At 43.4% G+C, this 141,531-nt stretch overlaps 13 protein-coding genes and 1 pseudogene across 21 annotated transcripts; 9 read left to right on the forward strand and 5 right to left on the reverse strand.

Annotated features, from left to right (window-relative positions):
• On the forward strand, positions 17,713-21,152 carry LOC110437360 (serine/arginine repetitive matrix protein 1-like). Of its 2 annotated transcripts, none has more exons than XM_021465800.1 (3): positions 17,713-18,259; positions 20,319-20,470; positions 20,863-21,152. In XM_021465800.1, the coding sequence occupies exons 1-3, from the start codon at positions 17,771-17,773 to the stop codon at positions 20,939-20,941; spliced, it is 720 nt and encodes a 239-aa protein (XP_021321475.1). In that variant the 5' UTR covers positions 17,713-17,770; the 3' UTR covers positions 20,942-21,152. The 2 variants fall into 2 exon arrangements, with proteins under 2 accessions (XP_021321475.1, XP_021321474.1); XM_021465799.1 differs by having other exon boundaries at positions 20,319-20,444.
• LOC8077857 (histone-lysine N-methyltransferase ASHR3) lies at positions 22,915-26,607 on the forward strand. The gene is made up of 8 exons (XM_021464272.1): positions 22,915-22,937; positions 23,323-23,440; positions 23,588-23,687; positions 23,992-24,085; positions 24,342-24,420; positions 25,252-25,423; positions 25,584-25,664; positions 26,205-26,607. Exons 4-8 carry the CDS (start codon positions 23,999-24,001, stop codon positions 26,272-26,274), a joined length of 489 nt encoding a protein of 162 aa, XP_021319947.1. The 5' UTR covers positions 22,915-22,937; positions 23,323-23,440; positions 23,588-23,687; positions 23,992-23,998; the 3' UTR covers positions 26,275-26,607.
• On the reverse strand, positions 26,883-33,239 carry LOC8077858 (probable LRR receptor-like serine/threonine-protein kinase At2g23950). The gene is made up of 11 exons (XM_002445528.2): positions 33,125-33,239; positions 32,881-33,013; positions 32,642-32,713; positions 32,401-32,544; positions 32,201-32,272; positions 32,020-32,079; positions 31,724-31,836; positions 31,239-31,412; positions 30,729-31,100; positions 28,520-28,914; positions 26,883-27,842 (listed from the first exon to the last, which is right to left on the reverse strand). The coding sequence occupies exons 1-11, from the start codon at positions 33,237-33,239 to the stop codon at positions 27,459-27,461; spliced, it is 2,034 nt and encodes a 677-aa protein (XP_002445573.1). The 3' UTR covers positions 26,883-27,458.
• Positions 37,395-40,744, forward strand: LOC8080615 (30S ribosomal protein S17). Its single transcript, XM_002444386.2, has 2 exons — positions 37,395-37,756; positions 40,175-40,744. Exons 1-2 carry the CDS (start codon positions 37,595-37,597, stop codon positions 40,325-40,327), a joined length of 315 nt encoding a protein of 104 aa, XP_002444431.1. The 5' UTR covers positions 37,395-37,594; the 3' UTR covers positions 40,328-40,744.
• Positions 41,173-41,946, reverse strand: LOC8077859 (glycine-rich cell wall structural protein 2). Its single transcript, XM_002445529.2, has one exon. It carries the CDS (start codon positions 41,944-41,946, stop codon positions 41,173-41,175), a length of 774 nt encoding a protein of 257 aa, XP_002445574.1.
• LOC8080616 (dirigent protein 10) lies at positions 46,651-47,256 on the reverse strand. Its single transcript, XM_002445530.2, has one exon. The coding sequence runs from the start codon at positions 47,254-47,256 to the stop codon at positions 46,651-46,653; it is 606 nt and encodes a 201-aa protein (XP_002445575.1).
• LOC8080617 lies at positions 53,642-55,493 on the forward strand (annotated as a pseudogene).
• LOC8077861 (tetraspanin-8) lies at positions 58,526-59,740 on the forward strand. Its single transcript, XM_002444389.2, has one exon. It carries the CDS (start codon positions 58,616-58,618, stop codon positions 59,516-59,518), a length of 903 nt encoding a protein of 300 aa, XP_002444434.1. The 5' UTR covers positions 58,526-58,615; the 3' UTR covers positions 59,519-59,740.
• Positions 60,577-70,299, reverse strand: LOC8077862 (uncharacterized protein At4g14342). Of its 5 annotated transcripts, none has more exons than XM_021465327.1 (6): positions 70,095-70,259; positions 69,859-69,878; positions 68,491-68,556; positions 62,707-62,792; positions 62,503-62,626; positions 60,577-60,883 (listed from the first exon to the last, which is right to left on the reverse strand). In XM_021465327.1, exons 3-6 carry the CDS (start codon positions 68,494-68,496, stop codon positions 60,836-60,838), a joined length of 264 nt encoding a protein of 87 aa, XP_021321002.1. In that variant the 5' UTR covers positions 68,497-68,556; positions 69,859-69,878; positions 70,095-70,259; the 3' UTR covers positions 60,577-60,835. The 5 variants fall into 5 exon arrangements, with proteins under 5 accessions (XP_021321002.1, XP_021320999.1, XP_021321001.1 ...); XM_021465324.1 differs by having other exon boundaries at positions 69,823-69,878; XM_021465326.1 differs by having other exon boundaries at positions 69,859-69,906.
• On the reverse strand, positions 88,453-93,681 carry LOC8080618 (peptidyl-prolyl cis-trans isomerase FKBP19, chloroplastic). The gene is made up of 12 exons (XM_021465701.1): positions 93,644-93,681; positions 93,237-93,453; positions 92,958-93,003; positions 91,952-92,062; positions 90,519-90,604; positions 90,376-90,426; positions 90,145-90,225; positions 89,702-89,746; positions 89,233-89,288; positions 89,056-89,131; positions 88,879-88,981; positions 88,453-88,774 (listed from the first exon to the last, which is right to left on the reverse strand). The coding sequence occupies exons 1-11, from the start codon at positions 93,679-93,681 to the stop codon at positions 88,886-88,888; spliced, it is 903 nt and encodes a 300-aa protein (XP_021321376.1). The 3' UTR covers positions 88,453-88,774; positions 88,879-88,885.
• On the forward strand, positions 93,531-95,879 carry LOC8080619 (myc-associated zinc finger protein). Its single transcript, XM_021464905.1, has 2 exons — positions 93,531-93,983; positions 95,551-95,879. Exons 1-2 carry the CDS (start codon positions 93,740-93,742, stop codon positions 95,667-95,669), a joined length of 363 nt encoding a protein of 120 aa, XP_021320580.1. The 5' UTR covers positions 93,531-93,739; the 3' UTR covers positions 95,670-95,879.
• Positions 101,042-104,639, forward strand: LOC110436986. Of its 2 annotated transcripts, none has more exons than XR_002454978.1 (3): positions 101,042-101,563; positions 101,645-101,817; positions 103,273-103,942. XR_002454978.1 is itself a non-coding variant. In XM_021464904.1 (3 exons), exons 1-3 carry the CDS (start codon positions 101,779-101,781, stop codon positions 104,049-104,051), a joined length of 498 nt encoding a protein of 165 aa, XP_021320579.1. In that variant the 5' UTR covers positions 101,042-101,778; the 3' UTR covers positions 104,052-104,639. The 2 variants fall into 2 exon arrangements, 1 of the variants encoding a protein (XP_021320579.1); XM_021464904.1 differs by adding an exon at positions 103,944-104,639 and having other exon boundaries at positions 101,042-101,817; positions 103,273-103,623.
• LOC8080620 (RING-H2 finger protein ATL13) lies at positions 118,014-120,407 on the forward strand. The gene has a single exon (XM_002444391.2). The coding sequence runs from the start codon at positions 118,567-118,569 to the stop codon at positions 120,067-120,069; it is 1,503 nt and encodes a 500-aa protein (XP_002444436.1). The 5' UTR covers positions 118,014-118,566; the 3' UTR covers positions 120,070-120,407.
• Positions 134,379-139,761, forward strand: LOC8077865 (eukaryotic translation initiation factor 3 subunit C). 3 transcript variants are annotated; one of them, XM_021464385.1, is made up of 4 exons: positions 134,379-134,534; positions 135,915-135,988; positions 136,096-137,868; positions 138,653-139,761. In XM_021464385.1, the coding sequence occupies exons 2-4, from the start codon at positions 135,959-135,961 to the stop codon at positions 139,535-139,537; spliced, it is 2,688 nt and encodes an 895-aa protein (XP_021320060.1). In that variant the 5' UTR covers positions 134,379-134,534; positions 135,915-135,958; the 3' UTR covers positions 139,538-139,761. The 3 variants fall into 3 exon arrangements, with proteins under 3 accessions (XP_021320060.1, XP_021320059.1, XP_021320062.1); XM_021464384.1 differs by having other exon boundaries at positions 134,379-134,521; XM_021464387.1 differs by having other exon boundaries at positions 134,398-134,484.

The following is a 141,531-nucleotide window of genomic DNA, read 5'->3' on the forward strand; positions in this document are numbered from 1 at the left end:
GGAGAGCTTCCCTGTATGCGGACGATGCGGCCATCTTCTTAAACCCTACAAAGGATGACATTGCTGCAACTCAAGTGGTTCTCCAAGCTTTTGGCAACATCTCCGGACTCCACATTAATATGGACAAGAGCTCCGTCCACCCGATCAGATGTGAAGACATAGACCTTGATCATGTCCTTGGGTCTTTCACCGGGATCAGAGGCACCTTCCCTTGTCGCTACCTCGGACTTCAGCTACACACGCGTGCACTGTGGAAGGTTCACATACAGCCACTCATCGAACGAATTGGGCAGAGACTTCCCGGATGGAAAGGGAAGTGGCTCAACAGAGCTGGACGCCTTACCTTAGTCCAGTCCGTCCTCTCGGCTATGCCTACCTATCACCTAACGGTATTCCTGTTACCTGTTTGGGCCCGCAAAAGCATAGACAAGATCAGAAGAGGAGAACGCCAACGGGAGACATTGTCTCGTCAACTAGCCAACAGTAACTAGACCTAAGGACCTCGAGGGGCTCAAGGTACCGGACCTCGAGAAATTCAGCAGGGCACTGCGGCTGAGATGGCTATGGCAAGAATGGGTGGACACCTCCAAGCCGTGGGTGGGAATGGCGGTCCCCTGCAACGATCTTGATCGGGCTCTGTTCATGGCATCGACTAGAGTTACCATTGGGGATGGCCGAAAGGCACGATTCTAGCACGATAGCTGGCTTGATGGCGAGGCCCCAAAATTCCTAGCACCCAACCTTTTTGAGGTCATCAGGTTCAAGAACAGGAACGTGCACTTTGAGCTCCGGAACAACGTCTAGATCGCTGCACTGAGGGGGCGAATCCACCTACCAGCAGGTGGAAGAATTCATCTCGCTATGGATCAGGATACAACAGGTTCACCTAATGCCGGGCACTCCCGACACCATCATCTGGAGATGGACAGCTAGTGGTGTTTATTCCACCAGATCAGCATATAGGATCCAATTTTCTGGGTTCTATAGAGCTTTCAGAGGAGACCTCATATGGAAAGCGCACACAGAGAACAAATGCAAGGTTTTTGCATGGATCATGGCACGGGAAAAATCTCTCACGGCAGATAATCTACAGAAGAAGGGTTGGCCCCACCAAGAGCGTTGCACCTTGTGCAATGGATCCCTGAAAAAATGCCTTCACCTCGCCCTGCTATGCCCATTCTCTAGACTAGTGTGGGAGCAGATTCTTCGGTGGGAGAACTTTGATACCGGCCAAGTACTACCGACAACTGAACCAGCCTATCTCCTCACTTGGTGGGAGAAAGCACAATCTAGGATAGACAAAAATGACAGGAGGCGCTTCAATGGACTAGTCATCTACACCATCTGGAACGTCTAGAAAGAAAGGAACAGGAGAATTTTCTCCAACTCGCCTGAGACGGCGCTGCAGGTGGCTGCGAGAACAAAAGAAGGAGGAGGGCCCAAATTTGGAGCGTATAATCGTTTTTAGTGTTATTGTATTTTGTTTCTCAATCCCCCAGATCAAGGTTGGGTGGAGGGGGAACTGCTGTACATAAACTCCTTTTTCAATCTTAATTGAGAGGCAGAGCTTTTAAAAAAAAATTATCTCTTGGATAGATTGGCTGGTGGCTTATTTCCTTCTTGCAGTGTTGTGCTGGCCTGCCGTCTGCCACCTCTTCGTCGATGGCTTAGAGTGCGAGGTTTGCAACGCCGGGATCCCACCATGGGGCGGCGCGTGAGCTCACCCGTCAGCGTCAAGGCAAACTGAACCAGTCTCCGCCCATCGTGTCCCGCTCGTGAAAAAAATTGTTCCAGTTTGTCGGTGATGGGTTCGACTGCAGAAATTTTCCTCCGGCGGCAAACTGAACCTGGTTTCAGGCTTTCAGCAGGCGTAGTTTTGGTGGGGGTTCAGTAGTTCTTGTGCATCTGATTCTAGCTGTCATTTTGCTGTGTTTGGAAGTTTTAGTTGATTTGTTGATGATCGTCCAGGTTTTCGGCGTGGAAGATGAATCGGCATGGATCAAAGGGCCTGGATTGTAACTCTGAATGCTGATGTTCTTTTATCTCTGTTAATCTGAATAAAGTTGGCTAATCCCGTGTGATCACTGATTAGTGTTTAGTTTGTTTGAAGTTGCCTGATGCTAAGCTTGTAGTTCCAGTTTGCTGAAGATGATGCATATATGATACTCCTATATCTTTTGCTTGTTTTGTTCTGTTTGTGCTGAAGCAATGGTTTCGTAAGAAACCAAGGTAATGAAACTATGAAGTTCAGTTCACTCCAAGCATCCTGTGTAAACCGATGTATGGGAGGAATGGGGATATTAGATTTGGAGACTCAGAACCTTTGTTTACTTAGTAAATGGTTATTCAAGCTTTTCAATGAGGAGGGTCTATGTCGAAGACAGGTGTATCACAGTTAGAAAAACGTCCAGGGGATTCCCACTTTTGGTATGGGCTAATGAGTGTAAAAGATTTGTTGCTACAGTTTGGTAAGTTTAAAGTTAACAATGGGCAACAAACCAGATTTTTGGAGGACATGTGGATTGATCAACAACCATTAATGTGCTGATTTTCAGAACTGTACAGAATTGTAAGGGAAAGAGGGGTATCAGTAGCAAGTGTTTTAAATTCAACACCACTGAATATCTCTTTTAGGAGAGGATTAGCAGGGGAACGACTAAATGAGTGGCTAAAGCTAGTCTCTTTAGTTATTCCAGTAAGCCTAAATAATGACAAGGACAGCTTCATTTGGCAAATAAAAAAGAATGGAGTTTTCTCTACGCAGTCATTATATAGGGAGATAATGAAAAGAGAGAAGATTTCAGGAAATGAAGTGTTCTGGAAAGCAAAGTTACCCCTGAAAATTAAAATTTTCCTTTGGTACTTAAAGAAAGGGGTGATTTAAACAAAGGATAATTTAATTAAGAGAAGATGGAAAGGAGATGCTAGGTGTAGCTTTTGTGGGTTAGATGAAAATATCCAACATCTTTTCTTTGATTATCGGATAGCTAGGTCAGTTTGGAATACGTTGTTCATCACCTTTAACTTTCAACCACCAAAGAGCATTACTCACATGTTCAGATCTTGGTTACGGAGATTCGCTCCTAGACTTAGAAATCAAATAATAGTGGGGGTTGCTGCCATTTATTGGGTATTATGGTCGAATAGAAACGATGCAGTATTCCAAAATCAAACTACTAATTCTTGCTTGCAGGTACTTTTTAGGGGGACTTTTTGGATCAGACAATGGTCCATGTTGTCTAAAGAGGAAGAGGGAAGAAATATGAAGGAGGGCTGCAGGCGTCTAGAAGGCCTGGCGCTGCAAGTTTTTGGTTCTAATTGGTGGAGGAACCAAAAAAGGATAGAAAAGTAAAGTCCATGTGTGATAACTTTTGGTGATTAGAGGTGCTTGATTTTGGTTTCTATCCTGCTATCTGGTGCCATGGGGTGGCTGTTAGTAGTAGAACCGCTGGGAGATTGCTGAGGTGCTTACTGGGTTCTATCTTGTGGTACGGAACATGGTACTTTCATGTGGTTTTGTAGCTTTGTAGCTGCTGTGAGTTTTTTTTGACGTATTTCAGGTGATCAAGGGTTAGTATTCCCCTTGCTGTGTTGGGGAGATCTTGTTTAGTTGGTTTAGTGGTCGTGTTGGTCCGATTATCAGATGTGGGGCTTAACTCCCTTTCTTGTAATGTCAAGTTTTAAGCATTCATTTGTGAATGTGAAGGCTGGAATTCTTTATTCCGTTATCTAAAAAAAAGTTTGGGTAGGATTGTTTTGGAGTACTCTGTTTTTTTATAAAAGAAGATCGAATTGATCAATTTAATTTCTGATGAGTTCTCTTTAGTGTTTACCGACTGCAGATTTGCTACTGGTAGTAGTTTCCACACTGATGGTAACTTGGTAGTAGTTTCGGTTAGGTTTACATAGTTCTCGTGCATCTGATGGTAACTTTATCTTCTGGCTGAGTTTGACACTGCTGTTGACTGACTTTTAAGATGACATGCTGGGGGTTCACATACTTTAAATGGCCTGAATCTAGAACAGTGAATGTTGATAGTTTCATCTGCTGATCTGAAGAGACACCTTGACTGTTCATTTAAGGTATGGGCTGATGCGATAAAAGTAGTTAGTAATCTTGCAATATGTCTGATTACAGTCATTACAGACCAGATTGCGCCAGCAGATTGCTAGTCTGTATTGCTAGCTATTTTCCCTTGCTTTGTTTTGCTTTATTTTTTGTGTTGAACCATATTATTTTTAAAAAAGCACTTTGCACCAAATGGTCTCGAAACTTTTTAGCGAATGCAGTGGTTATGCTGGATACATGTGGCTCTGAACTAGAATAGCATAAATCATCTTTGGCAGTGGTTATGATTTATGAATGCTGCTCGTCTCTCCCTGTTTGCTAGTTGCTAGCCGTCTCCTCAACAGCCCAACACACTTAAAAGACTTAAGAAATAGATGCAGTGTATCCAGATGTTGGTTGCTCAGAGAACAGAAATTCGGGCAAGTTGATTGCTCAGTTTAACACTACTTCATCAGTACTTTTCAGTGAAGTAATAATAATTTTCTCTCGTAACAAAGCAGCATAAGCAACAACACCAGCCAAATCTTTCTGCGTTCCAGCAAGCATCAGCTTTTAGATAGTCTGACCATCAGGACTCTAGTGCGTGGCTGAGGGCATCCCTTGGTCAGTAATTTTGACTCCGTTTGAGAGAGCTCTGCTCCCAGATCTGCTCCATAATTCTCTGATGGAGTGATTTAATTTGTATTCCTAGGAGAGAGCAGAGTGGGAAGATGATGAGAATTCATTCTCTACGGATCCCCACCAGAATATAACAGGGAGTAGGTGAAGTAGTTTTTTGGCTCCCAACTCCTAGTGTAAATGAACAAGTAATTATCTGTAGATCCCCACCTGAATCGGTTGGTATTTTAAGCGATTGTCTAGTTGGGACTGATTCTCTTCGAACAAGCTAAAGCTCAAGCATCCCCTTGCAACGGTCATTATTAAAAGTTAGTAGAATTTATAAGGTCCAAAGTATAATTTACTTCAAGCTAATTAAATGCTTTAGGGATCCTTCCATCCCGAAATAAACCACTTTATTCTAAATCAAGTCATTCTAAATTTGACTAAATTTATAGAAAAAAACAAGAATATTCTATGATATCAAATGGGCATAATTAAATTCAATCTAAATTATATTAAGTTAATCCTTTGACGTAGTACATGCTAATATTTTTCTTTTTAAACTCAATCAAATTTAAAATACCTTGACTTAAGACAAAGCAAAAAATCTCTTGGGATGGAGGTGGTAGAACATTTTTCTATATATTTTCTCCCCTGTTCAAAAATATTAATAATTTTATTAGAATATTTAAAAAGCATTCATTTTCTAAGTTTGATTTGTGTCAGGAAAGGCAAGTGCATTTCCATATCAGATATAATGCAAGTGCATTCATTTTCTCAATCAAATAAAGCTTATTGTAGCATTGCCATTGCCTTCTCCTGTTCACCCTCCTAAACAAAAATTCACTCAAAACAAAAAGTTCCTTGCTCTTCTTCTTTCCTCTCCCTCCTCCTCCCTCCTTCGCCCTCACATTCTAAATTTGGCAACCATGGTCGAGAAGGAGGACGGCCATGGCGGTGGCGATCACTAGGTGTTTGTTGGTGTGTTCTATTGACTCCTCAAGTTTGATGACTGCCTAGATCTGGAGGGAGAGATGTGTACCCCTCCCCTCCCCTTCCTCACGTTCCCTATCATTGCAGATACAACTTGATATAGACTCGTAGTACTTCATAACCCCACAGGCCACATGGTAGGGAGATCAATCCTCTCTGATCCATAGTTTTTCTAGCAAAGAGGCAACCACAATATGCCAACAGAATCCCGCCCTCCCCTCCTAAAATTACAAACCCTAAATCCTTAATCGAATGGAGTTGCCACGAGGCCTACATGCTTGCACATTAGCACTGTAGGAGAGGCGGTAGGTGCAGGAGCAGAGTGTGGCGGGCATAGCAAGGCAAGCCTGTGTTGGCATACAAGAGAGAGGAAATAAATAGAGGAGAAAACATATGAGGTATTTGGTTCCGTATGTGTAACACAATCAGATTACGAAGGGGGTCTGATGGCAATACAACTATTTGGTTCATCCAAGTCCATTGTGAGATACCCCATAAGAAAATGACAGACCATTCGTGATCGATATCGCCCCTCCACGAGTCCAACCATATTACACCGCTACTACCATAATTTGTTTCATAAATCATGAAATCAAGATACCCCATGCATTCCTCCTGTAACATCTTTCCTTTACCATCTACATTACCTGACAATGAACCATAGTGTGCACTCTCTTTATTCAACTCAGAAAGTTACAAGTATAGGAAACTTACATGACTTTATATAGACCTCATGCCATATCTAGAAGCTATTAGCTGACTCAAACATGTAGCTAGTAACAATAGTGTTTTAGCACATATACAAATAATGATGAGCTACATGTTAGTTATCATCCTAGTAAAAGAGATTACCTTTGCAACTTGAAGTAAAAATCAACTTTGCTCCTTCTTTGTCGACTTACAAAGTTCACTCATGTTACTATTATAAGCTTAACCCTAATCATCGACACACTTCATTAAAATATATTCATAATATCACCATTCAACGAGGCCGAAGCGCTAGTAGGAGAAGTCTTGTCGGGGGCTACACCTATTTTATGAATGTGGGATTTATGCTCCCATTTTACACTCTTGGTGTATCAAAAATTCTTTACGTCCTTTCTTAATCTTGCATGGGGCTAGTTTTGTGTTAACCTCTGATACTTCCAAGATTATATTTTTGTGTCTACTGTGGTTTTGCTTAGAAATCTTGGCTCTGTTTGTTTAGTTACGCTATAGTAGTGCTATTTCTTTCTTTCTTTCTTACATAATAAGGAGATACTTTTAAGGCAACTAAATTCAAGAAGTGGCTAGAAGGCCTTAAACTGGTTAATGAACTTTATTTTTATGCTTTTCGTGCATGTTTTGGTGAACATTAATAAATTAGGACCTACTTTGTTTTTAGCAGTACAAAGAAGCTATTGAGAAAAAAAGGTGGGAAGTCTGTAGCTAGGTTTTTTGACAAGGTGAAGTGTACTCATCTCATCGTTTATAGCAGGAGAATCTATTATGTGAGTATGTTATCTTTAATGTGTCGTATTTGTTATTTTGTTTGTCTAACTTTGTGTGTTAGAATAACAAAATTCTTTGTGTGAAATTCTTTGTATGTGACCATGTTTGGCTAGGAAACATGACACAAAATGAATCATAGGTTGATGATTCTATATCGTATGGTGGCTGTTTGATCCTAAAATGGTTAGTTTGACTATTGAATAGTATGATATACATGGCTTATTAGTTTGTGATTCATTCTACATTTTTATAGGTATTGTATTGGTCAGTGAAGGAGTTGGCTCGCATTACAGGCTATTTCCAACTGCATATCTCTATTAGTGGATATTGGATAGGAGCAATGAAATTCATGTACATATAAACTCCTCTTGTAACTTTTTCTCATAGCATTTGATTTATTTTGATCACTTGTACATATATACATTTTTTATTGAATGACCGTATATACATTTTTACTTCTATTATTTAGAGAATGATTCACTTTGTGGGAGCATCATTTCATGACAAGTGGACCAAAAAGGGAACTCATCTTATTTGCTATGAATTTGAAGATAACACTTTTTATTCTTTAACTTTCTAGTTTGTGGTTATGCTAAAAGAATTATTGACTTGTTGCTCTCTGTCTTTAACTTGCTAGGTAGGATTACAACCTTGCTATGTTGTTAACATAAATGGCTTGAAGACTGGTATGAACAATTAACTACTTTTTCTTATAAACTAACTTTCTACGTTGTGGTTTATGCTAATAGAATTGTTCGCTTGTTGCTCTTTGTCTTTTGTCTTTAACTTGACAGGATGGGATTACAACCTTGCTAAAAGATGTAAGCCCAGTGTTAACACAAGTCACTTGAAGACTGGTATGAATATTTAATTACTTTTTATAAACTAATTGAATTATATAATAATTAATTTAGACGAAACATGCCATTTTTTCCTCTATAGTTTAAAGGAATGAAAAATTGTTCCATTGCTAATTACACCATAAAGTAAGTTACCATTATGCATTATTTTCTTTTATTAGCTCTTGCCTGCTTATTTTGCAATCATTTACAACCTTACACATGATTATTTTCTTTTATTTACTTTCTAAGTAATCTGATTTTATCTTTTTTTATGAGTTTAGATGTTACTCTTAGCTCTATTAGAATCAAACTCTATATAAATAGTCAATAGTTGGTCTTTTGTGAATTATATGAGGTAGATGTGGTACTAGATCGGACTAATTAAGAGATGTAGACATAATTTTAAAAAGTATGCACACATCTATTCTATGGAAAATAGGGAACCTCCAAAATAGGACAGAGTGAGAAAATTATATTGATTCAGCACATAGAAACATTGTCTTCTGATTGTGGGGCTTCACATTTTCTGGTTGTTAGATTTCAAAAGCTCCACAAGTGGAGAGGACTATATATAGAGCCTCATGGGTAGATGGGCCTATAGCATAAGGGCCTTCATACACTTAACACCCCTCATTCAAAGTCAAGGTGGAAGTGAAGGATTTGAAGCATTGAGTTTGATCAAGCGAAGTTGATGCTACTCTCAAGTTTGTGATTTAGTGAAAAAGTCAGCCAATTGCAACTCTGAAGGCACATACTGGAGAGAAATTATTTTTAATGACAATAAGACTGAGTAAAGAAGGTATCCACACCAATATACTTTGTAAGTTCATGCTTCACAGAATCATTAGCAATTTGCATGGCTTCTATATTATCACAGAGAAGAGGTGTGGCAACATCATAAGAATTGTCTAAATCAACAAACAACCATTGAATCCATACCATCTCTGTAGTAGCAAGGGCTTGAAGTTCAGCCTACTTGCTTCTTAGACTTCCATGCAGTAGGACAAGAGCCAAGAAGAATGCAATATCCAGTGATGGAACATCGATCTGTTGGGTCACTCGCCTAAGTGGTGTCTGAGTAAGCATGAAGCTAAAGTGGACTATCATGTGCATAGAATTAACTTTGAGATGATGTCTCTTGTAAGTATCATAGCACATAAAGTAAATGTCCAAAATGAACAGATGTAGGAACACAAACAAACAGACTCAAATATGGACTGTGTGAGCAATATTAGGCTTGGTGACTGTGAGATAAACAAGGTTGTCCATAATATGTCGATATCAAGAGAGATCCTCAAGAGCTACCCCATCAGTGTGATGAAGCTGCAAGTGAAGATCCATAGGTGTAGCAGTCTCTTGATTATCAATTATGCCTAAATGAGCAATAAGATCTTGTATGTACTTAGACTGAGATAGATGGTATCCTTTGGTAGATTGCTTGACCTCAATGCCAAAGAAATAACTGAGAGTACCAAATCAGACATCTAAAATTCAGGACTAAGTTGTTGCTTGACATGAGAAATGTGATCCTCATCATAACCCGCAATCAACACATCATCAACTATAGAAGAAGCAAAGTACAACCACACGGTGACAAATGAACAAATAAAGCCGGATCATGATCATTGGGTAAAAAACCAACAGCCTATATCACAGTTGCAAAATGCTCATGCCAAGCACGAGGAGCCTATTTAAGGCCATATAAAGCACGACCAAAATGGCAAACATATCCTAGAGGAGCAACAACACCTCGGGGTGGTTGCATAAAAACTTATTTAGTCAAATGACCATGAAGGAAAGTATTCTTGACATCCATTTGAGATATAAACCAAGAAGAAGCCACTGCAATTAATGTCTCATAATTTGCACACCTTGAGTGTGTTGAAAACCTCTGGCAACAAGAGGAACCTTACTCTCTCTATAGAGCCATTTGACTTGGTCTTAACTTTGAATACCCACTTAGATGTAATAGGTACCGTGTGCGATTGAAATGGTATAAGATCTCAAGTGCCTTGATGATTAAGGGCAGCAAGTTCCTTAGACATAGCTAACTGCCATTCTGGATTACGAGAAGCTTCATGATAAGTGGATGGCTCATCAATAATAACAAGCACATGGGGAAACCTATACTTCTCTTCAGGACAAATAGTACTATGGTATCAAAGATTATATCATGTAGCAACCTATAACTCATCGGAATCCATATGTGACTCATCAATATTATTGTTAGAAGCATCAACAATGAGCTCATCAGGGTTGACCAAGGTGGGAGAACTAGATGGAAGAACAGTAGGGTCTTTAGGACAATGATGGAAAACATGTGCGATAGGTGGTTTGGAAAAAGAGTGAGGTGTGTTGGTGGAGGCGGTGGAGATGGAGAGGATGGCACATTTAAAGGATCAAGATTATAATGGTTAGGGAAGGTGAAGAAGGCACAAGAGTAGTGGTGGATAGCAGAGACACAAATGATGAAACAACATCATCGCTGACGGAAATAGGGGGAAGGGACATAAAAGATATGGACTCTATAGGAGAATATGATGGCTTTGTAGAGGAGTTATAAAAGAAAGGATGATCCTCAACAAAAGCAGCATCATGAGAGATACGCATGCGATAGGAAGAAGGATTATAACAATGATAGCCCTTATGCTCAAGACTATATTCCAGGAAAAACACATTCAACTGACTGAGCAGTCAACTTAGTTCGCTTAGGAGGTGCAAGCAAAACATAGCATAGGCATCCAAAAACACGAAGATGATCATAACTAGCACAGCTACACGTTTCATTTTGTGCAGCGTTTCACATAAGGGCTCTGGGTCGGCTGCAGCCAGCCAGCCGACCAAACAATTGCCATGGTTATTGATTAACCATGGCAATTGTAAGCTAACCGCCATGGTAAATGAAGTCCAGCCTTCTAGCCCACACCAGCCCGCTATCATCATTGATATATAAACAAAATCATCAGAAACACTCTAACCCTAGGTCCCTCACTCCCTCCCTATCTCGTTGCTCCAGGTCCCTCCAGACTCGGTGCACCTCCACTCTGGTGTGCCCATCCTTCCTCTCCATGGAGTAGCATGATGGCAGCACACCCCTCCTCCCCTCTCCTTCTGGCCATAGCGTGAGCTAGCTTGGCCCCTCCTAGCAGCGGCGCGAGGCGGCCCGAACTCCTCGTCCCCACCCTCCACGACATGGATATGGCATGGATAGGCTCGGGTGCCTCCTCCTCTGACGGCGGCCGCACGGCCACCTCCTCTTCCTCCTCCATCATGGTCGCTGCCCCTCCTCTCACAATAATGGATCCGATAGTGGCTCCCTCTTCTCCCTCCCTAGCAGCGCGGGTTAGGCGGCGTTGCATGTGGGGAGTCCAAATCCAATGATGGCATGGCGAGGAGGAGCAGCAAGCACAAGGATGTGGAGCACCTCCAGTAGCGGCGGATGGCGTGCAGGGCCGATGGCGTGAGGCCTAGCTAGCAATGGCGGCGGTGGCCCGTGGATGGGCTCGGTGGGCCCATGGATGGGCTTATCCATGGGGTTTCTTTTTTGTTTCTTCTGTGCGATTAACCATGACGGGCGATATAAGACAACCACCACAGTTAATATGTATTTACCACGGTTGTCTTATGTCGCCAGACATAGTTAAATGATTAACCAAGGCAGTTGGGAGAGAACCGCCTCGGTTAAGCCACGATTAACTGTCGATCTTATGGCCAAGGTGAATGCAAAAACCGCCATGGTAAATACAAAAAGCCTGCCACGGTTAAGTTTTCCTGTAGTAGTGTAGGAGTTCCAAAAGGTACTTCACCAGGACACTTGACATACAATTTAGACGTGTTAATAAGATAAACAGATGTGGAAATAGTCTGTCCCTAGAGTTGTGAAGGAACAAAGGAGGCAATCAAAAGTGTGCGAGTTGTTTCTATGAGATGACGATGCTTTCAGCAAGGCCAGTTTCAATGAGGGTTTTATGAGCATTAAATAAGCTGATACGACATAGTATTAATGAAGAGAAATAAGATAAAAGTTTTATGGGATGAAATGAGTGCACGAGGATGAAATCTGTCTGAGGAGTCTTGGAAATAATGTCATGAACCCACTAAGACTTACCTAAACAGTAAAATCAATTAGTATAGAATAATTATTCACTTGAAGTTTGGGAATAATGCATATCACAGTTGTGGACAAAGAATATATGTAAACTAGGAGCATACCCCACGCATTGCTGCGGAAATTACGGATTAGTGGATTATGTAGTACGCTGACATGGACATTATATTATCATGTGTGCTATTAGATTTTAATTATATATGTGGTAGTGCATTGCATGTTGAGATAAATAGTTATTGAGATTTTACTTAGTGGATTTTAACTGAATATGGTAGTACAGTGCTTAGGTGGATAGCTTGCATGCTTAGAGAAATAGTAATTGGGGTTTAGGATTATAAGAGTTATAGATTCCAATGGTTGAAGTGATCAATGCTAGGACATATTTCTGATCCTATCTACAAATGACACTACCAGAATGAAACACAGATCATGCCACTTTTTTGGAAGAACTGATGTCGCATCTCAAGCTGACTTAACACTTATGATACACATATTATATCCAAACTCATGGGTCTGAATTTACGATAAAAAATCAGGCACTATGTGTCTATTAATAATACTTAAATAACTAAAGAACCAGACATATAATTAGATATATAAATCTGTCTTTAACTGGATATCTAGGTGTGTTGAAAACTTCTGTAAGAGCTGACTACATGCTAAGAATCCTTTGGATATTGATTATCGAAGCACTGACATTATTTCAAGTGAATGTCTAACTCTTCAGCTAGAAACTAGACATTTTCATATGGGAAAATTGGTTGTGTGAACCAAACATGGTTGCAACTTGCAACACAGGATACTTTATGGTCTGGTCCATTATATATTGTAGTACACGATTTTCAATCGACAACCTACATATGAACAACTTGACACTACCAATTGTTTCTATTTACCTTTTTTAGATAATACTACTATTCAGTTCCAGGATCAAGAAAGAATTGAAGACTTGTTCAGACCCTCTATTCAAATTGTGCTGTCATTTTGTGCTATAACCAGAGTAATAAGCTTTAGTGACCTATTAAACATGAAAGTCAGACTAAACATATTATACCTTATGTGCAGTGACAGAAATCATCTCACTGTTTATTGAGCAAATAGATTAGAATTGCATCATCCACATTGATAATGATATAAGGGCTTTGCTATGGTACCTCCCTTACCTCGTAGGAGGTAAGATCTAAAAGAATCACAGCCCTTGATTTTTCAAAAATAAATGAAAGAATTTAATTAGTTAATAGTCACAAAATAGAAAAGGAATCCTCAAAATCTCAGGCACATCCCCACGTGGACTATCTTCCTTGTTTGGTACCGCATGTAGCAGATCATCTCTTTTTTTGGTGCCCCATGCAATTACCAATTTTCTAAGAAAAAATATGGACAGTCATTTTCATCAAAATATTTTACATGTCACTAAAATTAAATTGGATCCATCTGTCACGTTGTAAAACTTATAAATTTGTATGTCTACCACGAAATAGCCCTACAATATTCCAAAATAAAAAATTATAATAGGATAAATACAAAGAACTATATGTATTAGTTGTAACTACCTACAAGACATCGAGTTATATAAAATAAAACAAAATAAAAACAAAATACGGTTGCACAGCGCCCACCACTATATTTATGTGTGGCGACGTTCATGTCATAAAACACTTCAGAACGTGTAAGAGAAGTTAGATCTTGCTTGCATATTAGATATCATAAAAGATATTTTTCTTATAAACCTATTACCTCCTCAGAGATACGTAATATATGATAACTGTTATTCAGATCCGACGGTCCACAATTATTTGTATATACTATAGTAAAGCTTATGATATAATCAGTGGCGGAGCCAGCCGAAGAAATGAGGTATGCCAGACCGCTATCTACATATAGCGAACTTCACCGATATGTCGGTCTAACTATGTATGTATACCGTATATATGTTGGTTTATCACGTAGCAATTATATTCTAATATTTATTTCAGCAAACAAATGGTATAGAAGAAGTTGGAACATGGTTACCTTTCATCTACACATAGTCTTGATAATTAACCATCCATATATCAGATGATAAAAAAAAACAAAAACCTGCAAATCAGCACCGGCCACCAGCAAGCAGCACTGCAGTAGATCGGCACCACGGCAAGCGGATTGCTGGAGCGTGGGGCAGCAGCCAATGGGGCCGTGGGGTAGAGCGTCGGCCGGACGCCGGTGCCTGGAGCCCGGAGGCCCCGGAGCACAGGTGCGGCCACGGAGGCGGACTGCGGCGCGGAGGCGAAGTGGCAAACCGAGCCGAGCGAGAGCAGCGATGGGATGGGGAGCGGCGCTGTATGTCGTCCTCTGCCCGTCTGTCGTATGCTGCTTGCCCTACTAAGCCTTTTTGCTCTGGGCTGTGGTGCTGCACGATGGGTGGGTGTGGGCCATTGGGCCTTGTTCGCCAGATGACCCAGCAACGAGTGTTGAACTACCTCTACGCTACGACTCTACTTCGCTCGATTCCTCTTGGCGTCGCCGTCGCTCTCAGACCTAGCCATGCGCCGCGCTGCCGGAGATGCTGAGATGGGGTCGTAGATGTGGCGCTCGCCGGAGGGGAGGTAGGGCGGACGCCCAACCTCGCCATATAGGTGGCTCCGCCTCTGGATATAATGATATATTGTAAGCGAAGCACACAACAATTGTTTTTAGTTCTTTAAGTTCGACATCTCTGCATATTCGTGAACTGCCACATAAAGAAATAGGTCAACAACTTTTTATTGCCATAAACACTGGCGGATACAGATACACTAAGTATATATATATATATATATATATATATATATATATATATATATAATATTAGCATTTCTATATTTAGCAAATAAAATTTTTCTCTTATTTTTTAGTCTATCCTTGTATTTCTTTTTCCACATAGGTTCTATGTTAGCTCGATTGCCAAAATTATTCTATTTTGTTGTTTCTACAAATGAAAACCTAATTATTTATCTCCAGACCACATACATATTGACTCATACCACCAAATATTAGTACAAATCATATCTTATTTCTAAACTCATTTCCAAGACAAATCGGAATATGCACATGACAACATGTATAACAAACTATTCTTTTCGTGTGAGTGAACAATGCATGAGTGGGAGGCAATTTCATAATCCTTATTCCTAAATCTCTAACTCTAGCTGACCATGCATGATGTAGTGGCGGCATTGTTGGTTCCTAGTGTCTTAAGCTCCTAGCAGCGCGGGGCGTGCAGCGCGGGCGCGGCCTCTGTCTCTATGCTACGCCTACATGGCGACCAGTGAGGATGCACGTCGCTTATGAGGTTAGAGACAAAAACTGAGTAGCAACCTACCAAACATCAACAAGGGAATACGCAAGATTTAAATCCTGGCTCCGCCACTGGCCATAAAGTATGACTTACATCCAGGGTGATTGGATAGACAATTATGCATTGCATACAACCAAACCAAATAGTCCATTCCTACATCCAGAAGGCTAGAGGAGAAAATGACGAAAGATGCTTTGACACTAGATAAGAGTTGGTGTGCGACCAATAGTTTGTAGCTCTCCCTTGCGACTGTACTTGACACCGAACATGGTGATATGGAGCATGGAACCAACACAGTCACCAAAAATATCCTCATACTCTAGTCCCTCACCCAACACACACTCCACAATGCAAAAATGTGGAACCACCCATGTACGTGAGAGTAGGCCCAGGGACCCCTGCCGAGACTCACCACCGACCCGCTCTCCTCTCCTAAGGGCATGTTTGGTTCTTGCTAAATTTTAGCCAGCTAAAATTATTTGAGCTATTTTTGGTGACTAGTAGAACTAAATTATTTTAGCTCATTTTTAGTTAATATATGTGAAAATTTAAGTACTATTCGCTTGGCTGATAAGCCATGGCTGAAAAAACTGTTCGCTGATTTGTTATGAGAAAAAAATATTGTTGAATAGCTGGCAAATTCGGACTATAATCTCAAGCGAACAAACTGTTAGTTACTAAGGCTTTGTTTAGTTTCTTACAAATTTTGCAAAATTTTTCACATTCCCCATCACATCGAATCTTGCAGCGCATGTATGAAGCATTAAATATAGATTAAAAATAACTAATTGCATAGTTTACCTGTAATTTGCGAGACGAATCTTTTAAATCTGATTAGTCCATGACTGGATAATATTTGGCAAATACGAACAAAAATACTACAGTGTCTATTTAAAAAGGGTCTGTCTACGGATAACTCAGGTGATGTACATCATCTTGTCACCCGAGTGACACAACACGTTAAATCACTTGATTCCAACAAACAAAACAAATCAGGTGATTCAATTATCGCCATCACTCAATTCCTATAACCACAAAATCAAAATCCAACGGACCAAATAAAAATAGATTAAAACCAGAGCAAAAAATAAAAAAGACAGATTTATCAGATAATTTCTATGAAAGGAAAATTAGAAGAAGATCAAAGCAAAAATAAATAGAGAAAAAAGACAGATTTACCAGATAATTTCTATGAAAGTCAAATTAAAAGAAGACCAGAGAAAAAAGAAAATAGAGAAAAAAAGACAGACAAAATTAGCATATTATACAAATTAGAAGAGAAATCAAAGCTAAAAAACATAGAAGTGTTCGAATAATCCAAATAACCATTCTCGTTTACAAATAACCAATTTACACCAGTTAAACACAAAACTTACATCCAAATCAGAAGAGTAAAATATGCTGCTGTAAGATGTAATCTGCAACTAGGAGCACAAGGAACTGGTTGCAGTCAACGAGATCTGAGCCGTAGCCGCCATACTCCCTGACGTGGTCACCGCCGGCGACATGAAGGAGAGGAGGAGGTGGTTACCTGACACTGCCAGACGGCACTGGTCCTCCTCCGATGGGATGGCAAGGCGCTAGGTGCGCGACATGGTGACGCCGTGACAGCGGGGCAGCAGGGGCGCATGCGCGGCGTGGTGGCGTAGGGACGACGGGGCAGTAGCGGCAGGCATATGGCGTCCGCGGCGAGGCAGCAGTGCGGTGGGGAAAGAAGTTGCCGTCCACTTGGAAGAGCCAACAAAGTCGTGAGGAACCACGGCAGCCTAGGGCCCGCCACCGGTTTGTTGCTGCCTTGCCGCAGTTCATTTGTATCATCAAAACGTCATCGGATGGATAAGAAAATCGAGTGACGGGAGGCTTAGAAACACCCGAGCAAGCAATAGATTTAGCGTTTAAAAAATGTAACTAAACAAGACTTAAAGTTACTAAAATTTAGCTAGCTATAAAGTTTAGTAATGAGAACCAAACGGGCCTTTAGCCTCAGCAATGCTTGCGCGGTAGGGCTCATCCCCTCTACCCCTAGATGTAATTTCGAATTCGGAAATTAAACCGTCCAAGTTGGGTGCGAAACCCTGAATGTCTTGTTTCCTTAAGAGAAGGCCGATGCCTTATTTGGGCCTTTCCAGTTGTAGCCCATCGCTGCACACCCTAAATGGACCCGAAATAAGCCCAATAAACAAAGGAAACCGACCAACCCTGCAACGGCATTTCCCTTCCCTCTTCTTCTTCCCGCCTCTCTCTCTCTCTCCTCGACGCTCCCCTCCGCAACTGCCTGCTCGAAGTTTCCAATCGCGCGCGCCGCGCACGGAACCCTAAGCCCTAACCGCCCCATCGCCGTCGCAAAGGAAATGGGGGCACCTCAGGCCGCCCTGGCCTCCACCTCCGCCGCGCCCCCGGCGGCGCGGCGCGGTTCCACTCGCCTGATCGACCCCCCACGTCGGGACGACGATCAGGATCAGCTCCCGTGTTCCGAGACCGCCTCGACGTCATCGCAGCCCCAACGCCGCTCCACAAGCCTGATCAGGATCTGGCGGCGGGTCTCTCAACCGACCCCACCCTCGCGCGCGTCTACGCCACCGCCAGCGGCCGAGGCGGACGCGCCTTCTTCATCCGGCGCGGTAACTCCGCGCCGCTCGGTCCGAGTCCAACTCCGTGTCCGCGGCCTCCCCTCGGCGTCGTCTCCCTCCACTCCGAGGAGGCGTCGCAGGTCCCCTACGGCTCTCCCACCCACGTCGATTGGCGCGAAAGCGGAGGATTGGGGTAAGGAGAAGGCGGCGTCGGGTGCCCCCGAGGAGGAGTGCGTCCTTCCTTTTCTCCGGAAAGGCGCCCCCAGGAAGGTGCGTACATGGCTGAACGAGTCTCTCTGTTCCGTATTTGCCTTTCTATATTGTTTGTATGCAAGGTGAATTATATTTTGGCCTCTTATGGTGTTATTGCGTCCAAATTGGCCCTGAAACAAACGCTCTAATCGACTCCTTACTGGTCTGTTGCTTTGATTTGGTCACGGAATCCTGCATTTTGGTTTCGGGTAAACTGGGGTGTTTAACACTTGAACTGTTGATATCATCAGGTTTGCTCGCCCAATTCTACATTCAAGCGTTGGGACTGGACGTTTTTCTTGACTTGTAGTCACAATATATTCGCGCTTGATACTTTCTTGCTAAGATATGAAATGAAATATCTTAGGTGACACCTCGTTTGATTTTATATGAATCAAGCAGCGCCTCCTGCTTTCGTCCATACTTGTACTAGCAATTGCTTTGCTAGTATCCCCATTTCACCATTTGCAGGATCGTATTTTCTTGTTCTTTGTTTATTAGGTTTTAGTGTTTTACACGTCCTAGAAATCCTAGAATATATAGTAGTAGTGGTAAAATATATGAAACACTTCATGGAACGCAACTATTCAGTAATATACCTCCATTTCACTTTGGATCTATGCGATCCTTTTTAAATTCAGAGAATGTTGCTTCTTCTGTTCTGTTCTTTCATGGTAGATCAAAAACTGACTGTTCTTGATGAAACTAGATCCTGGCAAACATTTTGTACCATACAGTGTGAATGTGTTGCCGTGTAATGGGTGTGCATTTGCAGCTACATACTAGTTGATTTCATTTAAGCATTTTACTTGTGTACTGAACTGTTTTGACAAGGATAAACCAAAAAATGTTGCGGGTGCATTATATGCATTAGATTTCTTAATGTTTCAGGAATCAAAAGTTTTGGATCTCAATGATGTTGAATTTTTAGCAATCGTAGCATTACTTTACAGTACTGAATAATTTGGATTATCCATGAAGCATGATGTTTTCTTTTCGTGACAGATCGACCAATATTTACTGAAACTGTTCTTGTTCCTGGCATCGATGTAGAGATGGTTGCCTTGTGACATAGACAATTACCAACATGGTTCATCCAGGAATTTGACAATTGCATTATTAGGTGTTTGTCTATCTATATAGAAAGGCATGAACAATGGGGATGATGGCCTGATGGAAGGAAAATTTGGATCCAGTATGTTAAAGTTCAGAGGATTCTGGACAAAGGGCATCGAGTGCCATCTTTAAGTTCCACAATAGAGGAAGAAAATCCATGAATTCGGATAATGAAGATATAGTGGACTTGGAGAGTTAACTAAATGGTCCGACAGTATTAAATCAGCAGAGTAAGGACTAAACCTCCATAGGAGCACCACCGCATGACAATAGGAACTGGGAGTAGAATCCAATCCACCCTTTTAGCACAGCTGTACTATAAGGCAGCCAACTGCATTTCCTTGTAAGCTCGTTTGATTAAGATTGAGGGGACCACTATCGATGAAAGGATAAGGGAAAACACAAAGATAGTGTTAGAATTCAAGTGTTTCCCACAGGAGGAGAGCAGAGAATTTTATTGGAAATAAGATACATGGAATTATTGGTTAACTTTTGTATATTCAGAGTACACCCAGTCACACACATATAATGAGGAAATTAATCTGGTTTCTACACAGGTATGAGTGTTGGTCTATAGACTATGGACAACCTGAATAAACTGGGTTGCATTGAACATGGCAGATTTTTCTTGGTTTTCCTAAGGATATATACAACTTTGAAATGTTCTCTGGGCAATAATGATATGAAAGTTTGCTGAGTGTCTGATTATCCAAATGCGATAGAATTGGCAGGAGGCCGTCAGATAGCATTAGTGGTAATAATGGAAGAGTGATAGAAAGAAGTTTGGTCAGTGAATGATGAAAAGATGTCAAGAGTAATAAACTTGAAAGGCTTCTGGAGAAAAAATGTCTTACTGCTCTGGTGCCCTATGTATCAGATCTAATCTTGATTGGTAGAAACCATGCTGTGATGTTCTACTCATTTACTGTAAAAATTTAATATAAAAGTCTTTCCGATTTAGGTTGAGTGCCTGATTTGCTCAAAGAGTATTCTGCCTGATGAAAGGATGCAATGTTCAGTTAATCACTGTGATGTAACTTTGCACAAGGCTTGTTCAGAAGAAACTGATGGATGCTGCCCTCGGCACGTGAGTTGTCTGAAACCAAGCTTTAGGTCTAATATTTCCTTTCATTTCATTCATAGCCTTTCAGTTTTCTCTTTTTTTTATTTTACTGAGTGTAGTCAGGATATATAACTGAGTTGTGCTTTCTTCTGGTCAAACAGCAACATGATTTGTTGACCTTATGCTGACTTTAAAAGTAGTAGTGTTGGTAGGTGCTGTGATGGAAGACACTTGCTACAGTTATCTTTCCTTTTTAAAATTCAGTGGTCTTGTCCAAAAAAGAGATTGTAAGGCAAACTACATTTCTGGGGATTCCTATTTTTTTTCTCGAACAGGCAGGACCTTTTGTGCATTCAATTGTTTTTTTCTTTGTTCTTATATAAGTGCTAGATAATTTTTCATGTAACTAACAATGGTGTATCTTCTCTTTTTAACTGCATAGATTTGTTTTTGCTGCAAAAGGAGGACATCTAGACACCGCATACAACGCACAATGCCTGTTTGTACTGAATGTTTACTAAAGAACAGGATGGTTGATTCTGAAGATCTTTCAAGGAAAATGATTTGTTGGAGTATTTGGCCATCAACAAGTGAGGTTGATGCCATGCTGCATACACATTATTTTCTGCTTTGTTTTCAGTTACCCATATATATGTGTTGTTAGCATCTTCAATCCCTGTGAAATGAAAATATAATATTGAATGGTCCATAAGGAAATTATCGAGACCTTTAGTCATTATCAGTTCAGCTATTGCGTTAAAAGAAATTATCAGTTCAGTTACTCCTATTTGATGCATGGGAACTACATCTTAGCTCTGTGCAATACCAATAAGATTTGTCAACCAGAAACCTATTAACCCTATCTGGCAGCTGAACCATAATTTCAAAAGAGAAGATACGTGTTACTAGAGTAGCAGAACATGGGATAGGCAATTTTGCACTTTGCTTAATATTTTATTATTAGAGGGTTCATAAACATAAAATCACTTGTATACTATTAAAATATTCGATGATGAAAGTTATTGGCTGTTGACATGATATGTCTTTAACCCGTCCATGTAGTTATGTAGGTACTTGTACTAGCAAAACCATCAAATAGATCGGAACTTTCAAACCTGACTGATAGTTCATACCACCACCACCCATCTTCTAACCAAGTCATTTCCCTTTTTTTTATCTTTCAAAAAAAAATCCTATTTTCATCAATAGGAAGGAGAGTTAAAAGGCAGAGCTTCTGCCATTGCATTAAAAAAAACACCAGTTTAATCCTATGCTTAGGCCTTTGGTCCATAATCTCCATGGACATGAGACAGCTTCACACTGTCTGCAACTGCCCTGCGGCCCCCATCCATGAGTTCTCTTCCTTCATTGCACTAATCTGCTGGCAAATCTGGAAAGCCAGAAACGCAAGGATCTCCAGCAATGAAGCACATTCAGTTGATCGTGTCCTCCGTGATTGCAATCTGCAGCTGAACTCTGGCAGTTCAGACTACCAAGGGAAAAAAGAGCAACAGTTACCCAGTGGTGTTCCATTCTTGAAATGGCTAGGCGTTCAACAGGCTAGACATATTAATCCTATGCTTTGTAAAACCTCTTGCAGCAACTTTTTAGTTGCAATTCATGTAATATGCTGACATATTATGCGAGCCGTTTGGGATAAAATAAAATTTAAATCAGGTGGGGAACGCCTCCCCTAAACCCTCATGATATGTCTTTAACCTGTCCATGTAGTTATGTAGGTACTTGTACTAGCAAAACCATCAAATAGATCGGAACTTTCAAACCTGACTGATAGTTCATACCACCACCACCCATCTTCTAACCAAGTCATTTCCCTTTTTTTTATCTTTCAAAAAAAATCCTATTTTCATCAATAGGAAGGAGAGTTGAAAGGCAGAGCTTCTGCCATTGCATTAAAAAAACACCAGTTTAATCCTATGCTTAGGCCTTTGGTCCATAATCTCCATGGACATGAGACAGCTTCACACTGTCTCCAACTGCCCTGCGGCCCCCATCCATGAGTTCCCTTCCTTCATTGCACTAATCTGCTGGCAAATCTGGAAAGCCAGAAACGCAAGGATCTCCAGCAATGAAGCACATTCAGTTGATCGTGTCCTCCGTGATTGCAATCTGCAGCTGAACTCTGGCAGTTCAGACTACCAAGGGAAAAAAGAGCAACAGTTACCCAGTGGTGTTCCATTCTTGAAATGGCTAGGCGTTCAACAGGCTAGACATATTAATCCTATGCTTTGTAAAACCTCTTGCAGCAACTTTTTAGTTGCAATTCATGTAATATGCTGACATATTATGCGAGCCGTTTGGGCTAAAATAAAATACTAGCACTTTCAAAGTACTCAATATATTGGAACCTTCTTTGTGTATTATCAGGGTTGAACGCATGTTTGTTAGACCTTTGTTTTGCAGTAAGCTTTGACACTATTATTTTGTTGGTAGTTTTGCTGATGTTATGCTGATATATGCTTCTTACAGGATGCTGGCCCTACAGATGACATAAAGGTGATCAATATCTAGTATCATTTGTTACATTGTTATTGAACATATTAGAACCTTTCCAGTTTTTCCAAGTTATAATAATAACTTCTTTGCAAGTTGGTCGCTCAGATGAGATTGGATTGATGCACAGTCAATCAGTCATTGTGTTAGATTCTTCTGTTTTTATTTTCTTCACTGTCAATATAATTCTTATAAGAAAACTTCAAAAATGAATTTACTATGGAGATTGCAGTTGTCTCTTGGACTTTTGATATTGGATATTTACTGTTTAGCAATCTGGCGGTAAATCATAAGGAAAACAAGACAACATTTGGAGTCTCTTTTCATGTTTTGCAGGTCATGATTTATTTTAAATTGTTTGACTTACTGAAATTGATCATATGTACAGGAAGCCTTCCAGCGCTTACCTCTCCCATACATTGACCAAGAGTTCAGTATTGACCCTATTAATAAACAGGATCTGGAAACTGAAAGCGAACCACCTCCATATGTACATATTAAGGACAGTATCCTTTGTTAGCTCTAAATTTAATATTTGCGACTATATATGTATCTCATGTTTGTTAATTATATAAGTTGTAACCTTAACACAACAGCAATTGCCATTTCCCTAATGAACGAAGATGCAATTGACGTTTCCTTAATGAACTAAGATGTTTATATTGTCAAGAAGAAAAGTGACGGTGATGCAATTGAAGGTGGATGCATCAGCTGTGACCACGACTCAACCTGTGAAAGTAGTTGTTCCTGCAGGTACTTCTTGTGCTCACACTCGTCCCATTTCTTGTGCTCAAGATTGTCTGTTATTTTCCATTTTTTTTATCTGTAGTGTCAAGTTTTTATAGTCTAAATCTGTTTCGTAAATAAAACACATATCATTAGGGCTTGAATGGATTTCTACACTCCAACTGCTGCACTTCTTGTGCCTGCTGAGTATTTGTAATTTGTAGTCTACAGACTGTTGTGTTATCTTGTACGTGTTCATTGGATATAAATGCACATATAATATTTTCTATGACATGCTGAATTTTTATACAGAAATTTAAGACTTGTGCAGATCTTCAATGTCCAGCTGCTCTTTGGATTGTCCTTGCTCAGTTAAGTGCTCCAACAAACCATTTCGCAGAGAGAAAAAGATAGAGATCATTAAGGTAAGGCCTTGGTGAGCCAAGCCCTTTGAGAACAATTGTCTTCCTTCTCTATCAATGAGAATGAGCACAGTCTCGTGCTTGTTCGTTCAAAAAAAAAAGTAACACGAGTGTCCCTTTATTTAACTACTGTTCTTGCTTAACACGAGACTCATTTCTCCAACAATAAAGATCTTTTTTCTGTTTTCCTTATTTTGCCCAATTTTTTTTTTGTTTGGCACATCTAATTATTTGGACTACCATTGGTCTAACTCTGTAGACACAACAATGTGGATGGGGCGCTATTGCGCTGGAAACCATTGGGAAAGATGATTTTGTGATAGAGTTTGTTGGAGAAGGTACCAGGGCTGTTTTTCTTTTGTTAAATATATGATGCAGTTTATTCAGTGCTCTACTTATTTGCTGTTCCATTTGCTCGCACGGACTTAACAGTAGCACTATTTATATGAAATTTTCTTTCACGTGAGACATGTCAATTTGAATATATGGGAAGTGTAGGCGGTTGTTTAAACTGAATACTGTTTCTTCTTAAGAGGAGTACATTGTAAAGTACACACAAAAAATTGTGTTCATCATTTTAGTTAACCACCAACCATGATGAAGTTCAGCTTTGCCTTAAGTTGTGGTTACGGAAGCTAGTATATGTAGTATCCAATGAATTCTTTCCCTGATGTGGTTTTTTGCATGGCTATCTTTCAAACTTATGAATGGCCTTTTAGGATAAACTGTATTGAGGTTCCTTTTAGAATACCCAGTTTTTCTTTTATGCGGCTCTTGCAATTTCTTTGCTATTGAGTTTCTCCTGGCCCCTGGGATTTCTAATGATACAATGCTTATTATTGAAATATTTTCTTTAATGTTCTACTCCATGCCTTCCAAATTATAAATTCGTATGGAGGTAGTAAAACATTGAAAATTTCCTCATTTCCTAAGCATGATGCTATTAGAATGAAGAGCTTTTCATATGTTAGAACTTAGAATTAAAAGCTAGGTCTTATCCACAAATGCATAATTGAAGTGGTATGCTTTAACAAGCTGGTTTATATGAAAAATGATTGTATTAATGACAAGGCTAGATTTGTGCTGAAATCATATTCCATTTAAAATTGCACTGTTTATTCTAAAGTGCAAATCATTTTTCATATTTTACCTTTAACATCTCCCTTCAGTTATAGATGATGCAATGTGTGAAGATAGGCTTCTGGATATGAGACAGCGCAGAGATCAGAATTTCTACATGTGTAAAGTCAGCAAGGACTTTGTAATTGATGCAACTTTCAAAGGAAATGCTTGTCGCTTTTTTAACCACAGCTGCCAACCTAACTGTCGGCTGGAGAAATGGTAAGAACGTACTTTCCTATTTTAATATGCTATGGTGGCTTTGTGTTATACTGATTCAATATTTTTTTCGGATTCTTTTTTAGTTAAATAAATTGGTAGGAAGTACTATCTTTTTCTTTAAAATGTACAGCTTGATTCAAGTTTTTTTTGTTCCTGCCAGGCAAGTTGACGGCAAGACAAGATTAGGTGTCTTTGCTTCACAGGCTATTAAAGTAGGAATGCCCTTGACTTACAACTACAGGTACTTCAAACTTACTCTCAATAAACCTCAGTGTTGCCCTTTTTTCTTGCAGCACCAAAACTGAGTAGTATAGTAACTAGTTTTTTTCTTCTCACACAGGGGATTTCGTGCCCCTTATATTATTCGTCATGCTATTGCTCAAATTGACAATTCACAATGAAACTGGAACCTCAGTCAACAAATGTGTAATGATTACTTAAGACAATGGAAATAGACTGTATAGCTATTAATTTCAAATATGTACAGGTATCATAAGAGGGAGAATCCACTGTCAGTAGTAGTTTACCTGGAACAGATATGCCTAGAGGATCGTTACTGCTGATGTAGTTAAGGATCGTTACTTGGAAGCCTGTGATCATATTCCGGAACCTTGTCCATCTGCTGATGTAGTTAAGGATCGTTACTGCTACTCTACGGCATTTCTTGCCTTCCAATTATACCGACTTGTTATCAGTAACTTGATTGAAGGCTGCTCCTACAATTGTTCCCACTTCCAGCGGTATATTGCTTTTATGTATAATCGTTTTCGTGTTTTTGTAGATTCAGCACTGCTTTCGGTCCACAGAAAGACTGTTTCTGCGGGGCTCCTAACTGCCAACGGAAATTGTGATACGTAAAGATTGAACAAGGAAGATTTACACATGCAGAAGTACTACATGACAGGAAGGACTAAAACATTGGGAAATAACAAGAAATGTACTATATAGTGAGGATTTGTTGAGCAGAAACTTTCATAAGCTTGTAGAAAGAAAAAAAAACAGTCACGAGTGCGGCATTTATCTAACATGATGTATCATGGAACAGTAGTGTAGTGTTTGTTAGTTACCACTACCATTGTTTACTGATGTATTTACGATTTAGTCGGTGTTATGTACTGTTATTTCGCCTGTACAGGTTTTACTCTGTAAATGCTAAATACACAGTGTATTCACAGTATTATGTACTTTTCTTAGGTACCGAGGAATACACAGCTGTGTTTTTCCTCAAAAAAAAACTATGTAGTACTTACAAGTAAATAGTGAGCCACATGTTGTAGGATCCAGAGTAACTGGCATTCACTGGGTTTGTGACTGTAACCTGGACATTTCGTGGAAACTTTATAGTATTGGTAAACTCTGTTTTCAAATGGTTTCTTTTTGTTGGATGCTACTTGCAACCGAACTCTGATAATACTTCAATCGTTCTGTGTTTTTGTTTGAAACAGCCCACTATTGTTAGTTTTGATCCGTACTGCAGCCATCCTTGTTTCATCAGTCTTTTACAAAGTCACCAAAGGGAAATCGAGCAGCTCGTCACCTTTACAGGTCACAAAAGCAGTCAAAATGACTGCATGCCTCGCTACTTGCAACACATCCCCTACATACATGCTTGCGCTAGCTTTAAAAGGTTGCCCTAGATCAGTGGACCGGAATACCAAAGGACTGCAATGCCAATGCTGCATGTGCTTGTGTCACTGGATCAGCAGGGAGAACTGGCTACAGCAGCAGCAGCAAAAGAAAAAGAAGCCTGTGAAAAGAAGCAAAAGAGAAGCCACCCCTTTTTCTTTACATCTTTTTTTCAAGGGAAAAGGACGGCTCCATCAGAAACTACACAGCTGTGGTCTGAACTCTAAACCCCTAAAGCACCTAGCAATACCTTTAATTCCAGACGGACTCGCAACAAATCTAACACAATCCTCTCTCCCTACCTGTAATTTTTAACAAGCACTACTCCGGTCCTCTGAATTTTGGTTCTGATGCTATCATTATCAAGGAAGTGGTTCTTCCCGTCCGGCAAGGGCTGGGCTGCTTGCTGCTACCTTGGTCCTGACAGCTCCATCTCCTCCACCATGTCGATGGACCTTGCTTCGTCGCTGCTGAGGCTGCTCTCGTTGTCGTGGAAGTCGTTGAAGAACACGGAGCCGTTGGAGTCGTTGCGGTGGTCGTAGCCGAGCGCGTCGACGTGGCACGGCGGCCCCGTCCCCGCGGCCGGCCGGTTCGTGGCCTCCCATTTCTCGGCGAGGCCGTCGCCCTCCAGCATCCGGACCACCTCGGACATCTTGGGCCGGTGCGACGGCTGGAACTGCGTGCAGAGGAGCGCCACTTGCACCACCTCGGCCACCTCGATCCTGTCGTAGTGCGGGCCCAGGTCGTGGTCCACCAGCAGGTCAAGCATCTTCTCTTGGTGCACCTTCCTCACCTTTTGTTTGGGCAATCATCAAATAAAAGAGTTAAGCAAATACTTTACGGGTAAGAAAGAATGTACTTTATCAGCAATCTTCAGTTGTACAGCAGCATCTGGAATCCATGTTTTGATGCACAATTAATTACAGGAATAGTGGCAGCTGGAAGGTTAATGGTGATCGATCAGCATTCAGGGCGTATCAGATGTAGCAGCTGATCAGGACCTCTGAGTACGCATGGTTTATTGCTAGTGTGTCAAGCTTGGTACTTGCCATTTCTTCCTAGTACATGCTACAGCAGAGGAGGGTACATACACGCAGGGCAGGGGGACCAAAGTTAAGACTCAGTAAGAGTCTGGTTCAGTTATTGCAATTCAGGTCGAGCTGAAACGACATCCTGTGGCCGCATCAGATTTTCAGATCAGATGCCGTCGTCCGATCCTTAGTAGGAGTACATGCTAATGAATGAATGCACATGACCATGTCCTGGTCCTACTAGATGCTTGATGAATGAATCTTTCCTAACAGATTGACAACAAGCTTCTATCGAAAACGACATGTTATAGAACTATAGGTTCAAAAGCTTATCTATCAAGTTCACGAATGAGCAGCCAGCAGGTTGTTTTGTTTTCGCATTCAACACAGAAAAAAACAGCAGACGCGCGCGGCTCCAAGGAGATGATAGTACACGTACCCAATCCAGCATGACGACGCCCTTCTGGCTGTGCAGCGCGCCGGAGGCCTTGCCGAGCTCGAGCGCGCGCTGGCCCGTGACGAGCTCCAGCAGCAGGATCCCGAAGCCGAACACGTCCGTCTTCTCCGACGACTGCCCCGTGGAGAGGTACTCGGGCGCGATGTGCCCGACGGTGCCGCGCACCGCCGTGGTGACGTGCGAGTCGCCGTGGTCCAGCAGCTTGGCCAGCCCGAAGTCCCCGACGACGGCCTCGTGGTGCTCGTCCAGCAGCACGTTGGCGGCCTTCACGTCCCGGTGGATGATCTTCGGGTCGCACTGCTCGTGCAGGTACAGCAGCCCCCGCGCGGCGCCCACCGCGATCCGCTTCCGCGTCGCCCAGTCCAGCGCCGGCTTCCCTGCACGGTGTATCAGTTGCACATGCATGGTTACGGCAAACAGCCCGTATGACAAACGGTCAAACGCACACCATGCGTCGTGTAAGTACTGTACGTATCCCGCCCGTGGAACGGCACCGCGTATCCTGCCCTGGGATCTACTACTTGGCAGCAGCAGCAGACAGCACTGGGCGCTGCCTGTAGTAGCGTGTGCGTACGTGGGTACTGCTAGTAGTAGTACTACGTGCTTAGTGGGGCTGAAGCTACTCGTGATTAGCCTCTGCTGCGTGCCTGATAGGTAGCTGAACAATGATGCCCCAAGTGGTTCCGGATTGTTTGGCGTGGGACACGCGAGCGGCATGCCGGAACAGTGACCAGACGGCGCGGGCACACGGGGCTCGTAGTTCGAGCGACGCACATAGTATAGGTACAGTAGCTCGTCTAGCTAGATCCCCTGCCGGAACAAAAGAAGGAACCGACATGCCCTGTGCCCCTGTGATGCGGTGTTCCAGAGCGCGCGACGCCCCCACGCGGCCACCACGCCTCTCTCCACTCTCCTGGAGCCCTGTGGTCCTGGAGACCTGTGGGACGGGACCACCACCACGCCTCCGGCATGGCCGAGGGCGAGGACCGATCCTTCCCCGAGGAACGGAACGAAGGAGCATTCTCTAGCCTAACACTGGTCCATCATATCATCGAGCATCTATCGGGCAGGTAGGCCAGCTCCCAGTTTAGGACAGACACACACGCGTGCGCGCGAGCAAATTACTCTACAACTCAAGAAAACGCTCGTTCCTAGTAATAATGCCAGCCGCCGCCGCCGGCGCGCGCAGGTTGGCGAGCGGCCATGCCATGCCAGGCAGGCTCGTGGGAGCGAGCGAGGGCGGCCAACAAATTACAGCGCCCCGGCCGGCCTCGGCGGGGCGGCGTTCCGGACGCGCCGGGTCGCACGCAGAGCCCGAGGCGGCGGCCACTGGCAGCCGCGGTGGCCGGCGCGCCTCGGCTGGCCGTCCGGCTGCCGCAGTCCCGGCCGTCCGACCTGTCGCGCGCCGGGGTATTTGCGGGCGGGCGGGCGGGCGTGACGCCAGCCGTGGCAGCTGCTACGGCGATAAATACTACTCCTACACGCTGCTGCCGGCAGGCCTCTGCCTCGTACCGTCTCGTGGCTCGCGTCGTGGTGGCGGTAGTACTAGCGTAGTACTGCTTGCCTAGCCGGAGCAGCGGCTGCTAGCCTGCTACCGGGTACGCGCAGATACGCTTCCGGCTTGTGCTTCGTGTCGCGCCGCGCGGTGGCGGGCGCGGGCGGGGGTGGGGGCGCGCCTCACTGCCGCGCTGCACGCCAGGGATGGCGAGCAGCGATGGCATGTCCATGTCCCCGGCCGACCCGGCTCAGGGATGCGGACAAAACGCGAGTGCGGTGGTGTCTGGCCTGTGGTCTCCGCTGCCCCGCCCCGCTCCGGCCTGCCTGCGCTCCATGCACGCATGGTCCCCGCGCGCGCGCGCGGCCGCAGCGCCAAGTACTACAAGGGACGCGACCACGCCTGACTGCTGGGTACTGTGCGCAGTGCGCCTCCCTCCATGGCCATGGCTCCTGCGTGCACTTCCGCGCGCCCGCGGGGCCCGCAGGGGAACCGCCGCCCTGGTGGAGCCTGGGTCCCACTCCCACCGCGTACTATGTAGAGTAATCTCCTTTGATGCCGGCCCGGCACTGGCCGAGAGACGTGTACGTACTAGGGTTGTGGCGATCGCGACAGCGATACGTGAACAGCGGGTGACAACGGGACTGATCGAGGAGTGTCATGACATGAGGAGGAGGAACGTAAAACGTACTGTACCTCGCAGCCGCGACGCGACGCTGCCGTTGGGCATGTAAGGGTAGACGAGGAGGCGCTCGCCGGAGGCGGCGCAGAAGCCGACGAGGCGGAGCAGGTGGCGGTGCACGGCGAGGCTGATCATCTCCACCTCCGTGCGGAACTGGGCCTCGCCGGACGCGCTGGGGTCCTTGAGACGCTTCACGGCCACCGTGGTGCCGTCGGGGAGGCGGCCGCGGTACACGTTGCCGAACCCGCCTTTGCCCAGGATGTTCTTGGCGCTGAACCCGTCCGTGGCCGCCTGCAGCTCACGCAGCCCGAACTGGCGCACGTTCCCCAGCCGCGCCACCACGCCGCCCCCGCCGCCGCCGTCCTCCAGGTCGTAGCCGCCACGCTCTGCAACAGTCCAATAATCGTGGTCGTTTATTCCGATCCAGGAGGAATGTTAGGTTGCTGTCAGGGACGTTGTTGGTGGTGACGGGGACGTGGCGCTGCTGCCGGCTGCCGGCTAGCTGACGATCGATGCGTACGTACCGTGGATGCCGAGAACGGAGGAGGGACCCCCCGTGTGCCGGCGCTTTCGGCGCCAGAGGAAGCAGGACACGGCGAAGAGCACAAGGGAGGAGGCGCCCAGGCTTGTCCCGACGCCGATGGGCAGCCGCGCAGCGCCAGCCTTTGACCTGCCCGCCGCTGCCGCCCCTGTCGTCCCTGCACGCACACAAGCCAAACGCTGATCCCCAGGCGCGAGCAGATAATCCATGATCATTCACAGGCCAGACCGCGCCACCAGCTAGCTACAACTACTCCCGTGGCGCGCACGCCGCAAGCGACGGCGCCGGCAGCCCCCATTCCGGCAGCACCGTGTCCCCTCGACCGCTACACGGCGAGGCAAGAGCACAGAAGCAGCGGCAGCGGCAGCGACGCATGCATGGCACGCCACGCACCCCGAGAAAAAGCGCTAAAAGCATGGAGACTTGTAGGCGCTAAAAGCATGGAGAACAGGAAGGAAGAGTGCTCACTGCTGCCACCCGGAGTGGAATCCAGCGGGAAGGGGACGGTGGCCGGCGGCAGCGCGGCGGCGCACTCCCCTGCGCCGGCGTTGCTCCCGCATATCATCGGGTTGCCCACGATGCTGCACACAGCCACGAACATTAAACAATCAATTAACACCCCTTGCATTAGATTCGATGCTACTACTACTACTACCATCATCATTCAGCTCGAGCTCTTTTTTAAAAAAAGCAAAAGTGACAATGTGCATTAGGATAAGAAGACGACGATCATCGTGTGGCCGGGCAGTAATAAGCACACTTACTTGAAAGTCCTTGTCGGGAAGAGCGGAACGGGTCCAGTGAGGTTGTTGTAGGACAAGTCCCTGGGAACAGCCGCATCCAGTCACGGATTGAATGAATTCGATTTAAAGCCCAAAAGGAACCAAATCAAAGCAGCAGCAAACAGAAAGAAAACAGTGGTGTAGAATCGAGGGAGGAACGTACAGGAAGGAGAGCTGCGGGATCTTGGCCAGCGACGCGGGGAACGGACCGGACAAGCTGTTGTTGTTTAGCCTCCTGCGGCAAGAGCAGATCAGCAGACACGACAGAGCATGAGCAGCAGGAGATGACAGACGACTACTCCTACTTGATCATCATGCATGGGGGTTTTGGTTTGCTGAATCGTGAGACGAGACGAGACTCACAGGTATCGGAGGGTGGTGATGCGGCCAAGCGTGTCGGGCACGCGGCCGGAGAAGCGGTTGTTGGAGAGGTCCAGCGTCTGCAGCCGCGGCAGCGCGCCCAGCTCCGGCGGCAGCCGCCCCGTGATGTTGTTGTTCTGCAGAAGCCTGAAAAAAACGAGCCGCGAAACGGGCAGCGTCGTCGTCAACATCGGCAGCCACAACGGACGGAAAAAAATTCGAGGCTCTTGGCCGGATTGCTTACACTTGCTCGAGATGGGTGAGGTTGGCGATCCTCCCGGACAGAGTCCCCGACAAGCCCTGGCTCGGCACTCCCCTGAAAACGCGAAATCAATGCGCCCGGCCGCGCGTGTGGTGCGGTTAGTCGTCATTAGTGGAGCTCGCCGGCCGGCCAGGCCATTACCACTTTACTAGTTTCTCCGTACGGCTCGTCACGAGACGAGGACGAGGAAGAGATGCGAGCTTGCACGAGAGAGAGCTTACAGGCCGATGACGAGGTTCTGTGCGGAGCAGGTGATCATGGCCCAGCTGCAGGGGTCGACGGAGTCCTGGTCCCAGCTCCTGAGCACGCCGTGCGGGTCGACCAGCCCCTGCCTGATGGCGATCAGCGCCTGCACTGCACGCACAGCTCGCAACGCGACGCAATGCTCGAATCAAAAACCAGAAGGGCAATGAATCAAATCAAATGTTGTTGGTGCACCATGGCCAGCCGGCCGCACGGCGTTACCTTCGGGGTTGAGGGGCTCTGAGGCGAGGGCGACGAGCGGCGCGGAGGAGATGAAGAGGAGGACGACAGCGGCGGCGGCGGGGAGGCAGAGGAGCTGGCCGCTGGTGGAAGCCATCGGAAGAGCTGGCTCGGGCAAGGGGATGTCGGAATGATGGGTGCGAGTCTGCGAGAGGAGGGCGCCCGGTGGGGAGGAGGAGAAAGAAAAGCGAGAGCTGGGCGGGCAGGGCCGGCAGGCGGCAGGGCATAGAGTGGAGCGGAGCGGGGGTGCCTTTGGCTTTGCTTTTTCTCGTGTCATGCAAAGCAAGACGGCAGGAAGGAAATGGGGATGGGGGCGATGCGATGGATGGGATGCCGATGCCGGGGGGTGGTGGTCTACTGCTCTGGTCTGCATGCCCACTCGGCCAATTGCCATGGCATCTTTGGGTGACAGTGACAGTGACAGAGAAATGATCATGGATGCCGTGGAACCTGACGGGTGGGGCCGGAATTGGGGCCCGCTGATGAGTCAGTGGGACCCGGTGTGCAGTGGGTGCGCGATTTTGAGCAAAGCCCGGGTTTCTTTTCTCGGTGCTGCATGGAGCTTCCCAATCCTAGCTGGAACTTGGTAGTAGAGCCTGGTGGACTGGTGGGGTTGATGATGGCAGTTTAGCCCATGCTGATCGCTGTCAAAGTTGGATATCCGTTCAGGTTCAGTCAAGCTAATTAATCTCAATATAACAGAAAAGCTTAGATCCGATTGTCGGATTATATATACTATTAATATCTACTGTACTCCTGCCAAGCAGGTCTCCGGGAGCCGTGCAGAGAATATCATTGTCTCTCAAAGTCTCAAGTACAGTCTGATCTCCAAGTCCAACTAAACAAACCAAGCTGCTGCTACCTAATTCCTATTAGTACTCCAGTGAGAAAAATGCCAAGAGTCGAGTACTGATTGAAGAGTTTGGATCTTAGCTGGGAGCAACTACGCCAGGTGCCCGTAGAAGACATGAACTGAAGAACTATCATATCATCAACGAGTGAGTATAATTCAGAAGCTGTCACTGAAGAGTTCCAGGTTCCGTCCAATCAAAACATGCAAGAAACTGCCGTGATTCCCACAAGACAACGACAACTGCTAGGCCATTTTACTATGAGCTGATTTCTTCTTCTTCCTGGTGGCGGCGGAGTTGTGGTAGAGGGAGGCCAACTGCAAGTCTGCTACTGCAACTGCCTTCCTTATCGGAGGGGAGAGGGGACAACGGAATTCGGAATCGGCATGGTGTTGATTGCTTCGCGCCGGGCGTCAGAGAACAAGGACAGGGTCCTCGGCAAGAGAAGGCACTGGACACTGCCATGTGGCCCTGCGAAGATATCCTGGGCCCGCATGCAAGCAATAGTGTGGTTCCCTCGGTCGCGTGGCGTGAAGGAACGGGTCAAAAGGTGCCCTGGTAACTCGTAAACCTGACTGCCTCTGAGTGGCCGCGTTCCTGCACTGCAGCTCGGTAAAAATGACGACGGAATGCCGCCGGTGCAGCGCAGTGCATCTTCATCTTGCCGCCGCAGACATGAGACATGGCAAAACCCTCGGTGCTGGTTGGTGCTAGGCGAATAGGCGATGCAGTCTGGCTCCTCGGCCGGCGGTGCCATGGGAACGCATTTCGTTGATCAGAGATCAGAGCGCCTCAGCACACGATGTATACGTACGCGACGGTTGATTTCTGGCTCCTCCTGACAAAGCCAACAACAAAAGATGACGAGGGGCAGAAAAAGAGATTGAGAGAGAAAGAACGGGGAAAAAGAAGCGAGGGAAAGCAAAGGCGCGCTAAAGATGGGGATAGTACATAGATAGAAAAGACAATTTTTTAAAAAAAAAAACAAAAAAACTACACAAAAGATAAAAGGAGACAAGTAGGACACTGAGCCGTGATGTGGCGAAAAGAAGAGGTTGAAGGCAAGCACAGCCGAGTGCAGAGTGCAGACTGCTGGGCAGGGCAGGCACCCGCTCTGCTCTGCTCTCTGCCGCGGCCCGCGGGTGGTGCCTGCTGCTGCTCAGTGTGGCTCGCTCAGACTCGCTACGGTCGCCATGGCAGTTGGCAAGCTCGCGTCCGCGTCTCCCCGGTCGCGCACTCATTGCCGCCCACCTCTTTTTCGGGCAAGCCTGAGGGCGGGGGCACCGGCGCGGCACGGGCGCTGCCGGCTCCGGACGGGAAAAAAGGGGGCGAATCATGGCCGGCCATCCGCCCGCCCGGGGGATGGAATCATGCTGTGTGTTCGACGTGAGGCGGCGCGTACTTGGCGTGCCATGATCCCTCGCGTGTTGCATGGATTGCCTTCCATGCAGACGAGACGATCCCTTGGGGTCGGGCCGGCCGCGCGCGGCGGTGGGCAAGTATCTTGTTTGGGCGGCGCCGGCGTGTTCGAGTTCGACGGGCGTGAGACGTGTTCGGCAACTGCGTGCGTCGGCGGCCGGGCGGAGGAGACCGCTGCCCGTATCTCCAAAGACCCGGCCGTCTAGGTCTAGCCGTACATGGTCTTGGCCGTGTCTCCAATATTTCGCCGGATCTGACAAGTGGGAAAAAAACGCTTGCATTTGCCATTTAGCTGTAAGCTTGCATGCAACAAGTGAAAGTAGTAACCTCTGAATGTTACGGACAATATCTGCCTCCTCCGGTTAAGCATTTATATATCTTGACCATCAATATTTTTAAAAAAAATTATATTCTCGATGGAATATATAATCAGTAGTTTGTAAACCTATAAGAATTTTTGAAAATGGATAGTAATGTTTGTCTTAGAACAAACACACGTAAAAAGGAACCGATAGAATTGGGCCAATGTTGCCGCCAACGGCCTCATATCTAGCCATATCTTAGCACCCATTTCACCTCAAAAACCTTTGAAATAGAATCTCCATTCCCTATCCTACCTCACAATATTCTTAGATCTAAAAATAGTAGTTGGGGATTCATTCCGACGAACATCTTTGACAGCAGGAGCAAGAGTGATTGCCATCACTACCACCCTAACTCATAACTAGAACCTACAAAATGGATTCTTCATTTCCACCTCTACTTCTTAATATTCTTAGATATGAAGATAATGGTTGAGGATTCAATTCTAGTGAACCTCAGGCGGTGCTCGGTGCGACAGAGTGTCAAAAAAAAAATCACCACCCATGATAGGTGTGATAGGGAGATCCCATGGCCCAAGTACCTTTTACATGGATGCCTCCATTTTTCATACTGCGAATAGATTGGGAGTTTGTATATAGAGCTATTGGAAGAGGTTTTTTTATCTTGCCCTAAAAAATTAAGATTAGTAGTGACTTCACCAAACTGCTGGAGATGCCCTATGTGTGGTTGCTTTGCCCTATGCAAGAGAGAAGAAAAAAGGAGTGATTGTTGAGAATGAAAGAAAGGGACGATTTATAGCACGGGTCAGGGCACTTCATTAGGCCATGGATAGAGAGACTGATAGAGTGGCATGGAAGGCATAACTTTTTTGAATGGTAGTATTAAGGGAATTTCAATTTTTTATTATTCAAGAAACTATATTTTTTTAATGGCACATAAGGAATTGGTTTGAGCTCAACGATAGGTGGCCAACTTTCTAGAAAGGGTGATGTGAATATACTAGGTAAAACAGGAGTGCTATATCTCATTGCAATTTATATCTTTTTCATTCCTTTTTTATATATGTCTTCATCTGAGTTTTTTTATATAAAAGGTAATAAAATTTATTTTTTTCATGCATTATAAGTTAATCTCCAGACTCTTGTCAGCCACAAATATGTAACACACCAACAAATCCCCATCCGTTGGGTGGCAAGTCATGTTTGGATCCATGAAGCTAACAATTAGTTACTAATAATTAGCTCTTTAATCTAAATAGGATGAACTAATAGTCTAACTAATTATTAGCTAATATCCTACTAACATATCTCTTAGGCCAAACTAACTACAGTAGCTAATAGTTACCTGACTAATATTATATATGAGCTATTAGCTTATAGATATGACCTAACGTGGTGGACCTCATCTTCTTATCTCTTTTTGATCGGGCTACCTCACATTGTTTTGCGATAGTTTTACAAATGTCCATCTATTTTAATTTAATTATCTAAAACTTCTAATATATTTGATTTGATTTCGATAATATAGTCTAAAAAATCTATTTGCCTCTCTGTGCAAAAGAGCTTGAAGTGGCCCGAGCGAGGTTGCGCGATTCGTTCATTCAGGTTTGTTCTACTTTTAAGTGGGCCGGCCTGCTAAACACTCTGCCCGTCGCTACAGCCTAGTGCTGGCCAACTAAGGGCCCACCTGAAAAACCCTTGCGCCGCTGAGCTGAGTCCCCCTTCCTTTCTCCCGTCGCCGCCGGGGCAGCGCCGCCGCCTCCGCCTCCGCCTTCAGTTTAGCCTCCAAGCAGGGGCGACGCGCGGGGTATTCGGTCCGTCTTCGAGGGGAGAGAGTCACTTGCACCGGGGGAGCGGAGATGAAGCCGGTCGTGGGGATCGTGGTGTCGAACAAGATGCAGAAGTCGGTGGTGGTTGCGGTCGACCGCCTCTTCCACAACAAGATGTACAACCGCTACGTCAAGCGCACCTCCAAGTTCATGGCGCACGACGAGGACGACTCCTGCAACATTGGCGACCGGGTCGGTAATTCTTGCTTCATCGTTTCGTCTCCACCTCTTCCTCCGTTCTGATGCTGTAACTGGCTGTGAAAATTGGCGATGCTTTACTTCTGTAAGACTGGTGTCAATTGTTATTAGATCCTCCTACTTGGGAGCTATTAGGAGCTACTGGGCGGCTGGGGTTTTTGGATAGTGAACTATTTTTTTTAGAGTTCCATAGGGACATCCCTGGTCCGTTAGCATTGCATTTAGGAATCAGACCAAGTGTTAAAGAGCGTTTACAGACCTGCTAGCACTAATTTCAGGCACCCACGTATAAGTTTAAGCAGATTTTACAGACAACGGTACAAGCAAATACTGAAAAAGACACCGCTGAAGCCATTTCCGGCTTCTTGCACCTCGATTTCAGAATGATGGTGGCTGCAGATCAGCGATCCACTTCATGTCGATCTCCTTCTGTCCATGAATTAGGCACTAGTAAGACAAACCCTCTCCAGCCTTGTCGCCAACCTCTCGATCCTTGATAGTGAGCTCTGGCCTTGTAGTTCAACTAATTTGTCACGCAAAAGTTACATTTTCACACCCCTTTGCAAATCTATGGATAAATACATCATAAGGTGGAAATGGAAACAAATTTAACGTTCCTGATGGTGTTCTGTTTCGGATGGCTGAATAGTGGCATTTCAGTTGTTAGGTACCCTTAGGCCTAGATTGGTTGGAAACCACATGGTATCATATCTAGGTTGGTGTTAAAAGAGCTGAATTAGGTCCACTTAGGCCTTGTTTAGTTCACCCTGAAAACCAAAAAGTTTTCAAGATTCTCCGTCACATCGAATCTTATGGCACATGCATGAAACATTAAATATAGACGAAAACAAAAACTAATTACACAGTTTAGCTGTAAATCACGAAACGAATCTTTTGATCCTAGTTAGTCCATGATTGGATAATATTTGTCACAAACAAACGAAAGTGCTACAGTACTGAAAACTTTTCACTTTTCGGAACTAAACAAGGCCTTAGATGTTAGATGCATGTGGTTGCTATTTTTACTGTGTGTCAGTGTTCAGTGATCTCTGTACTGCAGGCTTGACGTTTTGAATGAGGTCTGACAGGAGACATCAACTCTATGGTCACTGGGGATGACACCTGATTTTGTAGGTTTAATTAGTGTTCTCATAAGTGCTAGACATACAACGACTGGTGCCTAATCACTGCTTAGGTTGGCAGTGGGCTACATGGTGGTTTGGTTCTAGGCTGGTGGCACCGGGGATGACACCTGGTTTTGTAGGTTTAATTAGTGATCTCATAAGTGCTAGACATACACCGACTGGTGCCTAATCACTGCTTAGGTGGGCTACATGGTGGTTTGGTGCTGGGCTGGTTGCACACCCGCTGAGCGAGCCATCCAAGGTAGAGGTCATCCCCTCAAGCTGGCTCTTACTGCAGAAAGGAAAACCTAATATAAACAATACGGCCAAGCAGAAAGCGTACAGCGCTGGTGGATATTGAGTTCACGGCTTATTTTCGACCCTCAAACTTGGATGTGTGAAACAATTTCCATGTTTTTCATTGACTGTTCCGAATGTCTGACAATTTTATGTGAGTAATGCTGTAAGTGTTAATACCTGATCTGTACTTTTAATTTCCTCATTGCAAATGCTTTAATATTACTAATATTTTTTTTAACCTTTTATTCTCTACATTTACTATTCTTACTTGGTTTTATGTCTATCTTACAACTTTCTTGTGATTAAATGCTTTGTCGTTATTGTTGTTCAACTTTCTTTAATAATGAGAAGTATTAGTGTCATAACAATCAGTTCAAATGCCTTTTGATTTATGCACTATCTGCAAACCAAATTGACCTTAAAGCTTCTGGGTAACTGACACTCCTGTCTGATGATTATTCTCAGTGGATGTTTGGTTAAGAAATTTTTAATCGTTTTACCATGTTTGCCATGAAACTAATGATCTCCATGCACTAGCACAGAAGCTGCGAAACATAAATATTGGTCATTGAGAACGTGGATATCCAGATTTTTACAAAAAAAATTGGTTAATTCTCATTTTTGTTGAAACTCAAAATCCTGGTTTTGTGGAAACCAGAGTTTTATGTATATGCATGTTGGTTGGAGTTTCCAAACAAAGCTTTTGTGGTTGTTAGGCTAAATCCAGTTTTAGAAATCCGGTTTTCACTAAAATGACTGCTATTCTATGCATTATGAGGATTGGGAATTTTTAGAAGGAAATTATTTTGCTCCTTGTTCATTAATATGTCAATGAGATTAACTATTTGCATTGCATCTACGACTTCTAGTCTCTTTATCTGCTTATTGGGGACTCCTTTGTACTATGGCATCTCCTTTGTACTATTCACAATAAATTAGTTTTCCTCCCAAAGAACCCTTTTATGATGGCTGGATAATACTCTTTCAGGTTAGGCTGGATCCTTCTAGGCCCTTGAGCAGACATAAGCACTGGGTTGTTGCTGAAATTCTTCGCAGAGCTAAGGTGTATGTTCCACCAGCTGCAACAGCGCCCAGTGAACATGATAGCAAATCTCAACAAGCTGGTGTTGCTACCAAATGAGAAATCCATCTGAAGTTACTCAGAGCATGATGCAGTTATGGCTTGTTTTTTTTTTTCTTCTTCTGTATGTTTGTTTCCAATGTGGATGCCATGTTTAGCCATGGAAGAAAAAATAGCACGCAGTCACCATGTTTGCTTAATTTAGTTTGTTCTTCTGTGGTGACCTTCGTTGAATGGTAGCCATTGAGGATAGTTACCAGATTCAACAAGACCAATGGATTCATATTGTATTGGTTCACTTTAGATACCCACCATTGCATTTGCATGTATGGTTGGCAGTTGTCTTTGTAATTCCCCTCTGACACTGAAATGAGCAGGCGGAAAGCACAGAAGAGTACAATGCAAAATACATGTCAAATTGACTGTTTGACTCGTTATTGTAAAATAATGGAACTTTCAGGGTTCCATACTTATATCTGATCGAATTTACCACTGCTGATAATAAGCTATGCAAACTGGTTGTCTTTGCCGTGCTCATATTCGTACTGTCAGGTCGGTGAACAGTTTTCTGTGTCGTTAGCTGCATACTCGTGTAGATTCATGGAGATTCTGAACACAGCATAATGAACACATCCCATGTAAAAATTACATAAACATTAAGTGTACATGCCGAATTATGCATTAATATAAATGTTTACATCAATAGGTTCTTATACACTGTAATAATCACCTTATTCATCGTCCTTCGCATCTCCATTTATTTTAGTACAAGTACACACATACACACATAATGGATTACTCACGGACACAAATAATGGTAAACGCTAGCGCAAACACACAACTACAGAACAACTAGCATGAGCAGTTGAGCACCGCGTCCTCCAGCTCCAAGGTCGATTCACGGCTCACTTGCCGTGCCCACTGCCAGCGTAGGAGCCGGCTCGAGACCCAGCATACGAGCCAGCGCCAGAGCCACCACCATACGGGCCAGCGCCAGACCCAGCGTAGGATCCAGCCTCAGAGCCAGCGTACGAGCCAGCACCAGAGCCCCCCCAGTGAGGGCCAGCGCCGGACCCTGCGTACGAGCCGGCGTCGGAGCCCGCGTAGGAACCAGATCCTCCGCCGTTAGAGCCAGCGTAGGAGCCGGCGTTGGAGCCCGCGTACGAGCCCGCGCCTCCGCCGTTAGAGCCAGCGTAGGAGCCGGCGTTGGAGCCCGCGTACGAACCCGAGCCTCCGCCGTTCGAGCCAGCGTAGGAGCCGGCGTTGGAGCCCGCGTACGAACCTGAGCCTCCACCGTTCGAGCCGGCGTACGAGCCCGCGTGAGAGCCAGCGTACGACCCTGCGCCGCCGCCGGACCCCGCGTTCGAGCCTGAGTTTGAGCCGGACCAGGATCCCGATCCCGAGCCAGAGCCTGACCCTGAGCCGGAGCCGGAGTAAGACCCAGATCCTGACCCGGAGCCAGAGCCGCCGCCGCCGCCACCACCAATGCCGATGCCGATCCCTGTGCCGATGCCCAGGCCGCCGCCAACGCCAACCCCTAGGCCACCGCCGCCGCCGCCGCCGAGGTTGACGCCCAGGTCCTTCCGCCGCGCGATGTCGCGGCTCTCAGCTGCGAGAAAGAACGCGGCCACCACCGCCGCGCCGAGGACGACGACGGCCGCCTTGTTCGTGTACGCCATTGTTGTCGTTTCGTGCTAGCACTGCACTGCACGCTGCGAGATCAAATTGAACGACGGAGGAGAGACGAGTCAAGTACACGCTTTGGGTGTGCAGTCGTGCATGCAATGCAACTCTGAGCGATGGATGTGGCGGGGGGTTGCTACGGGCCGGTATTTATAGGGACGCAGGAGCGCGACACGACTACGCGCGGTGGCGGTGGTGGTGCGGGTAGGTAGTGCGTGGGTTTGGAATGGTGGCGGCGTGGCGCGAGCTCGTGGCGCTGGCCGGCCGACGCCTCTTTCTCATCTCAGCCGCTGGTGCTAGTGGAGCTCCGATGAGGTCTCTCTCTGTGCCAGTAAACCCATCGCCTTTGGAGATTTGATTCATGGGAACCTTCGAGAAAGCCAACCAAACTAGCTCGTGCCAAAATAAAGGACTATAGGAGTACTATGTCCGTGCAGGGTCTGCATGATCACTGATCAGGATATCTGGCTTTAGCTCATTAGTCGCTGGGTGCGGGCTTGATTGATTCACTGGATACTGCAAGACTGCTGGCAGCAATTGGGCTCGTGCTAGTGCTCGTCATTTTCATGAGTCAACCTCGGATTGGAGTTGGCACTTGGCAGGAGCAGTGCCTTAAGTCGTGCGCATTTGATCTTTCCATATGGATAGAACCGAAGAAATGAGCACGCTTGGCTGGACTCCAGCTTGTTTGGTGATGGCGCCATACACGTATTGTGATGAACATAAGCTTGGTTATAACGAAGACTGCCAGAACAAAGTGGGATGTAGATCGTTTTAACCAGAAATTTATTTTTCTTCTTTAATCATAGGATTTTTTAAAAAAGGTCTGCAGCTCCATTTTCTGACGATGTTGTGTTCAAGGATATTCCCACGTGCACAATTAATTGATTTTTTTATGTTTCGTTTTTATCCAATCTTTTATGTTGTTTTTTAAGGGAAATCTTTTATGTTGTTGAGAACTCGAACATTTTTCTTTCATACATGTCCTATTTTTCATCCAAGCATGTTCTCACAAAGGCAATTACCATATGTTTTCTACGTTATGTAACATTTCAACATTTTTTTCTCTATTTTTAGTTGGTTTTTGCTAATTTTTTTCTTCATTTTTTACTCTCTAAATGCCCTGGCTTTCTTTATTCTTACATTAAAGTTTACATTAACTTGATATACTAGTTCCTAGTCTTGTTTGTTTATATATTTTTACTTCATCTTTTGTTTTCTTACAGTACACATTCTGATTTGATAAATGTGCAATTCCATAGTTAGTTTTCACTAGCAATCACTCGATTTTTTTCGATTCCCTTTTAATAGAAAATTTATTTGGAGAAACTAACAATCTATTACTATAAGATAAAACCAATAGTCAAGTATACTTTTGAAATCGTTTTTCAAATGTTAATATGCTCTGAAAAAAAAAAACCCAAGGCCAAGGGAGTGGAAATATGACATTAGTGAACGTGAGCGTCTTCTTATTCTTTTGGTTGTTGGTGCACTAGTTCGAGCTGGTTGTCTGCATCTTTGTAATGTGCGCTTCAGTTGACAAATAAATATCCCTGATTCGTCCACTTGTATCTGTATTTTGATTAATGAGCAAGTCCTCTGTGTGCTTTCTCTTAATTAATAAGATGAAAAAGGCCATATTTGATGTTTGCGGTTCATATTCATGCTTGATTCATCGTCCAAGATGAAGGCTAACTGCTAAATTTTGAGATTTTCCTTTAATTAATTAATAGCAGATGGTCCTCTGTTCTTCGTCCTCTTCGGTATCTACTCAGGTATGCAACATCTCCCTAACTTGCTTTTCCACTTCATCTTTAATTGCAGGAGAAAAACGGTATGGCCGAGAGTAGACTGGAGCGGCACCGGGTATCAACGGAATAGAATGGTCACAATTCCGAGAAGGAGGTAACGGAGTTGGCTGCTCAAACATTTTAGCATAATGTTGTACCAACTGCTGAATCTCTGGAGGCCAGGTAGATTGATCGTCCATTGGGGATGTATCAGAGGCCGACATGTGTAAAACTGCACCAGACGGTAAATCAGACAAGATGCCTACAAGCTGAACTGAGTTTCCTTTATGAGTAAACTGAATCCACTTTTGCCCCCAATGGACCTCCATGGGACTGTTGTCCTCTAACCAGTCCAAGCCAAGTATCATATCATACGCAGACAATGGAAGAACCTTCAGATTGGAGATAAACTGGCAACTCTGTATTGACCGGGAAGCATCAGGAATATGGGTGGAGCATGTGAGGATTTGACCATTGGCAACTTGAACTTGCAATGGACAAGAGAGTTTCTGGACTGACGAAAAACGAGCGGCCAACTCTGTGCTGATGAAAGTATGGGAACTACCAGAATCCAACAATATGCGAATCTGATGATCACCCAACTGACCCCAAAAACACATCGTGCGAGGAGCAGTGACACCCGACACAGCAGCAACTGACACAGAGAGGAATACCTGATCAGTGATCTGTTCTTCCGGTGGATCCTCTGGCTCATGGACGTCGTCGAGTTGAAAAACATCTAGAAGTTCTTGCACCACATGCAGTTGTACAGTAGGAGGGCATTGGTGGTCGCGGGACCATTTACCGCCGCAACGCATACACAGTCCTTGAGCATGCCGGGTGGCACGCAAAGCAGACCACCGGTCTTCAGGAGATGGACCGCGCGCACCTTCCACGGCTGGCCTGAGCTCCGAGGTTGGCAATGCCAGACGAGGAGGAGGCGGAGGCAGCGGGAGAGCCTTTGGTGCAAACGGCCGAGCGGTCATCGGGGTGTCCCAACGCCGGCCATCCCTCTTCTTCATGGGGTCGGCGACCTCCTCCTGCAATTTAGCGAGAAGGCAAGCAGTATCCAGATCTTTGGGACGGTGCATCGAAACAACAGCACGAATGGGATCCTTAAGGCCATCAACAAAACGCATAGCATAATAGAGTGGCTCCCTAGTGCCCCCGTAAGCATTAAGCTGATCAACCAGAGCAGTGTATTGGTTAATGTAGTCCTGGAGTGGGCCAGTTTGGCGGAGTTGGAAAAAATGTCTAAGCAACAATTCGTGTTGTTCCTGCCCAAAACGCTCCAGAATTAGGGATGAAAAGGTATGCCATGAACAGGTTTGCAACTGATGCTCTACAGATGATGACCAACGAGCAGCATCTCCGGTAAAATGCATTTTGGCTACCCGAACCCACATATGAGTTTCAGTTCCATATAGCTCAAAGTAATCCTGACACTGACTAAGCCAATACTTAGGATGAGAGCCATCAAATTTGGGAAAATCGAACTTAGGCAACTTAGGACCGTAATACCCAGTGTTACCCACACCTAAGTGACTGCTGTGAAAGCCTGGCTCTACTGCAGGTTGCAGAACTGAAACAGGGGATGAAGGAGGGGGAAAACAGGCATACCCTTGACCGGGGAATGAACCAGGGTAGAAACTACCCCGAATCCACTCTCCCGGTGATGGTTGTCGACGCGGTGCCCGTTGGGCGATGTTGCTGGAGCGCCGTGATGCGGACGCTCGACAGCAGATGGAACGGCGTCCGGCGCGGCTGCGAAGACGCCAGGAGAGGTAGCCGGCTGCTCCAGGACGGCACGTTCCCAGTGGCGCGAGATCTTAGAGACCTCGAGCTTGGTCTTGGACACTTGAAGCCGGATGTCGTCCACAGCGCCATCGATCGATGGACGCCACTCCTCGATGGAGGCGGTGGCGCGCTCCAACGACTCCATGCGGGACGCCTGCGACTTCTCCAGATCCGCGATCTGGCGGGCGAGGCGGGCATCCTGATCCGCGAACCGCGAATCCCACTTCGCATCTTGTTCGTTGAATCGCTTGGTGAGTTCATCCAGGATGAGGCGAGTCTCCGGATTCATCACACCGAGACGTCGTTGACGGCGAGTAAAGTGACTGTGGGCTAGAGGTGGGGGAGGATCCAGATCGAGAGCACCCACAAGTCGATTCAAAGCGGGGATTGGAATTACAGCGTTCCAAATCGCTACCAGCAGCTCACTGCTAGCGATCGAGCCAACCAGATCCATTGCCAAATCAACCGATGGAGTATGTGCGCACGAACAGAATCGACCCAAAATCGGTGTCTCTGATACCAATTGTTAGCAGTAGGCAAAGGAGGGAGAAATTGGGGAGGGAATTGGACGAAAAGCACAGCAGGAGATCGAGGAAGAACACGATAGGAAGAGTGCTTAGCAAGTATGAGAGTTTGGTTTACAATTTTCTAATATCCCCTACCAACTCGCTGTCTTGCCTCATATAGCCAGTACATGGGCTGCTGCCCCGCCGTGCACACAGGCACGCTCACATCCACTCGCTACCCGCTACGCGCATATTGGGCCTCCGAATGCGAGAGCCTGCTCTTGGCCCATGAAGCACTTCACTAGTATCGGGACGGATGCTGACACACACCTCACAACTATGTCAAGTGTTATAAGTAGGAAAAAAAAACTCATTCAGTTTAACATCTCACAGAAATATATGCTCAGTTATTCATTTACATAAATATATGTTACACAGAAGTATATGGGCATGGTTGCTCTGGCACCTTATTCAATTCTCATACACATCTACGACTCATTACACGATGACACACATGACATACAGTAGCAAAGCTAACTTGTCAACACCATATATAGTGCAGGACTGTCTCTGTCTTGCTGCGCTGCAACCGCAAGTAAGCTCGAGCTCACTTGCCATGTCCACTGCCAGCGTAGGAGCCGGCATGGGACCCTGCACCGGAGCCGGCGCCGCCGCCGGACCCTGCATACGAGCCGGCGTCAGAGCCCGCGTACGAGCCTGCTCCTCCGGCGTCCGAGCCAGCTCTCGAGCCCGCGTAGGATCCTGCGCCGCCGGGCCCGGCGTTCGTGCCGGACCCTGACTCAGCGTAGGAGCCGGCCGATGAGCCTGCGGCGCCAGACCTCGCGTCCGAGCCCGAGCTTGACCCAGACCATGACCCGGACCCTGATCCCGACCCGGCGCCGGAGCCGGACTCAGAACCTGAACCAGAGCCGCCACCGCCGACGCCGATGATCCCTGAACCGACACCCAGCCCGCCGCCCGTGCCAGCCCCCAGGCCACCACCCGTGCCAACCCCTAGTCCGCCGCCTGTACCACTACCAACCCCGACGCCGCCACCCGTGCCGACACCGAGGCTGCCTCCACCGCCGCCGCCGAGGCCGACGCCCAGGTCTTTCCGGGCAATGTGGCGGCTCTCACTCTCAGCGGCGGCGACAAGGAACGACGCGATCACCGCGACGCTGAGCACGGCGGTGGCCTTCTTCGCGTACGCCATTAATTGCTCCGTTTCCGCGCGCGCGAGCCGGTGAGATGGAACTTTTCTTCTTCTCTCGGTTTGCCGCCGCGGCGCTGGCGCCGCCGAGTTTCTCTTGTGTTGTGTGTGTCCACCTGCTGCGTGCTCAAGCAACTCTGAACTCTCTTGGCGAATGCGATGGATGAGCAGATGGCGAGGCTGCGAGGCAGCTATTTATAGCGCTCGGGGGCAGACGACATGGCGGCAGCGCGGTGCGGGGTGAGTGGGTTTGGATCGGTGGCGCGAGCTCGTGGCGTTGGCAGGCTGGAGCCGCTAGCTGCGGTAGATAGTGGAGAGAATGCGACGCCACCGCCGTGCGGATTGCCTGATCGTCCGCGCGCCGCTCGACACGCGCGGCGTTCGAGCTCCTGAACGAGGTCGTCTTGGACTCTTGCATTGGTTCACGCGGATGAATGATACAATATCTCGTCAGCAACTCAACAATGGTCTCGTGCTAGCTAGCTAGTGCTTGTCATTTTCATTGGAGGGCTTGGAGCCTTCGACGGTGCCTTCAGTCGTGCCTGGTGCCCGTGGCCTCCACCCTCTGGCTAATGATGCGACTTGGCCGGGCTCCTCCATGTCCATGTGTGCTTGTAGGCGACGGCGCGGTACATGTATTGTGATGATTAATTGTTTTAGGGTACACTACATTTTTATAAAAGTAAAGTCCATCAACGGTCTTTAAACTTGTTTGGATGTGTCATCTCGGTCCTTAAACTCGCAAAATGACCGTTTAGGTACCTAAACTTGTTCGGTTGTGTCATCCTGGTCCCTAAACTTAAAAATCTCCCATATAGGTCCTCAAACTTGTTCAGTTGTGTCATCCCGGTCCCTAAACTTGTTTTTAAGTCTTATCTGGGTCAAAACAGGACGAATCTAAAAACTCTATATTGAAAAATTGTGGCAGAACCTCCTGAATTAAGTGGCCCACATACACCCATCGTTGTCTCAAAGACTTCCGATCGGCGTGTACGAGTTCCAAATGACTCAAGAAGTCTGTCGGGTGTCCTCGGGAAACCCGAACCATCCACGTTACATTCTTTCCAGGAATTCCCTCATCAAGCATCACAGTATTACAACATTTCATAGATAAGAGAAATCAGAGTAAAAGCGGAAAGGTTACATAACATAGATTGAAACTTAAGTTCAACGGTTACAAACCATAAGTATTTAGTACATAAAAGGTTCGGAACTTATATTACATAAACCATAGATCACACAACAAGTTTTACTTGCCCAAGGTCACACAACAGATTCCTCATCATCACTCTCCTCCACAAGAGTAAAGTAACAATGACCATCAAAAGGATTATCAAAAGGTTCACCTGCAACAGGGGTTAATAAACCCTGAGTACAAAAGTACTCAACAAGACTTAACCGACTATAAAAGAGGTGAAGACTCAGGTATGCAGGCTATAGGGATTCAAGGTAAAGCTTTAACAAGATCAAAGCATTTCTTTTGCATAAAAGCTTACTAAGAGTAAAACCTACTTTCAAGTTTTAACCCAAGATCATCATTTATGACTAACCAAAACTATTATCAAATTTGCATAAGCAAACCATATCTTTCTTATACCAAAGATTCACTTATTACTACGATGATGGTGTGAGGATTGAGGCTCCATATCCGAGGAAACACGGCGATTCGAATCGATTAAACCCAGCTGGGGATTCAGTACCACACGACATATGTAGAACTTAATCTTGCATATGTCAACCTGTTTCTATAGATCCTCCCATACAAGAACGGGTCCAGCGTCACCCGAGAGTACAGTACACCACCATCCTACAGCCAATCTAGATGTTTCCCGGTCATCTCAGATCCGTAAGGTGGGTACACGCTACTCTCGCCATCTCTCCACTCCCAGTACGCGGTTAGCCGTTCTCAAGTATCGGAATAGCTATAGGTAAGGCTTACCAGCGCATGTGGGCTGTACTCAAAGGTCTCAATCACAACAGGCCAACAACGGAACGGTCCTTAATCGACACAGTTGGAGACACTACTTTAAGACTCCATTCTTAAAGCAAGTCCACCGACCGGTCTCAAGTTGAAACATTATTGACCATAAAAGTATTCCATAACAACCCTTCAAACTTTCTCATTTGAAAACCTATCTAATAAGCAAGACTAAGCATACTAAGCATTTTCATAAAGCAAGTATCAAGGTTAATATGGAAATCATCAAGGTAGATAATGCAGCAAATAGGATTCACTCAACTCCTATTCACCTAATGCATCATATTAACTCAAGTGCTATAAATAACTTTATGAAAATACAAGGATAGGGTTTAATGTCCGGGGCTTGCCTTGACCGGAAGGGAAGTTCGACAACTCAGCAAAACCCGAAGGATCCACAAACTCGGAAGCAACCCACTGAGGATCAGATTCTTCCGGAGCGTATTCTATACGTAAAAGTGCATATGCATGATTATGATACACTCATGGCATGATAAAGACAGGTTACATGTTCTTAGATGATAACAACAAAATATGATTATCTCGAGTACAATTTACCTTCATGGTAAAGAAACAAACTAATCTCGCTATCAAAGCATGGATTATTACTAAACCAATTTTATCATCTTTATTAAACAAGATTGTGAAGCTATCATACCACAAAGGTCATTTTTATGAAATAAACCATAACCAGGGAGCATATCATGCTAAGCAACCATGGTTATCAAACAATCCAAAATATCACCCAAATCCTAAAGGGATTAATTATTTCTATTTCTTTTATAAGCATTTTAAATAGCTTTATTATTAAACAGATCATACTTTATCAAAAAAAACTGAAATTATTCCTGAAGCTAGATAACAGTAACACAAGTTTACATATTAAATTTCATGATTTTTGGATATACCCATAAATTATTAAAATTCATGGAAGGTTGATCTATTAATAAACAAAGGCAATTTATATTTACATGAAAGTTACCAGAAAATAAAATCTAACATTTTTCCTGTTCTTTTTATATTCTCTGGAACTTACACAAAAATTTTTATGAATTTTGGATCAACACATAATTTATAGCATAAATTCAAACATCAATCATTTTTAAACAAAAAAGAAAAAGAAAAGCAACAATGTGCCTCTGCGGCCCAGGAGCTCGGCCCAAGCTCGCGCGAAACTTGGCCCAGCCGGCCTTCCCCCGCGCGCGCTGACAGATTTGCAGAAAAGCCCTCGGCTTCCTTAGAAACCAACCCGCAGTCCAGACTACTATTCACATGAGTCTACGACTTCACAAACAAACCCCTCCCCTTTCTCATCTTTACAACAGCAAGGTCCCCGATGCACCCGGCCGTCCAGAGCGCGACACCACGCGGCGGCGCGGCTTACGCTGGCCAACTCCGGCCACCCCGAACCAAATGGAGGCGAGCACAAGCACCAGCAAGCAACCCGCAACCGAAAGAGCCAGAAAACCCTAACTCTACTGTTCTAGCGAATTCTGGCCACGAGCGGCGGCGGACATGGCCGCGGCGGTGCTTACGCCGGTGGCTCTAGACTGGTAGAGAAAGAATGGAGAGGTCAGGAAGCATCGGTTTCTCACCCTGGGTGTGCTGACGCAGAAAGAGGGAGCGGAGAACAACCGGGTGATACTCGTCCACGCGATCAGTGACTCCGGCGGCGAGCTCCGACGAAGAATAAGATGTTCCGGCGACAGCTGTGAAGCAACGGAGAAAAGAGCGAGCCGATGAGCATCACGGGGTCATGCCGAAGCAAAGACAAAAGAAAGAGAAAGCAGAGAGTTGCCCGGATGGGCTGACCACGGTGAGCTTGACCACGGTGGCGCTCTCTCACCGGCGGAGAGGAAAACGAAGAGCTCCGGTGATCTGGTGCGAACGAGGAAAGAAGGGTGGGTTCTGGAGATGCGCAAGGAAGTAACGAAGATATGCCCACGGTGAATTTGGATATGGATCAACCGTGGCGGTGAATTTTGGATTGGAGTGGAAAGCTGTCCGTCGGTGCTCCGGTGGCAATCGGCGTCGGTGAGCGCGAAAGGAAGGGACACGTCGCGCTCCACTTCGCCAGCAGCTGCTTCACCTTGCCACGGACGCGAGCACGTGCTTGGACGAGGTGAAACGGTGGCTCACGCGCTGGCAAACGCCGATCAACGCTCGGCTGTCCACCGCCATGAACAGGGCTAGAACTTATCCCCTCCTTCCCCATTTACCCCTTTCTGTCCTTTTGCGAAAATCAACCAAAAGTTGAACTGAAGTCAAATTTTCACCAAAAAGAAACTGGTGTAAAATTTTGTGAGTTACAAAACATCTTTTGGTGGCCAGAGCTAAATCTGAGTGGAAAGTAGCTAATTTGGCCAAACAGTTTTGAAACTTAAAGTCAATCCAAAGAAACCCAAATTTTTGAATTGGGGCAAAATAGAATTTCCAAAATTACTTTTGATTTTGCATAACAACTTGAAAAACTCCCAACATGAAAGTTGTTCAACTTTTTAAGCTCTACAACTTTCATGTTGACCACTTTTCAAAATTCCAAATAGATTTTGAATTGGGGATTCAAATTGGAAAAGGGGACACTTTCTGGAAAACTGTATTTTCAAAATTACTTTGAATTTTGTACTGAAACTTCAAAAACTCAAAACACCAAAATTGTACATCTTGACAAGACCTACAACTTTTCTTTTGAACTTAACTTCAAATTTTGCTTAGTTTTGGAATTGCACAAAAAGGGGCAAATCTAGGGTTTTTAAAACTAGGGTTTCCCACCTAAGCTTCTCGGAAAACTTCCACCCAAGGTTTTTAAAACTCCAACACAAGCATCCATACACAAAATAAGCACACTTTAAATTCCTAAACACATTCATCCAAATTAAACTTATTTTAAGTTAATTCATCAGGGTTCACTTAACAATTAAGCTATGCAATGCTCATGATGACATGTCATGTTTTAGTTCGCTTAACACCAGAGTGTTACAAAAATAATTCATAACTTTTTCATATGAACTCAAATGAAGATAAACTTTATATCAAAATTGTAGGCAGCAACATGATCTACAACTTTGCAGTTGAAAAGTTTTTAAATTAAAATCGTTTAGGTTCCCAAAATATTCATTTATTGCTCGTAGTCATGCTTATTGTTTATTTAAAATAAATAAGATCCAAAAAAACTTTAAATATAGCATTAACGACAGATAGTAATTTTTAAAAAGAAAGCTAGTACCAATTTTATATTTTTTTCTAATTTAAAATAAATCAATCATAATTCTTTAGACATCAAACTAGAATTTTATTATTTTAAAAATAGAAAATCACCTTTAGAACAATCGAGAGGACTTTCTTTCAAGAGTCGGATGACGTTTGTTGCCCTGGTTTCATGGTGCAAGGTTTCGACTGTCAGAGGTTAAAAAATATACATTGTTCATTATTTTACCATATTATTGGCTCATGAAACATAGAACAATAAAAAAATAAAGATAAAAACTAAACTACTTAATTAAAGTAAAACAACAAAAAGAACAAAAATCTAGAGATCGAGAAACTAAAAAGAATATCACGTGATACTGTTTTGGACGACCTAAAGAAGATTGTAGAACATAACATAACATTGGAATACCACATGTATAATAAAGCTATATACATCAAAATCTCATGAATACAGATTTTACAAAAAATAAAAAAATAAAGAAAACATTATCTAAATTTTCAAAACACATCATGGAGCATCACGTTTATATAAACATTACATGTGTATCAAGGAATTAGGAAAAAATAACTCTTGAGTAAACTAATAAAATAAAGAATGGGAATATAAGAAAATGAAGAGAAGAATAAAATACTATAAAAAATTAAATTTAAAAAAAAGAAAGAAAAGAAACGAAGTAAGAAAATAAACAGATGTGTAACATGACAGAAAGAAAAAATAATTGCAAAAAGAAAAAAAATAAATATATAAAATAAAATATAAAAAGGAAAAAAATGTATAACCAAAATAAAAGAAGAATAAACAACCATAGAAAGACAAAAGGAAAAAAATATGATAAATAAAGGGGAAAAAAAGAGAAACTCACATACCATGCTGGAGCTGGAATGCTTTCTGCCTCGAAACGATTTTACGCTCACACATCGTGGGCCACGGGTGGGCCGCGCTTGCGAAGGCCTGCATCACTCGTTCTCGTTTGCGGTATTGTTTCTGGACCTCGCACGCGAGTCCGCCCCGATGATTTTCGTGCACCCCCTACGCCGTCACTGTCAGCCGATCCACATGCTCCAGCCTCCCGTGTCGCCCAATCCCGCCGGCCCGAGTGATCCAGGCCGTCAGTCCACCCGCGTCCCCATCTGACGGATCCCTTCTCACTCTCCTCGCCTGCTCGGTCCTCGCACACCCACACTCTCCTGCAGACAACCGAAAAACCAGAAGGGGAGTGGGGGGGAGGGTGGGAAATCTGGGAATAGTACTCCGCCGGTCCGCCCTACTCGCGGTCGCGGGCTCGTCTTGCTCGCCTCCGTCGCCGCGCCCTGCGTCGTCAGCATGGCCATCGAGGAAGCCGCCAAGCCGTCCCCGATCCCGCCCTACCCCGAGGTGAGACCCCGCTGTCCAGTCGGCGTCCGTGTCTTCCTGCTCGCTCTCTCTCTCTCTCTCTCTCTCTCTCTCGTTCCTGTGCTATTTTTGGCGGGGATTCGTTTTGGTTCTGGTGCTCGGATGTACTAGCTGGATTCGGGATGCTACCGTGCTCGACGCGCGTTTCTATTCGACCAAAAATAAAATAAAATAAAAAATAAAATGGTTGTTGCGATGCAAAATGGAGTGAGCTCACGGGGCGGGGTGGCGTGTTTGTTGCGCGTTCCTGCTGCAGATGATCCTGGAGGCGATCGAGGGTCTAGGCGATAAGAACGGGTCGAACAAGTCGTCCATCTCCAAATACATCCAGGGCAAGTACGGCGAGCTGCCCCCCGCGCACGCGTGCCTGCTGACCGCGCACCTGGCGCGCATGAAGGAGTCCGGCGAGGTCATCTTGCTCAAGAACCACTACTTCCGCGCGGACGCCCCCGGCGCGCCGCCAAAGCGCGGGCGTGGGACCCGCTGGAGGCCGCCGTGAAGCAGGCCAACGCGGGGATGCCCAAGGCCCGCGGCCACCTGCCCAAGAAGGCCAAGATCGAGGACGGCGTGTCCCTGGCTCACGCACCCGCCCCCGCTCCCGTCGGCGACGGCTCCACCCCCGTCAAGCGCGGCCGCGGCAGGCCCCCCAAGGTAGGCCCCGTAGTGCCCAGCGAGACGGCCGACGCCGCTGGTGCTTGTGGTGGGTTAGGGTGCCCCGCCGTGAGGGGGACGGGTTGGTTGGTTGGTTAGGGCGTAGCAACTCGTCGTACTACCACTGCGCTGCTGCCATGTTAATGTTGGTAGGCTTGTGTGATCTAATTTATCTCTACTCCGTGTCTTTATTTGTGCATTTCAGAAACCTGAGTACCCAACAGAGATATTCTATGGTGTGGAAATTCCAGAGTGTTGGAAATTCCAGCACAGCAAACCTGAGTATCTAACAGAGATGTTCCATGGTGTGGCAGTAGATGGATCCTGCTCATGTATCCCTGTACAAGCTCAGTTTGTTGAAGATGCAGATGGGGATGAGGAAGGTGAAGATGCATATGGAGATGGCTTTGACAACAATCCAATGAGCACCGGTACCCGCAAGAGGGGGAGCAGCACTACAGACACAACGACAAGTGTAGCCAAGAAAAGCAAGGCACTTTTGCTCAACAAGGCTATACAAGAGTTACAATCTGATATAAAAGAGTTACAATATGATATAAAAGAGTTACAATTTGGTATAAAAGATGCAAATCAAAACTTGCATTTTAGAAGCAACAAGGCCATCAAAGAAAAGCAAGAAAAGGAAGAGGTGGATCAACAAATAGACAGATGCTTGAGAATGGCTATGGAGTGTGGGGCGACTGAACAATCAGAAGAGTACTTCATGGCTACTACGTTGTTTGAGAAAGAGTACAACCGAAAAATCTTTTGTAAATTCAACACAGCTGAAGGAAGGTTTATGTGGTTGAAGAGATGGTGCCAGCGCAGCCGTGGGTGAAGTTGTTAAGTGATTGGATGTAGTAGCTTAAGTGAATGTTAGTTGAACCTTTGAATTTGTTTATATGTGATGAACCTATCGAGTTCGAGTGTTTGTTGAACCTCTAAATGTTTGCTGAACCTTTGAATTTGTTAATGTGTGATGAACCTACGGAGTGTTTGTTGTCTAAATTTCTGTGTGATGAACCTTTATCTTGCTGATTCTGTTTTCATATGTTTGCTCAGGTGAATGCTGATGCCGCTGCAATAGATGCTGCTGCTGTTGCAATAGAAGAGTATTACTTGAGGTGTCAGAAGAGGAGGCAAAGAATTGCTATTATTGCTGGTGTGGTTGGTATGTATCACTTTGACACGTACATGAACCAATCAGAGTACAGAGTGCCTACAGAATCTAGATATGAATGGGTCATGAAAACACTAGGAAATAGGACTTGTTGCTACAACATGTTTATGATGAACAGAAATGTGTTCGATAAGCTTCATATTTGCTTGTGGAGTCATATGGATTGAAGTCCACTCGTAGGATGTCATCAGTGGAGGCTTTAGCGCCATTTTTTATGGATATGTGGATCCCATCAGTCTATTAGACAAGCTGAAAATCTGTTTGTGAGATCAACCGAGACATGTAGTAAGAAGTTTGAGAAAGTACTGGCTAGTGTGTCCAAGCCTGCAGCTGATATCATTAGGCCAGTAGATCCTGAATTTAGGACTGTGCATCAAACGTTACAATCTCCTCGTTTTTCTCTGTACTTTGATAATTGCATTGGAGCAATAGATGGGATACATGTACCTGTCGTGGTGCCAACTAACAAGGCAGTACAACATACGAGAAGACATGAATACACCACTCAAAATATGATGGCCATATGTGACTTCGATATGAGATTTACTTTTGTTGTGGCGGGATGGTCTGGCTCTATTCATGGTATGAGGGTGTGCAAGTATGCACTCGACAAGTATGGCAACAAGTTTCCACATCCACCTCAAGGTATTGGTGTGTTCTATGGTCTCTTCTTTCACATAGTTGCAATCCTTTTCATGTAACTATCAAAAAAAAAAAATGAATGTGCATGGAAGTTTTTCTTGTCGACTTGGGGTACCCAAACCAACCACGTTAACTTGCACCTTATAAGGGTACAAAGTATCATCTCCCGGAGTTTTGATAAGGCCCAATGCCAAGATGTAAAAAGGGCATCTTTAATTATGCGCACTCTTCACTTCGAAATGTTGAGTGGTCTTTTGGAGTTTGAAGATGAAGTGGAGGATTTTGTCAAATTTACCGAGTTATCCAATACCAAAGCAAAACCAAAATAATCACATGCATGACACTTCACAATTTCATTAGAGAGAGTGTTCTGGCAGATGAGGACTTTGACTTGTGTGATCACGACGAAAACTATGTTCCATTGTTGGAAGCATCTTCTTCTCAAGGAAATAGAGCTAATATACGTCATGGGGACGAAGATGAATTAGTTTCAAAATTGGATAGTCGATGGTTTGTTTAGTAGGTCATAGTTGTGAAAGGTGAAATGGTTTGTGATAATGAAGATTTGAGTAATGTAGGACCCTTATTTGTGAGTGTGAACATTCTTATAAAGGAGCAGTGCAGGCAGGGCAGTGTGGCCAGCACCGTGCCAAAGCTCTCGGCGCTATGTGCAATTAATAGGGATGTTTTGGTTTTTTTTTTTTGAAACGGAACTGGCAGAAAAGCTGCACGTTGCATGTTGTATTAAAAGGAAGGGAACCTAGGCTTTGTTTAGTTCCGAAAAGTGAAAAAATTTCGGTACTGTAGCACTTTCGTTTGTTTGTGACAAATATTATCTAATTATGGACTAACTAGGATCAAAAGATTCGTCTCGTGATTTACAGCTAAACTGTGTAATTAGTTTTTGTTTTCGTCTATATTTAATGTTTCATGCATGTGCCACAAGATTCGATGTGACGAGAAATCTTGAAAACTTTTTGGTTTTTAGAGTGAACTAAACAAGACCCTAGAAAGGCATTATACAAGAAAAAAATAATAATAATATACAAGATGTACAAGTGGAGTCAAAGCTTGTTCATTACATTTAATGGCTATTAGTCTTTGGATCTAAACAGACATATGTCAGATCCACTCAACGTGACACTGCACCTGAACCAGAGCCCAAAGGTTGAAAGTACCACTTGTACTTATAGTTGTATGGCTACGGTCCAATACAAGAGTGTAGAGGAAAAATGGACAGGTACATCCGTACAGTAACATGTAAATTCAACAACCCTGACGCATCAGCTGATGACATCCGCCGTATCCTTTTTGAGTTTTGAGGATTCAGTCCACTCATGCACCGTAATTTTCAGATGTATAAATGCAATCCACATTGAATGCTTGCCAAATTGGCCAATGGTCATATAGCATGCCTCTGTTAACACAGCTGCTGTCGCCTGCTGTAAAATTCCGTTACAGGGAGCTACAGGCACCTGGCGATTGGCCTGTGCTGTGCAGAAAGGAGAAGCAATGAAGCGTGCATACACGGCTGTGCAGACTACGGCCTTGTTTAGTTCCGAAAAAATTTCGGATTTCGCTACTGTAGCATTTTTGTTTTTATTTGACAAATATTGTCCAATCATAAACTAGGATCAAAAGATTCGTCTCGCAATTTACAGATAAACTGTGTAATTAGTTTTTGTTTTCGTCTATATTTAATACTTCATGTATGTGCCGTAAGATTTGATGTGACGGGAAATCTTGAAAACTTTTTGGATTTCGGGGTGAACTAAACAAGGCCTACAGAGAGTTGACACGGCCACGGGTTGCCTCTGCAGCTCCCGCCTCTCGTCCGCTGACCGAGCCGAGACCACCTGACATCCTCCAGCCTCCAGCCTCCAGCAGTGACGCGTGACGAACAGTCAACTCGCACATCCTTCTCCAATTTATGAAGGACCGTACTGAGGTGTGCAAAGAACCAGTCAGGTGGAGGACTAGTCAGACGCTAGTGGAGCAACCAGCAAGCAGGCCACACAGAAGTGTCAAGTGCCCCTTGCTTCCAACGAGCTGGTTGGCACAGCCGTCCGGATTGCGCGTGCCCCTGCGCCATGCAACGCCAAACGGACCACACGGTTTCCGCAGTTCCCAACGAAGGAGTAAAACCTCAGGAACTTTCGCAAAAACCCGTGCGCCGGCGAAATCAGCTCACGGCACCACACCACCCTACAAATACCCCCCCGCCGCCCCGCACACCCAGGCCACGAGGTCCCCTTCCCCGCACGGGCACGGCAACACTGCACCAGCTCCACCCACCAGCGCGCAGTCCATGGCGATCCGGATGAGCAACAACGTGATCCGCGCGCTGACCCTGGTGACGCTGCTGCTCTCGGTGCCCATCATCGTCACGGGCGTCTGGCTGCGGTCGCGCGCCGACGGCACCGAGTGCGACCACTTCCTCCTGTCCACGCCGGCCATCGCGCTGGGGACGGTGCTCATGGCCGTCTCCCTCTTGGGCCTCGCCGGCGCCTGCTGCCGCGCCACCTGGCTGCTCTGGCTCTACCTCCTCGCCATGCTGGCCCTCATCGTCGCGCTGCTCTGCTTCACCGTCTTCGCCTTCGTCGTCACCAGCACGGGCGGCGCTGGGGAGGCCGTGTCCGGCGCCGGGTTCAGGGAGTACCGCCTCGGCGACTACTCCACCTGGCTGCGGCGCCACGTCGAGGGCCGCAAGAACTGGGCCAGGATCCGGAGCTGCCTCGCCGACGCGCACGTCTGCAGGCGCTTCCTGGAGGCGGAGGAGGAGGAGGAGGAGAGCAAGGACGCGAACGCGGCGGGTGGTCTGGCGCGGCTCGGCGGCCTCTCCCCGGTCGAGTCCGGGTGCTGCAAGCCGCCCGCGAGCTGCAACTTCACGTACGCCGGCGGCGGCACGGAGTGGACGACCAAGACGAAGGCGGCGGCAGGGGCAGGATCCGCGCCCGCCGCCGGCGCCGACCCGGACTGCGGCAAGTGGAGCAACGACGAGGACGACCTCTGCTACGGGTGCCAGTCGTGCAAGGCCGGCGTGGTGGACGCGCTCAGGCGGGACTGGAAGCGGGCCGCCATTGTTAACGTCGTCATCCTCGCCTTCGTCGTCGTCGTTTTTTCCGTCGGTTGTTGTGCCTTCAGGAACAGTCGCCGGGACAACTACGCCTACCACAGCGGCCGCGGATGGAAACGAAGCGGTGACGCTTAATCTAACTTCTAATAGTCTGTAGAGATGATTGATTTGCTAGCTGCTGGCTGCTGATGTAGGTTCCCTAGGATCTGCGTTCAGTTTACCATTAGCTTAATAGCTTGTACATTAGTCTAGTTGTCTGTATGAAACAGATATTCAGTTGTACACTCTGGGATTTCTTAATTCCATTTCCAAATCCCATTTCCTCTTTGTTCATGCACACATTTTACCTTTTTTGCAGATTGCAGTATACTGCTGCCTGTTCCAATTGCATTTTTACCTTCCTTGCAGTATAGTGCCGCCTGTTCCAACATAGATCAAGGCCTGGTTTAGATCCGATTTTTTTTCTTGATTTCATTACTCTAGTACTTTTATTTGTATTTAGTAATTAGTGTCTAATCATTGACTAACTAGGATCAAAAGATTCATCTCACGATATACAAACAAATTGTGTAATTAGTTAAAATTTTTTATATATTTTATGTTCCATGTATGTGCCATAACATTTGATGTGATAAAAAATCCTGAAAGGTTTTTAAATTTTGGGGTGACCTAAACAAAGCCCAAGTATGCATTTTTAACTTCGGCCTTGTTTAGTTCTAAAAAAATTTCGGATTTCGCTACTGTAGCAATTTCGTTTTTATTTGACAAATATTGTCCAATCATGAACTAACTAGGATCAAAAGATTTGTCTCGCGATTTACAGACAAACTGTGTAATTAGTTTGTGTTTTCGTCTATATTTAATGCTTCATGCATGTGCCGCAAGATTCGATGTGACGGAGAATCTTGAAAACTTTTTAGATTTCGGGGTGAACAAGCCTTCCTTGCAGTATAGTGCCGCCTGTTCCAGTATAGTGCCGCCTGTTCCAACATCCATCAACTACAGAATCCTTTTACCGAAGCTATTGCCAATTTATCTTCCACACGTGACCTTTCGACCATATGCTAGAAATTGCCAGTGAGATTGGCAGCCTTTTCCATGTAAGAACAGCCCTCCGATTTCTTGTTAACCCCGCGTAGCCAGATTGTAACCAGATTGCAGCTGAACAAATTGCAATAAACACTTTAGTCATCGATCTCTTCAACTAGATTTTCTTTCACGAAGATAGAACGCACCACAGAGACATGACAAAGGGGCGGAACCAGCATTTCGTTAACATTAGTACACTGATAGAATGCATACAAGTTCCGAATATTTATGTATCATAATAGAGACCAAAGTCAAAGGCATACGAGATATAACACAAGTCGCACATAGTACCACGGTGGCTAATCTTAGTATGGTCCTTCAAAAGCAACACCATTGGAAACACTGAAGCTATGCGCCAGTCCCTCAATCTTCGTCTCTCTCAGGAGGGAGGCCACAAGGAAGCAGCATTTTCTGTATAAAGAATCAGTCGATCGATAAATTTGTATTGTGTTATATCATTAATGTAAGTGTATGCTAGAAAATGGTCAAATATGCATATGAAGCCCGTGAACTATGGATATGGAGAAATATCAATAATCTTCTGGTGCACACGTATGGGGCATGAGAACAATGAAGCCTGTGAACTGAAAACCATGGCAATATTCAGATTCCGTTAAAACTTATGGCTTGAAAAAAAAGGACAGCAATCGACTGAATTTGATGGAAGGTTAGATGCCAAGTTCACACTCATGTATGGGGTTCGATATCATCATGCATACTCCAGTTCTGTTATCAGATACAGTGTCACATGCTACTGTTGATTTCACGCCTACTAAACCACATTAGCTGTGCCTCTATTTATTTTCTCAATACATATTCACTTGCAATAGAGATTGTGCAAAAGGGTTGTGGACTCATTTGCTTCAATGGATACAAATCTAGTAGGGTGTGGGTAGTTGATTTAGAACCTCTCCTAGCTACAGCGCACATATCTTATGAAAACCAAATAATTTGATTTGAGTGCATCATTAACAAGTTCCGTAAATATAGTCAATTGTATCTTGTATGTACTATGTAACTAATGGAGCATCTTTCTAATTAAGAGATATCTGTTCTATTCACTAAGGGTTCTTTGACAAGCATCGAGTATACATCGGATTCTATCAAAAAGGTGATTCAAAATGTCTATTTCATAGCACAGAAGATTGCCACTAATTATGCACCATTTACATAATTATAAGCTATGCCCATTAAATTGTAAGATTTGTCAATTTACTAAATACACCAGCTGCATAATTACTTTCAGCCTTCAGGCTATAGGTAAATGATTGGCATATAGAAGGACAGCTGAACTATTTAATTCTATTTTATAAAGACAGTGCAAGTCTACGCACTTACGGAAATATATGATGACCAAGTTATTACTCCCACCATCCCAAAATATAAGGCATATTTTGTTTCATTAGTACAAGCCTTTGACCAAGAATTAGTCTCACTACGTAACATTTGTGACACAAAATTGATGCTGTAGAATTCATATTCAGAAAATCAGAAGTACTTGCATATGATTATGATTTTGCATCAGATAAATGGCATATTATAGAGTAACTGTTACTCATAGCCTTGTCCTCACCAAACAAAATATGTTTTACATTTTTGGATAGATAAAACTTTATAACAATAGCCTACTAGGCACTCTTCCTTGTATGTAGACAGTTCAATTCTGTTTTCTACCCAATCATCTTACTTTCTTGCAAGGAGAAAGAAAGGTCCTAATTTTTTGGGTAGCATCATATTGTTTCTGATAGACTCATATTGGTTTTTTCAGTATATATTTATAGAAGCCTTAACAAGAATAATTGTTAAGCCAGAAAAGAACTGTTAGCACTTAGGCATTTCCAATGGAACACAGTGATTGCACTTAGATACTCGTACATGGCTATAATGGAAAAAGCAGCAATGATGCTTAAGTACAGAAACCCTCATCTTCTACTAAGCCATAATTTTACTACAATATTTATGTGCCAGGATTGTTCTATAAATTTCAGCTATAACTTAGAAGAAGAGTGGAGGCCAGTTGGCTTACATACCTGCATGAAATTGTAACGTTCTCTTCCAATCGATTCATTCTCAGCAATGGCAAAATATGCTAGCATTGGATAGTGCCCAATATAAGAGGCATAGCTGTCTCTCTGGATGTTTACAGCCCATTCACTGTAAATGAGGAAAACATTAAGTGGTAATGTCTTATAATTTAGTAACATCTTTTGTTACTAAGAGAATAGGGTACTTACAATCTGGACAAATCAGCATGCCCTGTACCAACATATTTGGCTTGAAGATGCTCAAGCTGAGAGTTTATGTTGAATCTGTCGCTAGCCTTTCAAATGGTAAATTGTGTTAGAAATATTGTAATCAAAATGACTGAAAACCTAGCTATTGAATGAACACTGAAGACTAAAATCCAGTTGAACCAAAGTGAGCATATAAAGAGAAAAGGATAGAAAACATCAGAAGCCCCACAAGACCAGGTAACACCCACCAAACTTCTTAAAATCTGTCAGGCAGAGGAACGCACTACAATATCTGAAATTCAACGTGTGTACGTGAGTGAACTTTGACAAATACTCCCTCCGTACAGGATTTAGAAGTCGTTTAGGACAGCGACACAGTCTTCAAAACACAACTTTGATCTCTTATTTTTATAAAAATATTTCACATTTGCAAACTCAATAATTTAGAAGTTATTGATGATTTATATTCCCATTGTTTGACCCAAACGTTGTCCAAAACGACTTCTAAATCCTATACGGAGGTAGTATAAACAATAAATTCATGCTCTTCCGGAAGGTATATCCGGTCCCTATTGAACCATGGTTATGTGAAATGACACATCTCTACAACTAAAACATAGCAAACACAATCGTTCGCACCACTTCCCCTCGCTCCCGCACCAGAACTCACTCCGCACTCCCCTCGCTCCCACACCAGAAAGGAGGACCAATCCACCGCCACCGCCACCACCTCGCACCACCACCGCCCCACACCTCCCGTCGCGCCGCCGAGCAACGGCACGCATCCACCTCATCCGCTCTGCCTCTCCAGCCCTACCTCCCGCACCGCCTCACCTCTCATCGCCGCCTCGCCTCCCTCGTCGTTCTTGGCCGCTGGGCTTCTTCACCATGCCGGCTACGCGCGTGAGGACGGAGAAGGAGCCGCATCTTCAACGTCGCCGGCTACGCGCGTGAGGACAGAGGAGCCACATCTTCTCTGTCACCAGCTACGCGCGTGAGGACGGAGGAGGAGCCGCATCTTCTCCGTCGCCGGCTACGCGCGTGAGGACGAAGGAGCCACAACGTGTGGATCCAGGGGCAGCGGCGTGAGATCTACTTTTTTTAGCTCCTCCATCTCTCGCAGCTTTGTCTCAGCAAAACCCTCACCAATCCCCCAAACCCCAACAACCTTCGCAACAATGGCGACGCCGCCTGTCCAGCCCGTGCCACCCGTGGTGGCGGTGGCGGCTCTGAACGCGGACGTGTTCCGCCTGGGGTTCGTCGGCGCAGCAACCTGGCCAAGAGCATCGCCCGCGGCGTGGCGGCGGCGGGCGTCCTCCCAGCCTCCGCCATCCGCACCGCACCCCACCGCCGCCCCGAGCGCAGCGAGGCCTTCGCGTCCTTTGGCGCATGCATGCTTGCTCCAAACCAATGCTCAACTATTTCCCCTCGTCATCTTCCTTTTGCCCCATTTGCTCTCCGGTCCTCCTCTTGATTGCTCTTGTAACATCACTGTGGAAACTCATCTCTTACGTGAAATTTAACCCCCCCCCCCCCTCTTCCCGTTCGTGTGCTAGGCTGTCGACGACGGTGATGTGATCGTCATCTCTGTGAAGCCTCAGATGGGTAAGTGCCGTCTTCTACTTTTTTTTAGATTTTGCTTCGAGGGTCCAAGGGAGTCAATTGTCCAATCTTATTAATTTCATGCTCCATGAACAATCAGTTGCCTTGTCTGATCTGTTGTCGTGGTATTTGTTTGCCCTTCTGCCCATTGTTTTGATATCATGCACACATCGAATTGCAGTGAAGCAAGTTCTACTTGAGCTGGGACCACGCCTGTCAGAAGAAAAGATTTTGGTGTCCATTGTTGCCGGCATCGAGATGCAAGATCTGCAGGTTAGCGTGCTTTCAAAAATTTTACCATCTCTGTCAATATGATTTATGTGGATGTGGTACAACTAAAAGAGTCCGATAGAGAATGCATGGGTCTCATGCCTATGTAATATCCTACAGGCTCAAAGCACTTGCTATTCTTTTTGCAATCGAGCTATTAACAACTGAGTTATGCCTCTGGAATTAATCTACATGTGGTTTGGCTGGCATAGTGCCTCTAGAATTAATCTACATGTTTGCTTATGAGAGAACATAACCTTAGATGTACAGCATGTTGGAACGTCAAAATACCAACCTTTTGTGTATGCATACTTATTTCAGTATAACATTTAGTGATCCTTTTGTTGTGTTACTAAGCTTATGCTGTATATAATCTTCTAAGCAGTGTCTAATTTTATACAAACTTTTGTTGTTTTAGATGTAGGGGCTTCACAGATACTTTACTGATGTCATTACCATGTCTGATGCCTCGTACCTCTGTAACAAACTAATAGCCACCAATTTTTATAGGACTAACATGTCTTTGTTTTCTTTGTTGGTCATATCTTTGAAACAGGTAGGAGCGCTGATGCCTTATCAAGTATTTGCTCCTGATTTTCCTGCTATATCTAAATACCCCCTTTTAAGATTCCAACACAGTAACTGTTTCTATGGATAGTGTATCTGTTTGTGGGAGAAATCAATTAGTAATTCGATTTGTCATATACAAATTGTGTGACAGGATTATAAAATAATTTGAAGGAGCAGTTGTTGTAGGGTTATGGTTAGAGAAATTTGACTCATTTTCAAATATTGTTGGAAAACAATTAGTATCCTGGTTTACTGTGTGGGTCGAGGGAAATGAACAACCAAGAAATTTTAGTCAATGCCTCTTTTGTTGTGTTTGGGATTTCAGTGATTAAAGTCAAATATAGAACTTGAATAACTAGATAAGCATCCTGACTACCAAATCAGTTGTTGTCAAAACTCATATTACATGATAGTTCACATATATGCTTGACAATTTGTACAGATGCCGTTCAGAACGCAATTTTATTCACTTAATGCTAATGTCTGAAGTTCGAAATGGGATACAGTGCATGTTTGATGAAAACTGTAGGACATCCTACTAGCTATAACTTACCTAATTATGTTTTTTTTTTTGCAGGTTCAAGCTGCTAATGTAGATCTCCTATGGTTGGGCTTAATAGTTAACTTTTGCAAAGACATCAAAAGCGAAGGCAAATAAACTCATGAATGGCTAATCCCTGGAAACCTGATTTTCAAATATTGTTGGTTACTTTTTAGATGCAAAGATTCTATATTGTATAAACCAATGGTTACTTACTGTATGGTGTTTTTTTTTTCTCTTTTTTTCACTGGTACACACTGGACACTGCTATCCGCCTGCTTATATGAATACTCATGTCTAATAACTATTCTTGTTGTTTTGACTGCTAGTAATCATATGAACACTTAATCTCTACACATACAGGTTAGTGCTAAAGTGTTAGCTATGAAAACTCATTTTGTTGGTATAGCAGCTTGATCAATTTTTCGGAATGATAGGAAATAATCTAAGCTACTGTAGTTTTTAATCCAAACCAATATACTTTATAATGCATGCACTGAAAGAGAACTGCAACTATATATATGCATCAGGCAATGCAGTTAATTTCTCCAGATAATCCATCTGGAAGGAACTATAAGATATTTTTCTGAAGGCAATTCTGTACCTTAGTACATGTGTCTTTCTATTGTTCTCTTATCTAGCTACTGACTTTCAGCAAAGTACATGGGTAAGCTGAGTCTATTTTGTTGAACCATGGTATCCTGGTTTTGCAGTCTCCATATGAATTTTGGCAAGCTCTCAAACCATTGTGTGGTTCCTTCTACGCACACTAAGTCTCACGAATTGATTGATCATTTAACCACAATCATATGGTTTCGATATCCCCTGCATAATATGTTTTTGATATTTCCTAGCCGTGGCGATCTATTGTCCTATGTGCAGATATTATGATGCACTTAACTACCTGATTTACAGTGAAAGTTTATTATAATCCTGTACATAATAAAGAATTGATCTGCAGTTATTTTTCTGTTGAAAAAGGAGCATTGTTTTCTCTGCTCAGTGTTTTGTGTCAAACTTAAAACATTGCTCTCCTGTACAAATTAATTGTTTCAATCCCACTTTAACAGGTCATATGTGTCAAAGTAATACTGAAGGGTGATCTCAGAAATCAGATCATGGAAATAGATGTCGGTTTTGATAGTGTGCGGACAGTGAATTTGTGGCATATTACATGCAGAGTGATGATCTTAACAATCAGTTTGTGACAGTATTTAAATGTCATGATAATGCATAGAATTTGTGGCCCCTCTGGTTTCTTGTCTTTGTTGTCATTCATAGACTTTATTATTAAGTGCCTGCAGAACAATATATACAAATGCCTTCAAAAAAACAACCTATATACCTACATACTGTCAAGAAGACCAATCTGGTCTGAAGCTTCAGACACAAATAGAATGATAGTGCACATGTGCCTTGTCTCAATTTATCATTTTTAGATTACAATTTTATATACCTTGCTAGCATAGGTATTTAAAGAGTAACCTAATTCATCTATTGTTGTAGTTGCAGGTCTGTGCTACCTAGAGTACACGCTATAGAACCCTGGCCAGTGGCACATCCTCTCGGCCATTGAGATGGTGTTCAACGGATGGTATAACCGCCTCTACACGGTGACTTGTCATGTGAGCCACACTCAATCGTGTACTGTTTGGTCTATAATCAACCAACATGACTTTGATTTAATCTTCAGGAGTCCTTTTTTGCAAAAGTGGAGGCCATATTGAACATTTATTACTGTTTAGCTTCTATATGCACCAAGAATATTTGAAAACAAGTACGATTTATAATGGCCTATGGACAATAGAATATTATTTCAACTGTTTGAGCTTCATGAAGATTGATAATCGACTACAAACGGAATGTTGCTAATATCATGCTCAAATAATTATTTTTTTATAATAGTACTGTAACGTCCCGCCTCCACAAGGCCGGACCCGCTTACATCTGGCAACTTTTCTAGGTATAGTCGGTCCCCACAGACCAACACCAATCTTTTCTGCACAGTTTGTCCTCACTCGTGCACACCCAGGAAGAACTTCCCGGTCGGTCACCCATCCCTAAAATTCTCCAGGCCAAGCACGCTTAACTTTAGAGTTATTTGGAGATGGGCTTCCGGAAAAGAAGTTGCAACTTGTTGGTATGAGTCTTCTATTAATCCTATTAAGCCCTAGGCCGGGTGTTACAAGTACAACACACATTGATATCCTGCATAGGCCTGTCAGCAAACCTATTCATACATATGTTATCGTGGTTTTATGATTTCTCATTGCAACACACGGGCATTTGCCTAGTACAACTACAGTCCTGCACAACACTTATTGGGGGAAAAATAAATATGCACCCAATAAGAGTATATATTATAAAAAACTGACATCCCAAAGCATTATTGTAAGCTCAATAAATAACAAGCAGCATGTAGAACAAGCACTAGTTGCTAATGCTTTGATTATGGTAAAAAGGAATAGCAATTCCACGACCAAACACTGAACCACACGCCCAATCCGCCCTACGCGGCTACGCTAAATTTATCAAACAAAAAAGGCATTGAGTTCATTCTATTCAGGCCTCTATCTACGAGTTTGTAATTTCAAAACAGGACAGGAAAAGCATGGCAGAACAGTTCTCCACTTTTAGCCAAATGAAAATTTACCCCTAAAAACATATGAAAATTTCTAGGACCACAGCATAATAATACAGATCACAATCCTTTGTTTTAAGGTGTCCTAACTGCGGAAGAAACCAAACGTTATATCAGTCGCGCGCAACCAATCAAGAAAGATAATCCAGGGACTACCAACCTGCATGATGGTGTCTTCTGGTCGGGCACCTCAAGTGAATGGGCAACTCCGGATTCAGAGGCGCGCCTAGAAGAAGTGGAGTCAGTAAAGACATACCCAATAATTTTGCAATAAAATAAAATAAAATAAAATAAAATAGCATGCAAAATACATGTACATACACTTGTTATTAGATCAGATCCCAAAACAAAAAAAAAAGTTAAAATTAGGGTTTGGGTGCTCCAGTTTCGCACAGCTCAAAATGGGGGGTGGTTCAACCTTGGATCGAACCGCAACTGACCCACCAATCCATTTGTTGTCAACAGGAGCACCGGCCACACCATTTAAATAAGTTGCTGACCCGCGGTGCACCATTGGATATCGTGGTTCAACCCATCCCATATGTAAATAGGGACCCAATCGTGTGCGGGACGAACAGTCCCCATTTTTACCGTGCCCGGCCGCGCATGGAAACCACCCCTTTTGACCTGCTCTGCAACCAGACGCGCAAGCTGAGGAACAGGGATGTAGCTGTAGATGCCGTGCGGTGTAGTGCTGCGCTCCGATGCAGAATCTTACGGAGTCGTGGCCATGAGCGGATGAGGCCTTGTTTAGATCCAACTTTTTTTTGGATTTTGACACTGTAGCACTTTCATTTGTATTTGATAAATATTGTTAAATTATAGACTAGCTAGGTTTAAAAGATTCGTCTCGCGATTTACAGATAAACTGTGCCATTAATAATTTTTTTAATCTATATTTAATGCTCCATGTATGTGATGGAATATTCGATATGACAAAGCAGTTGATCAAATAAGTATATGTAGTCAGGGACAAATATGTATTAGTACTTTTCCTGGTATAAGAAACTGGTGCAGTACTTGGAATCTGTACTAAGTGTCAACACTGGCTATTTTACTAAGTGTGGTACTGGGAAACAATACCAAGTGTCAATAACAGTACGCATGATCGCTTCTTCCACCGCGTGTTCTGTTTAGAATCACCAGATGTTTTTATATGAGACCCCTAATTCCTTAAGCATCATAACCCAATTGTGTGATGACCTAAAAATTTGAGCCCTTTTAGAATAACTTGAACTACCTATGAAATATTAATGACTGACACAATCAAACTAGTGATGTTATACTAGCCCACAGTGTTAAATACAACACATTTCACCCACAATATAATAATATAACCAAAGTCTTAGTTACAAACTGCAAAGCATTATGCCCTTTTATTTTTTTCGAGCAATAACTGATGAAATAAAATGAATATTCTAGGCATCTATATAGAATGTGTTTCAATCATGCATTCCTGGCCTCCCACTTTGCATTTTATAGCATATATTACCTATCTTTTAGTATGCAAAAGAGCAAGATGGCCAACCTTCTCCGAAATTTACAAATCTGAAAAACAGAACAAAATTTCACATAACTGGTAATGGGGGAGGGGGATGGGAGTGGGATGTCACGGGCAGGCAGGAATTGCAGACGTGGTTCACATGCCGCCGCCACCACCGCCGCCGGACGGATGGGAGGCAAGGAGCGGATCGAAAATAGCTCTTGTCAGGACAGAGGGGTGCAGTAAGGATGAAAATGAAAACGGACGGAAAATAGCTCTACCTGGCGAGGCTCCGAGGGCTGGCACGGAGGAGAGGACGGCCGCTGGACCTGGACGGGAAACGAGGGGAACACCGGGCGACGAACTGCCTGCGCGGCTGCGCCCCCCGCGGCTGCTGCGAGACTGGACAGGAGGAGGACGGGTCACGGCCTCACGGGAGTCGGGAGGGTCGGAGGGACTTGATTCGGTGCGTGTGCGATGTGCAGTGTTGGGCCAAATTGGGCCTCCATGGTATCCCGAGATAACTAACATGAAGCAGAATAAAAATGGAACATCCGGTTCAAAAACTGAATAGAAATTAGTCTACGTAACCCTTAAAACTAAGTTATACATGAATATAAACTTTTATTATAGTTCAAGCATACAATAATAAGTCATTATACAAATTTTACCACAATTGGACCATAGGATCTACATATATGAATTATTCAAAATAATTACAGAAAACATAGATTTAAAGCTACAGCAAAAACTTTATATTAAAGTATACTATATTATATATTCACTATGTAGATCTACTCATAAGGGGTCCAATAAAATTGATTTTTTTATTTTTTGATTTTTCTATGATTTATTATAATTTTTCAAAGATTCAACTAACATAAATAAAAAAGAAAAAGACAAAACCACCCTCTAAAACCACTCGAGGGAGTTATTTGACCGGTTTTCAAAATTTAAGGGTAGAATACCCGGTTTTATAGATTGGGGTATGTAGTATTCCATCCTAGATAGTTTGGAGGTTACGTAGACTTTTTCCAAAACAGAATCGCGTAAGGAAAAAGTCCATGTTACCTCTCTCTCAACTTCCGTGAAAGTCCGCTTTTTCTCTTGAAATACAAAATTAGGAAAAACATCTTCCTCAGCTATTAAAACTTACCTCTCTGACCCTATTATAAGTAGTTTTGAAGTTAGTTTTGTTTTTGTTTTTTATTTATTTTGTTTGAATCTTAAAAAATCATAGTAAATTATAGAACATATAAATTTGTTAGACTTCACATAAGTAGATATACGCAGTGAATATATAATATAGTATGCTTTAGTACAAAGTTTTTGTTGTGGCTTTTGATCTATGTTTTTTTTAACTAATTGGAATAATTCATAGCTGCAATTTCTAAGGTCCAGTTATGATAAAAATTTTATGGTAGGCTAATTATTATATAATTGAATTGTAGTAAAACTTTCATACACATTGGATCATGTATAACTTAGTTATAGATTTATTTATATTTAACAAGCATAAATCTAAATAAAAATATATAAGTAAGTTATACATGATCCAATGAGTATGAAATTTTTATTTTAAGTATGCAATAATTAGCCTACCACAAAAAATTCACTATAATTGGACAAAAGAAATTACAGTTATGAATTATTCTATTTAAATATAAAAAAACATAGGTATAAAGCTACATCAAAAACTTTGTACTAAAGCATACTATATTATATGTTCACTATATAAATCTACTCATGTGGAGTCTAATAAAATTGGATTTTTTTATTTTTTGATTTTCATTGATTTTCTATAATTTTTTAAAAAAAATCCAGCTAAAATAAATAAAAGAAAGAAAAAGACAAAACTGCCTTCAAATCTGCTTATAACAGGGTTAGAGAGGTAAGATGAACGGTTTTAAAAGTTGAGTGAGGTGTTTTATCTGGTTTTGGAGTTTAGAGAAAAAAGGTAGACTTTCGCAAAAGTTGAGAAGGTAATGTAGACTTTTTTCTTCTATAAATACGGACAAACAAACATATGATCTTCCTCATACTAGGCTACATAATAATTACGAAAGTTAACATCGAGTGACAGAGGCCATATCCACTATGGAGTTTCTTCATCGAGGAAGGGGGTCTCATCATCCCTCGTACCAACTAAATAATATCTCATGCATTGCTACGAGTTTTATAGTATTGTATAAAAGGACAATTCATAGAGTGAGAAATAGTGACATCCTAAAAGAAAATATGCATATGTTTATTTGAAGCCCCCTTTGGATTGCAGAAACTTTCCTCGTACGATATTAGATTAGATTAGATGGCATATAAAGTGGTCCACGACGGTAAACGACTAAAATTACTACCAGGAGCAGCAGAGTTTTGATGAGGTTATACCTAGAGATGATAGAAAACACTAGCGGCCAAGCTAGAGGAAATTGAAAGGAGGTGCACATATTTTGTGGGTACATATACTTTTATTGTGGAGCGTACATATATGATGAAAATTTAGTGATTATAACTGATTTTTAAAATTTTGGAGGGGGGGTGCATCTATACCCCAGGTACACTGCAGCTTCGCCCCTGCAGAACACCATTCGTCCATGCATAATTACTTTTATATTCATCTTTCCTCAAACAAAAATGGAGAGATATTTCATCAAGCAAATAACATGCATATGACTATACGATTAAGAAGTACTGCCTATCTCTACAACTAAAAATTATGGAAAAGACTCATCTACCACATCTATAGTGAAGCCACAACTACCTTTTTAGTGTACCATGATAGACTATCCCATCAACCCAGGTCCCACTCACTCATGCATGCAAAATTATTTTAGCGAATTAAAAAAAGTCATAACTCTTAAACCGAGTATATAAATTAGATTTTGATTCCACCATTAAATTTCTTATAACAAACCCTTTAAAACAAGATCACACATGGATATATTTAGATAAAATTTTATTAATAAATATTTATCTCTACAACTAAAAATTATGGAGAGAACCCATCCACAACTCTCATCCATTTGGTGGTCTTTTTTACTACGCGATGACACGCTATCCCATCAACCTAGGCCCCACTCATCTATGCATTCAAAATTGTTTTAGCGAATTAAAAAAGTCATAATTCATAAACCAAATATATAAATTAAATTCCTATTGCACCATTAAATTTCTTATAACAAATCCTTCAAAACAAGATCACACATGGATATGTTTAGATAAAATTTTATTAATCTCTATCTCTACAACTAAAAATTATATAGAAGACCCATCTACCACATCCATGGTGAAGCCACAACTCCCCTTTTACTACGTCATGATAGACTATTCCATCCACCCAGGCCCCACTCATCCATGCATGCAAAATTGTTTTAGCGAATTAAAAAAGTCAGAACTCTTAAACCGAAGATATAAATTAAATTTTGATTGCACCATTAAATTTCTTATAACAAATTCTTTAAAACAAGATCACACATGGATATATTTATATAAAATTTTATTAATGAATATTTATCTCTACAACTAAATTATGGAGAGGACCCGTCCACAACTTTCATCCCTTTGGTGGTCTTTTTTACTGCGCGATTACACGCTATCCAATCAACCTAGGCCCAACTCACCTATGCATGCAAAATTATTTTAGCGAATTAAAAAGTCATAACTCATAAACCAAAGATATAAATTAAATTCCGATTGCACCATTAAATTTCTTATAATAAATTCTTCAAAACAAGATCACACATGGATATATTTAGATAAAATTTTATTAATGAATATTTATCTTATAAAGATAAAATATTTTCTTTTATTAAGTAGAGACAATATTCTAGGTTCAACAGACAACGTTCTGTCTTTATAAAAAATGTTATCGATTTAGAAGAATAGTATTTTGGTTTTAAGTTTATGAAACTGATATTACAATATACATAAAAATACATAAATACATGGCATAGATAAAAATAATAATAAAATCTAGAGTAAAAAGCATAAGAAAAAAATAAAAACACAAAATGGAGGAAAATTTCAAATAATGTCAAAGGGTTACTTTTCAAATATTGTAAATATATTTATAGCACATTAACATCACTAAATACATCATAGAACATCATTAAATATATTATAGAACATCACATCATTAAATATATCATAGAACATCGCACCATAAGAAACATCATAGAACATCACATGTATACTACGTAAACATAACATAACACAACACAGAACACTAAATATATACTACATAAAAATCGCATACATATAGAAAATAAAAAATAAAAAATAAAATTACTAAGAAGAAAAATATAAAAACAAACATGATTAACAAATGATGAAAAATGCACAGAGCAAATAAAATAAAATGAATATTTTAAATAAGGATAAAAAAAGATTAAAAAGAATTAAAATATAAAATAAGAATGAAGAAACATAGAAAACCCAAATAGAAAAAAGAAAAACAAATAGAAGCAAAGAAGAACAATAAAACTAAAACTAAAAGAAAAAGAAAATAAAAGATAAAATTAAAACAAGAAAAGAATATGGAAATGACAGGAAATAAAATATAATAAAATCGAAAAATGAAAACTGAAAAGAAATAAAAAAAGAATATAGATAAAAAAATAACAATGAAGAAACATAGAGTACGTGAATTTTAAAATCCGTAACAACTACGGGGCATTAACTTAGTGTACCAATTATATTTATATACTTGAAATCAGAGGCAGGGAGAGAATCAAGGTAGCTCTCCAATTCAGCGACGATGATGACAGCATGCAGGATGAGCTGCCGCGCTGGTGCTTAGCTATCTGTAGCGGGCAGGCCACGATGAAGAATTCGACCAGGAGTCCAGAACTGCAGGAATCTGCAATGTAACGTGTGCATGCCCGGAAAGAGGTGTTCACCGGTCTCCACCGTCTGCATTAGCACATTTCACGCAAAGCGAGGTACTTGTTAGGGTGCAAATACACCCCCAAATTTTATAAAAACAGTGATTTTGTCTGGATTTTCACCATAATATCAAAATTCTATGCACTTACAAAACAATTACACCATTTATGATTTGTTCTAACTTCGCCACGGTCATACAACCAGGATTTTATATTGACAAATTGGAAGAAGAGCGGATGAACATGGTAGAAACTGAGAAGTCATTAGTTGGAGACTTGCTTATTGCTTGACCCTTCACTGACCTAATCAAATACTACTATTAGGAATACGTTTATATTATTAATAAGTGCCCTGTTGCTGCCCAGCAGGTAACCGATGAAACTCGAACTTGATGAGTGAACGTCAACGACGGCTGGCTGGGGAGACCCTTTGGCTTGCAGCTGCACTTGCGTGACTTGAAGGTTAGTGAGTTGCGGGACCTACTTGACAACATGGCTTCACGAAATCGCAAAAAAATTTGCTAGTAGATTTATCCTATTTAAGTATTTACTAGCAAATATGCCCATGCGTTGCAACGGAGGAAAAACATCAAATGACCCTAGAAAGTGATGACATAATGTTACATATCTATTTATATTTATCCTTTTTATAAAATTTAAAGTCCATAATTTATTTTATTGATAACAATAACATTTATGGTATTAGATAGTTAATATTTACAATAATATGTAGCTTGAAGACATATTTATTTAATAATAAAAATAGAAATTAGTTAAACCTTATCTCACTCTAATATTACCTCTTAATATACCTCATTATTATATTAAAACATGAGAAGTTTGATGCTAGCATTATTTTTTTATTTAGATTATGATTGCTATTGAATATGAATCAAGTATCACGTTAAATAGGCTACCATAAAATTTTTATAATAATTGAAGCAAGATAACTACAATTCCAACAAAAAAATGTACTAAAAAGCATAGGCAAACATTTCCAACAAAAAAGTGTACTAAAATTTGTGATATTTTTTGTTTACTGCATGGATCTACATATGTGGAGCTGAATAAAATTTGTTTTATAATTTTTAGATTTTTCTATGAATTACTACGCATTTATAAATTTTCAGCCATTTTTTTATTTAGATTAGGATTGCTATGAAATATGAATCAAGCATCACATTAAATAGGCTACCATAAAATTTTTATAATAATTGGAGCAAGATAAGTATAATTTTAATTTTACACTAAAAAACACAGGCAAGTATTTCCAACAAAAAAAATATACTAAAATTTGTGATATTTTTTGTTTACTATATGGATCTACATATGTGGAGCTAAACAAAATTTATTTTAGAATTTTTAGAATTTTCTTTGAATTACTACGTATTTATCAATTTTTAGCCGATTTAAAGAATAAAAGAAAAGTAAATTGGAGATTTTACATTGGGAACCCTAGGAAAATTTTTATCCTTTTTTTCTTCCATCATACCGATTCCGGGCTGATTGGCCGATGTCGACGAAAGCTAGTCGGCAGTCTACCTTGGGGTATACCCACGGTAGTAGTTTATCGGTAGACGGTGCGCAAACTACGAACTCGATGGTGACGCAAGACACGGACAAGCTTTTTATCCAGGTTCGGCCGCCGAGTTGGCGTAACACCTACGTCCTGCGTCTGGTTGTATTGATTTGTGCTGAGAGTATGATGTGATGTGTATAGTCTGTCCTCTAGGGGACCCCTGCCCCTCCTTATATATCCTGAAGGGACAGAGTTACAAGCAAAGTATCCTATTTGGTACAAAATCTTGTAGCATTGCGGTGCACGCCGACCAGTCGTGCGCCGCACGTCTTCATCTTGTGGGCCGAGCCACCTCTGATGGTGCGGCCCATATAGGCCCATGAGGGTATAGGGGTTTATACCCCCACAGCTAGTCCCCGAGCACCATGTATTATGATGTAACACGCCGTCTTGAGCTTCTTCGATCAGTGTGGCTTGACGTCTTCAATAAGCAGGAAAGTCGCCCAAACAGTTGCAACGGTATTTTGACCAACTCAAAAGACAGTTGATCAACATTGACATCGAAGAAGCAGGTTGTTCGAAGAATGCATGGTGCTCTTAATCAAAAAAGATTTCTTTCCTGATGAAGTGTGCCCACTTTACTTTTCTGAAAAGTATAGTCTTTCAAAAAGCAAGCATATTCACCGCAAGGTGAAGTGTGCCCACTTAGTCCCCGAGCCTGGTAGTAGGTGACGTAGGCACGTGGTGCCAGGGTCAAAATAAAAATCCTCAAAGAAATTCTGTAACTGAGATGCATCGCCAGATGCATCGTACCGATGTAGTCCCCGAGCTTGCTGGAAGGCGAAGTATGAGCCTTGTAGCAAGGTCTAAAAAGTTGAATTTACCAGTCCGTCTGCAATTGAATAGACTAATCGACCAGTCCCCGGGTGTATAATAGTATGACGACCAGTCCCCAAGCACCAAGTGCGCTCCTTAGAATTCTGCGTTGCTATACTGTACGACCAGTCCCCGAGCATCGAGTGCTCGGTGGTCGGTGCAGTCTTTGAAGTTGCGAGCTAATAGACTGGGCGACCAGTCCTCGAGCGTCGAGTGCTTGGTGGTCGGTGCAGTCCCCAAGTTCATAAATTGGTGAGCTGGTCGACCAGTCCCCGAGCGTATAGTGCTCGGTGGTCGGTACAGTCCCCGAGCACGGCGTAGGGACCGGTGGACAAGTCCCCGAGCGTGGTTGGGAACGTAAACGTGCTCGGTGGTCGGCACAGTCTTCGAGCACAGCATAGAGAGTAGTCGACAAGTCCCCGAGCGTGGTTGGGAACGTAAACGTGCTCGGTGGTCGGAGCAGTCCCCGGGCACAGCGTAGGGAATAGTCGACGAGTCTCCGAGCGTAGCTTGTTGACTGGGCCAAACCCCTGAAAAATAAATATAAAGAATTGGTAGTACATGATGTATAAATAACCTTTAGATAAAAAATCAGTACTAAGATAAGTTTTAGATTTTTTGTTATAAAATTAGCACGAGTAGTTAATTCATCCTAGGGCTTGTACCAGCTCTGGTCTAGCCAACAATCAGCATGAGGTGCGGAACCTAGGCACGCGTAGGATTGTCAGCCACGTCAGAGAGCTACTGCCGACCACCCGGAACGCAGAGGGCGGATCTCGTGCACGTGTAGGGAGGAGTCGGAGACAGTACCGGCTCTGGAAAGCTCGTGTAGGAGAAAAAACTAGTCGGCTAAAAAAGTTGTTTTGAAGAATAATAATCTTAAAAATATTATGCCAAAAATAAATAAAATATTAGAATTGTACTTATCTTTGGATGAAAGTCTGGTCGGTGACGACAAAATTGTTTGGCCCTCGAGCTTTTGGACTTGTTATCGTGACGGTGGTCGCGGTTGTCGTAGCGCCGTTCTTCGCGGCGATTATTATTGCGACTCGTGGTCAGAGCAAGTAGGCAAAACAACTTGGTTGATAGGCTGAGCAGGTCGGTGTCGTCGATCTGCCTCCCTTTGTAGCAGAGAAGCGGCGACGCGTTGTCGGCGTGGTCGGAGACGTTGCTGGTGTGGTCGAAGCCGTAGCCAGCGTGGTTGGAGCTCCAGCCGACGTCGGTGAAGAAGTGATCGACACAGATTGGATCTACGCCTCCTTCGCGGTCGTGGTGGTGAAGCTGTTGAAGCTGACGGTGAACGTGAAGCCGCCCACCATGGCCGCGAAGTCGGGGATGATGGCCATCTTGTTCGTCGGAAAAGTTGCACGCACACCCCCTACCTGGCGCGCCACTGTCGACGAAAGCTAGTCGGCAGTCTACCTTGGGGTATACCCACGGTAGTAGTTTATCGGTAGACGGTGCGCAAACTACGAACTCGATGGTGACGCAAGACACGGACAAGCTTTTTATCCAGGTTCGGCCGCCGAGTTGGCGTAACACCTACGTCCTGCGTCTGGTTGTATTGATTTGTGCTGAGAGAATATGATGTGATGTGTATAGTCTGTCCTCTAGGGGACCCCTGCCCCTCCTTATATATCCTGAAGGGACAGAGTTACAAGCAAAGTATCCTATTTGGTACAAAATCTTGTAGCATTGCGGTGCACGCCGACCAGTCGTGCGCCGCACGTCTTTATCTTGTGGGCCGAGCCACCTCTGATGGTGCGGCCCATATAGGCCCATGAGGGTATAGGGGTTTATACCCCCACAGCCGACCGACGGCAGAGGCGATGGAGGCAATGGGAGAAAAGTAATAGGAGATTTTGCATTGAGAACCCTAGAAAGTTTTTTATTTTCTTTTTTCTCTTCTACAAACATTTGGACCAAGGAGGCCGAACTGCGAGAGGAGACGGAAGAAAATATTGGGCTGCATGAAATTTTGCCTCTTTATAGATAGGTATAGAAGTATAGTAAATATGGCACCGCTCCATATCATCCAAGACCAGAAGATCACACATGATCTTAAGATTGCGTTTGGTTCTAGAACCATGTGGGCCGGATCGACTCTACATCCTAGTTTTTTCGGGTTGGATTGACCCTATCCTAGTTTTTTTTTGGTTCGGTTTATTCTATTTTGTGTTTGATTACTGGACTGGGGTTGTCCTTATTTTCTGTTGGATGGAGGAGAATGAAAGGTGGGTTGAGGTCCTAGCACGCAGAGCCCACATATTAGCCTCTCTTTCCGTTGTCCCGTGCTTTCTTCCTCCTCAAGCCACCCAGAGGTTGGGGCCCTGCTCGTGGTGCGTTAGCCCGTATCTTGCCGGGGGCCTTGCTTGCGGTGAGCCTCACTACCACACGTTCGGACATTAGTACCGGTCGAGAAGGGTCTGTTGCCTCGGTTTTCGAGCCGGTGCTGCCCTTTTGGGACTAAAGGCCCACCCTTTAGTCCCGATTCGGGCAACCGGGGCTAAAGCCCCCCCTCCTTTAACACCGGTTGGTAATACCAACCAGTGTTAAAGGGTCCTGCCAGGGCTGTCACGTTGCAGGACCTCTTTTTCTTTTTTTTTTGGTTCACTTCTTCGGTTCTGTTTATTGTTTATATATAATATATAATAATAGGTTTTCCAATACATGTTTTTCTGATACAATAATATATTTATATTACATGTATATTAAGCATATATAAATGAAAATTATAGGCTTAGCTTAATAATTAAGCTTTGCCTATAATAAAATGAATAGACCACATCAAAAATTAAATAGATATGTAAAAAGCTTTATATATATATAGTTTTATATGTACAAAATTCGTAATACATATATACATAGAGTTTTTTCTCCCAATGTCTACAAACGATACAAATGATCATCGTTGTTTGGAATAAGAGTTTCGTTGCCGTTGAAGTGAAACTCGCCGTTTGGATTGATCACTTGGTCGCGGAGAAATCCTGCTATCGTCTCTTGGATAACTTTGATTTGGTCTTGTTGTAGGACCTTTTCCCTCAGCCATTCCGTCTTTAATTTGAAATAAATAAAAAAGGTATTAGTTATCTAAGTTATTCAATATAATTCAGGAGATAATGAAAAGAGACATGTAACGTACTCTGAGCGTCTCTGTGGGTGTTTGATTGACTTGTGCCATCATGAATTTGCACACGTAATATGCACATAGATTGTTCCCCCCTTCTTGTCTTAAACACCACTGTACGATATATATATATATAAAAATATTCACGACCACGACAATAAGAAGGCTAAAAGTTAGCGAAAGTTTGTTAGCTAGTAGAACTTACTTGTGGATGTATTATGTTAAGCGGCGCTTTACATCCACTGAGATGTTCACGGTCAATGAATCTTTCCCAAACCCTATACACAGCCATTGTGGATCGTAAACTAATAATTACAGAGTCATATTATGATATTTTTGTAGCTGAGATCGACATTACGTACCTTTGAATAATGTTTACCATTTGTTGATAATTTTCTTGTGGTTTTCTCATTGAGTTAAAGATTATCAACTGGTTCTTGGGAATTTCAATGACCATGAGTATCCAGTGAAAGCTGTTTACACACATATATATAGTCAGTCCTATAATGTAAAATAAAATATGCATGCACTTAATAACTATATAACTCACTCGAAGTTGAAGGGGAAGAGTATTTTTTGTTTTTCTTTTTGGTTCACAAAGAACCTCATAAGATTGGTGCAGACTTCTGTCTCATGATCTGCTGTCCACACTGCCTGCGGAGTCTTGAAAACAATATAAGGGTCAACGAACCCAATACTATTATCATTTTTCATTCTGAGCTCTCTCATTTGGTGCCTGCATATATACATACAAATCCTAAGTGTGTAAGGATTATATACATGTAATTAAAGAAGTTAGAAGTATAATAAAAAGAAAAAAAATACTTACAGACAAAAGCAGCTGACAAGAGATTTGTCAAGAGCGTCGAGGTGGCATAATTGGTGCAATTCTTCGAATTGCACGTATATGAGGTCATCTCCACGGAAGTAGTGATGTTGTCTAATACGAACAGAAATCCAATTATCTCCCCTTTTAGACGCCTCAATGCACCATTTGTTTATTGCAAACATTTGTGTGCCGAGCTCGTGTAAACGTTTAGGGTCGAATAGACTCCTGCCCGGTTCATATCTTGCCCTCCATTGATCAACTACCTCGGCTTTTTCAAATGTTTGGCATCCAAGAATGGCGGCAATTTCTTCCATATTTAAACCGCTCTGTCTAAAGTAACGCTCAAGCGAGTCTAGCTCAGACAACGCTAAGGATTTCTTTGGCATCAAGTCTTCATTTGAGCCGTATTGATTTGGCACAATCAAAGGGGGCACCGGTTTTGATACTTCTCCGAGCTGTGGGACCCCCTTTCCTACTCTCTTCTTAGTAGGCTGTGAAGACTTGACCAGAGACCGCTCATAGTCCGAAAGTGCTGGCTTTTTCTGAGCTTCGCTTTGCTTCTTTTGATGGTCCGCCACCTTCTGCCTCAGTTCCGATGGCTTCACATAAAAGTACGGCTTTTCTGGGTTAAGCCGTTTTTTCCTATCCTCCTTTATTTTATCAAAAAATTGTTGGACCTCAGCTTTGGATGTAGCAATTATCTCCTCTTCACTCTTTTTGTAAGGTAATTTTTCTGGCGTCTTAGCTCTCTTTGCTGAGGCAGCCTTCTTTGGAGGTGGGACCGATGACTTCGGTCCTTCTTGGGCGGACCGCTTCTTACTACCTCGCTTTGGAGGCGAGGGGACCGACCGTGCACTCTTTGGAGAGGGCGGTGCAGGCGGTGGAGGTGGTGGGGCCGATCTTTTTGGCGTTGGAGAACGCGGTGGAGGAGTTGGAGACCTCTGTGGAGGAGTTGGAGACCTCGGTGGAGGAGGTGGAGATCGTGGTGGAGGCGGTGGCGGGGTCGGTGTGGCCACCGCAGGTGTTGGAGGAGATCCAGCATTGTCACCGCCCGCAGCACTATGATGCGCTGGGGAGAGAACTGGACTTAGGTTGGAGGAGTCCCTGCAAAGAAAACAATTACAAGTTTTGTGAGCAAACTTTTTTTAATTTCAATACATAATAAATAATATAAGAAGTAAAATCACACACAAACCTATGCTGAGGAATAATTATGAAGCGCTTGCGCCAACAAATAAATGTCTTCTCAGCTACACCTAAGGTCTTCTCTCCGTCTCCCCCTTCTATGTCTAGTGGCACATTGCCACAACCTTTCTCAACCCTATCAACCGAGATGCTAGCATATCCACCAGGTACTGGTCGATTATGGATTCTTGGAGTTCTCGTTCGGTCGATAGGGTTGACAACAGCGATAGCCACCTTTTTGGTGGCATTTCCATCTGGTACATGCAGCTCACAGGTAGTAAAAGCCTCTGTGACATCATCCACGGGGAAGTGTAGCTTCGTGTCATCCTGAATGGTTGGTACTTCCGTGGATGCGCAGCTGCTTTTCAACTGGTCTGGGGGGCTAACATTGACCTCAGGCTGTGATGTACCTTGCCCTTTCGTCATTTGACTAAGTGCTGCTTGCACTTGCCTTTGAATCTCTGCCTGCATCCATTCTTCACGAGCTTTCTCGCGCTCTTGTGACTGCAGAACAAAAGCTTCCAGGCGGCGGATCCGCTTTGCCTCCTCATCCTTCTTTCTCTGGCGGCTTCTGTAGGTATCTTGATCGGCTTGGAATGATTGCAGCCACGGAACTGCCCCATAGCCTCTCGTACGCCCACCGTGCTCAGGATTTTCAAGCGCATAGGTGAGTTCATCATCTGTCTTTTCTAGATGCAGGTTGTCTCGTTCTTTCATGCGCTGCAAGTCTTGTCGTGCTTCAAGTGAATCCTTAGACTTCCCGTAGACACCCATGAATCCGAGCAAGTTCACACAAAGATTCTTTGTCAGGTGCATCACGTCGATCGCGTTGCGGACCTCTAGGACATTCCAGTAAGGTAGCTCCCAAAATATGGATTTCTTCTTCCACATGGGTACGTGTCCCTTAGCATCCTTGGGAATAGGTTCGCTGCCTCGTCCCTTTCCAAATACCACTTTTATATCCTTGACCATTTCGAGTACATCATCCCCGGTTCGATTGAGAGGTTTGGTCCGGTGGTCTGCCTTGCCTTTAAAATGCTTGCCTTTCTTTCGTACTGGGTGGTTCACAGGAAGAAACCGACGGTGGCCAAGGTACACGACCTTTCGACATTTTTTCAAAAATACACAGTCAAGGTCTTCATAACGATGTGTGCATGCATTATATCCCGTGTTTGACTGGCCTGAAAGATTACTCAGAGCTGGCCAATCATTGATTGTTACAAACAGCAATGCTCGTAGGTCAAAGTGCTCTTGTTTGTACTCATCCCACACGCGAACTCCTGGTTTGCTCCATAAAAGTTGAAGTTCCTCAACTAATGGCCTTAGGTAGACATCTATGTCATTGCCAGGTTGCTTCGGTCCTTGGATAAGCACCGGCATCATAATAAACTTCTGCTTCATACATAGCCATGGAGGAAGGTTGTAGATACATAGAGTAACTGGCCAAGTGTTGTGACTACTGCTCTGCTCACCGAAAGGATTCATACCATCTGTACTTAAGGCGAACCGCAAGTTTCTAGCATCATCTGCAAAATCTGGGAATTCTCTGTCTATCGCTCTCCACTGGGATCCATCGGCAGGGTGTCTCAGCATATTGTCTATCTTACGGTCTTCTTTATGCCACCGCAACAACTTTGCATTTTCCTTATTTCTGAACAGACGTTTTAATCGTGGTATTATAGGAGCATACCACATAACCTTGGCTGGAATTTTCTTCCTATGACGTTCTTCACCCTCAACATCGCCAGGATCATCTCGTCTAATCTTATACCGTGATGCCTTACATACTGGACATGCATCCAAATTCTCGTATTCCTCCCCACGGTAGAGGATGCAGTCATTAGGACATGCGTGTATCTTCTGGATTTCTAATCCCAAAGGACAGACAACCTGTTTTGCTTCATACGTAGTGGTGGGCAATTCGTTGCCTTTCGGAAGCATCTTTTTTATGATCTTCAATAACTGTCCAAATGCCTTGTCAGATGTACCATTCTTTGCCTTCCATTGCAGCAATTCTAGTGTGGTACCCAGCTTTTTTTTGCCCCTCTTCAGCGGTGGGATATAGCGATTTCCTGTGGTCCTCTAGCATACGCTCGAACTTGGCTTTCTCTTTATCACTTTCACATTCTCTTTGTGCATCACGGATGGCATCACCAAAAGCATCATCGCCCCGATCATCTTCTGCCGCCACCTCTTCTTCATTATCTCCCCCCATTGCAACATCATTGAAGCCACCGTACTGAGCAATAATATTGGCATGGTCCAATTCTTCTTCTTCTTCTTCACCTTCATCCATTATAATCCCGCTTTCTCCATGTTTGGTCCAACAAATGTAGTTTGGTACGAAACCTGACTTTAATAAGTGTGAATGAAGAGTTCTTGAGTTAGAATATTCCGTCAAATTCTTGCACACGGCACATGGACAGCACATGAAACCGTCCCTCTTATTTGACTCGGCCACACTTAAGAAATAGTGCACGCCATTAATGAACTCTTCGGAGCGCCGATCGGCATTATACATCCAATTACGTGTTACCATCTGCATTAAATATAATATATATTATGAAAAAAATGCACACATATAGTTTCTCATCTTATTGCACAACATGTCTAAGATACATAGTTGATTAATTTAGGAAAGCTTGGCTACAACAAATACAATCGCAACTAGCACTAAAAAAACCAAAACTAAAATGCACTTAAGCAACATAATTAGTTCGCGTCCGATCCCAACTATAATAGATAGATCATTCGCTTGATCAACATCATTGAACTCCTTTCGTCGGCTCGCTGCCTCACCACCTTCAGCCTCAACCACCTGTGCAAAAGATTTCTTAATGTGTTTAATGTATTCTTCCTCCCAATACCAACCTGTACATCTGCCGGTACCGTCCCACTGAAACTAAAAGAGAGAATCAAAAGTTTAATTAATATCATTTAAAAAATATGCACATATATAAGCAAATGTCTGGAAATAACTCACATTACGATTTGGACACTTGTAGAATATACGACCCTTGTTTACTCCCTCTTTCGACACTTTGTACTCCATCAAAATCTTCTGCCCACACTTGCCACAAGTAATGAGAGGGAGTTCCGGACGGTATCGCTTTTGAACCCGTTGAGAGACCGAAGACCCGGTCACGGTTGCCATCTACTATCCATACTCAATTTTTAAACAATTATAAATTCCACATTTACTAGTAAACATGTATGATACAATGGACATTATATGTAGTAATAAAAATAAATCAAGTGATATTAACAAACCAATTAATTTAAACTATCCTACTTTCTAAGATCATAAAAATATACTATAATTCATTCTTGCAAACTACATTAATACTAGGTCAACCATGAAATACGATATATATATATATATATGGATACTAATTCATGTGAATGATTCAAAATAACAACGTGGATTTGAGCTAAAAATAATGCGAACATCACAAGCCAAAAACAACATGAAAAGACAAGAAAGACAAAAGTTAGTCACCTCCAAGCACGAAGAGACGATGACGGAGTCGAAGAAGATCAACGATGAGCGTTGGAGATGAAGAACAAATGAAGAACAAGCAAGAAGAAGCTCCAAGAACAACAATGGTGCTCTCAGTTTCAAATGGACAGAGGGGAGGAGGGAGCCGGCCTATAAACCGAAACTTTAGCACCGGTTCAGGGCAAAAACCGGTGCTAAAGTGTTACCCTTTAGCACCGATTTGTAAAAAAAAACCGGTGCTAAAGGGTTTGCCTCGGACCGTGGCTATGGCCGGTGCTAAAGGGACCCCTTTAGCACCTGTCAGTAGCCGACCGGTTCGTGTTACGAACCGGTGTTAAAGGGGTCTTTAACTCCGGGCCGCAAAATGGCCGAGGTTTTTGGCCATTTTAGACATCGACCAATGCCTCATTCTGTAGTAGTGCCTGCATGAGCTCACCGGTGCTATCGCGCACGCGCGACCGTCGTAGCTCCTCCTCCATGCTCGCGCATCCGTTGGCGTCGCATCTCCTTGCCGCAGAGCCATGGCCGCCACTCCTCTACGCCGCGTGTCCGTTGCTTCTTCGCGTCCTAAAGGCCGGTGTTGCCGCTCCACAACGCAGCGAAGCTGCTGGCCTCAGCTCCTCCACGCTCGGACAACCATAGTCGTCGCTCGCACACCTACAACTTTGCGTCTGCATTTCAGAGGGGTAGAGCCGACATGTATCTGAGATAGAATATTTCTTTTTTTAGGTCAAACTCACCCTACTGGTTCGCCAACCAAAACAACCAAGAAAATGGGTGCAACTAGCGTTGGCAATGGGTAAATCCCCATCGGGTATGGACTCCCCAGACCCATCCCCGTGATAACAATATGACACCACGAGTATCCCCATATACGGTCACGGGTGGGAGAATTTCCCTAGACCCATACCCGGGTGAGTAAATTAGACCCGGCGGGTCATCCATATTCGCCAAACATCAACAATTCATAAACATCAGTCACATAGTAGCAATTCACAAGCATCGTCACATAGCCACCTCACCATATACCAAAGGATGAAAACGGTCGGAAACGGAATTACAATGTAGAAAACGAATGCGGTCGGTACGGAATATTTCTATATTTTAGCAATTAAAGAGTATAAAAATAAACAAAAATGGTTGTGAAACCAACTGAAACTGACAAAGTTTTATGTTTAACAAAATTCGAAAACGGTTTTATAATATAGAAAACGATATCATAATGTAGAAAACGAAAGCGGTCGGTACGGAATATTTCCGTTCCGTTTTCATCCTTACATATACCTGGCAAATAACAACATAATAATTTTTGCTGCAACCACTAGTCACAGCACCATAATAGTTCATGATCCATACAAATCACGTAGTAGAGAGTAGTACTTTGCTAGCACTACATAGGGTTTCAGTGTATGGGCTGCCGGTGGACTGGTGGGAGTTTTGAGCTGGGTATTTTTCACCCATGGGTAAACGGGTATGGGGACTACTAGAACGTCCCATACCCGCATACCCAATGGGTGAAGGGTTTGTTCTGTTTGTGTACCCATGGGTACTGGTTTCACTCCGTATTGGTACTCTAATAGAGTAAATACTCATCGGGTCGCGGGTCGCGGGCCCCATTGACATTTTTAGGTGCAACCCACACCAAACCATTTGATGTCTCATAGCTACTTCGCATTGATGTCCGAATGAATAGCTTTGAACGGACAGTAAGCATTACCGCTAGTCGAAGGTTGTAAGCCTCTAGAGCTAAGAGCTCTATATTTTTTTTGTCCTTTTTTTTTTATCTTGGGTTGTATTCTTGTAATAACTATAACTTGATTTCTTCTTTGACGAAGAGGTCTAATGACGGAAGCTATAACCCTATACAATTTCTCAGCTCCTCCATTCATCCGATCACCTCGTAAAAAAATTCTCACTAAATAAATTGTCTAATTATAGTTACCTTGGTAAATCCGGAAACCAAAAATTCCATGCCTTTCCCAGAATATTTCTTAAATGGAATTTATAATTAAAACCTCAATTTAATATTTAGAGCCGTAAAATGATGTTTTTATGCTTTTATATTATTTTACCGAAAATATCTAGTAGTATCACAAAAAACATTCACCAAAACTAGAGACTAAGATGGGTCTGCAGGAGACTATCTAGTATTCTAGTAGTCAATGCTGCTATGTCTGTTTGCTTGAGGTTATCTATTGAATTTGCAAGTCATCAAACAATGTTTTTCTCTTACAATAAATCAGCAAACAATACTTTGAGCTAATAGTTTTTTTCGCCAAGCTAACAGGCTCTAAGATGGAAGATGGGTTGTATCACTGCTGAAGTTCGCAACAATGCCAGCGTGGCTGCTGCCGAGGATAAATGAGGAAGCTAACATGTGGGTAGCGCGGGCTTCATGCGGCTAGCCCCTCTCATGACTGCTTCGTCGCAAAGCGTTTTGATGTAATAGTTTCTTACTCTCCTTCAGTGGAAGCCATAGCTTGCGTTGTGTATCCATTTTGCTCCCCTCTCGTGCTTGTTGAACGTGGCCGTGGGGAAAAAATGGAGTCAAATCCTATTTGAGTGATACCACCTTCTGGTAAAGTAGAGATTTCTTATTTGTCTGGCGACTGAAAGGGACCAGGCACTTCCAAACGTCCCAAATGAAGCACCAAATGATGAAATGAATTAGTACGACAGACAGTCAGACAGACAAGGTTTTGGAGTATTCACAGCATTTCCAACTTAGAATGCTTTCATTTCAGCAATCAGCCGTTTGGTCAATTTCTATTTGCTCAGCAGTCGAGGTAGTGATCACAGACGTATCTAATACAGCTTCTGCAGAAACTGCAGATGTACACAATGGTATCTTCCAAAAGAGGCGAAGTTAATGGAGATGTAGGTATATATATGTTCACATCATGTTGTATATGCGTGTATGTCTAAAAAAATCTTTTTATATTCAATTGCATATATTGACATTAAAAAATTGAATATATTTACTGCTGAACTTCGATGGATTTGAATAACATGAGCTTCTTTCCTCAAAGGTAATTGTTAGAATCTCCTGCAAAAGATAATTTTCGGTGACATTACTTAACTAGAAACAAAACAAAGTAATTAGTGCAGAAAGAACTATTCTAGATAAGCAAGGAAGAGTGAGAAAGGAACCTCACTATTAATTTGGAATTATCTTGAGAAGCTCGATGTCAAACAAGAGAGTTTTATCTATTAAGCCTTGATTACGTAGAACAAAATCAAGAGCTCTTTGTCCCTGAAATACAAATGATAAATGCTCAATATGGTGTAGTCATTAACAACTGACAGAAAAACTTTATACATGTTTACCGAGAATGTCGTTGGTTTTGGACCCAACTTGTTGTAGTCATTATCTGGATATCCAAGATCGGGTGGTACAATGATCCTGAAGTGTATGAGCTCTTCAATAGTACATTTGCAAGTCGCAATAGTAAAGAGGAACTTATTTACAGAGCTTTGTCTTGGAAAAAATAGAAGATACTTTACCTCCTAACACCTCCTGGGGCCATGCCTGATATAGCCTCCTCAAAAGCTGGTATGACCTATATTATTGAAACTGCTATTTGTGAGGAAGGTACAGACATAACATTTTCTACAGAGATATAGGAGCTGCAAAAGCCAACTGTCAGTTTGTTAATTGTCATACAAAATGTTTTTTGCCAATATTGTAAAAAAGGACAGGCATCAGTCCCATAGCATGGTGTATGGGCATGGCAAAGCACTGGACAATAGGAGACGAACAAGGACTCAAGGAGATCAGTACTCCCTCCATGTTATAAGTCATTTTGGCTTTTCTAGGTACATAGCTTTTGCTATGTATCAATTAAAAAAAACTTTTGCTATGTATCTAGACATGGCATAGTATATAGGTGCATAACAAAAGCTAGGTATCTAGAAAAGCCAAAACCACTTATAATTTGGAATAGAGAGAGTACTTCATAAACTAGAAAATCACCTGTCCTAATCCAACTTTGAACTTGAAGAAGTCTTTGTCACCACCCTGCAATTTATAGTTTCAGAATGATGCATCACAATTTGAAGATCTAATTCAGAGGAAAAGAAAATGTGCATGCAAGCACCTGTTGCCCTACACTATTTATTCATAGTGCATTGATATGTATGCCCACCTCATAGTGATTTAAATGCATGCAAGCACCATCTGAAAAATAATTAGAATCAAGACATAGTGTGACACAAATCCTTGTGCACTATGACTGATTAATAGAAGGGTGCATGTGATGTGATCCAATGCAAAAGATCATGTCCATTCATATTTAAAAAAATATATATAACACACTTCTTCTGACAGTCCTAGTTAGTTCAATAAATCATATGATTGTTCAACTCATATGAATGCTAAATACTCATTCTTCAGTGAAGTACAGTGGCAATTGATACCTCAAACGAACCTCCTTTGGTCTTGTTTCGAGCTTCAAAGATACGACCGTAGTACCCAATTGTATAGCCATCCCAATCAACCTTGAAGTGTAAAGAAATTCAAACCCTCATCAGGACTGACACTTGGAAAAACGTTACAAATAACAACAAAGATTATAGAGACGGATACATGTACATGTACACATACAAGATAAGCTACATTTACGTTCATATGTAATGGTTGTAACTCACAACAACAGTCTCCCCCTTTTTTGGAGAAGGGCCATCACCAACCCGCAAGTCCTGTATTTTTCCATGAAAATAAAATCATGCAACGTTTGGTCATTTGATCATCATGCAGAAAACTAGAAACCAATGGATGGTGACAAAGGCACCTTGTACTGGAGGCCTGATTCCGTTTCAGTGTAATCTGGATACCGCATTTTTGTCTTTCCATAATCTTTACCTCGAAGTGCAGGCACTGAAATTTCAATGATCGGGTAAGATCTGGTTACCAACTCTTTAGAATGCTTGTTTGCTTTCTGGCTCAAAAACAGATGGTTATGGGTGTGTTTGGCTCGTTTTCAATACAAGCCTGGCTAGCAAAACTAAGCCAGGCTAGCCTAAGTCTGGCCCTAGCAAGCCAAGATAAACTTGTTTGGTTACATGTACTACGCTAACCTGGCTAGTCATAGAATGTGTTTGGTCGGCTAGATTGTTTTGATACAGTCACCTCTTCTTTCAAATGGTATGGTTACCTCCATTAAAGTATTTTGTCAAACAATTGATGGGCATTGAGCAGTGCACACAGGCATACAACCAGTGGCGGAGCTCGCCTAAACTTTTAGGTGGGGCAGACCTTAGCTCAACCAGCCCGTTCGTTCTAATTGTAAACTTTTAGGTGGGACACCTGATAGCGAAGCCTCACCCGCAGCTCTTTCCTCCCCAACCACCGCGCAGAGCTCGCCTGCGCCGCCGGAAACGTGCCCTCGCCCATGAGCAAAGCCTCACCCACAGCCGCAACTGCGTGCTCGTCTCTCCCATGACCGGCCCCTGCTGGCGCCCTCCAGGTGCACTATGAGTATATACTAAAAAAAGAAGCTCAATACCTTTAACTTCCAGGTGCACTATGAGTAAGCCTGGAAGCCAATTAAGTCACAGAACCAGTCAAGCCCTCATAGGACGGAATCAAAACTTCCAAAGGCCTATTAGCTATGGCACCAGCGCCGGCAAGCAGGCCCCCTTTACATATAGCTAGAGGCACACTAGATATGTTACGTAACCCTGAATCTTAAGTAATGGCTGTAAAGTTGAGGCATAACTGCCTAGGAATATGCTTAGCCATATGTGTTACAAAACAAAATTTCTCAACATATACTAACTAGATCATGTCCATGAGAAATGCCATAAAGAAGGGATTACAGATCATGATTAGTTTATCACTTTATCTTAGACTATCATAAAGGTTCTCTTCCACACTGTGATTATTAGCACATTGCACGGCTTTCTCTGCATTCCAACAAAGATAGGATAATAGGCAAATTACATTGAGCATCCTTGTTAGCAAACTTGACCATAAGACCACAGGATGAGCATGGCACACCTTTACTTATAAATCTATAGCAAATATGCTCCACTAAGAGGTTTCAGCACACAGTTCTTTGATGAAGTGTGAATGTATTGATCATCCACATGCAAGATTCATCTTTATGTCAATGAGAAAGTTCAGAACTTAAGGTGCACATAGATGACAGCCTAAATGGTTCAAGTATATGCGAACCAATTGATGAGAACAAATTTATATTAGAAGAAGACACAAAAGACTCACTATCAGCAAACTCAGCTTTTGCTGTTCCCTTGAAAAAAGTGTACTGAAATGAGCCAATAGCCACACTAATCGCAGGGACCAACAGCAATTTCCTTCTGTCCGTCACACAACCTGTACACAAGTAGTTCACAATGATCTGAGTGTAACCCAAGAATAAGAATATAATTTAGTTTGCCTTTTCTTTTAGAAGGAATGGCAGGAGATTTGCCACAAGTTTTATTAGATGATAGAAAAACAAAAACAGAGAACAGAAGGTTATGCCAAGTCCGAACACAGCTTACAAACACAACACTAGAAAAACCCAGAAGAAGAAAAGGAAAAAAAGGGACTTGGCAAGAGACCATGGCCTACTAGCTACGACTGAAAACGCAACTCCAAGAATAAAAAATAACAAGACGACTAGCCCACTAACTTGAGTCTCGATTTGGGTGCATGGCCAAATGAAACTGCTGGATGCCATCTTTGCATAGCAGCTGAATTTGCACTCATCCACAAAGTTTTGTTTGCAAGAGAGGTTTTCCAGTTACTTGTGTTCATCTAGCTCATATGCATCGCACATTCGCACCCCAATACAGATTGTTAAACAACATATTGGATGATTCTCCATGAGAATTCAATCTTCTATAAACATTTACAGAAACTGCATTCCACTAATACATCATAACAACTGGCTGAACATCATCTTTCATGGATGATCACTGTTATGAATGGCGCTCCCAAGTCAAAATAGCTATTGTCACTCAGTTAAGTTGGTAACTGAAGCCGCATTGCAAAAAAGTGGTGGTGTTACCAATTAGATTACAAAATGAGGTAATCGTCTCAAAAAACTAACGAGAACTAAAAAATCTTAAGTGAAGTAGTAGCAAAGAGGTACAGAACAGGAAACTAACTTGTTCCAATTGCCGGAACCTAATGATAGGTAGGGATACGAGCAATGTCTCGAAAAAAAATTAACAGCAATATTGCCGAACACGACTGACAGGGCAAGGTTAGCAGCACGACTGACCTGGAACGCTCGGCGCCCCGAGCTTGGCGAGAAGCATCATCCTCCTCTGCCCAAAACAGAAGGGAAATAAGTGCTCCAGAACGCAAAGAACAAAGCAGCAGGAACACAGGGGCGGACCCAGTGAAGGACACCCGAATAATTTTTAAAACAAAAACAGAAATTACTAGACATAATGCATCATGCATGTATACAATTGCAATTAGACCATATCCGAACACAAATAGCTTAAGTTAGGATTTCGATGCTCGGTTTCGCACGAAAGAGAAGGGGTGGGCGGACCTTGTGGTGCTCGTCGCCAGCAAAGAGCCCGAAGAAGACCTGGGCGCTGGGCACCTGGAGTAGGGCGGCGGCAGTCGCGGCGTCGCTCCCAGTGGTCGCTGCAGGGATAAAGGCGCACGCGGCGGAACGGAGGATAAAATGCCACTTTTTTTTTTCCCCGATTTTGTTTGATTGAGAAGCTAACCACACTTGCCGCGCGGTGGGATAAAGGCAATCCCTGAACGCAAGAGTCGCAGTCGCAGACCAGCGGGCCCCACGCTCGCTCTTTCACTTCGCCTTCCGCAACGGCCACCACCACCACCACCACGCGTCGCCGCGCAGCTGCTAGAAAGTATCGGAAACGCGCCACGTCGACCTCCGCCGCCGCCACCTCTTCCCTCCTCGGCTTCGAGAAGCTGCTCTCTCACGAGACACGACGACTGACGGACCCGAACAGCAGAGGCATCAAACCCCCAGAACCTCTGAGGAAAGACGAAACCCCAAGGCGGAGGACCGAGGACCCGATGGAGAAGAAGGATCTGCTGGCCGTCCGGAAGAAGCTGCCTGCGTCGGCGGCAAAGCGGAGGCGCAAGGTGGTGGCGCCCGCTAAGGCCGGCGCCGGGGGGCGGCTCGCGAAGGTGATCGCTGCGTACCTCGCGGCCGACTCCTACATGTACGCGCCGCTGGTCTCCGCTCCGCCGTCGCCCCCACCGCCGCCTCGGGCGGCCGCGGTGGCGCCATCCGCGGCGCCTCCTATATCCACTCCTGGTAGGTTAAGCCCTCAATTCTCCGTGCGCTCAATTTCCTCAGCTGTAATTAGTACCGCGCAAATTGCAGTTGCTATAATTCCTGGTTAATTTAGCTTCACTGTGGTAGCCCATGTTAAAAACTCTGACAATCGTGGGTGGGGTGGGATTCAGCCATTTTGGCTGCGGCAAGGGTAATGATTAACAGCCTGTTTTGGGGAGCAGCATGTTTATGGAAGGTGTCATTTGCAGTGACAAGCTTTGCTCCTAGGCAACAAGGCTAACCTTTTGAACGCAACAGTCGTGTCTTCCAGAGAAAGTCTTGTGCGCCAGTGGCTAACTTTGAGGTCACCATTGAGGAGTCTGAGCAATAGATTGCAGCAGGATACAGAAGTCTAGCATCGCTGGCGGAAATTTCTGTTGCTGCATGGCGGCCGGTCACCTCTAGCAGTTCGCTGTTGCCAATTAGTGTCACGTATAACAGCTTTTTTATGTAAAGCTTGCTTGGTTTGACAAGCCATGGCTTTGCTTTCCTGTAATTTGTAAACTCTCATCCTTTTGATGAAATACGTACTTAGGCACAGTCGTTACAAAAACCGTTGATTGTTATTACGCCAAATGATGGCAATTGATGGAGTTTACACAAGTTCTAGGGGGCATAACCCCTATTGACCTGTGAGAAATTCCACCACTGGTCATTTAGGCAGCCTTTATGTTAGGAAGTATGTGGTATGTGGTACGTGGTAGTGCTTGAACATAGTTACAGAAGTAGTTTCAGATCAATCTTGTTTAAGACGCAAATGCAAACCGCAGCAATGATTAGGGAAGACACCTGTTTGCTTGGCTGAAAAGTCATAGCTGAAAGTACTGCTCGTTGATTTTTTGTGAGAGAAAAATACTGACAGATTCGGCAGATAATCTCAAGTTTTAGTTGATGTCCTGAACTCTCTTTTTCTACTCGATTAATGCTGATTGGAATTCTCTTATGGAAAATGAAATTACTGAAAGCAATAGAGATTGTGTGGAATATTGGATTGAATTGATTGGAGAGACCTATGTACATATATAGGGGAGAGGTGATCTCGTGGCTTAAACAGTACCGACTGGCTATACTAGGCTCGGGCCTACCATATACACACGCACAAAGCATATACATTCTAACAATTACTAATGTGGATATGCCTTGGTACACACAATTGTGCAAGGGGTAATACATCTGCTGCATTTCCAGAACGAGGCCATCTAGGTGTACATACCCATGATATGCTCATGGAGTGCCTCTTGGTTAAGGACAAGATTGTTAAAAGACTAAAATTCAGAAATAAATTTGTTTTTTATGGTCATAGTTGCATAAAACAAATGTATCTTGGCGAGTTTGACCAATCCCAAGTTCAACCAATCAGTGTGGCATGTTTAGTAAGGCAGCATAAATTATGCACTCTTCAAAGCCTTGAATGTAATAATAGACATTGCCTACATATTGGGTTCTGTAGCTTACAGGAGTATCTCTTTATGTGCACACGAGTCAATTTTTCTTAATTATGTTAAGTGTTGACATTAGTATGCGTTTCCATTCAAATTGTGCAGAGAAAGAAGTCACACTGGTGCAAAAATGCAGAGGCTCTTTGCAAGCAACATTCACTGCCTACTAGAAGTATTTGTGGACATGTTCTTGGAGCTGTTCGGAGCTGTGTGCTTCTTGTTCTAGCATGACCTTTAAGAGCTACAATAGTTGTTTCTGTGCTCTGTTATGTTAATGACTAGATATTGTGGCTTTGCAATCTACCTTCTTCTGGAGTTCTCATGTGATTGCTCACCATTTTAATATGGATTGTAAGTAGTTTTATTGTGTGATCTATGTTCACTAATGCATCCAAACTTCTCATACTGCCCAGTATATCCTGTCTATTTTTCTTAAGGGTTCGATTAGGAGGATTGAGCGCTCCCCAAACTGATAATCTTGTCTATTCTGCCTGTTGCCATTCGGTGTAGCTTGTTGCTTCTCCTTTCTTTCTCCACTTCTGAATTGTGATATTGTTAGTTTGTTACAGTTAGTGTCTATTATTGTGTTGTTCATCCCATCATACTTGATTTGTTGGTCTTCCTTTTCTAATATGAATCAAACTGTCATAGAGAATGAGCATTATGGAAAACATGAATACAATAAATCCCTTTGAGTCTTGGATTGCAGGTGTTAATCTGTCATGTTGTTCTTGTTTTACTCCCTTCCCTTTCTGTATGCTGTGCTTTCTGTGTTTCTCTCTCAAACTTCTCAGGAATATTGATTCTAGTGTGTCCACTAAGGTATCCTTTGATGATCTTGAAACATCTTTCTCGTGGCTGTTGGTAGCATCTTGGGCCACTTTCATTATTGCTCTTCGATGTAACTTTTGTTTGGGTTTAATAAGGTTAGTTGCGTGGAATGATGAGCTCGTGGGGGCAAGGGCAAGCGTGGACAATCATGAGATCTCATCTGATTTAAGCATGGTTGAATATGACCACTTCTTATGTCGGGCCTTATCAGAGAAGTACATCTCCATGGCCATGCCTGAGATTTTTGTGGTGCTAAATGATATTTCATCGGTGGTCCGGAACTGCATGAGAAATCCATACGGAAGTAAGGAAGGTGGCTTATCTGAATTAGTTGGAACAGAAGCGCAGGACCAGCCACATGTGTGCACATGGCTTAGAGACCCACATCTGCATGGACTTCCAACTGGATTTGGCTATGCATTGTAGCTGCAAACAAAACTTAATTTGCAAATGTTAAATCTGATCGAAAGGTTGTCTGTGGACTGTGCTTTTTTTTTTTGCTGGTTTTCCTTGAATTAACTGTGCAGTTGTATGGTTTTTGGGCCTAGTTCACCTTATAAACCAGTCAATTCTTTCTTCTTAAGTGAACTGCAGGAGTTCCCTGTCCTTTTCGAAGGTTCTTGGGAAAAAAAGGTTGTCTGTGCACAGAAAATGAGGTTTTTATGGTGAGGAACTAGTTCCTGTGCTGTGTCTGCGTTTCGAATTTGAGTGTCTGATTTTTGTAGGTTTCTGGTTTGCTGAGAGAGTGAGAGGTAGAGCTCTCAAATTTGTTATCTCGAATCATGTTATATTCACCTTTGCTGTGAAATTTTGAGTGTACCTTTTCTGTGCAGTGGCACCCACATTAGAAGTTCAGTGAGAGAATCAATGGAGGTACTTGATCTGATTGCGCCAAAATGGTGTATTAGCCTTTCCTTTCTGCAGGACATGGATAAGGTACTGGTTGGTCTAACAGCTTAAGACTCAGGTATAGTCTTTGCTTTCTTCCGGTAAAGCCTAGATTTCATTGTCGCATTGAGCATAGTGCAGAAGGCCTGCCTTTTGTGGTTGTGGACTTGTGATAAAGGATGCTGATCATGTGGAAGGAAGTGCTGATGCTGGATATATGTTGATGGTTCCAGGTTTGTTCTACGCGACCATAGTTAAATGCTCAATGTATGTCTTAATTAATTCTTAGAAGTTAGAACATAAACTCCTATAGAGGAGTTCCTTGACAATTATTGCACTGCAAGTTTCTGCTAGATTCTGTCTGGATGATAAAAATTTGCATTATAAAATGGCTTCTGCAAATGCAATCCCTGTCCTTCTACATGTGAAGGAGATATACTGAAGGCCCACATCGCCCTTAGTCTATAAAATAAGTTCCATCGTCTTTTGCTCTTTTTTGTCTTCAATGGAAATGACACATGGGAAAGCCATATACTTCTTTTTTTTTTTGCTTCTATCTCCTGAGGAGCATTCTTAGCATCTTATCAGGTCATATGCACCATGTGTCATATCTCTTGTTTGATGGTTGTCTATTGCTTTGAGAGGACATCATTTGTCTTAAGTTCTAAAAAGTCCTACTAAACAACATTAGACAGATCCACAGTATGGAGACTTGTTGTCTTCATGCATCTCTGGTTGTTTCAACTTGATTTTGCATCATGTAACCTCATGATGCGTTTATTGAAGCGGACATGACTTCATGCTTATCCAGGACACCTCAAGTTACATACACTCTGGATTAAGTATTTTTTGTTGGTTTGCTTGGCATGAATTTTGTTTGTCCGACCTTGTACTCTGACTGCTATTGCTTTCTGCGCTGCGCTTATTCTGATCAGTGCTCCAGGTAATGCTTCCAAATCATTTAGCATTGCCAATTTTTTATTTGACCTTGCATTAGTGTGCTGCATGTGCCATTCTACTTTTCACAAAGATAACTCATGTAGTGTCCTAGTTCCAGCCTTGTCCTGTTTAATATGTTGATGTTGTAACATGTGTTAATATATGTATTACTGTTTTTTGTTATCTCTGGTTCAGTGGACTACAGCCTTGCCATGCCTGGCTCTTATATATATGCCTAATCCACCATTGTTTCAGTCACCCTAATCTAGCGTCTTTTCATTGTTCATGGCTGTCTCGTTACGAGCTAATGCCAAGCACATGCTACATGGGCTGCGACTTGTGCCTATGGTGGATAGTCCAAATCATAGCATCACAGAGACACATGCTCACACATGGATGGGCTCCAGGTGCTGCAATAAAGCCACGCAACCCCTTGGAGCTGTATCATTAAGGTAAAGGTGTCTTTGATGCCACCATATTATGATGGCCATATCATTGTACGTGCACTAGGCTGTGCGTTGATCCCTGATTACCTTAATACTTTCTGAGATACTTTTAATTTTCGACAAGATTGGTTAGCGAGCTCGAAAAGTTAGGGGCAATGTGATTGTCGTCCATGCTTTAGTTCAGCTTGGCTGCATCTTTAGGCTTGATGCCCCCATGCATTCTTGCTAATAAATTCGTTAGTTTGGAGCAGAGTTGATTTGCAGCCACAGACTCAACTTTCCGATGGTTTTAAATTGTGGAGTCAAGGTCCTAACCTGCTGACTGCTGTACAGTACAGGTGGATCAAGGTGTGAGACTACTAAAATCCTAATATCCACAGAACACCTAACCTGACATGCATGGCAATCTAGTGTCCTGCCTGGGAAACCACCAAGTAGACATAGCTGCGTTGGCAACCTGCAGGCTGTAGCTGAAATGCCATGGCAGTAGCCCTAGCTGGCCTGGCTGTGAACAATAATCCCAAGGGGAATATCCCACATGGCTGTGCTGTAAAATACAGAATCTTACTGTCACCCTCAGCTTAGCACGCGCTGTTGCAGTGTTTTTTTCTCTCCAGTGTGACAGTGTCCCGACAGGAAGCCTGGGCTCAGTAGAGTGTACTACTGTTAACTCTCACGGTTGAATTTAATGTCACCCACCGAGAGACAACTGCTAGATTCAAATTAATGGTCACCTTTCTGAGGGCTGCTGCGTATCTATGCTGCCTGAAGTTGAAAGGTATCATATGTTCAGGTATGGAGTTTCTGCATGTTCCTACTGCATCTAACATTGCTTAAGCCTGGACAAGACAGTGTAAAACAGACCAGAAGCCTTCCAATGTTAATTGGCATCTTAATACGTATGTATCTCCCTGTTTGGTAAACTTTGGCTTGTTTTTGTAGGATTGTTTTCACCCAAAAGGATAAACTGGCGGTAGGGTGGCGAGAGAGAAGGGGACAGCGCTCTCCAATGATGTGGAGCAAAAGGCCAGAGAGCAGTCTTGCATGCACATGCCCTTCTTGGACGCTTCCTCTGGTATCCTAGCTGCCATCTATCTGGTCAGCAGTACATTTACACATGAATTAAATCCCCGCACGTACTATGTGCTCTATCTTCATCATAGCATCCTTTTCAAGTAGGATGATTGTAGATCACCAGTTGATGTGACGTGTTAGCATATATTCTCCTTGGGTAAAAAGGATCAAATCCCACAATATCAACCGTCTGTTTGTCTATCTATCTACCTGAAGAAATGGACTTGACAGAAAGAACTTCCCTTTCAGTACCGACACCCCTTTTGACGGTCTTGCTTTGGGACTTAAAATATAATAATTCAGCATTTAAAATACTATTCCATCTTATGTTCTTATCCACAGGGCGACCTGCTAATGCAGCAAAGTTTGATTTGAGAATCTTCACTCGCATGATATGGTCCTGCCAGGCAAGTGAATTTCTTGTGCTACTTGTGCTTGCCTCACAATCTGAACAAGGTCCTGCAGTGTGAGTATCCTACTTTAATCCTGAGCTTGATCAACTGATTGATTAATTAGTACATGGACTGAAAGGAGGATTGTTCCTCAAATATTTTGCCATTGTCTTATTTGTTATGGAGAGGTTCAAGTGTCTGATTGGTAGGTACGCACAAGTACACGTCGTTCTAATGAGTAGTTCAATCAGTATTCAGTAGTGACTATTATTCATAATACGACAGATGTTCCCATCCAAATAATCCTGTATCTGTAGGGATCGCCACACAACATTTTTTTGGTAGTTAACTAGTTATTTGCTAGATGAATGTGGTTCCATTTATCTTTGCATATAGCCTTATAGGTCATGCCAATGACAGGAGGCAAAGAGCTGAGAGCTAGGCAAAAATCCATAGTACACACCGACACATACAAACAAATGAAATACTCGAACCATGCATGCCGAGCTCTTACTTCCAGCCTGACAACCACCAGTGAAAGCATTTCTCTTGCAATCAGCTGGAGCAACGGGCTGGCTTTTCCAGCCAGATTTAACTACTAGACACACTTCCATATGTGACCAACCAATCGCATAGGGGAGGCACAATTATGCTACTACTTCGGTGGGTGGTAGGGAGGAGTTGAACAGAGATGCCCATGGCAAGAAATACAGCTAGGTTCTATCTCCCTCTTACATGTGCAATGGTGACTGGCATGCAAACGATGGACTGATTGTACCAGAGCTTGCTACACACCGTAGATGTCAGAGAGCCTCCGGAGCATGGCTACCTTCAGCTCTAGCGCGCAGATGTACTCAGCAGTTTGCCGGAGCACCACATCGACGCCAGCCTTGCGGCGAGCACCCACTGGCACAATCTTCTTGAGCTCCCGGAGCCGCCTCAGCACCATGAGCTGGAATGGCCGCTTTCTCCTTAGTGACACCATCCCTTTGCTAATTTTGGTTTTTTTTCCTAGTGTCACCATGGACTCTCTTTCTCTCTGTGTATCTCTCTCTCTCTCTCTCTCTCTCTCTCTCTCTAGTTTTAGCAAGTGTTGAGCTGTATTAGGCTTGTGGTGTGTGTGGTGCAGGGGTGTAGTGACAAGGGTTGCATATTTATAGGGTGAGAATCTGAGAGGGGGCGTGTGATTTCACTTGGCCATGTGGGAGAGAACTAGGTTCTAAGCTGTAGACTGAGCTGTAAGGAGGTATACTTGGAGCTATCACTGACCATCAGTTTTTCTGAACTTGCCCATATCTTATGACTGTGTGCAACTATTATTGGCTAGGAGTAGGGTGGCTCCCTGCTTATAGTTTAATCCAAAGAGGAAAACCTATAAGGACCTCCCAATGCTAGTCAAATATAGCATGGTATAGGCTTCTGCCTCACTTGACACAGTTAAAATATTACTCTTGTTTTTGTTCTCCGTATCATCAATCGTGTCAGCAAGTTAGCCATTCTGACCTGGGCAAGATATTTGGCCCTCGACGACAAAATGCAAACAAAGAAAGGTTCATGAGAGATTGTATTTTGTTTCCGATTAGTTGTATGTTCTGAATAGGCACTGACAGTGGTTTGCATCTTCTCTTCAGATGCTGCTGCAACTCCAAACAGGGCATGGAAGTGTATCACTCAGCACGCTTGCGATCGCTGTGGACGAGATTGTGGAAGCAGCTGCTGGCCTTTTGAAGGGTGAACAGTGGCATGGCTGGCTGGGGGCAAGGGCATGCAGCTGTTGAGGCTAGAGGACAGCTCGAGAAATTGGGTAATAATTGCTTGACGTCTCCACGTCTCGTGCACTTGTTTCTTCCTTGCCTTGTCCTCTCGTGTGGTCTATCTCAATCCAACCTGATGCCGAAATGGCCACTGCACAAATAGCTGCACAGCATTCTGATAGCTAACCACTTCACATGATTGCTGATCGTCTCAACCACATAAAAGAGTCATATAATAGTTCTCTAATCTCTGGTTTTATCAGCAATAAGTGCGCCAACTAAGTAACATTTAGCTTGTCGGAGAAAACAACGTTTAGCTGCAATTCTGCTTGGGATTTAAAGTGGTTTGGTTTCTACATACAACTCAGCTAATTTTAGGAAGAGTAATTGCATTTTCCAAGACATATAACAGCTTTGTTTGCCTTGAACTAATAAGGACTATTGGACCAGTCCATATAGGTAGCACTGTAGATGTGTAACTCTAGGGTGCAAACAATATTTTGTAGCCAAATGTTAGCAGCCCATCCTTTATAGACTAGCTTAGCTGCCTGCAATGGTTATCTGGCGCAAAACACTATTGTCCAAATCATCATCATCGGATGATTATCAGTGCCGGCAATCATTGGGAGGCTCCATGTGATTTTTGTCAAGTTGTGGCACAAATGTTGCTAGAAGCTACGGCATCATCCCATTCCCATGGCTATGTTTTTCACTCTGCTGAGCAAGTGCCAAAGCAGCAGCAGTAGCCTGCACGCACACACATGGCCAGCTTGGGCCTGAGTTAAATATTCAAATTAAATTGTAGAATATTAGATCCACTGGTATGAGTGTGTGACGATGCCTTCTTTCTGATTATTCTTGAGATAATAGTATAGAAAGACTGGAGAAAACTGTTCAGTGCCTGATCTAATTTGGTTTATATTAGGCCTTGTTTAGTTCACTCTAAAATCTAAAAACTTTTTAGATTTCCCGTCACATTAAATCTTACAGCACATGTATGGAACATTAAATATAGATAAAAATAATTAATTGCACAGTTTGTGAGACAAATCTTTTAAATTGTCAAATAAAAACGAAAGTGTTCCAGTGCCCAGAAATTTTTCACCTCCTTAACTAAACAAGGCCTTAATCGATTAATGAAAGGGTGCCATATACGGTGGTGATACATTGAAGCTGCACGTACTGGTTGAGGGCACTCACAATGCAGACTTTATCATAGAGTCTAAAGTTATTTATTACCTCGAACAATGTGGACTTGGAGTCTAAATAAGACTTGGAGTCTTATTTTTTCTACCTCTTTCTTCAATAAATATGCTGCCACATCAGCAAAATACCATAAATAATATGTAATTAAGTGTCTTGGACTCTGTGATAAAGTCTTGCATTGTGAGTGCCCTCAGTATTAAATGTTCATGAAGAAAGCAACATTAATTCAGGTTGGATTTTTTTTTCTGCGCCTTAGCGCGTTTTATTCAAAGTACAGACGATTAACAGCTTTGTTTTAGACTTTCAGTTACTGGGGAGTCATGCAAGCTGGAAGCAGCAGTGGGTTTGCAAGAGATGCTGTTGCAGAAACAGGAGAGAGGCCGACATCGATCTCGTTCTCTCAAATGTCCAGAAATCAAGTTACAGCAAGCATGGGGCATCATATATGGGGAGATTGCATTCACATTCACCGCCACTCATCTACAAGGTCTGTCGCAGCCAGCCATGGTAAACAGGAGAGAGGCCGACATCGATCTCGTTCTCTCAAATGTCCAGAAATCAAGTTACAGCAGGCATGGGGCATCATAAGTGGGGAGATTGCATTCACATTCACCGCCACTCATCTACAAGATCTGTCGCAGCCAGCCATGGTATGTATGCATGTTCTCTGCAACCTGTCTGACGAATGAGTTCTTTGGTTGTCTTATAACAAACGTGGCATTTCTTTTCTGGAGTTCTGGGCATGACAATGTACTACATGGAATGGAATTTGACGAGTCAAAAATGCCAATAATGACGATTAAACATCACCGCTTTATTAGGAGATGACGATGGTTCCGCACTGTGGCCATACTCTTCTGTCTTAGAACTCGCGCGCCGACAGATGTTTCCTTTTTAATTCGCCTAAGTATTTGTACTTTCACCTAGCAGCAGACACTGCAAATCAATTGACAGCCCATTTCAATTTCAGTTTCGAGTTCAGAAATTAATCCTCCTCGGTGGATCTCCGGCGTCGATCGGCACTCTGGCTGGCATTTGGCGTAGAGCTACAGTGAACATATTAGCCGGGAGGGGGTAGTAGGGATCGATCTGGAGTTCTCGATATGGTATCTGGGGGGGCACTGTGGTGCCGTCACTCCAGCCGTCCACTCGCAATTTGGACAGACAGTGCCACGATGCTCTTGACAGAGCCGCGCCCAGGCCGAATCTTTTTCAAATTTGTGTGGATCGATCGCTAGCTGGATGGCTGCCCGGCGTGTAGCCTGTAGCCCCGGCCAAAACAGCCCCCCCCCCCCCTAAAAAAACTAGAGATTCGTTACCTACCCACAGCCACAGGGCCGGACACAGGAGATGAAGAACGAACGGGGGCGTAAGCAAATCTTAAGTGCTTATGATGATCCACTGTCACTCTGTCTGTCAGGGCTAGCAAGAAAACAGGATGTGTGCTCTAGCACTGAACAGGATCATCAGAGAACGGTTTGGTTGGTGTATTCCTGCCTGGTTTTTTTCCCCTCCCGGTTGCCCAATGGCCTACTGTGGCCGTTGTATCCGGTCTGTAAGCTTCACGTGTGCTGACAACACGAGACATACATATATTTATATTTATATATGCATATGCATGCCCCAGTCCCCCAGGTGATGGCATGGCATATTGGCATGGCTGGCATGATTGATCGTCGAATGGAACCAAGGCCTTGTTTAGTTTGTAGCACTTTCGTTTGTTTGTGGTAAATATTGTCTAATCATAGACTAACTAAAGTCAAAAGATTCGTCTCGCGATTTACAGTCAAACCGTGTAATTAGTTTTTATTTTTGTCTGTATTTAATGTTTAATGCAATCTTTAAAACTTTTTGGATTTCAGGGTCAACTAAACAAGGCCCAAGAGTTCATAATTTTCGAGCGATGGATCGATCAGAGGGGTACGTACGTACGTCGCCCTGTGCCGCCCGCATTGCACAAGGCGCCATACGCGTGCCGACGTGGTTTCGGCCTCGCGGGAAAGCGCGACGCGAATGCGACGACGACAGCGGGCCGCGAGCACGTCAACGGACCTATCGCGGCCGGGCCGGAGCCGAGGGAGGAGGCCCCAGCGGCGGCAGGGCCTGCTGCTGCCTGCCACTGCCCGCGCACAGAGCGCTGGTGAGCGGCCAGCTGGGAAGCAGCAGCTCGCCATGCCATGCCATGCCATGCACACACTCGCCACGCCAGCTTGTCCTCACGTACGCGCGCCACTGGGCACTGGCTCGCTCACGCGCTCTGTGTGTCACACGTTGGCGTGGCATCGGGATCCGGGGACTTCCGGCCTGCCCGATCGGACGGCCGCCGATAGATCGCCTGCGTTCTGATCGAGGTCCTGTGACCCTGTCATCCCGTCCCGTCCCGTGCATGCACCTGACCTGATCGATCAGTTCTGAACGGATCAGGTGTTCTTCTTCCATCGATTGGTGCAAAAGCTCTTCATGGGTCATGGTGGTGGGGAGATGCGGACGCGGATCGGAGGTGTCGCGCCGCGGGGCGTGGCGGGGCCGGACGGAGGCGGTGGCCGGTGGCCGGTGGGCATGCATGCCGCGGCCGGCCGGGGCGCGCAGGCATGTGGCTGGGCAGGGGCAGTGCAGTGCAGGGGGCGCGCATGTGCGCGTCGCCGTCGCCCGCGCGCGTGGACAGCGTTGAACCCCATGCACGTGCACCTCCGCAGTGCCGACTCGATCGGCGAGGGCAGCCCCCACCCCCGCCTGTGATGTGAGCTCCCCTGTCTGTGAATGGGATCGGTGTGAGAGGGATGGATGGATGGATGGATGGATGGATGGATGGGTGACGCCGTGACGGAGAGCTAGCTGGACTGAAGAGCTGAGCGAGCCCCCGGGTCCGCATGTACGTACATGACACTGACCCGCATGCATGTACATACAGTATCTGTATTGTATCTGTATGCTCGAGTCTTCCATCTTTTGGACACAACGACACAAGCAAAGCTGTGTGAGAGAGACTGAGAATGGCTGAATGGGGAGAGATGTTTAGGCCTTGTTTAGTTCCCAAAAATTTTACAAAATTTTTCAGATTTCCTGTCACATCGAATCTTTAGATGTATACATGAAGTATTAAATATAGATAAAAATAAAAACTAATTGAATAGTTTGATCAGAATTGACGATACGAATCTTTTGAGCCTAGTTAGTCTATAATTGGACAATATTTGTCAAATACAAACGAAAACGTTACTATTCATATTTTGCAAAAAAAATTTGGAACTAAACAAGACCTTAATGGTGACTTTTTGCACTGCTGCGTATACTAGCTAGCTAGCATAGGGGGAGAAGGGCCGGGGAAACAATGTTACTATCACTGAGACAGATGTAACATTGCACATACCGGTCACGAAAAGGAGTGTCGTATTTCGATCTTGTGTGGTGTACTCATAACTTTTTGACCATCATTACTCCTCCTGATATGTAATCATCCCGTATTTGTTTCAAAAAAGTGATGTTTTCAAGACTAGTCCATCGATGTCCCCCAGTGTGGTGACTACTAGCTGCGTATGTATCTCTGCGCACGCTTGACTCTACGTGGCTATGTGCTGGTTCATGCATGCACCTGCACCAAGCAGCCCAATAGGGATCCCATGCATGCATGGACCTGGCGGACGCCACGAGATCGGAAACCTCTGCGTGCTCCCAACTCCCATGTCTGTTCACTTCAAGTTCAAGCGTGTGTGCGCGGTTCGGTTCAGGCTTTCAGCTGCACAGGATGAGAAAGCCCGACGAACGAACGGCTCTCTCTCGGAGTCATCGGAGGCAAAGATTTTCTTCACGGAAACAGTACGTGCACAGAGGCACGGGGCGAAAAAGATGGGGGGAGCAACGCGAATTGCGAATCCATCGGTGACATGACGTGCTGAGAGAACCCTGCAACCGTGCGCACACATTAGCCTGGAGAGAGAGAGAGAGAGAGAGAGAGAGAGAGAGAGAGAGAGAGAGAGAGAGAGACCAATGCGTGCATGGGATCCACAGAGGGAAACACGGCATGACCCGGCACTTAAAAGCTAGCTAATCATGGTGTTATGGAGTAACAGTGTTCGTGACGACGACACGCAAAAGGATGGGATCATTATCGTGATAATAAGCCCTAGATTCTACATAGGCCAATATGCTAAATTCTTCATACCTGACAGCGGTGTGCAGCCTGGCTCTGAATTCCGACGATGAGACTAGTATGCATGATCCAGACATCAACATCTACGTGCAGTTCTGTTAAGCTGTGTAGGACGCGAAGCTTGGCGAACAACAGTAAGAGTGAAGTTGATCCTACGGCGGCACGCTTGTGGTTGCAATGCAACTTGCAAGCGCGGCACGCTCTCGCCACTGTACGCTCCTGATAACATCCCAGAATATACTAGAATTTTCAGATGGGGAAATTAACCAAGCTTTTAATTCATGACATAGACAGAGCATAGAGTGATTCTCTTTGATATAGATGTTGTCTTCCCTCTAGTTTAATTTTCAGAACAAATGCCTCTGCTCTTAAATTCAGACATCAGAATTCAGAGTTAGGTGATGCACACGAGCAAAAGCGCCTTGTCAGCGAAGAAGTAGCTTTTTGTAGTTTGTACGTACTTAAATACTACTGGTTGTTGAACAATCTGGTAGAAATATATAGTTGTGATGAGAATATGTATACTGAAGGCATGTCACTGTTTTTACGTACTTAAACGCATGCTTATTGCCTGACTACTCTGTCGACACCGCGACTCATGCTATTGCAGCTGACTTGTCAATACATTTGGCCCTTCTGAGCGAACAGCTCCATCAATGATCGGCCAGTGAGTAGTCATGTAATGTGCGCTAGAAGTTATCCATGATCATAGCCGTAGACTTTCAGTGCCTGATCAAACACCAAAAGCATTGCTCTGTCGGCTTCACAACAAAGGGAAGAAAAAAGAGGATAGATCTCTGTCTTCAGCTTAGAGCAGTTACACACATTCATCCAATTTAACCTAGTGCGCGAACATAGCTGATTAAAAGTTAGATCGCATGGTCCGGTTGATTGTGAGAAGGATAATGCATGCATGCATGCAACTGAAGAAACAGTTAGCAACTCTGCCTGCCGTAAGGCAGAAGGAAAGTGCAGTCTTCAGCAGTGGAAGCTAGGTGCAATGCAGGTGATACCATTACGATTTTCAGCAGCCTTGCAACTACAGTGAAGACAACTTTTTTTCTTATTTCCTCAAGCATCATGTAATACCCTTAATAATGTATAATACTATTCGTACTAATTTTGCAATTACTATCACCAATTTCACATTTATTTTTCTAGTTTATTTAGTACAGTAGTAATAATAGTAGCAAGGGGGTCCCCTTTTTCCGGTTGTTTATCTGCTCAGATACTCTTCCTAGACCTTTCTATAATATCTAGTCTTATAGTTAAGATAAGAGAGCAAGGGGGAAATTAGTGTGTAGTTCGCTGAAAGGAAAAAGAAGAGAGAAATGATTTAATATTTTTTTTGAGTGGAAGAAAAGATAAATGAATGGGGAACGGGTCAATGTTGACGGCCTAAAATTAGCTTATTCCATGCGAGTTGTGTTCACACGGGCCCCAAATATTGTCAAAAGGCTCCTCTGGAGCAATTCGAAGCACAGGCCCACATCTGTGATCAAGGCCTTAAAATCCACGGCGTCCCCGAACTGGGCTAGCCCAGGAGAGGGTTTATTAGGCCTTGTTTACTTCCACCTAAAATTCCAAAAATTTTCAAGATTTCTCATCACATCGAATCTTTAGACGTATGCATGGAGTATTAAATATAGACGAAAATAAAAACTAATTGCACAGTTTGGTCGAAATTGACAAGACGAATCTTTTGAGCCTAGTTAGTCCATAGTTGGATAATAATTATCACAAACAAACAAAAATGGTACAATGTCACGAAATATTTCGCATCAGGAAGTAATAAACACGGCCTTAGAGGAGCCGCTGGGACGAAGTGGGCTGGGCCCATGTGTTTCCCTTTATGTTTTTCTATTTTAAAATGTGATAATTTTATAGAGTGTCAAGCAACTCTAAGTGGCGCCCTAGACTATATTTCTGATTTGAGGACAGTTCTCTTACTTTTGAGAGTTTATTTTCTTACATCTACTTCAACAAGAGTCCTTAAATCTGGATCCCCAAAATCCATAACATCTCGGACGCACCCGTCATTCGATCGAGCATCGCAACGTGAGGATGTGCAACTAGGGGGGCGTGCCGGGTCAAGGGGTAACAGTGCACCATCGATCCAAATCGACAAAGCTATGTCCATGCGGGAGAGAGGGGGAGAATCGGGTCATGGGGGCGAGCGACGACGAGGTGAGGCGCGCCGAGCCAAAGGGGTTTCACCACGGGAGGGGAATAGAGCGGTGGCATAAGAGAGAGTATATAGGAATGAAAAAAGACAAACAGGGAAAGTTGGTGCGGGTGTTTTTTTTAAGAAAGAAGTAGCGAGCTTCCTTTTGCTGAGGGGAAGTAGGGAGCTTCTACACACTTATTATGAGAAATAAGTCTGAGGAAGGAGATTTTGGGCCTCCAGGCGCTCAAAAATTTCACTGGATTTTGCTCTTCGGTATATTGTCGTTTTGTGATGAGCCCATGTAATCTTGATTCTGGCCCACGCACACTGCTACTCAGAAGATATATTTTTTTTTTCTAAAGCCCCTGTATCGTCGCCCATGTTTTCTCTGCAAGGACTAGGACATGGCCGGTGCATCGACAGAGTCCAGGATGAGGACGGTCTTGTATTCGACATCGTAGCACTTTCGTTTATATTTGATAAAAAAATTTGGGAAATTGATACTGTAGCACTTTCGTTTGTATTTAATAAATATTGTTTAATCATGGATTAGCTAGTTTTAAAAGATTCGTCTCATCAATTTTTGTCTATATTTAATACTTCATGCATACGTCTAAATATTTGATGTGATGGAGAATCACAACACTACTTCGGCAGCCGTGCCACCCTACCCTGCCGCCCCAGTCTGCGCGCCACGGCATGGAGCACCTAACCTTGCATGGCGTTGCTGATGAGCCGAGGTGATCCGACAGTCATAAGTGAGCCGGCCTGGATAAGGTGGTTCGCGGATGATTGGTGGGCATTGGGAGGATCTCACCTTTGTTGCAGTTGGAACCGTGCTGGCTCTTGTGCTCTTTTTTTTGTTGCAGTTGTTGACTTGTTGCTGATCCACACTCCTACTGCTTGTCCTCCGTACGTGTCCCACATCTCTTTGCACTTGCACGCATTTTATACATGTGCTAGCAGTACCAACACGCCTTGTTTAGTTTCCAAAAATTTTCAAAATTTCCCGTCACATCGAATCTTTATACACATACATGAAGCATTAAATGTAGATGAAAATAAAAACTAATTGCACAGTTTGTCTGTAATTTGCGAGACGAATCTTTTGAGCCTATTTACTCTATAATTGGATAATAATTGTCACAAACAAACGAAAGTGCTACAGTAGCCAAAAGCAAAAATTTTCGCGAACTGAACAAGGCCTCACTCATTTTTTGTGAGACTAGTTTGAACACCTTGGGCAGCACCAGACCAGTTTTAACATGGCTTGCTGGGTATGGGTGTGTGCCTAGGGCAGCAGGCTGCTCATGTCAACGTTTAGTCGCTACTATGCCAGTGCCCAATAATGGTCAATGGGTGCTTTTGTCCGGCCTGGAACTGTCTCATGTAGGTCGTCATTAACCGGCCTGAACATTCATAGGGTACTCTTGAGTCCTGACCAAACCAACTACTCCACCCAGTCTGCCTCATTTAGGTTGTTAATCGATTGAGAATGTGTTTAGACCGAACCGAATTATTGAATACCAGATCGGTCACACAACAACTGATGGATCCAAGAAATAGCTGCCAGCCCGGCGGCGTGACGTCCACAGTCCACTGCCAAGTCGCCTTCACTTTGGCTTCCCAAGGTCAGGTCTTCTGGTCTCACCCAGAGAATCGAAAGGAACACGCGCACTTCAGGACGATCCAGTCCACCGTGTCTTGTTCCCCGGCTCAACTGCTGGGACTGGGAGCAGCAACCCCATGTATTCTATTCTCGACCGATCTCGCTAATTACTATACTCTTTTAGATATTGTTTTGTACAAGATTTGAATCAAACATTGAGAATATAAATCATCAATAATTTTTAAATTGTTAAGTTGTACTATTATAGTTAGACGTGCTATGCAGCAGCAAAGGGGATTGAGAAAGACGTATAGGTGTAGGACAGTACTAGCTGGTCTCTCAACTCGATCGTGCTTTCTCTGGCTGCGTACGTCGTCGTATGCGCCTCTCAGTTGGGAGTCACAATTCACAAAAGTCAGAACATGTCCGCGCGTACAGTGCAGTTGATCATCCAATCCAACAACGGATCATGGGCAGGCACACCACACCACCAAAGTGCCAAACCATACGTCCATACCACATGACCATGACCAAGCCAAGCTGCCCCACGACGAGGAGGTAGGCGGAGGGAAGGCAGGCCCGCGAGAGCAGCAAAGGGCGCACAACAAAGCGGAATGATCGACGCGGCAAAGCTGCCGAGAAACACAGAAGCGGCGCAGCAGCAGCAGCAGCAGCAGCACTCAGCACACAGATATAGGCGCGCGCTCTGTCGCGTACTGCATCTGCATGAGCATGGCTGGGGGACCTGCTGGGAGGAATTGGGAAAAAGCGCGCTGCCTTTGCGACGACACGTCGCTCGCCGGCCGGCACGGCATGGGCCATGGGGGTACGGTGGGGGAGCCGCCCGCGCCCGGTACCGAGTGCGGCACCACGCGAGTCCACGAGAGCGCACAGCGACCCAAGCAACGAGAGCCCCGCGGCCCGGCAAACGAAACGCTGCGTCGCTGCCAGCGCCCAGCGCTCAATTTGCGTTCCTCCCCTACACATTGGCCAAACCCCGTCGCTGCCCCGCTGGTCGTCTCCTTGGTAAAGAGGAAAGAAAAAGTGATGAGGGGTCGTTGGGGGTCCTTGCGAGTTCGGAATCGCGAGACGCGAACGCGAGCAAGGGAACATTTTGCATGGGACGACTATCCTCGTCCTGCGATCTGGATCCAATCCAAACAGTTGCACTGTGCCCTGTCGTCCATGACTTTTCGCACTTGAGGCCTTGTGTTTAGTTTTCAAAAATTTTCAAGATTTCCGTCACATCGAATCTTGCGGCACATGTACGGACTACTATACGAGTAGTCGATCTGTATGTACGGACGGAGTGTAGATGAACATCACTGAGGGCCAGATATATATACTCAAAAGAACGCAACGTACACAAAGCACATGTCTTCAGATGACTCTCTGTACCACCGGTGATGTACGTACGTGCCGGTGCCGCATCCACAGTTACACACACACGTTACACACGGAGACTCCAGCGGGGTCTCGCACCGACGGTTGGATATATGCATGTACAGCGTGCTGCCACGGATCTCCATTGAATCCGGGAGTTGGGGGCACATTTATGGACGACAACGATACCTAAACTACACGAGGTGCCGTCGCTGCGGCCGCGCTATACTACGCTTGAAGACGAAACTAGCAGATCGAGCACAACATTTTTTTAGCCGCTGGTCCCTTCCTCATCATGATTGTCCATTTAATTCTACTGGTTTTTATTTAGGCCTTGTTTAGTTTCGAAAATTTTTTGGTTTTCGGTACGGTATCCACTTTCGTTTTTATTTAACAAACATTGTTCAATCATGGAGTAACTAGGCTTAAAAGATTCATCATATGATTTACAGATAAACTGTCTAATTAGTTTTTATTTTCATCTATATTTAGTGCTCCATGCATGTGCCGCAAAATTCGATGTGACGAGGAATCTTGAAAAAATTTTGGATTTAAGGGTGAACTAAACAAGGCCTTAATTTTCGAGAGTCATGAATTTGAATCCAAGCATTAGAGCAAGATCAATAATAGAGTCAAGTACTTGGCTATAAGCCAAGTGATTAGAGCTAAGTTATACAATAAGTTGTCTCTTACTTGTCTCTAAAATATCTTTCTTTCCTTCTCACAACACTTACTATTTGGTCCCACCACTACCTGTGCATCCATACCCAGCTTGGTGAGCCAAGCTATCATCTCTCTCCTCTCTTCTCTCCTACACATCAGTATTAGCTTGATTATAAACCCATTATTGTATCTGCCTTTATTGGCTGACCAAATGCCTATTTAGTTTCCCCAGCCATGCTAAAAGATTTGGCAATAAATATTTTACACCAAAAGTTTTAGCACTGTAAATTTTAGATGTACCGAAAGTTTTGATATTCTATAGCACCCTATCAGAAGGAGAAGAGAGATAACTCGCGGTTAAGGTAATTTTATACTGTTTTGGACCTCAAAGATCTCAAATATGCCAAAACTTTGAAAGACCATATTTTTGCATTTTTTTTATAATGGTGTTTAGATCCATTTTATAAAAAGTTAGACTAAAACACCAAAACTTTTGGCAAAATAGAGGAACTAAACAAATTCTAAATTAGAGGAACTTTTGATTGACTAAAAAAGATGAAAGTCATGACAGAAAGTATTGTTAGCTGATTTATTGTGAAAGAAAACATTGTTGAATAGTTGATAAATTCGGCAAATAACCTTAAGAGAACGGAGCAAAGTGGTGGATGAATTGTGTCGTCATCACCCCCGGCAAAAGTTGTATCAAATTGACAAATTGTATAACTGAGTTGTACGTCATATCGAATTGTCAAGTTATTTATAATATCAAATGTTAGTCCATTCTAAAGGGGTAAATTTTACTAACCATGGGCGTGGGTGGATGAATTGTGGGGCAAATATTCCCGTATGCTTGTCTGCTCGAAGAGTTTAATTGGGCATGAAATATGTGGGACGAATATTCTCGTATACATGTTTGCTCAAAAGAGTTTAAGGAGTATGGGGGACGAAACGTCGGACGAATATTCCGGTGCTCCTATATGCTTGAAGAGTTCCAATTCATAAGAGTATATAGAGGATGAAATATGGGACGAATACTATTCTCATATGCCTATGTGCTATAAGGGCTTCTCCAGTGGAGAAGAAAAAGCGACTCATCATCTGACGTGGAAGCTAGATGAATCAACTCAACGACTGGAGAATGAACGAGGATTCGACTCATAGCGAGGAGAGAGAAAAGTCGACTCAGGATTGAGAGTCGACTCTTGCGACTAAAGAATGATTTTAGCTAGCAACCTTGATAGCCTGTAGCGCGGGTGAAAGAGACGTGGCGCTTCTTCGCAACTCCGCCTAGGCTAGACACACGGGACTGAGGTTGAAGAAATGGGCACGACTCGTCTTGCATCTGATTTTTTATTTGTTTGTGGGCCCCACAGTACTGTTGAGCTATGAGTCGATTTTTCTGTTTTCTGTACGTGGCTGCCTGCCTCCTGGATGAGTCGGTTCACCACTGCGGATGCCCTAAGGGCGTGTCCAACAGGTGAATATTATTTTTGTATGGCTTCATTTAGTTATCTACTAGAAGAATTTATATGTACTTTCTTTAGGTTGATAAAAGAAGCCGTTTTAGATAAGATTTTGAGTTAAATATTAGTAATATGAATAATGAATAACTTTTAAGTTATTCTTTGAAAGTTTGAAAACCACGTGAAAAAAATTGTCTTAAAAATTACATTCATAAAAATATATATGTATCACTTTTTAATAAATATTTTTATAAAAATAAAAAGTCAAAGCTATGTTTTGAATACCATGTCGTTCTTTTAAAAATATATGATTTTGCTAGTTCAATAGTTTTTCGTAAACAACCCAAGGAACGAACACTCGCCTCATCTCACTCAAGGAAAAATCAGAAGAAAATATTTCGTTGCACAGCGAAACTTACCTGTGATTTCGGCCTTATTCTCGTTCGAGCAGTGAACCGAGCAGCAAATCCAAACGTGCCTCTAATTGTTGGCTGAAAAAAAAACTGGCCCCTTAAGAATGGAATGCAGTATTAAGTGCTTATGCAGACAGATCGGCCTAAGGAAAAAATTTTACAATACTGTAGCACTTTTATTTGTTTGTGATAATTATTGTCTAACCATAAACTAACTAGGCTCAAAAGATTCGTCTCGTCAATTCCGACCAGACTGTGCAATTAGTTTTTATTTTCGTCTATATTTAATAATCTATGCATGCGTCTAAAGATTCGATGTGATGAAGAATTTTGAAAATTTTTGGATTTTTGGGTGAAAGTAAACAAGGCCCTGATTCTCCAGATTCAACGAAGATTTTCGAATCACTGATCATCTTCCAAACTTCCACTGCTACGGACTCCCCTGCACCTGCGCAGGTTGACCTGCGAACCTATGAGCATTCATGTCTCCCAGCGTGGGGCCCACACGAGAGCAGTCAGAGATCAGAGGCCATTAGCCAGGGCCCACTGGCAGTGGTAGCGGCCTTCTCAATTCACGCCTGTAGTTTGGTTGGCCCCGGTCGGTCGCCTAGCAACATGGTTAGAAAAATAGGGAGTGATTAGTGGGGCTTTGAGCGCGCTGCTAGCTGATAGGTGTTCTTGCAAAGTCAAAAGTCAAAACTAGGCTTTACCCAAGATCCAACTAACCATGCATCTTCTCCAATGAAGTCCTTAACTCGGTGTTGGTGCTGTGTGCTTCTAATCTCTCTTCTCTTTTGTCCGTAGTTACAAAGTCCACATCAGCTCAGTATTAGTAGAACCTACAGATCGAATGGCACTTGCACTAGTTTAGTGCTCCCGATGCAATGTGTCGTCTCTAAAGGACAAGTAAAATCTACACAAACACACTAGTGTTTTAAAACATGCAAACCTTCCATGTTCCAGACACTACAGTTGTATAGATAGTACAAGTGTGCACTAATTTCACAAACCTACCCTCTGGTTCGGCCATGCGTCTCCATTAAACTCAACAGGTTTTGAAATGAATTCCCTCCCCTCCATGATGAGATGGAATGGATCTGTAGATCGGCTGCGTACTCTCACGGACCTAAGAGATTAGGCCTCGTTGGTGAAAAGAAATTTTTTAGGTGTCATATAGGATATGTTAGAAGAATGTTGGGAGGGTTTTAGGATACTAATAAAGAAACAAATTATATAGCTCGTCTGAAAACTGTGAGACAAATTTATTAAGCTTAATTCGTCATTAGCACATGTGAGATACTATAACAATTCATCATTAATCATGGACTAATTAGGTTTAAAAGATTCATCTCGCATTTTACAACTAAACTGTGCATTTAGTTTTTTCGTCTACATTTAATGTTCCATGCATTTGTTCAAAGATTCGATGGTATGAGTGAAAAGTTTTTGGGTAGGGAACTAAATAGGGCCTTATAGTTTGGGGTCACATTATTTGTCCTTAGATTCAGGGTTCACAATATATCGACATTTTTACCATACATACTGAAGCCAATGTCTCATATTGGCCTCAACTTCATAATAAGAGCATCCTCTAAACTTAATCCCGATCATTCCAACCAAATTGTTGTTGTCCATCCATACCCTACACACAACCTCTCTGCTTTCTAACAAGGACAAAGATATAGCGCGACTCGTCACGCACTGAGGGAGCGAGCTACCCTTCCTCCATTGCGGTCTTCTTCTTCCTAACTGCGGTTTTCCTTTGGCCCCCTCCTACGCCCTCCTCCACCAATGGTCGCGGGCTCCAGACGCCTCACCACTTCTCCCACTGTCCACCCCCTCGCTTCCTCAACCCGACCCCTAACTACAACATGACACACCTGCGATGAACCTCGTCCTTGCCCTGCCCTGCCCCCACCATCGGTGCCCAATGACGAGCTGCCTTAACTTGTTGCACCACCCTCTACTCGCCCTGCCTCTCGACCTCGCCCACCCTGATCCTAGGGCAGAGCGTTAGCGAGCCCTGTTATGACGCCACCGGCCCCGCCCAACTTGTTGTCCCTTGTCGCCTTGCTCACTACCCCTTAACTTGCCACCATCGCTATGTCACGCCTCCCCTCCCCCAAACTTCTTCTAAGGCCATCGTAGATGGAGATCTTGTTACCTCGTCGGAACCCTAACATCGACGAACTCCTCGCCTTCGACGCTGACAAGCTCCCACCGAAGCCCTAGTAGTCTTCTTCTTTGACTATGGTAGGGGTGTAGGCATCGCATGGTCACGCCATCACAACGTCGTGTGACCCCGTTGCATATTTGACTTTGCGTCATAACAACATTATCCTGATGTGAGTGTAGCACTTCACCATGCTCCTCTACCATCATTCTCTATTCCTCCCTCTATCCTCCTCTCCTCTGCCTCTAAAGTCTACACTTGAGGTGGTTTTTTATCCTTAGAGCTTGCTAAACCTTACATGATAAAATGTTAGATAGTAGATGTTGTATGAATATTTTCCTAGCTATCTTGATTTTTGTGGAAGCAAGTTTTTTCATTTATTTTCTTGGGCAAGCCAATTTAGGGTTCAAGGTCAATAATTATGGTTCAAGTGGGCTCTCACTGGAATATAGTTGGGCCGTGTTTACTTTCTCACCTATTTTACAAAATGGACAACATTTTTCGTCACATCAAATCTTGCGGCACATGCATAAAATATTAAATATAGATAAAAAATAACTAATTACACGGTTTGCCCATAATTTATGAGACGAATCTTTTGAACCTAGTTAGTCTATGATTGGAAAAATATTTACCACATACAAACAAAAGTGTTGTAGTGCCTATTTCTCAAAAAATTTTGGAACTAAACAAGGCCTTCGTTGAGAAGAAAAACTTGTGGCAATTAGACTGGACTAGGCATGAAGTGATTCAAGAGCTAGTAGCAAAGCATGAGGATGAAAGGGTGGGGGTAGGGGGTAAGGATGGCAGTGGGTAAGGGTGTAAGTGTGTTACTTCACCCGTTAGTGTTTAAAATTCAAAGGATCCCATCTATTGTGATTACAACTTAACACGTGAATACAGGTACCCACAGCTATCATACTCGATAGGTGCGGGTGAAAAATGTTACCTAGGTACAAATGCATGTATGAAATCTACCCATGGTTCCTAATTTATTTCTAATTTATTTATTTATTTTTTTAAAAAAGAGATAAAAACACCTCCTTGTTATTATAGGAGAAGCCTGAGCTGGTCGAAGCTACACCAAATGGGACTAAAAGAGTTACGGATTTATGTGCTTTCTAGACAGCCCATCATTTAGGATTATTGTTTTAATTAGTGGCGAAAAAAGAATTTTCATCTCCATTTCTCGCCACGAGTCCACGGCCATCCCTTCTCTCCATTTTTCTCTCCCCGCATTAAGGATCCATCACTATCCTATACATTGACCTCCCTCCTATCCTCCCCCTCCTTCCCGTCCTCTCTCCCAAACCGCACCTGTTCAGCTGTGTCACAGCAAACTCTGCCATTGTTCCTCTGTTTCTTCTTTGCAAGGATCAGGACAATAGTTCTAGTGATGATCTCCTCCTCAACATCTGTCTCCATCACAAGAAGAAGGGGCGGACAGGAAGACGACGACACAAGATTCAGGCGACACTCCCACCATTGCTGCTGACCACCTCCAAATTGTCTTCTTTCTCCTCCTCCTACCTGGCTCTCTAGATCGAATCACGGGTCAGCCAGACCCGGGCCATGAGCCACTACACCACCATGCATGCAGCCATCAACTACGCCGCGCTGCCACCCACGTCGCCGCTGCAGCTCCCCCTCCCGTACCTCCCGCCGCCTTCTCCGCCGCCGTTATCGCTACCGCCGCTGCTGTCGCCGCCGCCGCCGCCGCCACCGGCGGCGTCCTCTGACGCTGGCTTTCAGAGCAGGATCAGCCCCAGCGTCCTTCTCATCATCCTGATCTTGGCCGTCATCTTCTTCGTCTCCGGCCTGCTGCACCTCCTCGTCCGGTTCCTGCTCCGCCCGGCGCCGCGGGATCCCGGCGACGCGTACGGGGGCGACGCGAACGCCACCGCGTTCCAGGGACAGCTCCAGCAGCTGTTCCACCTCCATGACGCCGGTGTCGACCAGTCCTTCATCGATGCGCTGCCGGTGTTCCTGTACGGCGCCGTGGTCGGCGCCGGCGGGAAGGACCCCTTCGACTGCGCGGTGTGCCTCTGCGAGTTCGCGGACGACGACCGCCTCCGCCTCCTCCCCAAGTGCAGCCACGCGTTCCACGTCGACTGCATCGACACGTGGCTGCTGTCGCACTCCACCTGCCCGCTCTGCCGCCGCAGCCTCCTCGCCGACTTCTCCCCCTGCGGCGGCGGCTGCAGCCCGCTGGTGTTCGTCCTCGAGTCCGTGTCCGGCTCCGAGGGCTCCGTCTCCGATCGCCTCGACGCGGCGTCCTCCGCGCGCCTCAGCTTTGTCATGGAGCAGGAGCAGGCGGGGCAGGACCGGAAACACGCCGCCGCTGAGGCTGCGGAGAAGAAGGACAACGAGGTGGTCGTTCCTGTGAAGCTCGGCAAGTTCAGAAGCCAGCAGGCCACCGAAGGCGCCGGCGGCAGCGGCGCCAACCCTGGAAGCCAGGACGTGAGGCGGTGCTTCTCCATGGGGACCTACGAGTACGTCATGGACGAGAGCTCCCTGCTCCGCGTCGCCGTGAAGCCGCCGGAGAAAAAGCGGCCCGCGACTCGCATGCCGGGGCACCGTGTTGCCATGTCGGAGTGCGACTGCCACTCCAAGCGGGAAGGATTCCGCGGGTTCGATGCGCCGCCCAAGCAGCAGCAGCAGCCGTCGTCGAAAGCGGCGGTGGACAAGAGGGAGAGCTTCTCCATCTCCAAGATATGGATGCGCAGCGGCGGGGCGAGGAGGAAGGACGTGTCCTCCGGCGCAATCGCTGCGCCGTCGTGCTCGACCTCGCGCCGCGCGTCGTCGTTCCGGCTCCCCTCGGCGCTCCAGCGCACGGCGAGCGACGTCGGGGTGACAGCAACGGCGTTGGTCGTCCCGAAGCGCCGGGCGGACGTGGTGAGCCCCGTGACGGAGTCCGAGTACAACGTGTCGACGTGGGACAAGAGCGCCAGCGGCAGCGTCGTGGATTGGGACGTCGAGTCCGCCGCCGGCGGCGGCCATGGCCTCAGCTCCAGAGCCGACGAGGCGCCGTCCTTCGCCCGGCGGACGCTGCTCTGGATCAGAGGCCACCTATGAAGTGAATCGAAGCAGAGATCTTGGCTTCTACCACCTGGTTCTTCCCCTCTGCTCCTCCCCGTGTAACTGTGTATGCATGCAGATGCAGCAACAGATCGCAGGAAATTTGCATTGCTTGGCGAGTGGAAGAAATGGTGGATATGAGTTCGAGGTAAAAAGGATTACGGCTCGAGATTTTCAGATGGTTTCACATAGCATTTCGCAACTGTGTGTAGTAGATTAGCTGTATTTGCTTTGCATTTTTACTGTACATTCAAAATTGCTTCAGTAGGGTTTTCTTTGGGGTAAATTCTGAACTGAAGATCTGAAATGGCAGAACCCTATATTGCTTGATCACAGTTTGAAAGAAATGTGTCCTCAACAGGAAAGCTGAATTAAAGGCATAATAATCTAAGGCCTTGTTTAGTTCACCCTGAAAACCAAAAAGTTTTCAAGATTCCCCATCACATCGAATCTTATAGCACATGCATAAAACATTAAATATAGACGAAAATAAAAACTAACTACACAGTTTAGCTGTAAATCACGAGACGAATCTTTTGATCCTAGTTAGTCCATGATCGGATAATATTTGTCACAAACAAACGAAAGTGCTACAGTACCGAAAACTTTTCACTTTTCGGAACTAAACAAGGCCTAACAGAACTTAACTGAAACAGAATCTTTCTGAACATGTCATCACAAAATTTGAACTTGGGCCTTGTTTAGTTCCTAGAAAATTTTGCAAAATTTTTCACATTCTCCGTCACATCGAATCTTTAGACGCATGCATGGAGTATTAAATATAGACGAAAATAAAAACTAATTGCACAGTTTGGTCGAAATTGACGAAACGAATCTTTTGAGCCTAGTTAGTTCATGATTGGACAATATTTATCAAATACAAACGAAAGTGCTACAGTGTCGATTTTGCAAAATTTTTCGGAACTAAACAAGGCCTTGCATAACAACAATTCAGGGAATTTCCTAGTCAGAACATCACCCCTTCCTCCATTTAGGGCACTCACAATGCAGACTCTATCATAGAGTCTAAAGTTATTTATTACCTCGAACAATGTGGACTTGGAGTCTAAATAAGACTTGGAGTCTTATTTTTTCTACCTCTTTCTTCAATAAATATGCTGCCACATCAGCAAAATACCATAAATAATATGTAATTAAGTGTCTTGGACTCTGTGATAGAGTCTTGCATTGTGAGTGCCCTTACCTGTAAAAGTGCTTCATTTGTTGCTCGAATAGTTTTCTGAACTGGAACATTTACTCCTGGATCTGGTGGCTGTACAACAGCTCAGCGAAGAGGCTGGAGCAGAAATTTGAAAACTCCAATTCCAAGCTGCTCATGTCATTTATTATTCCTTGCCTTGTTCAATTGAGCAACACGCTGCCGTCATCATTGCAGCCTTGAATGCCGGAGCCAGTTAGTAGGTGCTCCACTTTTATTTCACTTCTTGACTTGTAACGAGCAAATATCCTTTAGGCCTTGTTTAGTTTAAAAAAATTTGCAAAACTTTTTAGATTTTTCGTCACATCAAATCTTACAGCACATGTATGAATCATTAAATATAGATAAAAAAACTAATTACACAGTTTATCTATAATTTGCGAGATAAATCTTTTAAGCCTAGTTAATCTATAATTGGATAATATTTGTTAATACAAACGAAAGTACTACAATGTTAGTTTTGCAAATTTTTTTAACTAAACAAGACCCAAAACATTTTCTATATCTTTCCTAAATGGTAGGAATATAAATTTTAATAAAAAATTATTCTCCAACAGCTTATCTAAATAGTTAAGCAAATATAGTCAAGATCTATTCCAGATTTTTTGCTAGCCAAAATAAAAGACGGGAATGGCTCTCCAGAGAGCGCACGAGATCTAGAAAAGTTGTTGGAGAGTGAAAAGATATAGAAAATGCTTGTTATGAAAATGACTCCAATGATGAGTTAGAGAGTGAGGTTTAGAAAAACTTTTGGAGATACTCTTAGGCCTTGTTTAGTTTTAAAAAATTTGCAAAATTTTTAGGATTCTCTGTCACATCGAATCTTTAGACGCATGCATGAAACATTAAATATAAACAAAAATAAAAACTAATTACACAGTTCACCTGTAATTTGCGAGACAAATCTTTTGAGCCTAATTAGTCCATAATTAAATAATATTTGTCAAATACAAACAAATGCCCAATCCATTAAAGAAAAAAAAAGGAAAATATTTCATTCTTACTCATAAAGAAAGTTAGTTTGGACAAGGTTTGAGTCAAACATTGTGAATATAAATCATGAATAACTTTTAAGTTGTTAAGTTTGGAAATGTGAAAATCATATGAATAGATTTGTCTTGATAAATAATTTCATAAAAATATACATATACTACTTTTTGATAAATATTTTTATAAAAACAGGAAGTCAAAATTAGGTTTTGAAAATCATGTCATCCTTCCAAACGACTTTTTTTATTGATATAGAGGGAATATACTTTTGAAAAGAGGTGATACTGGCAAGGTTGCTGCCGGTGCAAGTTGCTTCGTAGTTTGAGGCCGGGGGACAATGATGAGTTAGGAATCCTTAAACATGTGCAGCTTTAGATAATTAGACCAAGGGTCAATGCTTGCAGCATAAAAAAAATATATAGTTGACCTATTGTCAACCATAGAAAGGATAAATTAATTTGGGAGCCGTTCGATTGTCGTGTTTAAAGATTTTTTTTATACTCCAGTAGTACTATTGGCGTAATCAAGATCAGGATCTGCTGATTGGGCAACCCGCATCCGGAGCTATCTGGTTGATTCTGCTCTTGTCCCAAGCCTCCCACTCTCAGGCAGGAGTTAGGAGTAGTAATTAATAACTATAGAGCATAGAGCTTGCTAAGGGCAATTAATTACATATTATTTATGGTATTTTGCTGATGTGACAGTATATTTATTGAAGAAAGAGATAGAACAAATACTAAGACTTCAAGTCTTATTTAGACTCTAAGTCCACATTGATTGAAGTAATAAATAACTTTAGCCTCTATGATAGAGTCTGCATTGTGAGTGCCCTAAGAGCAAAGCCAATAATAAAGCCAAGTATTTGGCTATAAGTCAAATTATAAGAACCAAGATATATAAATATATTAAGCCATGATTAGCTCATATGATGGTACCGTAAACATGGGCTAATTAGGATTAATAGATTTATCTTACTAATTAATCACGACTCATACAATTAGTTTTAAAAAATTAGTTTACATTTGATCCTTGTAATTAGTATCGAAACATAATGCTAATTTTTAACAACTAGGATCTAAATAGGTCGTAAGTACGAATACTCTGGAGGCCAAAACAATTGAGTAAAGTCACAAGATCTCCTTTTTAGAACAGCTCCAATCTTTTATCCATTATTACTCCATGTGTTCCAAATACTCCGCGCGTTCCAAATTATAAAACATTTTAACTTTTTTGATACATTGATTTTTCTATATATCTAAACACAATATATATATATCCAAATATATAGTAAAAGTTATATGTACAAATGCCAAAATAATGTCTTGTAATTTAAAATGGAGAGAGTAGTTATGTTGATCTCTTTTTCTGGCCAAGTTGAAGGCCTTGTTTAGTTCTAAATTTTTTTGCAAAATAGGAATAGTACCACTTTCGTTTGTATTTGACAAATATTATCCAATCATGTACTAACTAGACTCAAAAGATTCGTCTTGTCAATTCCGACCAAACTGTGCAATTAGTTTTTATTTTCGTCTATATTTAATATTTCATGCATGCGTCTAAAGATTTGATATGACGGAGAATCTGAAAAATTTTGCAATTTTTTTTGAACTAAACAAGGCCGAAATGTAGGTGTTGGCCAAAGGAGGCCATGCCTGAAAGGGTAAATTATATGAGAATCCAGGGCAAAGGGGGGGGGGTTACTTTTTTTTTGAAAAACAAATAATTTTGGTCTCTAGATGAGTTATGCACACATAACCAATCTTTACTAGTATATTGCCCGAGCTAATACTAAGGTGATATTTTAGGTGATGCGAAGTAAGAACCAAACCCGATATAAAATAAATTAGATGGAAGATTCACAAAAAAATATTATTTAATCCAAAAAGAAGAAATTTATATTGTCTAAGTACAACAAAGATTAACTTAATCTTGTTACAGACCATATTAAGTCCAAATTTATTCGATCAAATGTATTCTATAGAATTTGCTAGTTTCATATTGTAAACTGAATGCACTAAGATACAGAGGCATACCTTTTAAATCAAGAAAAAATATTCTCCTCTTCAAAGTGTGAGAAGATATTGACTATCAAATTTACACAGTTTACAAAATTAATACTTTTGAACCTACTCCAAAAGCTATGTCACAAACAATGTTAAAATGAATAAAAAGAAAAAAAACACATGTAACACAGCCCCTTATAGTGATTCATTATTGTTATCACTTTCTTCACACAAAGGCACAAAGATGAATATATAACACCCTAAAATTTGCTCCTTTGGAAATAGATGGAAAATAATTTATTTATGAATTTTTGTGCTCATGAAACATAGGAAAAATAATATTTTCATTAAATAAAATATCTCATAAGGTAGAAACATGTTTGAGCATACATGCCTTTGAATTCAATTTATTGAGATGAGTGGTTTTGTCTAAAATTTAAAATGAATTCAAATTAAATTTTACATGATTTTCAAATGGCTTTGAAAAAAAAGGAAAAAAAGGAAAATTTCCCCTCCCACCTGCTTTTGGCCCGAAGGCCCATCCTTCCTTCCTCCCCTTTGGCCCTCTCCCTTTCCACGTGGGCCAAGACGTGGGCCGCCCTCAACCCAGTTGGCGGCCCAGCAAGAAGCCAGCTCCGCGCCCCCTCTTTCCTTTTCTCTCAATGACAGTTGGGCCCACGTGTCAGCAGCATCCTCCCTTCTTCCTCGCGTGGCCGAGCCGGACTCACCTGGGCGACAACTGATCCCGGTTTCCTCAAGATCCCTTGCCAATACGCGTGCCAAGCCCCTATGAACTCCCAAAGTTTTCCCCACACTCCCTTTTTCCCACCTACGTTGTTCCGAGGTCGCCCCACCCGCCAAGTTGCAAGATTCATATCTCGCCGGTTTTCTTCCCCACTGTTTTTATTTAGCTCATAAAATATTTGTTTTAACTCCGATTTAACCTGTTCAAATTGTATTAGATTCGTCTTTGAAAGATCTACATGTTAATAACTTTGGACCCTATTTAATTAATTTCTTTTCTAAAGACAATTTTAGAAAATTCCTATCTTCTTCGTTTTAGCTCCAATTTTCGTGATCTATATGTCTATGAGATCATAGCGATGCATATAATTATTTTATAATCTTTTCATACTGTTTTTGTACTGTTGGTGTATTATTCTAATTATAACTTTGTTTGCTTCGTGTATGTTTGCCTACGATTATTTGTGTGTTGATGATCGAGTGTAGACAGTGAACAGTAAATTGGTGATCAAGGACGATCTTTTGACGATCAGCAGAAGTTTTAGGAAAACTTTGATCAAGGCAAGTATAACTTGAGACTATCCTTATTACCTATACACTTTTAAATACATATATCATATGCATGTGTCCACCTTGATAGCCCTAGTTAAATCATAGATGATTGTTATTTTGAATTGCTTGATACCTATTTGGATATGTATTTGGGTAGTTCTTGCTAGTGCTTGATTATAATCATGATCTTGTAACGTGAATATTTAGATATGCAATAAATAATAAAATAAGCTTATTAACAACTTGAATATAAAGAGTGGAAAGAACTCTGACTTTTGCTAAATTGATCGTGACCCTCCATAAGGACTTATCCCTTGGCAAAAGCTGGGACAACTCGTACAACAATGAGGGCTATAATGGCTCTGGCTTTAGCTCAGTATGAGGACCTTTTGTAGCTTGTAGCAGTAACCTTAAATGGTGTAAGAATGACTAGACACGTTGGGTATAGTGCGGCCTCTCTCCTTGTGTATAGGCTGTGTGTTATGTGCCTTGGAAGGGAGGCTCTGTATTTGCCTGCTGAGTGAATCTAATAGCCCTAACTTGTTAGATGAACCTTTGAAAGGCTTCATAGTGATCCCTGCCAACCTTCCTTGGTAGTGGATTAAGAGACTGATCATCTCGGGCGAAAGGGTAAATCACAACTCATGGATAAAGATGTACAACCTCTGCAGAGTGTTAAAATCTGGTATACTAATCGTGCCCACGATAGGAGCGGCCTGGAAAACCGACCGAATAGATGGTCACTGATTAATGATGATAGATGATGGTTTATTATGTTGTTTATGTGTTATTCTTTATTCTTGTATACATTGATCATGTGGTTATGGGATTATATGCTACCTTGATATTGTTGCTATAAAAGAATAAACATGTTACATCTCCTACAACTAAAAAGAACAAAAGTAAGACCACCAGATGGTGCGACTTTTTTTGGGGTCGCTCCCCCCACACGCGACGTGCGAACCCCCCCCCCCCCCCCCGACGCCCCAACGTGGAAGGGTAAATATTGAAAAAAAACAACTTAGGATTCCTGATGCAAATTTACAACACAGAATAATATATAACAGAGAGGTGGAAGGGTGTAAAATGAAATAAAGAAAAATAAAGGATTCCTGATGTAAAATCTCAGTCCTGTAAAGGAAACAAAATTAATCGCATGCTCTTCTAAAGGAAAGAATTGCACGGTACCAAATCCTCGCCCCCGACGCCCTCGCACTCGCCCTCACCCGACGTCTCGCCCTCGCCCGACGTCTCGCCCTCGCCCGACGTCGCACCTCTTCCTCCATCGTCCTCTCGCCCGACGTTGCACCTCTTCCTCCATCGTCCTGGGTCCTCGTCGACGCCCTCGCCCCCGACGCCCGTAGGTCGACCTGCGTTGCCAGGTCAGGAGGCTCGCCCTCCGCCACCGACGACCGACGCCCTCGCCCTTCACCCTCGCCCTCACCACCGACGCCCGACGCTCGACGCCCGTGTTGCCTCGAGCCCGACGCCCGACGCTCGACGCCCGACACGCGACGCGCGACGCCATCGACACCGTCGCCCTCGACCTCGCCCTCGCCCCAGACGCCGCAGCCCAACGCCCGACGCTCGGACGCGCGACGCTCGACGCGCGACGCCATCGACACCGTCGCCCTCGACCCCGCCCTCGCCCCCGACGCCGCAGCCCAAGGCCCTCGCCGACCTGCGCCTCATCATCGCCCGACGCCTTCGGACGACCTGCGTTCCCAGGTCGCCCGACGCCCTCGCTCGACGCCCGACGCGCGACGCCCTCGCCCCCGACGCCCTCGCACGACCTGCGTTGCCAGCTCGCCCGACGCCCTCGCACGACCCCCGAGCCCAACCTGCGTTGGCAACCTCAGCCCTGCGACCGTCCTTGAAGCCGTCAATCCTGTGTTTTGCCAATTCCTGGAGTCGCCCTCGCCTGGCCAGTCCACAACCATAAAACATGGTGAGTTACATATTATACACATCATTTTATTTAAAAGTAACTAAATATTAATTGTAAAATTTTAGACTGGGGGTGCAGCTATTCAAATAAATACAGGCGAAACAGCTCTTTACACAGTTCAAAGTAACTAATATTAATTGAAAAATTATAGAATGGGGGTGCAGCTATCTCCTACATTGAAAATAAAAATTTTAAAACAAACGATCAGTTCATGTTCTGTTTTGTTTTCGGATCAGTACATAGTTTTGTTCCCTATAAATTTGCGGCCAAAACAGACATGCTAATTGCTTTAATTTATGGTCTTTTCTTTGATTCTTCATTTCACATGCTGCCACCTAGCAGTCACTATTTTCCTTTGAATCAGCGGGACACATAATTGGGATGGACACGTCAATGGCAAACAGTGATCGCGTACCTCTGGGGGACCTTACAAATACAACACGTCGAGGTATATAAACTTTCAACTACGTACCTATAGGTTTTAATTTTTTATTTTGTCAACTACTTACATGTACCCATTCGGGGTTGGTGCCACTAGATGGGGGTCATAATGATGAGAAGAGACAGAGAGAGAGAACGATATGCTCAAATTGACCATGATGAAAAGGGAGGTGAAAAACAAAAAACCATGTCAGTTGAGTAACCATGAGAATGTTGAGCTTGGAAAAATTATGGCTATAAATTCAACAGGTATGATGAAATTGCAAAGTGTCACTGTATTTGTCATACATGTGATAATTATTAACAATTGGTGTTTTTAAACTTATAGATACTGGCTCCATAGGCAATCAACTTACAATACTGGCTTATCAGGTACACTACCTGCTAATTAAAATATTTATTATGCTACAGTATAGATCCATTGAGTTGCACTATATTGTATTGTTCAATTTTAAATATATGGTTATATTTTTAGATGGTACGAATCCTTTAAGTTGCATTGGTGGCATAGATGACCTGCGTGATGTAGACAGAGACGAAGATATCGGCGCCTCTCATGAAACGGGTGCACTTTTATTACTGTAGCATAATATTCTTTGTGAATCTTACTTGTGTTACTTTCTTACGGTTGTGATTAGACACCGTCCTAGCATGCGTTGATTAAGATGATATTCCATGATATTTAGGTTCTACCATGTGTCGAAAAGAGCGTAAGCGTGATCGTGATAGAGCACGGAAAGCAGCAATGCCTCCTGAACAAAGGGCGCTACTAAATAAAAGAAGACGTGAATTATATGCAAAAAAAAATCCATCAAAAAAGCCTACAGTGCAACTACAAATGACTCCAAATGTAACTTCCCTGACAACAGGTATAGCCATAATATTAAGGAGTTCCCTTTGCAACAAAAATTTCTATGTTATCATAGTATACTTATTATATCAATAATATTTTAGACGGCCCTATCCCTTTAAGCATCGGAGGTAACGAGGACTTAGGAGGAAACGAGGACTCACCCTCTCCTGGTGATATTGACGAAGGTATTGACGAGGGTTTAACTGAGATGGATATCAACTGTGTTCATGAAACGGGTAAGCCTTTATAGAATCATGGCTTTGTTTTTAACTACAACGACTGTCGTTTGATAACCATTGTACCTATTGTTGTATAAATTTCATTGACACAGATTTGAGATTACTGTCTCTTGCATCGATAAATTTCATTGTTGTATAAATAAGAGACCGAACTTTTGATTGTTACATATATGTGCTACAAATGCAGCCCATTCCATCAACAATATTGTCACATGCCGAAAAGAGCGTAAGCGTGAGTTAGATAGAGCACGAAGGGCTGCAATGTCTCCTGAACATAGGGCGCAAATAAACAAGAGGCGACGTGAGTTGCATGCGGCAAAAAATGCTGCAAGAAAACTCCAAATGACTCCACAAATGACTCCACAAGAGAAGAAGTTCAAACGTAAAGAGATCAACAAAAAATACAATACGTCGGCGAGAGAACACCGAGCCAACAATTTACATCCAAACTCAATCGCCATGGAGAGCCCTCACTTTAACCCTCAGCTTATTTTCCCTTCTTCACCACAATCGCCCGAAGCGCCATCAAACAATATGGAAATACCTGAATTGACTGGAACGCCTGTATACATCACGCAGCCTATAGTTCGACATCCAGAAGGCGAGACCCCTGAATTGGATGCAGCACACACCATGCATAGGAAGCGTGTGACCAATGGTGAAAGAAATGCTCATCTATCACGTCGCAATCAAGTTTTTGAAGCGAACATTGGAGGTAAAGCTAGAGTGTGTGTGGATGAGAAGTGCAATGACTCGAATGTTCTGACTCAACCAAGTGTGGTTTGCAACGGTAATAAGCAGTGACCACTAAATTTTGTTGGTACTTTCGCCATTGCTCTCATAATCCAAAATCTCATACCTTTTCTTGCTACAGATGGTGTCACACAGGAAACGCTCATTCCACCGCCAAATAATTGCACAGGCACACATACGAAATCGTCTGCAAACGGTGCACAAGATCATACATCGGACACTATGGTCGAGGATGGTATAGTCAACTATATTACATCTGTGTTTTTATTTTATTTATAGGCCGTTATGTTTGTCTAACCATATATATGGCTGTGTTGCACAGACTATGACGAGGGTGTCATATTCGAGGAGGATGACGAAGAGGACGAGGCGTATTTTTTTGCCGGACAAGGTACAACACGTAATAGTTAAAAAAAACTTTCACATAGTTGCTTTCAATGTGTAACACATCAACATATTTTCAGAAGACGACGAGGATGAATCTGACATCGAGCACAATCTCGACAAAGATGAGCAAGAGAACAGTGAGCCTGATCCATACGATCGGGTGTACGCTAATGTCCCGTCAGAATCGCACATGCTACCGTCGGTGCCGAACTGCCAGCACTGCGACGCAAAGAAGTTTGAGGGCGAACCACCTGGTTTCTGTTGTAGGGGTGGAAAGATTCATCTTTCAAGTCCTGAGACACCACCAGAGCTCATGAGATTGTGGTCAAGCTCGGACGCTGATGCTAGGCATTTCCGAGCAAACATCAGATATTTCAATGGTCACTTCTCTTTCACTTCTTTGTACTGCCACTTAGATCGTATCACCACTAACATGCGGATCTGCGGTGTCTACACGTTCCGCGCCCATGGTCAGATTTACCATAACATACGATCATTTGGTAAAGAGGAGGGCGTCGAAAAGCGGCACCTCGAGCTTTATTTTTACGATGATGACCCGTCCCTCGATCATCGGATGAGCAAGTGTCGTGAGCAATGTGCCCCAAAAGACAGAGAAGTTATACAACAATTGGTGGGGATCCTTGAAGGGAATCCCTACTCTCAGCAATTAAGGAATATGGGGCATGTTGAAAACCTCGAGGATTACCGAGTCGAGCTAAACCTTGACCAGCGCCTTGACCAGAGAACATATAACGTGCCGTTGACATCAGAGGTTGCCGCCGTCTGGGTTGAGGGTAGTGAGCGTCATGGTCAATTTGAGCATAGTGTTCTCCTCCAAGGGAAAGATCGGTCTATACATGGCATTCGCTCATATAATGCATGTTATGACTCCCTGTCGTACCCATTGTTCTTTCCAAAGGGTGAGCTTGGGTGGCACAATTGCATTCCAAAAGTGGGTGTTACTATGGCTCAAGTTGAGCGAGCTCGAGAAACCCGTAAAAGGCGTGCTGACAATGGTGACAATGATGGAGGTAATTTCAATGGTTTTAAATAATGCAAAGTAAAATCCTTTCTGCTAACTCATGATACTAATTTGAACAATGTCTTTTTGTAGAACCTGTTTCAAATACATGTGTCTCCGTGCGTGACTACTATTGCTACAAATTTCAGATGCGGCTAGGGATATTTAATCCAATACTCTATGACAAAGACAAATACAAATGCAATGCAATTAAAAAGGGAGGTATTCTTTACTTAAATCAATATTGACACTCAAAAATCTTACTGGACAAAGACAAATACCAATACAATACAATTAAAAGGAAGGTGTTCGTCAACTTCTCATACTGAAATCTTACTGAACAAAAAGCAGTGGAATTTCTCATACTACAATGGATCTAGTCAACAACTATAAGTAGGCCTTCGTAAAGCATATGGTCTTAACAGTTTAACACAAGCTCACCATTAGCGACAATGTCATGCAACTTGAAGATGAAGCAGAGTAGTAATAGCGACCGTCTGGATCAGTGGAGGCTGGAGCCGTCAGTAGCAGTAGTGGCCGTTTGAAAACTCATAGTGCAGGGACTATAGGTCGTAGGAGCCACCTGTTGTGGCCGCTGGTCACCGCTTGCCGTGGCTGCCCCTTGCCCGCCGCTTGCCGTTGGCGCCCGCTGAAGTTGCCCACCATGCACGGCCTCCTACCGATTCACCTAAGTAGTTGCCCGTCACGACCACATGTTGGACATGACCAGTCCGGGTGCCACATCGCGTGATGCATCACAGGGTGAGGCGCACGACATGCTCCCGGCCTTCTCCCACCTCCAGGCCGCTATGCCTGCGAACGACGAGCGCCTCGCCCGTGCTTGCCTGAAGCTCGGCCAGCACCTTGAGGCATCTAGCTCCGCCAACTCGTGCTGTGTCCTCGTGATCGCGCTTCGATGCTCGAGGCCAGCCACCATCCATGCCTCCAGCTCGGCCTCCGCCTGATCTAGCCATGATGTGATTGATGCCTCCTTTTTGGAAAGCGGAAATCAGGAGGAGAGGTTTCTTTGGAAAGGAAAATTAGGAGGAGAGGGTGTGCGGGAGCGGATCCATTGCATGCGCAGGCTGGCGAGGGCGCTGGGTGGGTGGGGAAGGAGAGTTGAAGCCTGGAAGGAGGTTGAAGCCTGGAATTGTTGGTGCCCCTTAGATCGTGGTGAAGACTTCTCAAAATAAATCTGAGTCGTTGTTCTTTTTGCGAGAGTTTTTCTGGGTGCGTAATCTAGTGTGGATGCAAGAAAGTCCTCTCTCTAGGGATAATTTTCTAAGTGGACTTAGTGTAATTTGAATTGGTAGATTGTAATTTTAGCCTCTAGCTATAAAAGCATGCTCTCAAAAAGCAACACTAACAAACGAGACGTAATACCCTTGATGATGTACAGTGCCGGGCATGAATAAATATGCAATAGAGTTACTTGAATCCTATTGTATCTTATGATGCTTGTGTATTTATTCATTTAACAATACCAAAATCATACACAACTAATATAGGTTAGTTTAAGACCAATAACTTTAGCTTGTTAAGCTTGTAAGCCAGCTCGAGCTAACTCGTGAGGTGACTTGTTAACAACACAAACTAAAATATTGTCTCGGCTCGTTAATAAAATTATATCAAATCAAACTGAATTGAGGCGAGCGACTAAAAGTCTAAAACCAATCAAGTCTACTGAGCTTTCACTCTAGGACGAGGGCTCGCGCGCGAGCCGATCAACAGTTGTCGTGCCCGTACCATAATCCCACACATGCTGGAGTTCTACAGGCTGGTGTCTGTCCCTCAAGCAAGCTGGGCATACCCTGATGTTGCAATTGGAGAGACACTGTAGTCAGGCCAGAGGAACCTAAGCACCAAGCGTGTGCGTGTCCCTTAGGGCATCCGCAACAATATGTTCTCTGTAGCATGTCCATGTAGGATAAAGCAAACACTATAGATTTCTTGTCCAGCGATCTTACTATAGCAGCATAGTTACCTAAATTCATATGGAGTGGAGACCACATAGTATTTTTTAAAAAGAAAGTTTCTAATGCTATAAAGAAAGTTCCTAGTGCTAGCATAGAGGAGGAAGTACAGAGTGCATGAACTGGCGAGACCCACAACGTGTAGCGGCACTTGCCAGGCTAGCAGCAGCCCTCTTCCCTCCCTCCTACGTGGACTGCTGTAGATAGTGCTTCACGGTCCGTTGTGGCTGCCCTTATCATGGGCCACCGGTGACCGGCCATGCCACCGAGATAGGAAGTTGTATAGCTTTTCATTTGTTTTTTTTTATTGTAGCGAGGAAAGTAATAGAGTTGCGAGGCCAGGTTGTGTCCTTGTGGGTGGAATTAATTCACTTGAAGGTTTAAATCCTTAACTTTTAAGGGTGTGGCCAGGTTTTTTTATTTAGCTTTTTTCTAGATTTAAGGGTGTGGCACAACGAGACGTGATGGCTTTATCAATCTTGAGTCTATGGCTTACACCAATCTCAGTAAAAGGTTTCATGTCATATTTTTCAAGACACGGTAATCTTTGTAACTAACTAAGAATGAATATAGGCTAGCTGTAGCATTTAGGTCTTGAGTTATGTTTAGTTTACCATTCATGACATTATCTTACATTTAAAATTTCATGATACTTTCACTGAAACCGGTTTTATGCTTGTGCACCCATTGTTGTGGCTATAGCTTCATTATGACTTATTTTCTGTATCGGTACTAATTAGTAGCCCGTGCAAAGAAGGCATTTTCATTCCATATAAAACCAAACAAAAAAAAGTTATGGCTGAGATTGTAGAAGATGTTAGAACACTCTATTTCTCAGACCAAATGTGACCGTACATTTTTAGTTGGACCCTGGTGCAGGGACGTGCATCGGAGGTTTATGAAGAAAAAATGAAAAATTTTGAATGATGAACAATTGCCAAAGGTTGGCACCTGGAAAAACTTCAGGGTATCCAATCCAGATTAAACGAACAGGCCCTAAAAGCTGGCAAGATCCGGCCCAAGATGGTCTTGGAGGGTTCACCTCTGGCCCAAATGCACACAAACGTTCTCCTAAGTCCTAGCTGGAGTTTGACACATTGGGCCTGGACTTGCTTTCATCCAATGGAGCCCTTCCCGAACGGCGCCGCCCCAATATACCTCCTCGATCGTTGTTCATCTCTAGTTTCTCCCCTATTCCGAAGGGAAAGCAGCACTCCGTCTCCCACCGCCCCGCCGCCCCGCTCCGCCCTAGCGCGTGCCGACGTCGTCTCGCCCGGCCCTGCCTCACGGTTAGGGCTTCCGTCAGCGCCTCACCTTCGTTTCCAAGTAATGTGGCGCAGTTACTGATCGATCCCTCCTCAATTATCTCTCCCGTGCTTCCTTCTAGTGTTCTCGTTGTTGGCCTGTGGGGCATCGTTTTCGTTGCGGCGTTTGGTTTCGACGATGTGATTGAATTTGGGTGTTACTTTTGAGATGTTTTGTGTGCAATGATCTGGTGACCTCTATCCAAGCGCTAGGTTAGTATGCTGTGGATTGCCATCAGGGTTAGGGGGTTTTCACCCAAAACTTTTTGGTACGGTTTGATGGGGATGAATTTTTAGTCGATCTGTTGCCTAATTGGTGTTTGCTGGAGACGCGTCTATAATTTTTATTATCGATTTATTTTCTACCTAGTTCATTAGGCACCCCAAGACTACAACGCAAATGTATAACTGAGGTGGAAGTTCTCAAATTTATAACTGAGGCGGAAGTTCTCATCATACACGTGATAGGATCAACTGTAACTGTTGATTTGAGACGAGACTTGGTTTGTGTTCCTCTTTTCTCATACTTCTTCCTCACGTTCCCCCCCTATTTTGTTGTTTTCTAAACGAAATAAGCCTGTGATACTTTAATATCAACTTCGTATTTGCATTTGCATTCTTCTTTTGCTATTTTTTTTTTGTGAAACCTGCTTTTGCTACATCGTGACGTGGGTAGCATTTTGTCTATCTTTACACAATGAGAACTTACCACGATGCCTGGGCACACTGTGTATGCGCTAACAGATTGTAAGTTAACTGAACAATAACTAAAATAGTGTTACCGATGTGGCAAGTTGGCATAGTTTGATGGCCAGCGTCATACATTTTTGATTTATTGATTGATATATATGGTTTTTATTATTAATGTTGTCCTATTATAGATTTACTGTATTCCTGCACTATGATTTTGTATTTATGGTATTTGTGAACTGGTGTCACCATCTTTTAAATTTTACACGTTATATTATATTTTGATTTTGAATTTGATATTATTTTAGCTATTTATAGATGCAACCATGCTTAAGGATAGCTGTCATTCTTATATTTCTCACACTACATTTATATGGCTATGTTTTCTTTTAGTAACATGCTCCAATCAGTCATTTATATTATGCTAGTTAACATTCTTAGAATTTGGTAGGAATTTGTTTATTTTTACTGTCAGTTTATATAGAAATCAATGGTTAAATGCTGCAAAAACATTTGAACGCCTGGACTTGATGAGTGACTCACATGATAAATGTGATAGATAATGTCAAAGGAAATTGAAGAAAATAGGTGTCTTTTGTGTGTAACAGTGTATATTGATTTTTTTGAACATTCTGTTAAACTACTTTAAAATTGAAGTTGCTTTGCATGTTTTGTTACCCACTTTTCAAATTGAGGTATATTGTAATCAGACATTTGTTTTGTAGAGTTCAAGAGATCCAAATAAGACAAGGCTAAAGAAGAATCAGCCATGCAAACATCCCGCTTTTGGTTATCACAGGTACCATATTTCTCATTTCTCACTACTATAAATTTATGCACTACAAAAGATTACTTTTCTTGATTAATATTGGTTCATTGCCTTTGGCTTCCTTTTCTCAATTTCAGGGAGATAGTGACTCTGACTCTGATGATGAGGAGGGTAAATCTGAGGAAACTTTTTCTGATGTTGCCCTTCCGCCACCTAGGAGGGATGATGATGGCCTTAGAAAATACTTAGTCAGCTCAAGTGACAGTGATGAATTGGATACTCATCGTGTGGTGCGGCCTTTAAAGGTGAAACTTAATGAGAAGATGTGGTCCACTGTTGAACAGATACGAAATGCAATGAAGATCAATGATTGGGTTAGTCTCCAAGGTTGCTTTGAGAACCTTAACAAACAGCTAGAGAAAGTGGTTCGTGTAAGTGAGTTCAACAAGCTTCCAAATGCATACATCCTCGCTCTTATGTTGCTAGAGGACTTTCTCGCCGAGTCATTTGCAAATAATAAGGAAGCCAAGAAGAATATGAGCACCAGCAATGCAAAGGCACTCTATTCAATGAAGCAAAACCTTAAGAGGAACAACAGGCAGTATGCTGAGCTGATACTGAAATGCAGAGAGAATCCAGAGTGTTTTAACAAGGAGGATGCAAATGACAATAGCAAGGATGATAGTGACGATGATTATGATGATATTGAGATAAATAGGTTGTCATCTAATGAGGGGAAGGATGATAATCATGAAGGTAACCAGAAGGAAGGACTAGGGGAAAAGGAGAAGGTCGAGAAGGATAAGCTCATGGACAAGCAGTTCCCTAAAGACCCAAGTGAGATTACTTGGGAGATTGTTGATAAGAAGCTGAAGGAAATTGTAGCATCAAGAGGCAGGAAAGGCACTGGGAGGGTTGAAAGGGTAGATCAGCTCATGTTTTTGACTGGTGTGGCAAAAACACCTTCTCAGAAGCTTGAAGTTCTTTGCCATGTGATTTCAGCTCAGTTTGACATCAATCCTAGCTTGCTTGGTCATATGCCAATCAATGTGTGGAAGAGCTGTGTTAACAACATTCTTCATGTGCTTGATATCCTGCAGCAATATCCTAATATTGTGATTGGCAACTTAGTTGAGCCTATGGAGGAGATTAGTAATGGTGCTGATTATGATGGAACTATCCGTGTGTCAGGTGATTTGGTTGCCTTCATTGAGAGACTGGACTCTGAGTACTTCAAGAGTTTGCAGTGCAGTGATCCACATGCAAAAGATTATGTTGAGAGGCTGAGGGATGAGCAGTTGTTTATAGTTGCTGCACAAAATATACAGGTTTACCTTGAAAGAATTGGGAACTTCAGGGCTGCTGCTAAGGTTGCACTGCGTCAAGTTGAACTGATTTACTACAAACCCGAAGAAGTATATGGCGCAATGAGAAACCTAGCAGAACAGGCAGAAAATGAAGATGGGGATGCAAATGCAATTGATGGATGTAGCGGGCCAACTCCATTTGTTGTAATTCCAGAGGTCGTGAATAGAAGACCTATTTTCCCTCCAAGTAGTAGAACTTTGATGGATGGATTGACATCTCTAATTTACAAGTATGGAGATGAAAGGACAAAAGCTAGAGCAATGCTATGTGACATATACCACCGTGCAATCTCTGATGAATTCACAGTTGCTCGTGACTTGCTTTTAATGAGTAATTTGCAAGATGGAATCAAGCTTATGGACATATCTTCGCAGATATTATTTAATAGAGTCGTTGCACAGCTGGGTCTTTGTGCTTTCAGGGCTGGACTGATAACTGAATCCCATGATTGCATATCTGAGTTATATGCAACTGGGAGAGTTAAAGAGCTGCTTGCACAGGGTGTCTGTTATGGTCGTTATCATGAGAAAACTCCTGAGCAGGTAGTGATAGTCCTCTGATTCTCCCCTACAAAATATACATGCACGTACACTCTCAGTTAACCGAAGGACACACTTATGAGATAATTTATTTATGCTTTTGCTATAGGTCTTGTTGTTTATTTTTTTTGTTAAGTGTCCTGATTTCCTTTCTAGTGAATTAATATTGGGTAGATATACCAAGTGAAGCAACCTGTCAGTTAACTATTTATTTGTTACTCGGATTTTTTATGCTTGCCTCTTATGAGGACTGAGATCTGGTGTAGTAGCTACCACTACTGATATCAGTCCTCAGTCCCTCTGCAGACTACCAGTGCACAGGATCTCAGTCCTCAGGTTCCTATGTGGCATATGCTATCTGCAGACAAGAGTATTGTAAAACAAAATTTAATATTATGCATGTAAATGATCCAATCTAATTCATGTCATTTCTGTTGTGTTTGTCCTTGCTCATGTTTTTTTAGTGTGCTCCTTGCACTTGTTGAGCTTGATAATTAAGCACATTGTTTTGACACTTTAAATCGGGGCATCTGGTACGTTGAATTTATCAAATAGTTATTATGCCTATAGATTGAAACATGTTCTGCTTAGTAATATCAGTTGACTTATATATATGTTCTTGTTATTTGCGAATGTGTTCTTTGATTCTAGACACAAGCACAATCTCTTGTCAAATGTTGTCTTTTGGGATGTTTGGCATCTCATATTTGATATGGACTGTTATATTTCTACACTTGCTACAGTAGTTACTATAATTGTTTTAATTTATTATGACTGATTCTTACAGGAAAGACTTGAGAAGAGACAGCAGATGCCTTACCACATGCATATAAACCATGAACTTTTAGAAGCCACATATTTCATTTCTGCCATGTTAATAGAGGTGCCTAATATGGTGGCCAGTCCTTATGGCAACCGGAAACCTGTGAACAAAACATTCCGTGGGCTTCTTCAATTCAGCGAGAGGATGACTTTTGTTGGCCCTCCGGAGAATATCAGAGGCCATGTTATGGCTGCTGCAAGAGCCCTTAAGAAAGGTGACTACCAAAAGGCTTTTGATGTCATCAGTTCTCTTGAGATCTGGAAGCTGTTGAGGAACACGGAGCATGTCCTTGATTTGCTGAAGCTTAAGATCAAAGAAGCTGCTCTTAAAACCTACCTCATTTCTTATTCAGCCTGCTATGGCTCTATAAGCCTGGAGAAGCTATCTGTGATGTTTGATCTGACACAATCACATACACAAAATATTGTCAGCAAGATGATGATACAAGAGGAGCTTCATGCAAGGTGGGACCAACCAACACGCAGCATTGTCTTTCAGAATGCCGAGCAAACCAGGCTGCAGAGACTACTCTCCCAAATGGCAGATAACGTTTCGGTCATTGCGGAGAGAAATGAGATGGCATATGGTGGTAAATCTCTGGCAGAGGAAGTGCCGAGACGCAGGGTTGATAATCAGGACCCTTCAAAATTAGGGAGGTTGCAGAAGAACTTAGTGCCATTGCAACGTCCTGGTTACACTAGAGGAGGAGGAGGCTTCACTCAAGCTGGTTTGATGCACCCAAAGGACAGTAGCAGTAAAGGCTTGCATGGTAACTATGGAAGGGTTAACAAGCATGCTTACCCATCTGTAGCCGGCATGGTAAACCTGAAAAAGGCTGTTGGAGTTTAGAATGTTGCTTATTGCATAAGGCTTCTCCAGATAAAGAGTCAGTTGCTACTAGTAAGCTCTTAAATTTTAATTAAATACTTGTGTTCTATATTTCTTGCGACCTTCAATTTTCTTGAGAATGTTGGTTCTGAGCATTGTGGTTTTTCACCTTGGGAATTAATTAATACTCTGAATTCTGATAATTCTTGTCAGACAATGAAGTCATTATGGTATTGGGTCCTTAATCCTGTGTGCTTTCTTGATTGTGGTTTTCAATTAACTTGTCTGTAGATTTTCATTCCACTCATATGATGTGGTAAGTTAGGCTGTCACATGTGAATAAACCTGCATCTGATCCTAGAAATGAATTCTATGCTCCATGCTTTTAGCTTCCTAATAAGATAGCATTTGAATTTATTGGAATAAACACTAGCCTGCTGCTGCACGCCTGCACTGCATCGATTGATAGGGAAGTACTGAAACTTGTAAAGAAGATCAAATGAGTGTACTTTGAGTTCTTGGTAAGTTCGGTGTTTTAGTTCAGGATTGACAGCTGAAGTGAACTGTTTGGTTTCTGACTGTTAATGGGGTATTGGGCATGAACCTTTTTTTTTTTGAACGCAATGGCAGGAGCTCTGCCTTTCAATTAAGAGAGGAAAAAAGAGTTTATGTACACAAAGGTCTTGGAGGGTAAAACTAATATTTTCTGTGGATTTGTCAGGTCGATTTGGTGATAGTTAAATCGACTGAAAGTAGGTCGATTTGGTGATAGTTAAATCGACTGAAAGTAGACCATATCTAGCAGAAATGTCAGTTTTTCCACTAGCCATGGTTAACTCAAACCATTATGGGCACTGCGCTGTTTCTTTTTTCTGTTAACAGACCACGTATAGTATTGTCCAGAATTTGACTTGTGATGCAATACTATGCTTAAATTCAGTTGGAATTTGATAGAAACGACAAGAATCTTGGATGCCAAGGCATCGGTTTGTTTTGCTTATCGCCTAAATCCTCGTGAAGTCGTTTTTTTATAGTCTATCTGTCCTCCGTTTTTTTTGACAAGTGTCCTCCGTTGAATCAACAAAGAAAACAGGCAACAAGTCTCCTGTGCGCTTAGTGCTGACAGTGACAGGTCTAACCCCATCAGATAGAAAAATGCCACGATCAGGGCAAAGATTGTGCCGGAACCCGCAGAAGGCTACGGGCGTTTTTTAGTTGTATAGGCATGATCATGCGAGGATAACGAACTCCCCTCTCCCCTCCTTTTTTTTTCAACGAAGAACTTAAGAACTTTACAGGATGCTGATAGATGCAAATTCATCTCACTACACTACACGCGTTACTACCTTGTTTTCTACACTACACGTCTACACTACAGGCAGGGACGTGTAGGGTCGTCCGCGTGTGCTACTTCACCTGCTGCCTCGGCGACTCCACGCAGACAACAGGCACCCACCAGAATCACCATCGGTGTCAAACTTTCAATTGTGGCACCACCACGATCAGAGTTTTTTTTTGTCAAGATGTGTACATGACTGATTTCAGTTTTTTTTGGTCTTGGTCATTTCATACGGGATCACAATGATTCTTAGGATTTCTAGGAGATATTCACAAGAAATTTACCTCTAAACAACAGGACAGCTATGCAAAATCATATGATCACATCCTTACCAATGGGATCTGAAAGTTCTCATGGGACCATTGTTCAGCTTTGTCCAAAAATACTAAACAGCCTCCAACTGATAGTGATCAACTTCTGACTTGCTAGGTGCGCTAATAATAGCTTTTACATGTTTCTTTAATTATACTCACTCATGGAATCATTATTCAGTTTTATCCAAAAAAAAACTCCATCTGATAATGAGCAGAGTTTCCAATAGTTCTTACCTATTTCTTCAATTATTCAAATTTCCCTTTTAAGTTCAGTTTACCATATTGCAAGTGATTAAACTATTGTGCATCATAGTATTACTTTTTTTGGTTTTGCTCACTATCAGTGTTTCATAGTAAAAATT

This window comes from Sorghum bicolor, chromosome 7, assembly GCF_000003195.3.
Source record: "Sorghum bicolor cultivar BTx623 chromosome 7, Sorghum_bicolor_NCBIv3, whole genome shotgun sequence".
In the NCBI taxonomy this organism is placed as follows: Eukaryota; Viridiplantae; Streptophyta; class Magnoliopsida; order Poales; family Poaceae; genus Sorghum; species Sorghum bicolor.

Excerpts from the sequence above, each read along its gene's own strand:
- LOC110437360 (XM_021465799.1), top strand. The coding sequence starts at position 17,771 with ATGGGGGCACCTCAGGCCGCCCTGGCCTCCACCTCCGCCGCGCCCCCG. Across the intron at positions 18,260-20,318 it reads GGAAAGGCGCCCCCAGGAAG|GTTGAGTGCCTGATTTGCTC; the intron begins GTGCGTACATGG and ends TTTCCGATTTAG. Across the intron at positions 20,445-20,862 it reads ATGGATGCTGCCCTCGGCAC|ATTTGTTTTTGCTGCAAAAG; the intron begins GTGAGTTGTCTG and ends TTAACTGCATAG.
- LOC8077857 (XM_021464272.1), top strand. The coding sequence starts at position 23,999 with ATGTCCAGCTGCTCTTTGGATTGTCCTTGCTCAGTTAAGTGCTCCAAC. Across the intron at positions 24,086-24,341 it reads AAAAGATAGAGATCATTAAG|ACACAACAATGTGGATGGGG; the intron begins GTAAGGCCTTGG and ends CTAACTCTGTAG. Across the intron at positions 24,421-25,251 it reads GATAGAGTTTGTTGGAGAAG|TTATAGATGATGCAATGTGT; the intron begins GTACCAGGGCTG and ends ATCTCCCTTCAG.
- LOC8077858 (XM_002445528.2), bottom strand. The coding sequence starts at position 33,239 with ATGGCTTCCACCAGCGGCCAGCTCCTCTGCCTCCCCGCCGCCGCCGCT. Across the intron at positions 32,714-32,880 it reads CAGAACCTCGTCATCGGCCT|GGGAGTGCCGAGCCAGGGCT; the intron begins GTAAGCTCTCTC and ends TCGCGTTTTCAG. Across the intron at positions 31,413-31,723 it reads TTCCACTCCGGGTGGCAGCA|GGACGACAGGGGCGGCAGCG; the intron begins GTGAGCACTCTT and ends GTGTGCGTGCAG.
- LOC8080615 (XM_002444386.2), top strand. The coding sequence starts at position 37,595 with ATGAAGCCGGTCGTGGGGATCGTGGTGTCGAACAAGATGCAGAAGTCG. Across the intron at positions 37,757-40,174 it reads CCTGCAACATTGGCGACCGG|GTTAGGCTGGATCCTTCTAG; the intron begins GTCGGTAATTCT and ends ATACTCTTTCAG.
- LOC8077859 (XM_002445529.2), bottom strand. The coding sequence starts at position 41,946 with ATGGCGTACACGAACAAGGCGGCCGTCGTCGTCCTCGGCGCGGCGGTG.
- LOC8080616 (XM_002445530.2), bottom strand. The coding sequence starts at position 47,256 with ATGGCGTACGCGAAGAAGGCCACCGCCGTGCTCAGCGTCGCGGTGATC.
- LOC8077861 (XM_002444389.2), top strand. The coding sequence starts at position 58,616 with ATGGCGATCCGGATGAGCAACAACGTGATCCGCGCGCTGACCCTGGTG.
- LOC8077862 (XM_002445531.2), bottom strand. Across the intron at positions 62,627-62,706 it reads CATGCTGATTTGTCCAGATT|TGAATGGGCTGTAAACATCC; the intron begins GTAAGTACCCTA and ends CCTCATTTACAG. Across the intron at positions 60,884-62,502 it reads AACGTTACAATTTCATGCAG|AAAATGCTGCTTCCTTGTGG; the intron begins GTATGTAAGCCA and ends TTCTTTATACAG.
- LOC8080618 (XM_021465701.1), bottom strand. The coding sequence starts at position 93,681 with ATGCCTCTGCTGTTCGGGTCCGTCAGTCGTCGTGTCTC. Across the intron at positions 90,427-90,518 it reads AATCAGGCCTCCAGTACAAG|GACTTGCGGGTTGGTGATGG; the intron begins GTGCCTTTGTCA and ends GGAAAAATACAG. Across the intron at positions 89,289-89,701 it reads TCAAAGTTGGATTAGGACAG|GTCATACCAGCTTTTGAGGA; the intron begins GTGATTTTCTAG and ends TCAATAATATAG.
- LOC8080619 (XM_021464905.1), top strand. The coding sequence starts at position 93,740 with ATGGAGAAGAAGGATCTGCTGGCCGTCCGGAAGAAGCTGCCTGCGTCG. Across the intron at positions 93,984-95,550 it reads GCCTCCTATATCCACTCCTG|AAAGAAGTCACACTGGTGCA; the intron begins GTAGGTTAAGCC and ends AATTGTGCAGAG.
- LOC110436986 (XM_021464904.1), top strand. The coding sequence starts at position 101,779 with ATGCAGCTGTTGAGGCTAGAGGACAGCTCGAGAAATTGG. Across the intron at positions 101,818-103,272 it reads AGGACAGCTCGAGAAATTGG|ACTTTCAGTTACTGGGGAGT; the intron begins GTAATAATTGCT and ends GCTTTGTTTTAG. Across the intron at positions 103,624-103,943 it reads ATCTGTCGCAGCCAGCCATG|TTTCGAGTTCAGAAATTAAT; the intron begins GTATGTATGCAT and ends TTTCAATTTCAG.
- LOC8080620 (XM_002444391.2), top strand. The coding sequence starts at position 118,567 with ATGAGCCACTACACCACCATGCATGCAGCCATCAACTACGCCGCGCTG.
- LOC8077865 (XM_021464385.1), top strand. The coding sequence starts at position 135,959 with ATGCAAACATCCCGCTTTTGGTTATCACAG. Across the intron at positions 135,989-136,095 it reads CCCGCTTTTGGTTATCACAG|GGAGATAGTGACTCTGACTC; the intron begins GTACCATATTTC and ends TCTCAATTTCAG. Across the intron at positions 137,869-138,652 it reads ATGAGAAAACTCCTGAGCAG|GAAAGACTTGAGAAGAGACA; the intron begins GTAGTGATAGTC and ends TGATTCTTACAG.